The 121,896-nt window shown below is 46.4% G+C and overlaps 1 protein-coding gene and 1 long non-coding RNA gene across 6 annotated transcripts; one reads left to right on the top strand and one right to left on the bottom strand.

The window, feature by feature from the left end:
- Window positions 1-2,796: 2,796 nt before the first annotated feature.
- KTN1 (kinectin 1) lies at window positions 2,797-79,219 on the top strand. Of its 5 annotated transcripts, XM_082216606.1 has the most exons (43): window positions 2,797-3,375; window positions 5,573-5,710; window positions 10,043-10,219; window positions 12,398-12,528; window positions 13,558-13,674; window positions 14,197-14,337; window positions 15,493-15,599; window positions 17,239-17,371; window positions 19,900-19,987; window positions 21,496-21,662; window positions 23,478-23,546; window positions 25,484-25,521; window positions 27,043-27,133; window positions 29,123-29,191; window positions 31,075-31,112; window positions 31,246-31,336; window positions 32,551-32,619; window positions 38,165-38,199; window positions 39,420-39,510; window positions 41,063-41,131; window positions 42,858-42,895; window positions 44,290-44,380; window positions 44,541-44,609; window positions 48,475-48,512; window positions 51,849-51,939; window positions 52,043-52,111; window positions 52,475-52,512; window positions 53,423-53,513; window positions 53,605-53,673; window positions 54,224-54,261; window positions 54,776-54,866; window positions 58,898-58,984; window positions 63,622-63,711; window positions 64,695-64,775; window positions 65,809-65,898; window positions 65,984-66,076; window positions 68,428-68,499; window positions 69,139-69,222; window positions 69,422-69,505; window positions 71,590-71,673; window positions 73,735-73,827; window positions 76,321-76,438; window positions 78,666-79,219. In XM_082216606.1, exons 1-43 carry the CDS (start codon window positions 2,853-2,855, stop codon window positions 78,668-78,670), a joined length of 4,086 nt encoding a protein of 1,361 aa, XP_082072732.1. In that variant the 5' UTR covers window positions 2,797-2,852; the 3' UTR covers window positions 78,671-79,219. The 5 variants fall into 5 exon arrangements, with proteins under 5 accessions (XP_082072732.1, XP_082072733.1, XP_082072735.1 ...); XM_082216607.1 differs by lacking the exon at window positions 44,541-44,609; XM_082216609.1 differs by lacking the exon at window positions 58,898-58,984.
- On the bottom strand, window positions 66,824-116,066 carry LOC309531295. The gene is made up of 2 exons (XR_014219201.1): window positions 115,768-116,066; window positions 66,824-67,299 (listed from the first exon to the last, which is right to left on the bottom strand). It is a non-coding gene; the product is annotated as an uncharacterized lncRNA (long non-coding RNA).
- Between the last annotated feature and the right edge of the window lie 5,830 nt (window positions 116,067-121,896).

Below are 121,896 nucleotides of genomic sequence, written 5' to 3'. Positions count from 1 at the left end.
CCAGTAAAGCGAGATGAGCGCCACAACCCCAGAGTCGGTCACGACTGGACCTAATGGTCAGGGGTCCCTTTAACCTTCACCTTTAAGTGAGGCTAGCAAAATAAGATTCCTGATAACATTTATTACAAAAAAATGTATTTTAAGAAGAACCCTAGTGAGTGGCTAACCAAATAACTGAAATTGTGCCTAGGCCTCCCTCTCCCCTCTGCTTTCTGGTGAAAAACCAGAATTTCAACAGAAGGGTTTCCTAAGAGATCTGGGGCGATATATGTTGGCATGCAAAAATTCTGGGGCCACACCCTAAATTGCAAGTAGCTAGGAGTGGCTGGGAGAGAGTAGCTCTTCCGTGACTTGCCACCATACTGGAGACAAAACTGCTGCTGGGCCCAATGGACTGGTGGTTGGACTGCTAATAACCATGTCTGTTCCAGCAGCTTTAAAACCTAAGAGGAGTTTTGTTGGATCTTCAGAGCAGATATTCAGCCAGTCCAGCACCCTTTCTTTCCCAGCAGCGACCAGCTGGCTCATCCTGCAGACCTCACAAGCTGAGCATGAAGGCAATCGTTTTTGTCCCCAACTCTAAATATATATATTTTTTTGGGGGGTGTACTTCCTTTCAACACCGAGGTTCCATTTAGCGATTCTGGCTGATAGATTCATCAACTGTTGTTTCCAGTGAATCTGTCTGATCCTTTTTTGAAAAGTTAGCGAAGACACTAGTTGCCACAGCAGCCACACCTTGAAGTGAATTCCATTACACTTCATTAGAAGTGCTTCATTACCCATCAGTTCTGCCCTGAACATCAACTCATTACTGAGTTTTATTATTATGGGAGAGAGGAGTGTTTACTCTTCCCCAATGTTATATAATTATATAAACTTCTACTGTGTACTTTCTCAGTTGTATACCCCCCTTAAAAAAATTTAAAGTGACTGCTCTAATTACAATTTGCTGCCTTGACCCTAAAGCCAAACGTTGATTGCAGGAAGTACAGACAACAAGGAAACATCCTCTTTTTAAATTGTACCTTTGGATTCAAAGCAGCAAGCAAATAAATAGTTGTCGTGGCTTATTTATACATTATTTTACTGGAGAAAGGATCCACAAAGAGAGTGCACAGCATTCAAATCCTCCAGTTTGAAGTCTTAAAACAGAGCATTAAAACTGAGAACAAATAGCAGGGAGGAATTTAAAGCTGCCCCTCAAAGCATGCCAGAACATTAAAAGTTTTAACAACTCGCCTAAAGGAACCTGCATAAATGAGAGAGCCAAGCTCTGGGGTGTTGCAACCGAGAGGGCCCTGCCCCTCAGTCCAGCAAAAGGCACATCTGCCAGTGCAAAGCCAGGCCTCAGATGAACACAGTAAATGGGATGCATTCACGTGGAAGAAAGCAGCCCTTCGAATATTCTGGGCTGTGTGATATGTAGAAGAAGAAGAAGAAGAGTTTGGATTTGATATCCCGCTTTATCACTACCCGAAGGAGTCTCAAAGCGGCTAACATTCTCCTTTCCCTTCCTCCCCCACAACAAACACTCTGCGAGACTTCAGAGAAGTGTGACTGGCCCAAGGTCACCCAGCAGCTGCATGTGGAGGAGCGGAGACGCGAACCCAGTTCCCCAGATTACGAGACTACCGCTCCTAACCACTACACCACACTGGCTCTCAATGTAGGGGTGTGAATGTGTTGGTTGTAAATACATAGAAGGACCTTGGACTATCTTTAGGGTTGGGCAGATGCCTATGAGTGGAGGTGTTGTGGTTTGTAGAAAAATAAAAAGAAGGGAATGACTGTAAAAAGTTCCGTTTTGCTAAACACTTTGAAGCAGAATCAAACTCTCTGATGATTACTGACATGCAAATTCTGCAGACCACCCACATTTCTTGAAAGCATGAGATGACTGCACTTCCGGAAGCCTTTTCCGGTTATAGATTCCCAGAGACGTGTTTGCTGTGTGTGTGTTCAGGGACACACCTGATCTTTAAACAATGGAGAGAGTGGTGGAGCTGCCGTGAAAGCTTATGGATTTAAAGCTGCCCCCATAACTTTGCTGTGGATTCCGATACTTTTCCGTATTTTGCATTTCCGACTTGTTGAGTAGTGTTGCTCTTCAATCTCTCTGGAGCTGTGCCCTGGGGGGTAGCTGGTCTTGGCACCAGATGGCCCTGAACTGTGTGAACTTGAATGGGGGACGAGGAAGCCTGTGCATTCTGAGCTTGGGTGTGTGTCAGATGTGAGCAGCGTCACAGCCTGCGGGGCCTCTACTTTTGGCCCACAGGAGGAAAAAGGAGGGCAGCGCCCATTCCAAACCAACTTTGCAAACAATGGGCTGTAAATTTCACGATAAGACTCTCATTGCCAGTTTGTTTGAAAATAGCATTCAGGTGTGTGAGAGAGAGATTTCCCTAGGTTAAAGAAACGTAATTACAAACAAATTGGTCCAGGGGTTTTTGTGCCAAGTTCTTGGGTGTAGGGGAAGAACCAAAAGGGATTTGCTTCCCTCCCTTGCATTTTGTGGGCATCAATTTTTGGAGGGGATTTAAAAGAATGAAAATGGCGTACAACATCATAGAAGTGCTCCTAGGAAATAACCTGCAAAAATTCAGAAGGATGCCCAGCATTTTTCCAACCAAGCACCACTAGCAAGGAGCAGCTTCTGGTCAGAAAACCTTGTCCGCTACTGATAGTTTTCATGTCATGACTCCCTTTAATGTTTTAAGGAATCCCTCTTCTTCCTGTATTGCTTCTTTAAAAATGGACTTTAAAAAATATTTTCTTAAGGTTTGCTTATTAACATCTTTCTCTATTTCTTTGCAGATTTATTCTTATAGGCAGTAGTGAAGAAAAGCACAATGGAATTCTACGAGTCAACCTATTTCATTGTCCTCGTCCCCTCTGTCGTGATTGCCGTCATCTTCCTCTTCTTTTGGCTTTTTATGAAGGAAACTCTGTACGACGAAGCCCTCGCGAAACAAAAGAGGGACCAAAAGTTTCCGCCTGCTAAGGCTGATAAAAAGAAGGCAGAGAAGAAGAAGAGCAAGAAGAAAGAGGCTCAGAATGGGAACCTCCACGAGTCTGACTCGGAGAGCGCCCCTCGAGATTTCAAGCTATCTGATGCTTTGGGGGCGGAAGAGGAGCCTATCCCTACTGCCCCTTTGGGTGTGACAGAGGCCTCCAGTGGCCTCCGAGAGAGGAAGAAGAAGGAGAAGAAACGTAAAGGGAGCCCAGAGGAGCAGGCACCCAAAGACCCGGACAGCACCAAGTCTGGAGGGAAGAAAGTGGAGCCAGTACCTGTTACGAAACAGCCCACCCCACCGTCTGATGGAGCTGGGTCAAAGAAGAAGGCGGGACAAAAGAAGCAGAAGAATGGAATAGGTATCTTCATGCTAGAATTTGAGGGCAGGGGCTTGGTTTAGCCAACTCGGGTTCCTAAGCTGTTGGGATGGATTAAAATACAAAATGGCACAATACAACTTTACTGCTTTCTCTCACCTCCCCAAGCGTTGCCCTAAGTAAAGCTTTGCTCCTGGTTTAAAATACAAAGGGTGCTTCCAGACTGTCAGTGTTTTACACTTACATGGCCTTGATTGATGATAAATTCAGGCTGTGCTATCAGAGTGGGTTTGGCGCTCTTGCACAGCAAACCCACATCCCCCAAATTAGACACTTTTGCCATAAGGAAAACTAATCTGGAAATGCTGTGGAAAGTGTGTGATAACACTAATTCCGTGATGTGGTGTCATATAGTCTTCCTGCAGACTTTGGGCTCAATAAGCAGGTTGTCTGAAAGCAGCTTAAGTGCCCTGTTGCAGAATGCTTCCAAAAGAGGTTTGGGGTTATTTTCAGCCCCGGTGGAACTGCTAGCTAACTCCTGCTGCCTCCATAGAATTGGACTCATTTATTTCTGCTCCCCACCCAATAAATCCCACACTTTTTGGTGCTGTATTGTAGTAAGCCACCGTCTTATCTAAGGATAGCAAAGATGGAAATATAAAAGGAGTGGAGAATATTTTCAGCATGAGGCACTTTCTTCACCCTGCATTTGATCGCTACTGTTAAGATCTAGTAAAAGACTTTCCAGTATGCTTGAAGGCTAGCTGGTGTCACAGGTTCAGCATAAAAGTTCTCGCCAAAGCATGCAGTCTTTCCTCATTTCCAGATTACTTCTGCACCAGCATCCTCTGTTGCAATTACTTGATGTTCTTGCATTATACCAGATTGTTATCTCTCTACCAGTCCCCTTCCACCCTGATCTCTCTTCTCTTTATTTTTACAATAAAAACGTGCTGCTTCTTTATGTGCACATTTGATGATTGCTACAGAGGTGCTGCTGCTGCAAGATGCTCTATATGCTGCAGTTTTTAGGCTTTCTTTTTTTAAAAAATAAATACTGCAGTGATTCAATATTCTGAAGTGTAGTTAACTTCTCTCATGGCTAATCTCTCTAGACCTGAGTCTTAGCAGCTCTGTGGTCTGAGCACAATACAAGTGAGGCAATGTTTTGCAAAACTTAGTTTCAAAATCAGATGTGGAATAAGGATATGGACCTTGCTGCTTAACAACCCCATGACTTCCATGAAGAAGTGGCTCTTTAGTATTTCAGGAAATGCTTTGCTATGTAAAGTTTCATATTGGCATGCAAAAGTTTGCCTGCTACCTCTTGTATCGGGAGGCTGAACCCCTGATAGTTTTGCACCTCCTGGTGTTCTTAGAGCAGAGTTTTGCCTCGTATCTGTGGAATGCAGCTTCAAAAACAGGCATATTCTGTTGGTCCAAGCAAGCTTTTGGGCTATTCAGAACTTGTCCCCAGACCCAGATGTTCAGAGTAACAAAAGCAAAAAACAGTTGTGGTATTACTAATCCACTATTCATTCTTGGTTGCAGTTCTGTGTTAACTCTTCTGCTGGCCTATATTTAAAGCCTTCCGCACAGGTGCTTCTGATAAATAACAGTTATAACTATTTCTGTTTCTTTAATTATTAGCAAAATGTTTGTCATTATGATAGGAGAGGGTATGTACGGAGACAGAGCTTGTATATTGTAAGGATCATGGTATTATTATTGATGTTTGTGTGTAAGCGTGTCTCACTTTGGCACAGTGACACAGCATCCTTGGTGTGGGTGTATATATGTATATATAATCTATGGCACCTAACACAGGACAGTCTCTAGAGTATTTACAATTGAATTTTAAAACATACAAAATTGTTGAGTGGAGTCACCCATTTTTGGGTGCTGGGCAAATTTGCCTCTGCATTGTTCCCAAGTGCAGTGTGTACCTTCTGGCTTCCCTACAGGGGTGAATTCAATTTCATAATTAAGTAAAGGTGAAGACTTGGAAACCGATGGAGCTCAGCATTTATACCATTCCCCTGTATCTTGAGATCCCAACCATTAACAATTGAGGCTGTTCCTCCTTGCATAGCCTCAGTCTGTGTTCCATTTCTTGGTCATGTTAAGAGTGTGGCAGAATGTTGAGGTCTATCTTGACAGTGTCTAAATACATACATATATGCATGCACACATACCATGTTAGATCACTCTAAAGCCTGATGTGTCTTGTCTTTTATAGATGACCAGGATGCCAAGACTGATTCATTTTTGTCCCCGACTAAAAAGCAGGACCCTCTCCTGTTGCATCATGAGATAAAACAAGAAAGTGTATCAGGCAAGAAGAAAGTTTCTGCAAAGAAACAAAAGACAGATAATGGTAATATACAGATTTCTCTTTCTCACTCTTCTTTTAAGATCCTTTCATCGTCAGTGGGGATGGAGTAACTGCCATGAGTTTAATTTTCAGGATTTGTTCTCTGCATTCCGAGACACTATTCAAAAATGTTTGGAAAAATAGAGAACTCACCAGGCCAATTCAGAAGGGGGAAGGAGTAGCGAGCCTGTTGTAACCCCTCGCTGTGTGTGTGAACAGTACAGTCTCCCAGTGCATTTTGCTTTTGACCTCAAGGTTGCTCTACTCAAGCAAAACGTCTTTAGGGGCAGATTAAGCTTGAGGCTGCAGAACAGGAGTTCATTGACATATTTGATGTGATTTTGTCAGGGCTGATTCAGAATATAATTTTCCAAGTTTCTATTGGATCTATCTAAATCTAATGACGTTTTGACCTATACATATGGGATCTTGTTAACTTTGATTGATAGACTTGCGTATGCTATTGCTGTTCTCATTTCATTTTCTCTCTCCTTTCCCTGTGTGTGCTCATTTTTGATGTCACGTTACAAAACAGCTCCTCCCTGCATTGATTGTGTGTGCATGTACATGCATGTAAGCACGTTTACAGAATGACACTTTTTAAAATGTATGTGTGTAGTGTGATTGTTTTATTTATTTAAGTTTCTATTCTTCCTTTCCTCCAAGGACCTCAAGGCAGCTTGTATAATTCTCTCTCTTCTCTATCCGCTGCTTCCAATTTTATACTCCTATTACCCCTGTAGTGTAAGTTAGACTGATAGAAGGTGACAGGTCCCAGTGAGCTTCACAACTAGTGTTAGAAACTCAGATATATAAGCTAGATGCCAAACGGAATGTCTAGTTAGCATTTGGGAGCCAGAAGGCTCAAAAGTCGTATTTTTCGAGAAAAAACTTTTGGTTCCTGAAATTCATTCTGGTTGTGCAGATAAAATATTACAGATAGAATTCTACAGGGTGTGTTGTGAGTGTGTGAAAACAGGCAAGATCCGAGGATCCCCAGGCATGTGGCTCCAGAGGTTGGAGACATCAGGCGCCACCCTGGGGCTGGGAAACTTCACTGGGTTGCAAGTGGCCAGGAGCCAGATGCAAAATGTGCCTGCCGAATTTCGACCACTGCTCACAACTGAGTGGGGTTTAGAACCCTAGACTCTCTACTCAACCACAATGCCAGACTGACCCAGTCGATCATTTCATGCAACCTGATGAAGCAGGCGCTGCCTCCTTATGAAGCTTTATTCACAATAAACTTCTTAGCAAGCAGAACACTTCATCTGCTCTATATCTGCTCTTAGTGCTTTAAAGCTCAGGACAGGCTGTGTTTTCTTCTTTTGCTGTTACTGTTTTCCCTTTCAGGAATGTGCCTAGGTCACTTTTGTAACAAAAATGAACATCAGATTCCGGTCCATCAGTATTTATCTGTCTCTGAAATCTTTATTCTGTCTTCCTGTAAACCGCTCAAGGCAGTAGGGTTTGACACATGGGTCAAGCAATGGTATGTCAAGAATCCAGGCAGTAACTCTATGTCTGATTTAATAGCAAGCACTGCACAATCTTTGCTTCTTGTTGTCCTCTTGGTCAAGGTGAGCGACATGGAGGTGCTCAAGTGATTCTCTTGAAGGGGCTGAAACAAGTTATGTGGAACAGCTACTCTGTGAGGTTACTTGTTCTCATGGGTGCAGAGCAGCCTAGTTCAGATGTTATTGGCCAGACCATGGTTTGTGACTGCCTCGTGGTTCCCACCTTCTCTCACATAGAGTTCCTTCTCCCTTTCCTCCCCTGCCCTGACTGACGATGGTTTGCTGTGACATCCAAATTGGGCAAACCATAGCTGCCTGCCACTAATAAGGAACTTAAAACCATGGGCTCTTAAGTCCATTTCATGGTTTCAAATTCAGTGGTGCCCCGCAAGACGAACGCCTCGCGAGACAAAAAACTTGCAAGACGAAAGGTTTTTTCGTTTTCGAGTTGCTTCGCAAGATGAATTTCCCTATGGGCTTGCTTTGCAAAACGAAGCTTGCCCCCACACCCCGGACCTCTTTTGAAGCAAGGGGCAGCGGGGAGAAGATCGCTTCTCCCCGTTGCCAGCCCCGCAATCTCCGGGGACAGAGGGGAAGGCGCGCGTGCGCCTTCCCCTCTCTCCCCGGGCCCCTTTTGAACCAAGGGGCGGCAACGGAGAGAAGCGATTCTCCCCGCTGCCCCTTCCCTTGCTTTAAAACAGGTCTGGGGACAGAGGGGAAGGCGCGCGGCGCTTCCCCTCTGTCCCCGGACGGTCTCCATAGGAACGCATTGATTGATTTTCAATGCATTCCTATGGGAAACCGTGCTTCGCAAGACGAAAAACTCGCGAGAAGAAAAAACTTGCGGAACGAATTAATTTCGTCTTGCGAGGCACCACTGTTGTTGATTCTGTGAAAGCATTTCTGATCTGCTTTCCGGGTTGTTGTTGTTTTAAAAAATGCCCAATGTGTCCAACATTTATAATTTGAAACAGTAAGAAGTGTTGAAACAAAACAAGCAAGAACAACAACTAAGTGCAATCAAACTCTGATCAGGTTGAAAGTCTGTAAGAATGAAAAAACGTTTTCCAGTGGCATCAGAATTAACCTCACTGCAGGGCAGCTAAGTCTCCTGGGCAGGGAGTTTCACAGCCTGGGTGCTGCACATGTTCCACCCAACAGCATCCTGGGAGATGGCAGGATATGCACAAGGGTTTCCCCAGTTAATCTTGGTGGAGTGACAGATTCATACGGGGAGAGATGGTTTTTGTGAATGTGCTGGTTCCAAATCAATTAGGCTTTAACGGCAATGGCCAGCACTTTGCACTGAGAGTAGTCAGCAGTCCATGAGCCTGCAAATTGCGAATGACTTGCAACCTCATGGCTTGCCTACATCCAAAAACAGGCCAGGGAGAATGCAGGCAGCATCTGTGACCTGCACTGAGCAAGAGTTTGAACCCTGCATTAGAGACACCCTCCCCCCCGAAAAACTCTAGCTCTCAGGATAAGGAACTGGTATGGTTCAATTAATGCTTTCAAATCATTTTAAAAAATAAATAAAAGTAGTATCATTTGGCGTATCTTCCACTTCCCTAAAGCTTGTACCCTATACCCTTGAAACTATACTACATCATGTGATTAGAAAAAAACTCAGAAAGTTTCATCAAATGGTTGAGGGGTGGGTGAGAAAGAGACGTCTGTGCTGAATGGCAAGCCTAGGCATGGAAGGGTTATGCAATGGGGAAGGGAAATCTGATGACTAGTTCTCTTGGTGCCTAGGTGTGGATGTGGATGGCAGTTCCTGTATCAAGGCCTGTTGGTGCAGTCAGAAGAACTGTGCTGTGTCGCTGTAGGTTGTCCAAGTCCCAAGGAATGGGGTTGGTGGAAGGAGTGTTCAGGCATGCTCTGTTCCCACCCCTGCAGCCCGAAGGGGTCAAAGAGAAAGTACAGCTAATGTTGGCCACATAAGCAATAATTGTTGCTTGGATTATTAGACTTGCTTATGTGGGTGAGAGATGCAAGGTGAATATTTAAGGCGGTTGCAGCACCATCTGCTGGAACTGTGGTTTTAGGCAAGGATTCAGCAACCGATGGCCTAAGCTTTTTGTGTTTGTGTGCATGTCAGGTATGCAACAATGCATTCACTGGTACATGCGCAGCTTCTCATGCCTTGGTGTGCTGAACCAGGGTATAGAGAGTTGTGGGACTTGCAATGCAAGGAGGCAAGCTTGCAGCTCCACAGTCTCCATTGATGGTGCCACATCTGACAACCATGTGGTTGCCCAGCCATACTCTACAATTACAGCTTTTCAATTGTTCTCTTCCATGCATATTTGTGTGTGTGTGTGTGTGTGTGTGTGTGCGTGTGCGTGTGTGTGTGTTTGGTTACACTCAGGTCTATGCCACCTATGAACTCCAGCAGTGTTGCATAATAAATTGTGAGTTGTGATCTTTAGTAGTGTTGCATAATGACTTCTGATGTCAAAGTGAGAGCCAAAGTTCTTACTCCATTCTTAATTAAAGTTAAAATAACCTGGAATCCTTTAGGGTTTTCTTACCCTGATACAATGTGTGCTGGGGCTGGTCGAGATCTGGTTTTCAACATCGCAATATATGATGAAGTCTGAAATAAGGATGGAATAAGCATTGGCTGGCTTCATGGCTTTCCCCACATTGTGGTTTTTGCACAGAGCTTGTGTGCGTAAGAGCGCATGCATGCGCACACACACACACACCATGATTCGCGATACGTTGCCAGGTCAAAAATTATGAAACTGATAAATTTCTGAATAATTAAAGCACCTTTTGCCTGTGTTCCCTTTGTTCCCTAAAACTCCAGTCATGACATTGGTAGACGAGCCTTTGATTCATGCAACGACTTATATCCCTTTGATGGATAATGCTGACCAGAACTTGGCAGGGGAAAAGAGAGAAGCGGCTGACTTGGTGAAACAAGATGGGATTGAAGCGCTGCAGAAAAGCAACTCCAAGAAGCTGAAGAATGAAACCGACAAAGGTACTGCGGTCGAGGACATGGCAGGGCCAAGGGAGGCCTGTGGGGTTGTGCTGCAGAGCGTGGAAACGCGGTCAGTGCGGCGAGAGCTGAGGTTTCCTTTCCATCATGTTTCTCTCCTTCACGGTTGAGGAGAGATGTGGGCAGATGTGCAATTTCCTGTAAATGGGCAGGAAGCAGAGGGAATCTTTCGGAGTTTTAGTCTTGCAATATAATCAGCTCCGCTCAGTCGCCCTATTCCCCTTCCCCACCAGATGTGCCTGACTAAATGACATTTGAATCTCGTTAGCTGTAGAGTTGCAAACCTGAGGCTTGGAAGGCAGTATGGCCCTCCAAGCCTATCTGTCTGTCCCCAGGAGTTCTCACCAGGCTGCACTCACTGCTGGTCCTGCTTTGCCCTCTCCTTGTGTGTGTTTGCCTTGCTGGAATATGCCCTTGAACTTGCTTGCCTGGATGGGAGGGTAGAGGGGGTGGGTGTACCTAGGAACTAGCCTACGACAGAAAGGTGAAATTTGCATCCATTGCCCCACCCACTTTTGTCTCTGGCCACGCCCACCTTCGCATGCCCCCACCCTGGAAGGTCGCCCAGAAGAGAATGTGACTCTCGGCACGAAAATGGTTCTCCCCGCTTCTGAGTTAGCTGAATGCTGTAGCTATGAGAGCCAAAGCAGGTTTTGCTGAAGGTTTTTACTACTGGTTAAATCAGGTTTCCCCAAACTTGGGTCTCCAGCTTGTTTTGGACTACAACTCCCATCATCCCTAGCTAGCAAGACCAGTGGTCAGGGATGGTGGTCCTGGAGACCCCAGTTTGGGAAACACTGGCTTAAATGGTACCAGAAGCACCCGTGAGCATTGGTGCGGGTGGCAGATAATATGGACTGAGCGCAGTCCTGCGTGTTACAATTGCAGCAGGACATACTGGCCAGCCTTTTTGGCACAGGATCATTTTAGCAGGCAATGCGAATGAAGCAAAGCTTGTGTACACACGCACATCTCTTGCAAAAGATCCTTGTGTGAACAGTAACAAATCGATGTGTCCTGCAGCAGTCATAATATGTGGCTGGCTCTGAAGCCTAGACCTGGCAAACGTGCACATTGGTAATCGCGCCACAGTTTTTCCGGTTGTTGCCTCTGCTCTCCCTTCCCCTGCCCCACTCCCCGTTCCTCTAGTCCGGCTTCCTTGTGCTGTTGATACCATAATTTGCAACCTTACTATTATTATTGACGTTTAATTTCAAGTATGCAAGGAAAACGGAGCATAGTGGCTGCACAGAAAAGAAAGAGAAATAGCGACCGATGGTTGTAGTTTTAGACATTCCCCATAATCTGTAGCCTTATCCAAATGTAGCTCATTCTTTTCCTGTGAGGCCTGGGATTTGCAGACCCAAATTAGAAACACTCCCATCTGCAGATCAGTAAGCTGCTTCTTGGGGGACATCAGAAAAGGTTTTTCCTGTCTTTACTGGGAGCTCTGAGGACACTTGCTTTGAGCCAAGCTTTCCCCTTGTCAGGGCCTAGTGATGTTTACATTGGACTAGCCTCTTTGCTTAAGGTTGGATACTGCCTTGCTTTAGGGCAGAGGCCTGTGGTTGTTCCAGAGAGGGCATTATTGCGTTGCTCCAGCAGTAATCTGGGACAGACACAATCCTGCATGGATTTTTTAAAATTAGCTTTTATTAAATATTTTCCTGTGTTACAGTTAAACAAGGAAAAGTATGAATAGCATCTCCACTGGCAATTCGTAGTCTTTTCACAGTTCGCTTACAATTCAGTATGAGACACTATTGTAATAGACATTGTGCAGTAGAGGGAAAAGAGAGGGGAGGGAGATTTGGGGAGTTAAATATTTCGTTCTATTGCATGGTGTTTGTGCAGGGTTTTTTGGCTGGTTGCAGTGTGATTTGTTTGTATGTGAAGAGGAGAGTTTTTGGGTCACATTCTGTACCATAAAAGAACGCAGTCCCCTGGTCCTGAATGGCTTGTTGGGTATGGAGATCATGTTCTCTGATAGTGATATCAGAGAACATGATCTCCATACCCAACAAATCAGACTCTCTCAACCTGGTGTCCCCCAGAAGCTGTGGACTACAACTCCCATCATCCTGGCCAGCACAACGTTGAATTCCTCCTGTAACAAACATGCCCCTGTATGTTAAATGTTGCTGGTGGGTTTTATTGCAGAAAATGCCGAGGTAAAATTTAAGGACTTTCTCTTGGCTATGAAGAATATGATCTTCACAGAAGAGGAGGCCTTGAGTGTGGTGGAGCTGCTGAAGGAGAAATCGAATGTGATTCAGGATGTTCTGCAAAAAGTAAGTGCTACTTTGGGTCACAGCACTTGACTGGAAAGGAGGGTGTTGGGTTTTCTAGAGCACTTGAGGCTAACACTTCTGGGCAAGGACTGCTTCTGCGACCTATCAGTCTTTCTGGTTTTAATCATTATTTTATACTGATGCTTTTGCTGTCTTCTCTTATGCCATCCTGATGGATTTACTGAAAGGTGGCCTAGGAGCCTTGCATACAAAATAAATACTAGAACAGAGACAGTCGTTCTCACACTATGTGCTTCATGCCTTTTCTGACACTGGTGTCATAAGTATTGATCCTCAGAAGTTATTTGTTGAAGGTTCCCTACTGTGGCACAGCTGCAAGGGAAGCTTTCTCTTCTATCTTTGACTAATGGCAGCTTGTCAAAAAGCTGACAAACATAATAAAGATTAACCATAGTTTGTTGAAACAGCCGAGCTTCAAACCATGGGTTATGAAGCTGGTTTGTTTATAATAATAATAATAATTTATTATTTCTACCCCGCCCATCTGGCTGGGTTTCCCCAGCCACTCGGGGCGGCTTTCAACAGAACATTAAAAACAGACATTAAAAACTTCCCTAAACAGGGCCAGACCATCGTTATGATTCGTCACTTTTCGGGTTTGGATGTAATGCTAAGCTGTAGTTGATTAAAAAAAACAAAACCTATCTGTGGCTGTGCTAGAAGGGGAGAGGGGACATACGTGAGCCTGAGGCTCGAGGCTCATTTCTGTCATGATAAGCTATACAGTCATACCTCTTGTTATGTTCGGTTCAGGTTACGTCTTTTCAGGTTGCGTCCCGCGGCTACCCGGAAGTACCAGAAAGGGTTACTTCCGGGTTTTGCCGCATGCGCAGATGCTCAAAATGACGTCATGCGCAGAAGCGGCGACCTGCACACATGCAGATGCGGTTGCGTTCTGCTCATGTGGCGAACGGGGCTCCGGAACGGATCCCGTTCGCAACCAGAGGTACCACTGTAGTCCAGCCTGGCTCTCCCTGCCTTTCATTGTTTTGCTCTTGCTTGTTGCAGGCCAGTAAGGGTGACTCGGCAGCAGCCCTGCGTCAGCTTCAAGAAAAGGACAAACTGCTTGCTGCTGTAAAAGAAGAAGCTGCCACTGCAAAGGAGCAGTGCAAACAGCTCTCACAGGTACGGTGGCTCACAGGGCACGTAGATGCGCCAGTTTGGTTCTGTGATGTTTGGCTTCCTTTGCCATCTTTTCAACAGGGGAGAAGGGAATGTAAGTAAAATGCTATAATGGGGTAAGGACAAGGGATCAGGGAAACCTGCATAACCGTCTCGACACTCTCCTAACCCCAATCCCTTTCTGCTTATAATCAACAAACTAAGTTTCAAGACTGTCATCTTTCTGCTCTCAGCTTCCATATTTGGCTCTATCATGATTTTTCCTCCTCCAGCCATTCCTACTCAGCCATTGCCCAACCATTTAGTGCTCTTTAAAATGACCCCATTGCTTCCCGCGTACCCCCCCTTCCTCCAAATCTCATTCCCAAAACTTGAAGGCTTTGGCTTAAAAACCTTACTCCTGTTCCTAATATTAAGAGAAAATGATGTACAGATACCTGCTCTTGCTGTCATTCTGTCTTTGTCCATCCGTTGCATTTGTTGAAGTTTGCTTGTAGAAGTGAGGCATCATTTTTTCCCTCCTAGGAGCTAGTTTCAGAGAAGGAAAGAAGCAGCTTAGTGGCAGCAAAGCTGAGAGAAAAAATTGGCACCCTGGAAAAGGACCATGGAGTCTTTCAAAACAAGATCCATGTAGGCTACCAAGAAAACCAGCAGATGAAGATGAAGGTAAAAACTTCCCACTTCTGCTTGGCGGAGCAGATACTTTGGGTGGTGACAATTCCTTTCGCAGAGGACATTGTGTTTTGCTTGTCAAAGTGCCAGCGAGTAAAATTCAATGTAGGATTTTTATCGCTTCTGTGGAGCCTCTCAGGGGCATTTTCACTCTTTAGGCTTAAAATGGTTCCTGCTTCTTTGCAATACTGATGCAGAAATGTCGCAGGTGCGCCTTCACAATACAAAAGCCTTTCCTTGACATTAGTACAGAGCAGAAAGCGCACGAGGTGATTTTGAGCTGACTTTCCGTCTCATATGTAAAAGCACCTCTGGAGGTGGGCTAAGAGGCCTCTGCAGGACTTTTGCCAGCCCCTGCACTGCAGAATCTTGTGGTTTGTCTTCTGGGCCAAGATAGTACATAGATTTTATTAGGTATATATTTTAAAGCAGATTTTAATAGATGGGAGTGATTTTGTATAACTGTGCCTCTAAAAGTCGTGGAAGAAGAAGGGCAGTGAGGCGTGTGGGCTGCTGGAATTCCACATCACTGGAAGTTCCCAGGCTCTTTTCTTCTCCCTGCCTCTCAGCTTCTGAGATTGCATCAGACTTTGCCCTCACACTTAAAAGTCCGCCTATGCCAGGGGTGGGGCAAAAGTAGATTAGAGTTTGCTGGTAGATCTCTGGCTGATTTGCAGATGATCATCAAGCACTTTTCTGATTTCCAGTTGTTTAATAGCAGCTGCAGCAGTACACCTTTTCATACCACTTAGGCCGCTGAAAGAAAGCTAACAAGGGGTGGACTTTGTCAAAGGATTAGGAGTTCAGCTCACTACAGTTCTAGGACTGCAAACCAATCACTAGGCTCAGAACCTGCTCAGAGGCACCTTGTTCTTTCATTCTGTCTGTTAGTCTGTTGCACACGGCTCTGGTTCATACATCTTGGGGTTCTAGGTTTTTTTGTGGTTTTTTAAAAGTAGAGCTTACCAGCCTGAAGTCTACTCACAAGTGATCTACACAGCTTTAACAACTAGAATCTGCAATTCTTGGGATGCTAAACGATATATTCCTTTAAAAAACCTGTCTTGCATGAAATGCAGTCCTTCCTCTTTCTGAACTAATAGTCTGGTTTAAGGAAGTTGGCTGTTGCTTTTTCTTCTCCCTGTGTAGTTTCAGCAAGTTCGTGAGCAGATGGAGGCGGAGATTAATCGCCTGAAGCAAGAGAATGGTATCTTGAGAGACGCTGTCAGTACTTCCACCAACCAAATGGAAAGCAAGTACGCTACTGGTGATTCCACTAAAACATAAGTTTTGTAGCTTTTGCCCTAAAATTATGATTATGAAGTGCCTGGCGCAACATGTTCTTGAAAGCTGTGGACTTTAGTTGTGCCTGATCTAATGCTAGCTAAGGATACCTCCATTAGACCTATTGCAATGTATCGAGGAACTCAGGTTATTGAGGAAAAGGTACCAGCCACGTCATTTTGTGTATGTGGTGGCTCATAGGATGATGATATAGTTTTTACTTCACTGCCCCTGTAGATCTGGCCTCTTCTTCTTTGCTTTTCCAAAATGTACAGAGGATCAGTCTGGTGTGAAGTCTGCTGGTACTCATCATTCATTAAAGGCTCAGTGTTAATTTTCTATTGCTTTAAGTCTTCTTCAGCTGTTATATCGGCACAGGGTCAGCGTTAGTTTGTTTTGTAATTTAGTGCCAAACAGGAAAGGTTTGGCATGAGAACTTGCTCTCCTATGCTCACGTAGTGCTGATGACTATGGCAGTGGAAAGCTGGGGTGCCAGAATGGGGCTGGGGAGTGGGTGGGTGTGGAGTTGGACCAACTTTAGCCAACTCTTTCACCCACCCACCCCTGTTAGCTTTCAAGAAACAGCAGCTTGGAGGACAGGGTCTTCACAAATGTTAGGAGTATGCATCCCCCTTAAGTCAAGCAGTGGCACTGTTAATGCTATCAGGAGAGCAAATGAAAACCTGGAACAGAGTGCCAGTCTTTTGTCTCTTGGTCATCTGTTGCTCATACAGTGGTACCTCGGTTTTCGAACACCTTCGTAGTTGAACGTTTTGGAACTTGAACGCCAAAAACCCGGAAGTTAAATGCCTCGGGTTTCAAACACGCCCCTGTAGTTGAACAGGAAATGCGGCTTCCATTTTGAGGCTTCCATTTTGAGTTTCGGTTTTCGAACGTTTCAGAACTCAAACGGACTTCTGGAACGGATTACATCCGAAAACCGAGGTACCACTGTAGTGATCTAACATAATGGCTGCCCAGGACTAGAGTTATATCTTCAGGAGTTTGTATGTTTCCTTCTGCTGAGTTAATGTACACTTTTTACCATGGGCCATGCCCTGTAGTTGGGCATGTGTGATCCCTTCTGTTCTCTCAAAGTCACCTTGCCGGGGGGGGGGGTTCTTCAGGAGCAGTGGAGGAAGGTGTCTTCCTTGAAAACTTGGCATGTGTGCTCCATACATCCTGTTTCTTACCCTTTTGGTGAAATCTGTAGTTGCAACACATATAGTAGAAATTCATGCTCATGGGGTAACTGTGTGTGCAAGAGAGAGAGAATGGTACAAATTTTTCTCAGCTGTTTTTAATACTTTGAAGCATGAACACATAGAGCAGCAAAACTCACTTCAACAAAAGATTGCTTCACTAGATTCTGTAGTTTATAACTGGGACCTCAGTCTTATCAGTGAATGTGGAATTTTCACAGCAGAAGAATTGACCAGTTCCAATAATTTTATGATAGCATATTTCAGAGTAGGTTTTTTTTTTAAGCACTCAAAATACTACCTTATGCTCAACTGCCAATGGCAACCGTCTGGCTTTCTGCAGATGCACATTCCCACTGCCAAATACTGCCTTGTAATGTGAAAAACAACCTTCTTTCTTTGTATCTAGACAGTCGTCAGAGCTCAACAAATTGCGCCAAGATTGTGCTAGGCTTGTGAATGAGTTGACAGAAAAGAACAACAAATTGCAGCAGGAGGAACTCCTTAAGAAGAATACAGAACAAGCTGTCAATCAACTAAAGGTGAGCTCCATCTTGCCTTCTGTGGTTGAGGTAACACCATCTGTCCCCAAACATGCCTGTCAGACATGATCAGAGCTGCAAACAGAACTGTGGTTTTGCAAACCCTCTAGTTGGATAGTTAGCAACAGGGTGCTACATTCTTATTGTACAGCCCTCATTTATTGGCAGAGGCAAAATGTGGACATATGCAAATATGTCCTAAATGCTGAGAAATCTGTGTGGACATTAGGAAAATTGAAGTTCTGTGACCCCTTCCTTCCTTGGCCAATCACTTGGCTACGTTCCAGACAGCATGAGGCTGTTGCCTTTGCTTGTGCAAGGTGACCCTGAAAGGTCCACCCTAAAGCTTGGGGGATCCCCTGGAAGGGCTTTTCAGAGTCTGTGAGAGGCTGCAGCTGTTCCATAGAGGATATGTTACCTTAACTGTATCTTCTATCTTACTTCTCTATTCCGGGGCTGGCAAACCTCCAGCCCATGGGCCAGGTTAGGCCTGATACACTTTCTCCTGTGAAGCTGTTTCCCCCAAAACTGTGCCGACCTACCCTAGCCCAGACATCATTTGTGATGTCGGCTGTGCGGTGCCGCCGGATCATCAATCTGTGGGCATCTCCCACCAAGCAGCTGATCCTCGCAGAAAGCAGCTTTTCCAGCCCTATGCTTGCCACTTGAGAAGTGAGAGGTCTTGCCCTGTGCATTGTCCCATGGAGGTGGGGACAGATAAAAAGATCTGGCTTACTGGGCCAGAAAGGTTTCTCATCCTTTCCTATGGAATCTCCATGTTAAGAGGTCAACAAAGGGCAGTTTGACCCCCAAAGGGACTCATGGGCAAGTAATGTGCTGTTTGTTCAGACAGACAGAATATACAAGTACTATATACTTTGCTTTTAATAAGTTACCAGCTACAGAAGCTTTGTGACCTGTGCAATTGATGAGTTCCAGCAATAGATTTTAAAAAAGCATTTTGTAGCCAAGTAGTAGACCCAGCCACCCACTACAGTGTCTTAACTGGATGTGGAGTCAGCACACCAAGAACACTTCTAAATCTAATAATAAGATCAAACTATAAATTATGTAAGTGTCCCAAATCTATTTTTCTGATTGGTTGTATGCAGGTAAGGGACTAATTGGTAGGTATAATTTTTCACCTGTGCTTTCAGTATGTAAGTGTTCCCCAGCCAGTTCACAATAAAAGAATAATATACTCTAGTTTCTCTTGAGGTGGCATAGATATAAAAATACGAACAATGGAGTGGGCAGAAGAACCCTCATAAATCTGCAGGACCACAGGATGAAACAGCAGATGCAGTAGATTATAAGACAATAGAAAATACTTTTACACAGGAACTTAAAAGCTTTTTTAAAATGGAAAAAAATGGAATAAAAAGGTCTTGACTTTGTGTAGGAATCAAAAGCTGGTGCCAGGTAAGCTTTCCTAGGAAGAACATCCCAATGTCTTAGGGAAAGCACCCGAAAAATACTACAGTCATACCTCGGGTTACATACTTAATTCGTTCTTAACCTGAAGCACCACTTTAGCCAACGGGGCTTCCTGCCACACGATTTTTGTTCTCATCCTGAAGCAAAGTTCTTAACCCGAGGTAATATTTCTGGGTTAGCGGAGTCTGTAACCTGAAGCGTCTGTAACCTGAAGCGTATGTAACCTGAACGTATGTAACCCGAGGTATCCTCTGTATTGTAATGTTGCTGGGATTAGCCAATCCCTCTACAGTTAACAATTTCACAGTTAACAACAATAATAAACTGCCTAACTCATTATAAAATTATGTAAATGTTATGCTCAATGTCAGGGAGCAGGTGTCAAAGGGTGATTGGAAGAAACGATGAGAATCCATTAGTAATATTTAGAAGGGGTCCTTGGCTGACAATGTAAACTCGGGGTTACATTAAATGTAGAATCTGGATGCACTTGCTAAAGTAGTCTAGCAGTATGGACTATTGGGGGGGGGATTAATTATTGTTTTCCTTCACATACCCTTGTGCTGAGTGCAATAGCCACAGAGGGATGCTGGTAGACGTGCTGTGAAGTGCAAGGTTCACAGCAAGGTAGAGCTAGGTTCAGCAGTGGGGGGTTGCTGGTGAATCCAAGCCAGTAGTTTACTGCTATGGAAGGTGAATGCCACTGCTATCTGCTCTTGGTTTCTGAATTCTTTGGCACTCCAAATGATGTGATCTGGGTACCTAGGGCAGATGAAGCCAGTTCATGCAAAAAGGCATTCTCGGTCTCTCTCCCCCTTCTTACACATCCATCTTGGGCTATCTGTTCCACTTTCATTACCCTGAATCACGTATTCAAAGGATGAAATAAAAATGTTAGGGTTGAGCGCTCTTCCCTTAGCAAATGTTGGACTTGAGAGCTGCTCAGAAATGACTAAAGCAACAAGAGACATGTGAGGCTCTCTCTATCGTGTGTGTGTGTGTGTGTGTGTGTGTGTGTGTGTGTGTCTTTGAGAGGTGATGCAATAACATGATCAAAGATGTATATTGTTCTCTGTTCTCTTAACATCCAGGCGCAACTACAGGAAGCTGAGCGAAGATGGGAGGAAATGCAGAGCTATCTCAGGAAACGAACGGCAGAACATGAGGCAGCCCAGCAAGGTGCATTATCCAGTCCCCCCTTTTATCCTTTTCCCATCAGTGGGAAGAAATCCCTCTACGGGATCCCGTAGCAGCCTCTTTAAAGATGTTGGGTTGCATCCGGTGGTGGCTTTGTGCTAGTGTCAGGGACTGGCTGGACTCGGAGGAGTGGTGGCTGGATACTGAGGAGGGGGGACCGGGAGAAGCGGAGTTTGGAGGCTGACTTGGAAGAAGTAGTCAGTGATCTGGGAGAGCCTGCAATGTCCAGAAGACAAGAGGCAGAGGCAGGAGAAGCTCCAGGATTGAAGAACGGGAGGAGGGAGGGAGAGGTCAGGCTGGTGTGGAGTCAGAGGCTTCCACACCTCCTCCTCCTGCCTCATCTCTCCTGTTCTCTTGTCTCCCAGGACCAGGAGAGGACTGAAGAGGGAGGAGCAGGTTATACTCCTTGGGCATAGTCTGCCTGATTGGGTGGGGGAGATACATAATCTGGGGTCAGGGTCGGGGCCTCTACATTGCGGCAGCTACCTTATTGGATGCACACCTAGGAGTACCTGAGAGATGTAGGACTTGGAGGCATGCCTTTTCCTAACTTAGAAACCTTTCTCCTTACATTTCCAGCACCTTTTTGATTTATACATTTTGGCTAACTTGCATTTCAAGAATTCCCAAAACACGAAGTCTTACTTAATATATAACATGTGCAACTCAATATCTCAAAGCCAAACACTCCAAATATTTCTGAAATAAGTCCATGAGAACAACTGTCTCTATGTGCTGGTGCGATCCCAACAGAACTCTCAACAATGAGATACCCGGATTTCAATTTCTGTTTCTTTTGGTCGGCCTGAAAAGGAATATTACAATGGCAATTCAGTTCTCCACTAAATAAGTCTGCTCCAACTTTAGAATGGCACTCTGCTCTTTTTTGAAAAGGCCTTTGTTGTTGTTCTCATGGACATATTTCAGAAGTACTTGGGACTGTTTGGCTTTGAGGTGTTGAGTTGCGCGTGTTTTTATTATTAAGACTTCATGTAATAGAAATTGTTGAAGTGTCGTCCATTATTGTTAATGAATTTTTGTAAACTATAAGTGTATATACCTTATACTTGGTCCACCAAACTCACTCTTATCTGTACTGTTTAAAACAAGGGTGGGCAACCTCATTTCTGAAGAGGGCCACACTTCTTTGGAGTAAAGGGCTGTGGCTGCAGCCCGGTGGTGGGTGAACTTGCTTTAAAATGGCAAAAGTGGTGAAGGGCAGGGCAAGAGGAAGGGCCCTTGCCCCATTGATCCCCTACTTAGGGGCTTCCCAGAGGGATCTGTCTAACTACTGCGGGAAGTAGAATACTGGAAGAGTCCAATCCTGCAAGGCCAACATTTTATCTTACTTTAGTGGAGTGAGCACTCAGTAGCCAGCCTGGGTTTGTCGCCATCAGATGCCCTTCAGTCCAGAGGGAGAAAAAAGTAAACGTAACTTTTGCTAAGTCTTCAGTTGCCTATCAATCCCCATATTGTTCTTCTCGTGGCAGATGTGCAGAACAAGATTGTGGCTAAGGACAATGAGATCCAGAGTCTGCACAGCAAGCTCACCGATACGATGGTATCAAAGCAACAGCTGGAGCAAAGGATGATGCAGCTAATGGACGCAGAACAAAAGAGGGCGACGGCAGAGGATTCAATACAGAGGCAGCTTCAGGTATGGCTCTACCTCACCCACTCAATGCGCCTTCTAGTTTCTTGGGTTTTTCTTTACTACATCAGAGTTGTGGAACTCCTTTCCGCTTTACAGGCAGATAGCTTGTGTTTCCACGGTTAACCCATGTTGCTGTTCAGTCGTTTAGTCGTGTCCGACTCTTCGTGACCCCATGGACCAGAGCACGCCAGGCACTCCTGTCTTCCACTGCCTCCCGCAGTTTGGTCAAACTCATGCTGGTAGCTTCGAGAACTTTGTCCCACCACCTCGTCCTCTGTCGTCCCCTTCTCCTTGTGCCCTCCATCTTTCCCAGCATCAGGGTCTTTTCCAGCGAGTCTTCTCTTCTCATGAGGTGGCCAAAGTACTAGAGCCTCAGCTTCAGGATCTGTCCTTCCAGTGAGCACTCAGGGCTGATTTCCTTCAGAATGGATAGGCTTTACCTTCTCGCAGTCCGTGGGACTCTCAAGAGTCTCCTCCAGCACCAGAATTCAAAAGCATCAATTCTTCGGCGATCAGCCTTCTTTATGGCCCAGCTCTCACTTCCATACATCACTACTGGGAAAACCATAGCGTTTACTATGGTTAGCCCATAGCAGTGCAGAAATCCAAGTGTGCCTCCTGGCTTTGGGGATATTCATGGCCGCTTCCTTCCAAGCTCAGCAAGATGCTTCCTGCAGGATTGGAACGCCAGAGGTTCTGAGCTTGTGACAGATTCTGCGCTTTAGCATGCGTTCTGTTTCCACCTTCTAGAGACCATTCTAGTGACCGTTTCACTGCTCAAGCTATGTGCCACCCCCTCCAACAAAAGTGGCTTGCAGCAAACCTTAGCTAGGTGCTCTTTCACGCCCACCCCTGTTTTATCATGAAGTGCAAGATGACACAACACCATCTACTTCTAACATTCCTGTATCTTGCTAATCTAGTGTAATCTAGAGCCAGTGTGGTGTAGTGGTTGAGAGCGGTGGACTCGTAATCTGGGGAACCGGGTTCGCTTCCCCGCTCCTCCACCTGCAGCTGCTGGGTGACCTTGGGCCAGTCACACTTCTCTGAAGTCTCTCAGCCCCACTCACCTCACAGAGTGTTTGTTGTGGGGGAGGAAAGGAAAGGAGATTGTTAGCCGCTTTGAGACTCCTTTGGGTAGTGATAATGCGGGATATCAAATCCAAACTCTTCTTCTTCTTCTTCTTGAAGACATCATTGCAATGGCTTACAGACAACAAGAGAAATGAATTCAACATAGGTGAACTTAAATGGCAGTGGCAGCACAGCGTAATGTTCCAGCCACCCAGCTGCTGGCTTGAAATACATATTTTCTAAATAAATGTTCTCTGCCTGAGTGAGGCCAGTTAAGGGGCAGGAGTAGGCTGGCCTTCCTGGGCAGCAAGGTGTTCTCAAAAATACCAGGTGCCACCTGGTTGCTGCCATTGCCCTCTATGGACTCTGTATGACCTGAAGGTGTGTAGGTGACAGGTTTTGAAAAGGGCTTGGGTGGGAACTACTCCTAAGGCAAGATTAAACAATGCAATATCGGGTGCAATGCCAATTATTCAGAATCCAGTAAGCATCCTTCAAACGGCTTATGGTAGTTTCAGCAGATTGGATTTTGAATCCAATCTCTCCCTTTCTTTTTCTGTAACCACGATGCAGACTGGGGCAACTTCCTGATACATCCAGGTTTAAAGATTTAAGCAGAATAATCCTAGTGGGGCTGGGGGGAACAGTGCTGTGTTACCCTTTTTTCTGATACAAAGCCTTTTCAGAACAAAATGTTCCTAAAGGTGCTACCTGCTTGACCTTTTGCATCTCTTTTTCCAAAAGGAGCTGATGGAACAGAACGAGGCTTTAAAAGCTCAGCTTCAGAAGTTCCATTCCCAGATGGCAGCCCAGGTATGGAAGCATCGGAATGGCTCGTAGCTGTCATTGCCGCCTCTTCCTTCTCCTTTGCGTTCAGAGCTAATGCTAAGTATCTTGGAACTGAACTGGTATGGCAAGTTACAGATAGGTAGCCGTGTTGGTCTGCCATACTCAAAATAAAAAAATTCCTTCCAGTAGCACCTTAAAGAACAACTAAGTTAGTTCTTGGTATGAGCTTTCGTGTGCATGCACACTTCTTCAGATACACTGAAACAGAAGTTGCCAGATCCTTCTATATAGTGAGAAGGTGGGGAGGGGTATTACTCAGAAGGATGGTGGGAATGGGAGATTGGCAGAACCTTACGCCAAAGAATAAACGGACATAAATCTGACATCAAGAATCACAAAACAGAGAAACCAGTAGGAGAACACTTCAATCTCCCAGGACATTCTATACAAGATCTCAAAGTAGCTGTTTTACTACAAAGGAATTTCAGAAATAGACTGGAAAGAGAAGCTGCTGAATTGCAACTCATTACCAAACTCAAAACCATGGAGAGACCTGGTCAGAACAAAGACATTGGATTCTTATCTCATTATACATGACTAAGCCATTTTTCACCTTCTCACCCCTTGCCTTTTCCTGTAAGACCTATTGCAGTCGTTAAGAGTCGTCAACAGGCTCATCTCAGCTATCTGCCAATCTCCCATTCCCACCACCCTTCTGAGTAATACCCCTCCCCACCTTCTCACTATATAGAAGGATCTGGCAACTTCTGTTTCAGTGTATCTGAAGAAGTGTGCATGCACACGAAAGCTCATACCAAGAACTAACTTAGTTGGTCTTTAAGGTGCTACTGGAAGGAATTTTTTTATTTTGGTATGGCAAGGAATGCCAAGAGCAGCTCAGTGCCGTAGTCTGCACTACGATGACACACGGCACGTTCGTGCATTCATGTGGGGTGGAATTCAGCATCACGGTATGACAAGTGCTCCATCTGCACAAGCATTTCCACTTGACAGAACACCCCCCCCTCTCTACCTCTCGCAGCCTCCTGGCACCCTCTCCCGCAGCCAGGTGTCCTTGCAGAACTTGCTAGGTAAAGGCTGTACATGGTGCCTGGCAGAGTTTCATAGGTAAAAATCGATGGTGCCCCAAGGCTACAGTTGGGAATTTTGGGTAAGGTGATGAGACAAAGGCCATGGGAAAAGGTGGGGTTTAAAGGCAGGGAGATATGAAGAGCCCCTCTGTTCTTGGAGACCTGAAACAACTGTATCACGCCCCTTTTTCTAAGGTCGACCCAAGTTCCCTTTCACAAGGTTCCCAATTATTAAAATAATTACAAGACAACCTATCAAATAAAACATATAATTATACCCCTTTGGATTCCAAAGCTTTCCCCCCCCCTCCCCCAGTTTCGATCCCCAGAAATTGTCGAGTATTAAAATGAGGTTTAGAAGTTTAAAATTGGCTAATTAAGACGAATTAAGTAAAATATTAATAAGGGATAATTTGGTATAAAGAACTTGCTGAGCTAAATTTTGGAATTGGGATGCAAGAAGGGGAGGTGGGGGAAGTCCGGGAAAGTGGTTAAGAAAATAAGGTTTTAAAATTATATGTGTTATTTGTGTGTAGTGTTGATGTGTATGTCTATGTTTTTGTGTTTGTCTAAAAAAAATTGAGAAAATCCTAATAAAATTTTTATTAAAAAAGAAAAAGAAACAGCTGTATCACAATTGCACAGTCAAGTCCCGGTTGAGCTTGCTTGGAGTAAGACTGGTGTCGAGCAGGGTGGCTCCATTTTTACCTAAAGAGATCCATTTACAATGGATCGAAGCCTCCTTTTCGATCTGATTTCTAGCTTTGAAATACGAAGCTTGCAAAGACCCTAAAAGCCCTCAAACGTGGTGATGCCTGATCAAGTGTTCAGTTCAGAATACCAATTTCATCCGCATCTTCTGTCTTTCAGAGTTCAGCATCAGCCCTTGCAGAAGAATTGCACAAGGTGTAAGTATTATTTCATTCCTGGGTTTGTTATTTGCTTTGGTGTGTAGGCACTTCAGTTATATAGAAGAGATTTTTTCTTGGAGGAAATGTTGTCATTTCCAAAAATCATACCCGCCATTGTTACAGATTCCCCTAAGAAGCCATAACCATCTTCCTAAGGATTTCCCCTCCGTGCTTAACATTTGTAGTACATTGTATTGTGTGTTGTTTTAGCAGGAGAAATTAACTCAGCCCCCTCATTTAAAAAAACAATAAAACAAAATACCCTCTTGTTGTAAGATTCAGTTGAGTGACCATGAGATTTCTGAGTGTGGCGGTGGGTGAGGCAGGCTGTGGGTGTGGTTAGAATAGTTCTTGTGTATGGAAGCTTTTTGTAGCCTGTTGCACAAAACCCTAAACCATGCATGAAACTGCCTTATATGAGATTCAGATTTTGGGTCCATCTCTGCTGGCTGCAGTGCTCTGATTAGCATCAGCTCTCCTAGTATTCTGGCAGGGGGAGGTCTTTTATGGGAATTTAGATTTTTAATTGGGTATCTCTCTGAAGCGCTTGAAGAGATTGTGGAGCAGGGCTGATGAGTCCAGTAAGAAGAGACTCGTGAGGACTAAATAGAGAGTCCTGGATGCTGATACCTAGTTATCGATATGCTGATTTCTTTTTTACAAAAATACTCCAGCTCTGGTTCTCCCCACCCCCGTTTGCATTGATCTTCTTTCTTTCCTCACATCTGTATGATTAACTTCCCTGTTGCAATATGTTAGTGTAAACCTGACACCACTTCAGTTATGCAACATGGTGGGTGAGGTTCGGCCCTGGGCAGAGGCCAGTGGTTCAGAGGGGAAGCTCAAGCTTTTCTGGGGCAGGTTAGTCAGACCTGTCTTGCTTTTGCCCTCTGAGAAGGAAGGTCAGAAGCAGAGACTAAGAGAAATGGGGTCACAATGACCCCACAGGGTTCACCAAAGTCACCATGGGAGTGGCGGTGGAAGGACACTGTCCCATGAGCTGCCCTGCTTCCGCAGCGGCCTTGAGCTTCTGCTCTTGACAGTGGAAATAGGGCCTGTGCTGATAGGAAACCGTAGCCATGGATTGACTCTCTGCTCTCTGGCCCCATCAAGGGTCTGGTTTTGGTGAGCTGTTTGTTCTCCTGGGAACTGTCTTGACCTCTCACTAAAGTATTCTGCATTGCGGATTGCTAATATCTCCTCCCGCTCCAACATACATCAGTATTAGGTTCTGTAGCAGTCCTTAAAGGACTGGATCTTGCGGTATTATCACCCTGGTCATCAGAAGCTGAAGTGCAGAATTTTGGACAAGTCATGCTGGGTGTGCAGCTGCAAGCTGTGTGCATTTTCTTTTCATTTACGAAGGACCTGCTGCTTGCATTTCTAAAGCCAATAACTTACTGATCGTCAACTGCAGTTGAGCAGATTCTCATTACCTCTTTGTCGGCTCTGCTTGTTGTGATGATACATTGCGAATGGAGAGATGCCCTTTCATTTTGTTGTTGTTTGTTATTGCAGGATTGCAGAAAAGGATAAACAGATAAACCAGGCTGAGGACTCGTTAGCCAACGAACGCATCAAGCTAACCAGCAAGGAGGAGGATCTCATGGTATAGCAAAAGCTCAAGTGTTGCGTGCAAAAAGTGGAGGCTTTGATGATGGCGATGATTTCATTTCTATACTGCCCTTCATCCAAAGATCACAGGATGGTTTGCAGTATAAAAACACAAAACCACATACCACAATAACACACACACACATGAAGAAATAGTTGTTATTAAACCTGATGTAGCATGTATATTTTAATCCTGGCATGTAGTGGTTAAGAGCAGTGGACTCGTAATCTGGTGAACCGGGTTCGATTCCCTGCTCCTCCACATGCAGCTGCTGGGTGACCTTGGGCTAGTCACACTTCTCTGAAGTCTCTCAGCCCTACTCCCCTCACAGAGTGTTTCTTGTGGGCGAGGAAGGAAAAGGAGAATGTTAGCTGCTTTGAGACTCCTTAGGGTAGTGATAAAGCGGGATATCAAATCCAAAGATGTTATATATTTATCTGAATAAGCTGTTTGCCTTCCATGCAAAAAGGAGACCACCTTGCTCCTTCCTCTCCCTCTGCCAAACACCGCAGACATTGTGACTGAGTCGTGGTGGGGTATGGCTTTTCTCCTTTCCCTCCTGTGCTTGCACATCTCAGTCTTGCGGTTTTCCACAAGGCAAGAAGTAGCCAGAGGCAATTGCCTGCACCTGCTGCTGGTTCTGCTTTGGTTCCGAGACTCCCAACATTCCCTACTCCCTTGCTTCCAAGGGCAGAGATTTGCCCCAGCAAGTGCAACTGAAGTGATGAAGAGGAACGAATTGCAGCAGATCTAAGATGGCTGGAGTAAACCTCTCCTAAACTGTCCCAGTTTGATCTGTTTCCTCTGAGGCTGCAGTACCTCCTAGTCCTCAGCCTCAAAAGTCAGATCATACCTGTGGGTGTGAAGTGGGGCAGGGTGGGGAATTGCTTAATTTCCAGGGCCTGGGCAACCCTTTTACAGTGTCATTTTAAAGGACATGGTACTGAATAATCTCTTCGTTTGCAAGTGCACAGGTGGAATGGGTATTGCAAGGGCACCAAAGGAAACGCATGCAGGGAGAACTAAGATTGGTGGCGGCGGCAACCCTGCAAGCTCAAACTGCAAAGATCTCTTGGGAACTCAGCAAGCCCTTCCAAACTCCAGAAATCCCTCTTTGCCCTCCCCTGCAAAAGGGAGTAGCAGAATGAGGTGCTTGAAGCCTGGGGAGATGATCTGTGCCCCTGCAGAGGGATATGTTGTTTTCGAATGCTTCCTCGTGGTGTTAAGTTATTGTATTTTTAATATTTTGTTGGACGCCGCCCAGGGGAAATATCATCATCATCATTAACTCCCTGCATGTGTAAATGAACAAACAATCTTGCACATTGGAGCAAGCCAATCTTGTTCCCTTCTGGGCTAGTTTTCCGGAGGGTGTCCTATTTGTTTTTTGACATGCAAGGGAGCATTCAGATATATTTGGGCTATGATCTGAAGCAGTACAGAGCATTCTACTGTCTCATTTTCTCACTTGTTAGCTTGCTTGGGCAACCTTTGCATGTTAAGACAGCAAGTGATCTTCAAGCTAGCATGGAAAAATTGAGAACTAGGTATACAAGCAGGATTGCCCTCCATTTTTTCTAGATTTTGAAATCTAAGAAGAACTGGGAATATATTTTGTGGTTAGGATTTATTGGTCATCTATCTACAGAAGAAATCAATAACTAAAGTGGTCTTTCTTAAAAATATATACGTATTTGAAGGATGCACTAAACGTTGCATCGAGTTCAGTGTTTTTAAACTGTGTGAAATAAACAAGTAGCAGCACAACCGCTGCCCAATGTTGGGAAGGTAGGGGAGAAGATGGGATTTTAACCTGCCTGTGGAAGGAGACGAGATGAGGCTGTTTCTTAGCAGGTACATGGAATGTATGTTTTGATTGCTGCAGATGAGGAGCTCAAACTGAGATTGGTGCAGTTGAAAATGTCATGGCTGGGACTTTCTGGCCGCACCCTGTAATGTGAAACCTGTTTCTCCCCTCTCCAGGTTGTACAGAACATGAACATGTCCCTCAAAGCAGAAGTGCAGAAGTTGCAGGCGCTCACCAACGAGCAGGTTAACAAACCCATATTCATATCTTGACAAGTACTGTGTTCTGCCATTCCACTGACAACACTTGAGTATTATTTGTGCTGAGTAATATTTGTGCTTTAGCACAAGTTAAGGAAAACCGGCTCCAAATGTAAAAGGTGGGATCATTCAGTGCCACTTGGGAATGATCTAAACTCAAAAGTACTTAAGGTGTGCTCAGTTAGAAGCTCACCTCAAGGGTGTGTGTTTCATCTCTTATCTGCTGTTCTTTGCACAAAATCTTGAAAAGAAAAGCTTTTGCTCACACTTGACCTCACACATGGAAGCCCCTTTTCCCCTGCAGTCAGAAACTTAGAGGCTGGTTAGAGTTGATCGTTAGTGATAGGGGCGTTTTGCACATGCTCTAGTGCCGTAGCTCAGATTTTGTGCTGCACATTCAGCCCAAATGTGTACCTAAGCATAGTATATAAATGCAACAATTCTTTATCCAGCCTAGACCTACATTCTGTTTACCTAATCTAGTGATTTTTGTTGCTTAGGATGATCCACCGTTGCCCTGGACCCTCCTCTCTTCCTCAGTTCCAAACATCTGCACAATTTTTTGTTTTGTAATTAATCCACTGCTACTGCTAACAAGTTGTGATAAGAAATCGTGCTTGCCCTGTCTAAACAGATGAGACAATTTGAGATCTAGGACTTTCGAGGGAAACGTGAAGGAAACAGTTGACTGTTTAGTCAAGTAAACAAAAAGCAGGAGTGGAGAAAATCTAGCCCTCCATATGTTGTTAGACTTCAGTTCCCATCAGTCTCAGCCAGAATGGCCAGTAGTCAGGAATGATGGGAGTTGTAGTTCGGCGACATTTGGAGGGCATCTCCTTCCCCACCCCTGAAATAAAGGGTTGCACAATGGGAGACTCTTGATTCCCTGTCCTTGTGGGCTTGAACAGAGTGGAGGACGGTTCATGCTAAGGCCACATGTAGCAGACTAAGGAGACCCAGGTCTAGATCATCTCTCTGCCCTGGAGCACGCTGAGCGATGGCGCACCTCTCACTGTTTCTCAGCCAAAAATAACTTGCAAGGGTTACACATACTTTCCATCACAGTTGTGCTTGCTGCGTCTGGCGCACAGAGTATAAAAGACAAATGTGCTCCTCATTCACCTATGGGTATGTGCTGGCGAGCTGCAGCCCAATCGGGTTCCAAGCACATGTCTTACTGATGCTAAAGGGCATGTGTCTTATCATTCATGCTTTCACATCTTTGCAGACAGAATCTGCATTAACTGCAGCAAATGCAAGTGCCGTACAAAGCGTTGAGCCGCCATGGGGAATTAAGCACCTGTTTGTGGATTGTTTCATTGCAGGCGGAAGTTTTACTGTGTTCGTGGCTTCAGCCTGCTTTGAAGCTCCTCCAGCTTAAGGGGGAAATCCTCCTTTTTCTAGATTGCGGCTTGAAGGCATTTTCAGAATACCAGAGTAATGGAGTTGGTGCCCCCACAGTGGAATGGCTCTCTGCCCGTTCGTGGGCAGATATCTTCTCCCCCCCCCCAGCTCTGTGGCATTTCCTTTAATGCAGGCATATACATCATTATCCACAGCAACAGTGCCCTGAGCATTTTCACTTCCTAGCCTGTTACCTAATATAAAGTGCTTTCTTTCCTAGATTTGAAAGCATCGCTGCAGAGCACAGTCTGATGAGCAGATTACTGAGCCTTTTTCGGAGATGTGCAAAACATGTGTCTCCCCACCCCTTTTTTCTTTTTTGCTTGTGGCAGAAAATGAGAGGCACAGCAAGAAGCTAAATTTCATGGGCTCAATCTTGGCTTTTTAATGATGGATGTAGCTGTGTTTGCTGACTCTTGCTCAGATGCAACACACTAAATAGTGTTAATCCTCTTTCTATCTAGGCCGCTGCTGCGCATGAGCTGGAAAGGATGCAGAAAAGGTAAATAAACAAAGAGTGCCATCTGATAAGCCATTGTTCTTTGATTGTTATGTGCTTGCTTTGGAGTGGGCTGGGCCTTGTAAGCAGGGGGGCGGAGCTTTCTTCCTTTTTAACCTTTTGCCCTGTTTTTCAGTACTCAGGCCAGAGATGAAAAAATCAGAGCACTGGAGGAGCAGCTTCAGGGACACCATGCCAAAGCTTCAAGTGCAAAAGAGGAACTTCAGGTAGAGTGTGTGTGTGTGTGTGTGCGCGCGCGCATTGCCTAGAGCAGCCTTACTCACAACAGGACAGCTGACAACTTGGCAGCAGGACTAGGAAAGGCACATGAAAAGGTGCTGGATAGTAGTGTAGCAGCACAGCGCCCCAAAAACAAATGGAGATGTGGCTTGAAAAAAATTGCTGTCAGTGATGCAGGAAAGAAAAGTGAGGTGTCTCATCACAAAATTGTGGCTCAGCATGAAGCGAGCAGAGGGGCACTGCAGTGTCTATGCAGACCCCAGCGCTAAGGATCTGCTTAAACTAAACTCTTTTATTTGGGGGGAAAGTAGCTGCAGGACATGTGATCTAGAATATGCTCTGATCCAGATCAGGCTTGCAGGGTTCCCTGCTGGAGAATGATCATAGCCAGAGGTGCTGTTCACAGCAGTGCTGCTAACAGAGGCAAGGTTTTCTCCCAAATGATAGATTTGCTTCCAGTTGCTAGACCTTTAGGGTGTCTTTTTTGGGGGGGTGTCCTAGTCTACCCCCTTCCCTGGTTCCCCAGTTTATTCTAGTTCTTCCTTTGAGCATCTCTCCCTTCCAGCTCAATGCTGTTGAAATGTGATTTCCTGCATTCAGGAAGAAGGGCCAGAGCTCTGTGGTGGATCATCTGTTTGGCATGCAGAGGGTCCTTGCTTCAATTCCTGGCATCTCCAGGTCCAGGACCTGTTCCTTCCCCTTTGGAAGCAGCTCTCCAGGAGTTCAGAAGTGCGAGCAATACTGAGCTAGACAGACCCAGTGGTCTGATTTGTCATAAGGCAGCTTCATGTGTTCAGTGTCTCTTCCCATCCCACCCCCCAAGATCAAATTTGTACTTCCTCCCCTTATTCCTTCTGTTCCATCAAAGCACTTTCCTCTGTGTTCAAAGCACTTCACATAGGCTATTCCAGTAAATCTGTGCCCCTTGGGATCGCCTGGAGCAAGCTGGTATCGCCATAAGTGGGTTAAAGCGAAGACCCTTCCCAGAAGTGCTATCATTATAATCATGGTGGCGATCCACCCTTTTCAATTCAACGGATAGATAGCCAACCCAAACAGGGATCAGGACTCTCTTAACATTTCTGCCAATTGCTGTTCATCAGAACACCGTTTCTCTCCCAATAACACAAAGAAAATTGCAGGAGCAATGTCTGGGTACAGAATTCCGAACTGACAGCGCCGTCTGGTGATTTCATTTCAGGTTCTAAAGGATCAAAACAAAGCGCTGCAGCTGGAAGTTCAGAAGCTGCAGGCTCTCTTGTCTGAGCAGGTATGGCAGGCAAATTGCTGCTAATAATACTATCTTTGTTCAGAAATGGCTGTTGATGTAGATGCAGCTGATTTGAGGGTTGGATGTGGGAGCCAGCAGAGGGTTAAAGGATGTTTATATCCTGTGTCTTCTAGTTGCTTATAGAGCTGGTTTTGGAATGACTTCTAGGTAGGATGCGCTGCTCGCACCCCCCCCCCATGAACAACATCACACCTGAGAAGGGAGGTTATATGCTCAGAAATCTAGTATCTAATTCGAATTCCGGAGCTGTCTTTGGTGGTGGACAATACTTGCTTGGTTAAGTGAGCTCCACACCCCAATTAACTTCTTGAGTATTTCAGGAGGACGGGGTGCAGATCCGCACCCAACTCACATTTAAAACGCATGACTTCCTCCAAAGAATCCTGGGAAACAGTAGTTTGCCAAGGGTGCTGGGAATTGTAGCTCTGGGTAAAGCTGCAGTTCTCAGGATTCCTTGGGGGAAGTCATGTACTTTAAATACATGGTGCAGTTCTGCCAGATAATTAAGCTTCAAAAATCATTTAATTTTTTTTTTAAAAAGTGGGGCATAAATGTTTGTGTCTGCTCTTGTCCTTTGCTTTTGTATCTAGATTGGTATTATTTGCTGCATGTTTATGCATGGTGTTTGGAATAGACTGGTAACAGGTGCAAGATCTTGCCGATTTCACCATTTATTAACGCTATTTTATGCGGGTGGCACTGTGGGTTAAACCACAAAGCCTAGGACTTGCCAATCAGAAGGTCGGCGGTTTGAATCCCCGTGACGGGATGAGCTCCCATTGTTCGGTCCCTGCTCCTGCCAACCTAGCAGTTCGAAAGCACAAAGTGCAAGTAGATAAATAGGTACTGCTCCAGCGGGAAGGTAAACGGCGTTTCCGTGTGTTGCTCTGGTTCACCAGAAGCAGCTTAGTCATGCCAGCCACATGACCCTGAAGCTGTACGCTGGCTCCCTCGGCCAATAAAGCAAGATGAGCGCCCCAACCCCAGAGTCGGTCACAACTGGACCTATGGTCAGGGGTCCCTTTACCTTTACCTTTATGCTCCTTAATATGCACGATTCATAAGCCTTTTATTTAATGCTGTATATGAATGTTAATTATATGAGATATTAATTGGAAAATAAGATTCTGGTCCTCCATGGGCATGGTTATAATGCTTGCAGCAAAAAGCATCCCCTTATAATATCCAGTCTCTTTCTCTTAAAAATACAACTTCAGGGTAGGAAGCAGCCAAATGGATCCCCCACTTCATTTGGCCACTATTTCTTCAATTGGCCACTAATTCCTGCATTGGAAGGGATTGGACTAGATGACTCTTGGGGTGTCTTCCAACTCTGCGATTCTATGATTCTTAGCCTCTCACAATACCGTTATGTCTTGCTGGGGGGCGGGGCGCGGAGTTGGAGTAGACAATCTGAAATACACAAAAACGATGCTTGCACGTTGAGAACATGCAGGCCCAACAACTCTTTGGAACACACTTAATAGGCTTTTCCTGCTTCGTGAATGCCAGCAGTGCTCTAGGTGACGTTTTCAGTAAGGGATGCCTTTAATTGCTTATGCCTCTGGCAGTACAGTATTACAATATTCAGAGGGGTGGGCAATGCTGTGATATTCAGGGTTGCTGTACCCTTGGCCAGGCTGGAGAGCACCAGCTGCTTGTGTTATCTACTAGATCTTGCTGAGTAGACCAGACATCAGTGGTAGGCCTTCGGTACAAACCTTAGCTTTGCTCTTTGCTTGGATAACGAGAGGGTTTGGTTTGCGTTTGAGACTCAGGGGCTGGGAATGGAGATGTTGGGGTCACCGTTTGCCTTCCCCGCTCCAGATGGCAGAGCATAAGCCCCTCTGATCTCAGGCTACATGACCTAGAAATGGTTGTTTTGGTGCAGCTCCTGGAAAAAGGGAATCCACAAAGGACTAGAAGTGGTGCTGCCACCATCGGCTAGCTTGAAAAGGGAGCATTTTGGGAGCAACAGTTTGCTTAGCTCCTTTGGCTTCTTTGACGTCTTTGCCTTCTTGCCACTAAGGAGCAGCCACATTTGGGCGCACAGGTCCTGCAAATGCAGCCGACCAAGTTGGCTCTTGCCAACGTCTATGGAACACTATCTCATTGTAAGTAACTGGGAGATGTCTCCAACGTAGTCTTACTCAGAGCAGACCCATTCAAATTACTGGACCTAAGTTCCCCATGTCCGTCAGTTCCAATGGGTCTTCCTTGATCTGCCACAGAGCTCATCGTTTTATTTGCTACAATAGTTTAACTCGGGAGTCGGCAAAGTTTTTGTGGCTTGGGCTGGTTCACGGTCCCGCAGACTCCACGGTGGGCTGGAGTGTGTGCGCACACGCATGCGCAAATGCTATTTCCAGCATGGAGGATGCGTGTGCAGCTTCCCATTTGCTGCAGGAGCTTCCTGCAGCCAATGGGAAGCCAGCCATCCAGCGTCACGGATGGTGATCTCCGCTCTGCTCTGCGGCGCACGGGAGCTGACTGAGTGGGCGGCGGGGGTCCATGGGCTGCTTAAATGATCCCCATGGGCCGCTTGTGGGTTGCCGACCCCTGGTTTAACTAATAGAACTTGTACTGAGGAAGTTATGCCAGGAGCAGGGGGGAATGTAATTTTGGGGTTATAAGGAGCTGCTGTGCAGCAAGTCAGTTGCAGGCAGAGGTCATTCGCAGCCACCCTCTCTGAGGTGTTTTGACCCAGGGGAAGCCAGCAAGGTGCCTTCAGATGTTTTCGTCTACATCTCATATCCCTATTCAGGAATTATGGGAGCTGCAGTCCAACATCCGTAGGGGAACACATTGCCTACCCTTGGTTTAACTGGGCATTTGTTGTTGTTCAGTCGTGTCCGACTCTTCGTGACCCCCTGGACCAGGGCACGCCAGGCCCTCCTGTCTTCTACTGCCTCCCACAGTTTGGTCAAACTCAGGCTGGTAGCTTCGAGAACACTGTCCCACCATCTCATCCCCTTCTCCTTGTGCCCTCCATCTTTCCCAACATCAGGGTCTTTTCCAGTGAGTCTTCTCTTCTCATGAGGTGGCCAAAGTCTTGGAGCCTCAGCTTCACGATCTGTCCTTCCAGTGAGCACTCAGGGCTGATTTCCTTCAGAATGGAGAGGTTTGATCTTCTTGCAGTCCATGGGACTCTCAAGAGTCTCCTCCAGCACCATAATTCAAAAGCATCAATTCTTCAGCGATCAGCCTTCTTTATGGTCCAGCTCTCACTTCCATACATCACTCCTGGGAAAACCATAGCTTGAACTGGACATGGCGAGGATCAAATCTGGAACCTCCTGTGTCAACAGAAAAGTGGGAGGGGGAAGAGTCTCTTACAGATCACCAAACATGGCAGACAGACACCTAGCATTCTTTTGGCAAGATTGCTTAAAGCTCCAGAGGCTACAGAGCTGATGAAGGAATACTTCAGTAGTTCTGCAAGAAAATTGAAGAATAATGTGGAAAAATGGAATCTGACCAAAAAACCTGGCACTAGGGACAAATTTCTAGGAAGCTGGGACTGCAAGAGGCTGAGATAATTCCTCTAATTGAATCTCCTGTGGATGGGAAGAGTAGCAGAACATCAGTTGCATAACGATAATACAGTGGTGCCTCGCAAGACGAAAATAATTCGTTCCGCGAGTCTTTTCGTCTTGCGATGTTTTCCGTCTTGCGAAGCACGGTCCGTCGCAACTGCGTCTCTTCAAGCGGCTTTAAGAAAAAAGCGCAAGACGTTTTCGTCTTGCGAAGCAAGCCCATAGGGAAATTCGTCTAGCGAAGCAACGCAAAAACGGAAAACCCTTTCGTCTAGCGAGTTTTTCGTCTTGCGAGGCATTCATCTTGTGGGGCACCACTGTACCTCAGCTTGGAAGAAGTAACAGAAGGGAGGGTTTATATGTGTTTCCTAGGATTGTGCAGAAATTGCTGAAACAGAAACCGGTACTGCTTGAGAATGTGAAATCTTGAGAACTGAAAAGGGGGTTTGCTGAACAGGATCTCCAGCACTTAAGAAATAGCCCAGGAGGGAGCTTCACTGCATTGTGTAACTCCTTAGCCCTTCATATGTCCAGCAGAAGCAGAATAAATCATGCAAAGCTCTGCTAATTGGTTAGATTTCAACTGATTTTCTAGTTTCTCTTAGTCCAGAGCATACAGAGTTCTGGTTGATGGAAGGGCAGGATTCTGGGAATGGGGGAAAGAGCAGAAAGGTTGCAACATCTTTCGTTCAGGCTATATTGGTTTAGCCAGGAGTGCAATGGACCAAATCAGAATTGCTTAAACACGAAATAAATTTATTTAAGTAATAGAGGCTGTTTTAAAAATTCATTTTTCTTTGGCTAGTGGCTCTTATGTGGAGGCAATAACCTTACATTTATTACAGAAAAGGGGGGCTTTTACGTCTAACAAAGGGAAGTAGGTGATGTTGCTTACAAGTAATCTTTTTTTAAACTGGAGACTAGCTCATTGAATGAATCAAAGCTTATTCTGTCAGAATGACAAAATAGTGTAATAATTACAAGGTGAGGAGTAAAGTCGTTCAGAGGATTTTGGTGGCTAGTATCTAAGGCAGGGGACGCGGGTGGCGCTGTGGGTAAAACCTCAGCGCCTAGGACTTGCCGATCGAAAGGTCAGCGGTTCGAATCCCCGCGGCGGGGTGCGCTCCCGTCGTTTGGTCCCAGCGCCTGCCAACCTAGCAGTTTGAAAGTACTCCCAGGTGCAAGTAGATAAATAGGGACCGCTTACCAGTGGGAAGGTAAACGGCGTTCTGTGTGCTGCGCTGGCTCGCCAGATGCAGCTTGTCACGCTGGCCACGTGACCCTAGAGTGAGATGAGCGCACAACCCTAGAGTCTGGCAAGACTGGCCCGTACGGGCAGGGGTACCTTTACCTTTATCTAGGGCAGGCATAGGCAAACTCGGCCCTCCAGATGCTTTGGTACTACAACTCCCATCATCCCTGACCACTGGTCCCGTTAGCTAGGGATGATGGGAGTTGTAGTCCCAAAACTTCTGGAGGGCCGAGTTTGCCTATGCCTGATCTAAGGGTACAGAGACTGGGGTGAGTTATGTTAGGGAGTAGGAAAGCATCTCCTTGGCTCCAGGAAGCCCTTTTCTGTCCTCTCGTTCTCAAGCTATCTTTAGCATAATGGGCCACTTTGCTTTGAAATATTAACTGTAACGGTGAGAGCTGGGAACATGTTCTATTTGGCTTGGATAAAAGTGGCAGTTTCAGAATTCCTGCTTAATAGGAGTCAGGATATCTGGGCCATTTGCACTGCTAGGCAACGCATGGCAGTTTTGGAGCATCGTTGAAAGAAATCTAATCACCTTTTAACATGATTATTATCATGGCTGGGGAGGGGGATTTTCAGCTTCAGACTTTCTAACGTTTGATGGCTTTTCTGCATCGGCGCTTCAGATAATCAGCAGAAATGCAAACAGCTGGATTCTGAGCAGCTGTCTTGCTCACTAGAGCTGCAAACCAGCATTAAGCATGACTTTTCTCTCTTTCTCTCCTGCTTTCAGACGAATAAGGATTTGTTGGAGCAAATGGAAAGAAGGTAAGAGATGGGGCAGTAGGTAGCCTCTCGTTTATTTCACAAGCAAACTCCCCCCCCCAAGCAAAAAGAACAGCTAATCTTATTAAGAATAATAAATCTGTAGGTGTTTTGTGCTAAGTACCTGCAGCCTAGCAGGGGGTGTCAGGAGCTCAGCCTACACTCGAGTAGGACCCTGGCAGAGACACATGCCCGACTGGGATGTTCCCTTCCTCCTGGTCTTTCGTTCGGGAGCTTCAAAAGCTTTCTTCTGCCCGAACATCACAGCGACCGATGCCAACAGACACCGGCACACTTAGAGATCTGCAGAGTCTGCGCAGTTCACGTAACAGACCTCAGCAACTCAACATTTTGGCTAATCTACTTTATTTACATATAAACACACACGGAACACTGCAACATGGCTCCCTTTCTCTCTAGCATCAAACAGCACAGAGAAAAAGAACAAAGGACAATAGTCCCACTTCACAGAACACAGTAACACAAACATCCTGTCTCCGTCACTTCCCACTCTGTGGAGTCGAAACATATACAGTGGTACCTTGCAAGATGAATGCCTCGCAAGACGAAAAACGCGCAAGACGAAAGAGTTTTCCGTTTTTTGAGTTGTTCCGCAAGACGAATTTCCCTATGGGCTTGCTTCGCAAGACGAAACGTCTTGCGAGTTCTTGCGAGTTTGTTTCCTTTTTCTTAAAGCCGCTAAGCCGTTAATAGCCGCTAAGCCGCTAATAGCCGTGCTTCGCAAGACGAAAAAACCGCAAGACGAAGAGACTCACGGAACGGATTAATTTCTTCTTGCGAGGCACCACTGTACCGTCATGTGATAGACAACAATCCCATGACTGCAACCACGGAGCAGGAATTCTAACAGGGGGAGGACCCCATACCTCTGTGCTAATGTGCATGCTTGACATGGAGAGGGTTCCAGGTTCCATCCCTAACATTTCCAGTTACAAGATTTTCAGTACCTAGACTGGGAACAACTGCTCTGCTGAAGACACCCTGAGAACCGTTGTCTGCTAATGAGACAGTCCTGGCCTAAACGAACTAGCGGTCTGGCTCTCATTTTAAGGCTGCTTCGGTATGTTCTTGCTTGCTCGCCACCAATGCCCACTGGCTTCAGCAGGAAAGACACCCAAACAAATGAACATAGGATTGTCGTCCTGGTAGCGCCAGTTGATTTTGAGTTGAAGTTCATCACATCCTTTTCAACTCCTCCTCAGCATGACAGACAAGGATGACAAAATAAAGACGGTTGAGGAACTCCTGGAAGCTGGACTCATAGAGATGGCAAATAAAGAAGACGAGCTGAAGGTAAACTCTCTTCTTAAGAGTCAGGCATGCCCAGTGCATGAACAGTGTGGCATTGGGTGCTAATATAGTGTGTCTCGCTCCACCACAGGGTAGTTACATGCCCGGATTGTAGCAACAGCAGCTGCTGCTTCACTTTTGTCCCAAGCTCCCCTTTTCTGTCTCTCCATCGCTGTCCTGCCTCAGTTGCTCTGTTCTCCTCCCCACTCTCCCTGGAAAAATAATGGGCTAATCCAGCAACTCAGCTTAGGTCGAGGGACAGTGAAAGACTGGCAAAGGAAGAGGACTTCCTCAGCCCCATCCTGAGTCCAGTCGCAGAACTAGTTAAATACAGTGGTACCTCGAGTTACATAGGCTTCAGGTTACATACGCTTCAGATTACAGACTCCGCTAACCCAGAAATAGTACCTCGAGTTAAGAACTTTGCTTCAGGATGAGAACAGAAATCGTGCTCTGGGGGTGCGGTGGCAGCAGGAGGCCCCATTAGCTAAAGTGGTGCTTCAGGTTAAGAACGGACTTCCAGAACAAATTAAGTACTTAACCCGAGGTACCACTGTATCTTATACAGCAGTTAGTGGGAGGAGATGAAGTCAGCAACTGAAGATCTTACTGAATGCGACAATGGCACACCCATGTTTTGTAGTCTATAAAGGGAGGGAACCATGATTGAGTACCCCAGCTGCACCAAATTCCAGATACAGTCATACCTTGGAAGTTGAATGGAATCCGTTCCGGAAGTCCGTTCGACTTCCAAAACCTTCGGAAACCAAAGCGCAGCTCCTGATTGGCTGCAGGAAGCTCCTGCAGCCAATCAGAAGGCCTGTTGGACGTTCAGGTTCCAAAGAGCGTTCACAAACTGGAACAGTCACTTCCGGGTTTGCAGCATTCGGGAGCCAAAACGTCCAAGTACCAAGGCGTTTGGGATCCAAAGTACGACTGTATTCCCTGTCTGAAAAGCAGCACAAGCTTTTTCCAGTTGCAATCCCTTTAAGAAAGTAGTTATGGACCTTGAATCTTACAGGGCAAGCTTTTTTCCTTTGGCTTTCTTCTTTCTACACTTGAGAAAAGTGAACGCCTTCAGCGTAAGGTAACAGCCATCCATTCAGACTCTCCCGCCTGCCCCATTGGTACTTGTCTACCGGCCAAGCTTTGTAAGCTTGAAGGAGCGTGTGACGCTTAGATCTTGGGTGTGAAGCTCTTCCTTTGACCTGCTTATTCTGTTTGGGCTGGGTAAATGTTGCTGAGCTCCTTGCAGGCTAAAACCCAAGGGCACGTATCAGTGGATAGGAAGACCAGGACAGACTTTTTCTGAGATGTTTCACAGGGTGAGAACCACCACTTTAAAGGTTTTATTCTTGAGGAGAGATGCTAGGGTACAAAACAAAGATTATGTCAGGAAAGGGACCCAGCCATGTAAACCGTGACTTCCACACGTTAAAAATGTTGTCAGATAAGTCAGCAGCGATAATAGAATGTTGTTCTTGGCAAATGTATCATCTTTCCTTTTGTGGTTGCAATTAACAGTACTGTGTTGAAAACGTTTTCCTCTTAAAAGGCACTGAGAACAGAGAACGCATCCTTGAAAAGTGAAGTTGAAAATCTGCAGAGGGTACAAACAGAGCAGGTACGTTGCCTTGGTTTGGTTTTGTTAAGAAAGGTTTTCAAATTGGTTGCTGTTAAGTCAATCCCTGTCGGAGGATTTCGCCTGAAATTGCTGCTTCCATTTTGCAATGGGCCTCACTGCTTTTGCCTTGTGCTTTTCGTTCAGTTGGATTTCAAAGAATTGGGTCCTTGAAGAGTTAACTGCTGACATTCCTGCAGTCTACTAACCCCTGTGTATAAATGCCTGCACAAATGTCTTACTCCACATGAGCAGAGGAATAGTGTAAAGAGACGCTCTCAGAAGATCTCCGTGGCCTACTTCCATGATTAGAAAGATTGCATGTGAGCTGTTGTTTATGCATAAACAGCAGTTGCACTTATGTCTGCATTAGCCCTCGTGTGACACGTGATGCAAATATTGCTGCTGCTTAATCCAATCTAAAAATATAATTGACCAACATTCTGATTTGTGGGAACCCTTTCCATCAGCAAAGCTAGCGAGAGGTGATGCCATCTGTTCTGAGTTCAGCCCTCGATCCTTTGAAGCCCATTCAAAGCAAGGTGAAGGTTTTTCTAAACTTGAAAGTAGTTGCTGTGACTTTCTGCAAGTCCTACCCCAGCTTCTGGCCCTGAGGCAGCCATCGACTCTTGATGGTTTCACTGCAGTTCTACTTGCAGGGTTTGCCCGTTTTGACAAAGGGAGATGGGGTTTAATGTTGAAAACTTGTCAGCATCTTTGGAGAAGTCAAGCAAGTGAGCCAAGTCACATGCGGGAAAATAGGCAGCAGCCCTCCAAAGTTATTTACCCAGTTGGGCTTGTAGAAAGATTGCATTCAGCCTTGAGCTGGGTTGTTGGCTGTCTTCAGAGTGTAAGCAGAATTTGTCGGTCAAGCCATGCAAAGGTAAAACCTTTGGCCATGCATGCATTCGACATGCAGAGGGGCTGAAAGGCCAGTTGGCAAGCCCAGCTCGGACGTCTCCTTCCATCGGCCCGTGCTCCGACGTAAATCAGCGACCCGGACTTTAGAAGCCAGGGCACACAATTAGCAGAGTGTACTGCGCACACAGAAGTAGGCGTGAGGCGTATGAAGTCATGCTACAGCTACAGATTTATTAAACATAAATCAGAACAAAGAAACATGTCGTCTCTTTCGCATGTCGTCTCAGAGAGAACAGCAAAAGCTATACAGAAACGGAAGTTCCCAGCATACTGTGCTGGAATGTAAACAGACGAGTGACATGCAACAATCTCACGCCTATTCCTTAAGGTGGAATGGAAATGTCAACAGCATTCAACCTTGAGCTGGGTTGTTAACTATCTTTAGAGTGTAAGCAGAACTTGTCGGTCAAGCCATGCAAAGGTAAAGCCTTTGGCTGTGCAGCAAAGTTCCACACTTTCCAAGTGCCCTCCCAAGGTACAGTAGTTTCTAGCATTGCAGAAGAAGGGAAATGGTGGGTCTCAGTGAGATTCCATTAGAACAGGAGCTTGCAAAGTATCATTCATATAGCTGCCCTACCTCTGTTTGGTGAGGAAACCTGTATTCCTCAAGCTGACTCTTAAATTTTGCAAAGAACTAATTACAGGTGCTGCAAAATGCTACAGTTTAGTCCGATTAAAAAAAATAGGACCGATTAGCTTTCCAAAATGAATTCCATCAGCAAAGTTGGTGAGAGCTGGTACCATCTGCTAGCTTCAGTATTCTGACTTTCTCTCTAAACATCCGTCCTCCTTGCTTTTGTTCCCCAAGGTTTCCTTTGCAACGTTGGTGGAAGAATTACAAAGAGTGTAAGTAGAAGCACATTTCCTTTTCATCAGTTTGAAAGCCCTCTTTACCCTTACGTTTCTGTTATCCACGAAGCCTGTGTGGGCAGGCTTTGACTACAGAAGCGCCCAGACTTTAGAATGTAATCTGTGCAGTGGGATGTTCGAAGTTGCTGCATTTGACTCTTCAGAAGAAACCATGATTGTGAAATGAAAGGCTTCAGGGTGCAGCCTAAATTGAGGCTGCTGCCCAGCAGAGCTTAACAGAGCAATGGGGCCATCACTGCATCTATAGTCCTGCCAAGCTTGACACCGGGGGTGGAAGGGAGGAGGACAGGTAGATGACTTCACCATTCTAGAGCTAGTACAGTAGTCAGACCCAGAGCAGACCCAGTGCTGTCATGTGACCATAATGGATCCAACTTGGGATCCAGCTGATTCTGGGCCAGCTCAACCCCCCTCCCCAACCTAAATAAAACAAAAATATCATCTACTTGTGTGTTGAAACAAAATTTCCCCCCTGTATGCTTGCTCGGGTCACACCAGTGCATACAGAATAAAGTTGGATTGCTTGCAGGAGATTTATAACTTTTGGGGTTTCCTTTTTAAAGTCCCAGGGAGCTTTCAAGTCGGGTGCCGATAGCTGCACTGGCATTGGGTGAAAACCCAACCTTGTTTTAAAAGCAGAAACAATGTCCTGCAGTAATAGTAAAAAGGTAAAGGTACCCCTGCCCGTACAGGCCTGTCTTGACAGACTCTAGGGTTGTGCGCCCATCTCACTTAAGAGGCCGGGGGCCAGCGCTGTCCGGAGACACTTCCGGGTCACGTGGCCAGCGTGACAAAGCTGCATCTGGCGAGCCAGCGCAGCACACGGAAACACCGTTTACCTTCCCGCCAGTAAGCGGTCCCTATTTATCTACTTGCACCCGGGGGTGCTTTCGAACTGCTAGGTTGGCAGGCGCTGGGACCGAACGACGGGAGCGCACCCCGCCGCGGGGATTCGAACCGCCGACCTTTCGATCGGCAAGCCCTAGGCGCTGAGGCTTTTACCCACAGCGCCACCCACGTCCTGCAGTAATAGTAGCAGTGCTGTATTCTTTGAAGAAGATTAATTGAAGAAATTGCTTTTCTTTAAGCAGAAGCTTCTCTATCAGCTGATGCCACCCTACTCTTTCAGTTGTGAATCAGTTTACTTCATACCTAAAAATACCAACTTCTTGATGCTTGCTCTGATTCATTTGGGCAGTATTGCATTATATTCTTCAGCAACTTCCTGAAGCGTCTCCACCCCCATCGTTCTACCTGGACACTGAGGTCCAGCACCGAGGGCCCATCTTGCGCAAATGCCTCCCCTTCCAATGCTGTGCCACTGAGTTTCTTAACCTCTCTACTCTTTTTTCTCTCTCTCTTTGCTAAAGAATTAGTGAGAAGGATGGGAAAATCAAGTCTGTGGAAGAACTGCTCCAGGCTGAGGTCCTTAAAGTTGCCACCAAGGAAAAAACTGTCCAGGTAGGTGCTGGATCTGTCGTGCGCTGCCTTTCTTGTGTGTTTGTGTGTTTGTCATTGCATTGCCCTGTTTGTGGCCGAATTTTTCGCACCCTTCTTTTTCTCATTTTTCTGGGATGTGTTGTCTCCATTGTACAACCTTGTCTGTTTTGTCATTGAAAAGGGTTTGGCACAGGAAATAGAGGCTCTGAAAGAAGAAATAGGAAAGGCCCAGCTTGGAAAGGACACACAGGTAAAGTGGTATTGAGCCGGCAGCTGGAGGGAGTCCTTTGCTTTGCAGTCTTCCTCTTCCTGCAGTGTGTCTCCTCCTTTCCTATCTGTCGGGGGTGGGGGGGCTCTTGCTGGGAGAGGCTTGGCGCTTTCATGCATTGCCATTGAACCCACAGGAGGCTGGACCACTAGGTGAAGGGGGTGCTGTTTCACCAACATCAGCCAGCCCCTCCCTCCCTCCCTGCCTGCCTGCCTTCTGACTTACATCCAGTCCAGGAGGTGGCACTGGCTGTCATCTTAGCCTCAGTGTTGCCCTTGTAGAACTGAGCATCAGGAAGGATGGGGACAAGACCAGAATTTGCTTACTCTGCTGTTAGCTGCCCTTACTTTTTGCGCCCCCTGCCTTGTGCCCCGTTACTCTCTGGTGGGCGCCAGCTGCCGCTGATTGAACCGTGAGATATATGTCTAATCAATTAAACATTCATATGAACGATTAAAAGCCTATCGCTTGGCGAAAGAGGCATTCTCAACCAATCCGTCAGGCGATTTGTTAAAAGGAAATCAAAATTTACGAGCACATCATAAAACTGTGAGTGATTTGTTTCACAGTGCGGTTTGAAAGCTTCTGCACCCACGTTTAAGCAGCCTCCTCCGCCTGGTTGCATGCCAGAGGAGGAAGGGGGGAATGCACAAGCCTGAGGGTCTTCCTGCAGTGGGAAACTGATTTCACATTGCGTCCGAAACAGTCCCAGGAGTTTGCTGTGCTTAGAGTAAGGACTGCAGTCTTACACACACCCTTGGGGAGTCAGCTCTGTTTAAGTTCCTGGGAGTGACTTCAGAGCATACAAGTCATCTACCTCAGTATTGTCCACTCACTTTCTGGGATCTCCACCTGTTACCTAATTATTTATCTGGAGAGACCAGAGTTCAAACCTGTCCCCTCCCGCAACCTGTGAAGCATATGGCCTACGGCTGAATTGCCACAGCACCCCCTTCCCTTCATGCACAGCCCTGCAATCCATAGCCAAGCAGTTGCTGTATTCTTACCTTACACTGAGCACTTGCAAAGTCGTCTTGGCACCTGTCAGGAGCTGAGCAAAGCACCCTGCGACATTGCCTAGAATTCCCTGCCATGTGCAGAGAGCCCCGTGGCAGGGATACACATCTATGTGGAAAGGGTTTCAGGAGGAAGAAGCTTTCAAAAATTTATTTTTATTATGTACAGTCGTACCTTGGATCCCGAACGCCTTGCGACTCGAACGTTTTGGCTCCCGGACACCGCAAACCCAGAAGTGAGTGTTCCGGTTTGCAAACGTTCTTTGGAACCCAAACGTCCGACGCAGCTTCTGTGGCTTCCTATTGGCTGCAGGAACTTCCTGCAGCCAATCGGAAGCTACGCCTTGGTTGTCGGAACATTTTTGGAAGTCAAACGGACTTCCGGAACGGATTCCGTTTGACAACCAAGGTACGACTGTTTTAAATCTGTACGCTGCCCTGTACCTGTAGACCTCAGGGTGGTTCGAAACCACTGGAGTTACGTGTCCAAGAGTATAGCACCCTCTTAGAATCATAGCATTGGAAGGGACCCTAGGGGTCATCTAGTCCAACCCCCTGTAATGCAGGAATCGCTTGTCTACCTAAATAATCTAAGTGCCTGGCACAGGAGGTTACCAGACAGCTGTGTGCTGCTATACATTTTGTCTGGAGCTCAACTTTATTATAGTGGTACCTCGGGTTACATACGCTTCAGGTTACAGACTCCGCTAACCCAGAAATAGTGCTTCAGGTTAAGAACTTTGCTTCAGGATGAGAACAGAAATCGTGCTCCGGCGGCGCGGCAGCAGCAGGAGGCCCCATTAGCTAAAGTGGTGCTTCAGGTTAAGAACAGTTTCAGGTTAAGAACGGACCTCCGGAACGAATTAAGTACTTAACCTGAGGTATCTGTTTGGAGGGGGAATGTATTGGGCTACATGGAGCATATTTTGTCTCACCATTAAATGTTGCTCTTTTAATTTGTTATGGAAGAGGGCACCCGTGAGGTGAGCTTGGCTTCTCTGGAAGCGGGGCCGGGGGGGGAGGAGCTTAGCTTCCAGATTATGCCCCATTTTCCTTGGGGGAGGCACCCATGAAACTTGATCTTTTCTGCCTCACTGTGTGCTGTAAGGTCTACTCCTGGAAAATGTTCACAGGTACGCAGGTTTAGGACCATAGGAGGCATGCCACATGAGGCATTATATACATTTAGGGGTAAACAAATGTAATAATTTTAAAAAATAAAATAAATGACAGGCAGCACATTAGATTGGGTAGTGGCACATGAGCGCATAAAGCATGGGAGAGTTCAATGGGGCAAGTGCATGAGCAAGGGGCCTCTGACATCTAGCTGAGCCCGTAGCATTAAAACGCCCTTGCTCCTCCTCCTGAACTGCCTGGATTCCTTGTCATCCCAGGAGGTGTCTTCGCTATTACAGTGGTACCTCTGGATGTGAACAGGATCCATTCTGGAGCCCCGTTCGCATCCTGAGCAGAACGCAACTCACGTCTGCGGGTCGCGATTTGCCACTTCTGTGCATGTGCATGACGCCATTTTGAGCGCGTGCACAAGCGGCGAAACCCGGAAGTAACACGCTCCGTTACTTCTGGGTCGCTGTGGAGCGTAATCTGAAAACGCTCAACCTGAACCACATTTAACCCGAGGTATGACTGTACTTCCTCTTCCGTCTTAGGCAGTGTGAACTCTTGTTCTCTCTGCAGCGTTTGAACAGATGCAGCTAAGGGCCTAGAAGCCGCATGGTGGCATTTATTGGGCGGCCAACACAAGTGTTGCACTTGCGGTCTTAAGATTGCTCTGTGGGAAATCCTGACATACTGCATCTTCTCCCTTGGCCATTCTAGCTCTTCATCTTGGGATTAAAATCCAGAGAAGGGGGAGAAATAGATACTCTAGTCCTGGGTTTCCCAAACTTGGGTCCCCAGCTGTGTTTGGACTACAGTTCCCATCATCCCACTGGTCCTGCTAGCTAGGGTTGATGGGAATTGTAGCCCAACAACAACCAGAGACCCAGGTTTGGGACTTTGCCCCAGTCCCTTTCTTCCATCAACCCCAAGCTGGACTTTGTTCTGTTACTATAAAAGCCCTTTTGAGCCAAACCTGGGTCTGGCATAGTCATCTCACTAAAAGTTTTTAATAGCGACATAAAACTTAACCTTGATTTCAGAGGTGGCAATGGATGTCGGTGGTTAAAGCAGCCTTTCTCAACCTTGGGTCCCCAGTGTTATTGAGCTACAACTCACTTCATCTCCGACCACTGGTCGTACTAGCTGTGGATGATGGGGGTTGTAGTCCTACGGCTTCTGGAATATCCAAGACTGGGAAGGGATGGGTTAGAGTGTGATGCTTTCAACTTTCAAACCTTAATTCCTTCAAGCTGGTCTTAGCCTCTGGATGGCCTTAAAACAAGCCATTATCTCTCTGGCCTGCCGATCCTCCAGACTCTGAGACTGGAAGGACAGTGGCTAATCTCCTGGCATTTGGGAATAGGAATAGCAAGTTAAAGATGTGTTGATTTAATGCGTTTAAACTATTTGTGCATTCAAAATAGCTTACAGAAACAAGAGCTTTTCCTAATAGGAAATGATTTGAAATGTGAAAGAAAAGATATAGGCAGATTATTGGACCATAGAAGTTAACGCCTTTCAGCTACTTCTAGAAATTCTCATTTCTTCTTCTTCAGGGGCTGCTTCTTTTTTTGCATCTTTCTTGGTAAATGGGCCATTGGTTTGTTATCCTCAAATTTGATACTTTTGAGGGGTGTAGGGGCATTACTGTTTACATATACTTAGTGCTTCTTTTCGGAATAACTCTGTGTTGTGTACTCTTTCTGTAGATATCAGCCGCCCAAGAAGTCAGAGATCTTCAGAATCTGTAAGTGGTTTTTGCTGGTTTATAAAACTGCAGGTGTCCTTATTAACATGATAATGGTTGTTTTTTTTCTACTGGTGCCTTTTTGTGACTGATCTTGATTTATGAGCAAACAGCTCTAGAATCTGAGAACTCCTTAACCTGCCTTAAATCTCTGAATTGGATTGTGCACTTCGATGTTAATCTAAGGCTAAGACTTTAAAAGCAAGGGGAAAGCACTTAGATAATTTTGACATAAGATAAATTGCCATTTTCTGTAACAAAGAGCGCCAGTACATGGAGATGTTGCATCCAACTTTGGGAGTCGGATCAAGAGGTTCAGAATACCGTTAACTATTTCAGTTGGTTTCTGATAATGTGGATTGCGGTCGGTGCTGCATAAGCAGAGAGTCATCCTGTTGAGTCCTTGGCGATTCCCGTTAAAAGGATCTTGGGTTGCTGAGCTGGCGAAAGATCCTGCAGCTTTGTGCATTAGTATGAGCTTCAAGGGGTAGCGAGTAAAGGTAAAGGGACCCCTGACCGTTAGGTCCATTTGTGACCGACTCTGGGGTTGCGGCGCTCATCTCACTTTGATGGCCGAGGGAGCTGGCGTACAGCTTCTGAGTCATGTGGCCAGCATGACTAAGCTGCTTCTGGCGAACCAGAGCAGCGCACGGAAACGCCATTCACCTTCCCGCCACAGCAGTACCTATTTATCTACTTGCACTTTGACATGCTTTTGAACTGCTTGGTTGGCAGGAGCAGGGACCGAGCAATGGGAGCTCACCCCGTCGTGGGGATTCGAACTACCGACCTTCTGATCAGCAAGTCCTAGGATCTGTGGTTTAACCCACAGCGCCACCCGCGTCCCCGGGCTCTAGCAAAGGATCTTTGAAACTGAGATGACAGAGACTAAACCTTGAACTGTTCACATCCAAAGCATGTTCTCTGCATCTAAGGCAGCTGTGGGGAACCTTTGGGCTGCCAGATGTTGCTGAACTTCAATTCCCTCACCCCTGGCAAGCCTGGCCCATGGCCAGGGAAAATGGGAGTTGCAGTTCAGCAACAACGGGAGCTCACCCCGTCGCGGGGATTCGAACCGCCGACCTTCTGATCAGCAAGTCCTAGGCTCTGTGGTTTAACCCACAACGCCACCCGCGTCCCTGGTAGTAGCATCACAATAAACCGCAAACAACATATGGCTATACATTTTCTTTGCACTTATTGTTCCAAAGCATGAACAGCAACAAACAGCACCCATGTGCCTCATAGATTTATTGAGTTGGTCTGCCGGCATTTTCTTATAATAAGTTAATTTGATAATTGTCATGATATACCATTTCCACACCCCCCCAATCCATTCAAAAAGGGCTGTTTAAAATAAAAATAAATTGATAGCTGCTGCTGCAAAAGAAGCAGTGGCAAAAAACTGGGGGGTGGGAGGTGGAGAACACAACCCCCTTCCACTTTTTAAAAAAACCAAGCCAAATTCTAGCTAACAATCCACAGAGTCATAAAAATTCCAAAGCATAACCTCCTAAATTCAATTCAGCATAAACCAATAAAATCAAAATGCCCAGCAGCACAAATAAAATAAGCCGTATCACTGCATAAGGTCATAAGAAGGGCCTGCCAGATCAGGGCAATGGCTCATTTAATCCGGCATCCTGTTCTCACAGTGGCTGAGCAGAGGCCCCAAAGCAGGATTCGAGCACCGGCGCCTCTCCTCCTCCTCCTGCCGTTTCTGGTAACTGGCACTCAGGGGCATTTCTGCCTCCAGCTGTCGAGGCAGAGCATAGCCGCCATGACTGGTAGCTGTCGATAGCCCCCTCCTCCATAAATTTCTCTCATCTTCTTTAAAGTCATCTAAGGTGGTGGTCCGGGACGTGGGTGGCGCTGTGGGTTAAACCACAGAGCCTAGGACTTGCAGATCAGAAGGTTGGTGGTTCGAATCCCCGCGATGGGGTGAGCTCCCGTTGCTCAGTCCCTGCTCCTGCCCACCTAGCAGTTCAAAAGCACATCAAAGTGCAAGTAGATAAATGGGTACCGCTCTGGCGGGAAGGTAAACGGCGTTTCCGTGTGCTGCTCTGGTTTGCCAGAAGCGGCTTAGTCCTGCTGGCCACATGACCCGGAAGCTGTATGCCAGCTCCCTCGGCCAATAAAGCAAGATGAGCGCCGCAACCCCAGAGTCGTCCACAACTGGACCTAATGGTCAGGGGTCCCTTTACCTTTAAGGTGGTGGTCCTCACTGCCTCCTGTGGGAGCGAGTTCCATGGTTCCAACTTAGTGCTGTGTGAAGAAGTGCTTCATTTTATCTGTCCGTAATTGTCCAACGTTCAATTTTGCCGGATGTCTGCAAGTTCGAGTGTTAGAACTTAGGAAATGCTTACCTCTCAGAATGCTTTCCAGGGACAGGAATATTTTGGCCCTTTCCTAAAGAAGAAAGCAGAGAGTGGCAGCCAGTCAACAAGGCCTTTAAAACCAGAAGAGTTCTGTTTTGGCACATAATTTTGTTGTTGTCGTACTTCTGCTTCTACCCATTGAACCCCTGCATGCTGTGGGCCTGATTTATGTCTGTGCTGTGCCTCCACAGTCAGAGGCAGTAATGCATGTGGGTACCAGTTGCTACAAACGGCAGACGGAGGGAATGTTCTTGCAGGTTTCCCAAAAGCATCTCAGTGGCCAGTCTGAGAACAGGGGGCTGGTCTAGCTGGGCCACTGGCCTGATCCTGCAAGCTCTTCTTGTGTTCTTATGGGCACACAGAACAAAAGACGTTGACCCAGGTTATAAATGCTGGCCTGTTTCAAGGCAACAGCGCAGTGACACCGTGGAGACACACCAAAAGCTTCTAATCAGCCTCGGTCCAGTATACCTGAAGGAGTGTCTCCACCCCCATCGTTCTACCCGGACACTGAGGTCCAGCGCCGAGGGCCTTCTGGCGGTTCCCTCATTGCGAGAAGTGAGGTTACAGGGAACCAGGCAGAGGGCCTTCTCGGTAGTGGCACCCGCCCTGTGGAACACCCTCCCAGCAGATGTCAAAGAGAAAAACAACTACCAAACTTTTAGAAGTCATCTGAAGGCAGCCCTGTTTAGGGAAGCTTTGAATGTTTAACAGGCCACTGTATTTTAATACTTTGTTGGAAGCCGCCCAGAGTGGCTGGGGAGACCCAGCCAGATGGGCGGGGTATAAATAATTATTATTATTATTATTATTATTATTATTATTATTATTATTATTATCATCATCATCATTATCATCATCATCATCATCATCACATCTTTTGACTATTGTTTGTCAGTGTTAAATCTGATTTTTTTAAAAAAATGAGACTTGACTTCTCTTGTGCTTCCTTTTGCAGACTGAAGAGGAAAGAGGAGCAGGTGACGAGTATGGAGGTGTCGTTGAGAGAAAAGGAGAGTGAGATTGCCAAGAAAGGAGAGTGGCTTCAGGTAAAGTCTTGTGAAGTGCTCAACGCTCTCTTGGAGCCTACAGGAGTGCAGAGCTTGCATATCTGATCTGGTGTTCTTTCTCCCTTTAAAAAAATGCCCATAGGGACAACAGGATACACTGCAGCACTTGAACAACAAAGTCAAGGAACTCGAGCAGCTGAACTCTCAGCAGGTGGGGGCTACTTGCTGTGCTTCTTGTCCCTCCTTTCAGAGTTTGTTTAATGCATCCTAAAGCTTTTGCTAGGAAAGGCAACACCTTAGTGACAGAGTACCTGTGCTGCGTTCAAAAGGTCCCAATATCTTTACTCCCCAATATCTTCAGGTGGGAACAAGAGACACTACCTGGAACCCCGGAGAGCCACTTGCAGTCAGTGTTCACGATACTGAGCTGCATGAATCAAGGGTCTGACCTCAGTATAAGGCAGCTTCTTGCATTCCTATCCCTTGCCCTATCTAAGCAGTCATAACCAGGCAGGGGTCATGACATTGTTAGCCGAACTGCCACAATGAAAGCAAATCCTTTCTTCCCTGTTAGGTTTCTGCTTCTTCGTCGATCAAGGACCTTGAGGCTCTGTAAGTAAACCGAGTGGAGCATCTACCACAGTTACTATGCTCTTTCATCCAGCTGTGTGTGATGCCTATACTCTTGGGGAGGGTGAGAGAGAGAAAGAGAGAGCGCACTCATGACCACATTTCAGTTAATACAGTGGTACCTCTGGTTGCGAACGGAGGCCTGTTCGCAACATGAGCAGAATGCAACCCGCAGTGGCGCGTCTGCACACGCGCAGGTTGTGATTCGCCACGTCTGTGCAAGTGCATGACGTCATTTTGCACGCATGCGCGAGCGGCGAAACCCAGAAGTAACCCTTTCCAGTACTTCCAGGTTGCTGTGGGACGCAACCTGAAAATATGTATCAGGAAGCAAACGTAACATGAGGTACGACTGTATTTGGCATTGCCTTGAGTAGCATTCTGCACCTTCCCAAAGAGCTGCTTCTCTCTGATCTGCTTCAAATGTGCAGTGAAAGTTGGGCACATCATTTGTTGCCAGGCAGATGAGCAAGAGCAGCAGTCATTAGTTACTTGGGGCGGGGGGGGGGGAGGAAATGTCCATGCAAAACTGTTTCCATACAACTCAGCCCAAACTTTGCTCCCTGGTCATGTAGAGTAAAACTATTCTATCTTGGGCAGTGTGTCAAATAATTCAGTATCTGCTTGCCAGTTCACATGTCTGCCACAACACAGACTGGCAGGAATTATCATCTGAGCACTTATGCAGAGAAATCTGGGATGTTCTGTAAATACTGTGATCCTTCCTTAACTTACATAAAACCAGCATGTTACCTGCTCTGTGAACCACTTTTGGATTATTTCGGTAAAGAGAATTAGGATGCACGTAACAAAAGCAACCTCAATAAATGGAGTAAATAAACTGCAGATCTGCGAGAAAGCAATGTGAATAACTTTTAAATTGTGTCCGCAGACTGAAAACGAAGCAAGAAGAAATGCAAAAGATGGAGATCTTACTAGATGAGAGGGGGAAAGAAGTCTCTCACCAAAGAAAAGAATTGCAGGTGACAGCATAGGGGCCTTAGGAGGAGGAGAAGAAGAGGGACAAGAGAGATGAATGGGCAGCCATGTCTAACACATCGTCCTCTCTTGCAGGTTGTACAGGAGGAGAATCGGTTACTAAGAGCACAGATTCAGGAAATAAAGCAGGAAAATGGAGAACAGGTATTTCTCCTGATTGCTGATTTGCAGTGCGCAGAGAGAGAGATGGGATGCTATGTTGTATTTGTACACGCCAGAATTTTAAATAATTTTGGTTGAAAATGTTCAGGAGGCAAAATCTACGGGGAAGTAAGATCTAAATCGCCCGCAGTAACTGCTTCCTGTGTTCTGTTGAGGGAGGGAGGGCACATTTCCCTGCATGAATTCTTGGTGGATTCTCGGGGAGGGAGAGGCTTTGGCTGCCTCTCCCTTTGCATTGATCCTTCTGCAGGCCCCACCTGTGACCTGCCACTGCAGCCTCTGCGCTTGAGAAGCTGCTTGGAAGAGAGACGTACTGACAAAGGGGCTCAAGCGCCTGATCTGCAGCTTGTGCATATCCCTTGCCTATTGACTATGAACTGATTGTGCAAACCAGGTGGCAATGTGGCGAACCAGCCTTTGGATGCTGCAGCCGAAAGCAACATATTGCTGCATAATTAATCTTGATAAAAGCCAGTCATCTGCCAGGCACCTACCTGCTTCTGTTTAAATAAGGTGTCCTGATCTCTTTCAGGAATCTCTGGCCATCAGGAATGAACAGCTTCTACAGCTGTAAGTATTGGTAGTCAATTAGAAGCCATTTTAGCAAGTAAGCAGCAATGTAATTCAATCTGTAATAATACTGTTACCCCAATTAAACTGTAATATTCCCTTTTCACGGGTGAAGGCAAATATGTTTCCTTTGGATGGAATGGATTATCCTGCGTTCCTGGTTCTCTTCCCCAGCTGGTCTTCCCGGCTTAAATTGCCTCCCCGCTCCTGTTTTCTCTCCCATCAGAAAGTGCCTTTTTCTCTTCCTAAATATGCTAGCCAGGCTGCCATTAAACACCGTCAAGTGTAATGTGCAGTTGAGTCCTAGGCTCTCACGTTTCTAAACTCTGCAAGATTCTAGCCTTCATGGCCCAAGGGAGAACCTTGACATTTTTCTGGGCATATTTTCCATGGAAGGGGACAAATGGGGTGCGAAGTCCAGCAGAGTCACGGAGCCATGTTCTACGTGGAGGGGGGATTCTCAGGGTTCAATGAAATGCGTGTTTCTGACGCTTTCTGTTTCGTATGGATTCAGCATCACAGGGAAAGAGGGGGAGATCGCCAGCCTCCAGAAGGAGCTGGGCTCCTTGAAACATGCGGTGGAGCAACAGAGGCAAAAGAACAACGTAAGTAGCCTGGAATTCACTGGGGGAGCTTGACTCTGCTTTAAGGTGCTTCTTGCCCGTCATGTGGGTACTGAGCAGGAAGCGCTCCGTCTCCTTCCTGTAACAGCCAGAGCAGCCTGGCTTTCCCAGTAGCCAGAGACGGATCCTGCTCTGCGTGGTAAGAGACTGCTGCACGCAGACTACTGGGGCAAGTTGAGCTCTGGTTTGCAGGCGAAACCTCAGAAGGCCGGAACTGAGCTTTGCATGCCTAGGTGTGTGAGTCTATGGAATACGACGAAGGGGAAGGATTTTGGGAGGCCATATCCAAACGTGGGCAGACCTGAGCTACAGAAGCTTGGGAAGTACTTGCTCAGTCCAAGAAAGCAAGCTCTTGTCACCTTGTTGTGTGCCTTCATTTCACCTTTTCCAGAGATCCTTTGGCTTGGCTTGGTTTCCTTCTTAAATTTGGGCAGGGGAGCCTGTGCCTCTCCACATGGTGTTGGTCTGCCACTTCCATCATCCATGATCGCTAGTGGCTGGGGCTGATGGGAGCTAAAGTCCATCATCATTTGGCGTGGCTACAGGCTCTCCACCACTGCTTTAAATCCTTGTGTTTTCATTTAACCAAGGCTGAAATGTTCCGGGCAATCAAATACTCTTTTCTAAGGTGGGCATTGTGTGGTGCCTGTCTGTGTCCTTTTGAACTTCCCTTTCAGCCAGCTTTCCCCCCCTTGTACAAATAACTAAATGAAATAGAAACAGACTTTCTGGGTCTCCTCCCCAAAATTGATGGGGTCCAGCAACACACTGGAACAGAAGGGTGTCTTTGATTAGTGTTTGCAGACACTTTGCACCCTTGTTGGGAATGAGTGGGAGCAGAACTGATGCATGGAACCAAACTCCTCAGGGAGCTGTGTTATCCTTTCAAGCCTTCAGTACCTGTGCAAAAAATATCCCCCACTCTAAATTCAGAATGGACATTATACCTGGGCTCTTTTTTTTCAGTAGCTAGAACTTCTTGGGAAGTTTTCTAGCGGACGCCAGCTTAGCTAGAAAACGAGAAGCAGAACACAGCCCTCAAAACAAACGGATGAATATTCTCTGGGCGACTAAAGGCCAATCCAGCCCTATAGTCCACTCATTATTTGCTTAGAGCAGTGTTGGCTTGTGCTGCTTATTCTGCATGTGTCTCCAGAAGTCTGCTCCATCTGTTGCTTCCTCTATCCCAGGAGCATTTGGAAACCCTGAAATGAATCGAACAGTTACGTTTGCAGACGGCACTTTTCCTCCCACAACCATGATCTCAAATTTTCTGTGTTATTTCATATCAGTGAGAGTTGAGATTTCCCCGAAGAGCTGAGCTTGTGAGCCTGGGTGTCTTCAGGGTCCCCTAGCCTGTGTGTTGAAGCCCTTTGAACGTGCCACAGTGCTACATGTCTGCATTGCAGGTGACCCTTCCAACTCAACAATGGGCATTTATAGAATTGCAAACTAGTGAAGTAGCACAGTTGCAAAAAAAGAGAATAAATAAGCTGACGTATCACACCCCTGAAATGCTTTTCCTGTCCCTAAGCTTCCTTTAAGCCCAACCATCCCACAATAGAAATAATATAAAAAATAACGTTAAAAAATATTAGATGTGTCCCTCTTCAAAAAGCCAATGCAATTCTGGGCCTCATCAATAGGAGTATAGCATCAAGATCAAGGGAAGTAATAGTGCCACTGTATTCTGCTCTGGTCAGACCTCACCTGGAGTACTGTGTCCAGTTCTGGGCACCACAGTTCAAGAAGGACACTGACAAACTGGAACGTGTCCAGAGGAGGGCAAGCAAAATGGTCAAAGGCCTGGAAACGATGCCTTATGAGGAACGGCTAAGGGAGCTGGGCATGTTTAGCCTGGAGAAGAGGAGGTTAAGGGGTGATATGATAGCCATGTTCAAATATATAAAAGGATGTCACATAGAGGAGGGAGAAGGGTTGTTTTCTGCTGCTCCAGAGAAGCGGACACGGAGCAATGGATCCAAACTACAAGAAAGAAGATTCCACCTAAACATTAGGAAGAACTTCCTGACAGTAAGAGCTGTTCGACAGTGGAATTTGCTGCCAAGGAGTGTGGTGGAGTCTCCTACTTTGGAGGTCTTTAAGCAGAGGCTTGACAACCATATGTCAGGAGTGCTCTGATGGTGTTTCCTGCTTGGCAGGGGGTTGGACTCGATGGCCCTTGTGGTCTCTTCCAACTCTATGATTCTATGATTCAAGCTAATTTAAACACACATAGCACACATTCCTAGTCATGAGTAGTGTAGTTGGGTTGAGGCATGGCTAAACCAGGCCCTCATTGAAGCCTGCCTTGTGCCAATAGGAACCCCCCCCCAAAAAAAAAATCATGCAGTCATAGGCAGGCAGCAAAAAACCCCTGAAGGAGCGTCTCCACCCCCATCGTTCAGCCCGGACACTGAGGTCCAGCGCCAAGGGCCTTCTGGTGGTTCCCTCATTGCGAGAAGTGAGGTTACAGGGAACCAGACAGAGGGCCTTCTCAGTAGTGGCGCCCGCCCTGTGGAACACCCTCCCACCAGATGTCAAGGAAATAAGCAGCTATCTTCTCTTTAAAAGACATCTGAAGGCAGCCCTGTTCAGCTTGGTGGAGCAGAAGTTGCCTAGCCTGGTGTACTAGATCCCTCATTCCACCACAGTTGCTAGAGGAGATCTGCCTCCACTCTCAGAGGCAATATCCTGGGGTTCACATGGGGAGAACCTTGTTGGACCCAGGTCCTGGCTGGCCACTCTGGGAGCAGGATTCTGGACCCGATATACCTGTGGCCTGGTCGAGCAGAACTCCTCTCAGGTTCTTATAAGAAGCCGGTGTAGAGTAGCAGGAAATGCCCTTGCCCTGGGTTCAGGAGCAGGTGGGTGAAATGCAACAGATGCCAGAGAAAAAGGGATCCTCTCCGCCCAACAGTTGCTAATTTCGGGAGTCAATATGGCAGGGGGAGTAAAGCCTTCTAGCAGAATGGCTGAGGAAAGCATAGAAATGATTCAATTTGACTTACTTCATTAAGATGCTCCTTTGTTTGCTCTCTTTAAAATGCAACATTTTTGACGCCGACAAAAAAAGTTAGTCCTCTAGTCTGCCTCGTGGTCCAGCCAACGCAGCGCGAATTGGAGCAGGACTTTCACCTTCTCTTGGAAGCCACCTGCAGTTTGGTAGGAGGGTGAACGTCGGACGCTACCTTCACATTGAGTCAGATCATTGGTCTTCCTAGCCCAGCGCTGTTTACCTTAACTGGCTGAGCTCTCCAGATTCTCAGTCAAGTGGGTCCTTTTGTAATCGAAGCTACTAGGGATTCAACCTGAGACCATGGCTGGATCTACACAGATATAAAAAAACGCTATAAAAACCTTATTGGAAAAATTAGCTCCCAATGCAATTTACCATTGGCTTCAGATTGCAGCTCCACATCGCCCTCTGGTGTCACATTTGTGTAACGCATTTATAACGTAATAATTGACCTGTGTAGCGGAGTCCCTTCTGTATGCAAAGGATCCCTTCTGTTTCTGAGCTATGCACCCTCCCTAGGCTGATGGCCTTGACTGCTGCAGGTGACGCTGAATTGCTGTTGATTTCTGGGTTATGCAGGTGAATTAAAGCTTGGTTGGTCCCAGGATGCGTGTGTGTGTATTGCTCACTTTTGAATACTCCTCCTCCTCCTCCTCCTTCCTCACAAATGCAGTCAAAGGGGGGGGGGGAGGGTTCCTAGTAGTAATGCTGTAGGCAGAACCAGGAAATAGAATGGCAGGACATTGGGGAAGAACTAGCTTTTTTCCCTCTTTTTGCTTTTGAACCCCCCCCCCCGACAAATTCTCTTTCCCTTTTTAACATCACACTTGGTGTGGTTTTTTTTTTGCTAGCGTGCCTCATCTTAATTGACCACCCAAATCATTTTGCAGTAACCTGCGCTTAAATGCAAGCGCTCTCTCGCTCTCTGAAGTGAAAGCAAGACACCGTTTGATTATTGGCTGAACTGAAACCATATCTTTCTAAAAACGATTAGGACCTTCGAGAGAAAAACTGGAAAGCCATGGAAGCATTGGCCTCAACTGAAAAATTGCTGCAGGACAAAGTGAACAAGACTGCTAAGGTTGTAATACTAACTGCTAGAAACAACTGCATTGAAACTAGAAGTGATTCGGCAGCCGCCTTTTAGAATCAAATGGAAGCATTTAGCTTTTACTGCAATTTTAAATACACTCTGTTCTGAATGCTCTCTCTTTCTCTCTCTCTCTCATACTGCACTTTCCACCTCTGCTTCTGCATGTCATCTTAAACCTTCTCTTTATGTTATGTCCCCCTCCCCTTTTGATTTGTGAGCATGCTGTCTGCTCTGGTTTTGCTTGGAACAGTTGCTAGAGCTATAGGGCTGTGTTCTCCCTCTCTCCGCCCCCCTGGAGTTGGGAATCAAACCTGCCAGTATCTTGTTGGCCACCCAAACATCCTCTCACTTTTGTGCCCAATGAAACCTGTCCATCATGTAAGGACTGTCACACTTGGTGCCCTTAAAAGAATGTTGAAATTAAACACGCAGGCCATGATTCAAGCTGATTTAAAAAAACCAAAACTAAAAACTTTCCCTATTTATTTTGACAGAAGAATGAAGCACAAGCTGCAAACCCTCTCACTTCATTGGTCTTAGCTGTGCATTTTGGAGCGTTTCCTTACAGGCCTGCAAGGGCTGCTTTTGCTTTTCATGCACACAGTCCTTGAAATGGCTAAGATTTGGAAGCGTTCAAGCCGGGCTGGGATTGCAATGAAATTGGGATACCTGCTGCTGCCACGGCATCTCCTAGTGAAGTGTCATTGGCCCACTATAATTTTTGCAGACGAAAGGAAACAGCATAAACGAAGCGTATGGATAGGTTAAACAAAATTCTAAATGGCAAAATAGCCTCAAATGTGGACTATGGTGTGAAGTTTTGACTATGGTGTGAATTTAGATGCGGCAACCCGGATCTGGCAAGTTAAGGGAAAATTCTAAATTTAAAAAAGTTAAGTGTTTAATATAAATGAACAAATTACACAAACTGGGGGAAATGCTTATCAGTGGTCTACAAGGAGTAAATATTGACACACAGACAGCTAATGGTGTGCCAGTTTTGAGTTGTATCCAGTGAGGTTCTACTGCCACGACAGCACTTCTGTTTTCTCTCTTTTCCCTGTATACCCCCCAAAATCCACTCTAGAGGGTCCTTAACCTTCCAGAGCTAATTTTGAGGGTGCACAGTGGTCTGGGGTAAACTAAAAAGAGAGAGGAAGAACTAGAGTGATGGGATACAACCCATTATATGGTGTTATATGAACAGATTATAAGGTCTGCTGGTATTATTATTCTGTTTCAGCTTACGTATTTTCTTCATTTTAAGTGCTGTTTTGTGATCTAGGACTCCTAGCTTAAATCTCGTCAGATTCAGGTTGCTGCATCTTAATTCTCACTATGGTTAAAACTTCACTCAGTCCCAATTTAAGGTGCATGTTGACTTGGGGGGGGGTTTAAAACCTAAAATCTACCCTCCACAGGGTTCAGTAACTTACAAATACCTGATTTTTTAAAATAATAAATCTGAGAAATGTGAAATCTTTTAAAATGCTTAAGAGAAGCAGGTATGTAGTTTAAACTACACAAATAAAAATAGCCACTTTCTCCTGCCCCTGTCTTCCAGCCCCTTACATTTGCAGCCCTTTATGCACATGAAATCTTTCCCCCCAGCCAAACTGACAATTCACTTCCCTGACAGAAGCGCTACTATTTAAGCTTATAGTAAAAATCATATCTTATATTTTTTTAAAAAACTAACTGAAAAAACGTAATATAATTGTATCATCCACTTACTGAAATTACACAGAATTTGGATAGGATATGAAAGCAATTTAGCTGAAGAATAAGCTGCTTTGGGGCATGGGGCTGTAGAATCTCCCTCCTGGAAGTGTTTCAAGAAAGGGTTTTCCACTGGTGTTTGCTGCAATGCTCTACAGGGCCAGGAGTTTGAACTACGACAGCGGACTTGAACGATCTGCCTGCTCCATTGGAGTTCCTTCAGGCTTTGACTCAGCAACTTTTGTGAAGAGCCCCAACTTCCCCTCCCCCAACAAACAAATTTAAATAAAAGAAAATTGCAGTGGAGATGGTTTCAACCTCTGGCAAATCTTGGGGGAAATGAAGTTCATTGCTTTATAGAACCTATATATTTAGACTCCTCTACCCTGGCCTCAAAGACTGAGGATTTTTTGCCGGGGGTCTCCCCCCCCCCCCCCAGTTTATCCACAGACCTATACCTCCACAACAGGTTAAATTCTTACTACTGAAACTAGAAGGGCAATAAAGCAAAGGGGGTTTCTGCCCTGTCTCGGAGGGCAGTCTGCAGTCATGGGGAAGGGGTGCATACAAGATTCCCTTGTCGCCTTGATCATTGGAGGCCGTGAGCATTCACGCTTGCTGGATCGATGATGGTGAGAGGAAAACGCTGCCCAGCTCTATCAATTGGTTTCCGTTTTGCTCTGTATTCTGGGGAGAGAAAAGGCATGGTGTGGGTGGAGATTGCCTCTTGAGGAATGTTCCGTAGCGTTTTTGAAAGGGGCAAACCTTTCCAAAGTCCTTAAATCAGGGCTCGGAAACCTGTGGTCCTCCCAGACATTGCCAGGCTCTGAGCTCCCCTGCCCAGCTGGCATGGCAAAAGGTCAAGGGTTAAGAGGAGCTAGAGTCCAGCAACTTCTGAAGCGCCACAGGTTCCCAACACCTGTCTTAAAACTCCTGTATTTAAGAGGCTGTGCCTTTCCTAAAGTCCCATCGTTGGGAGAGACATCTCTGGTTTGCCAAAATTTCTTCCTGGTCTGATTCTTGGGGGGGGGGGAGTTTGATTGTGAGCAGCTAGATCAGCAAAGGGGAACTGAGATCATCTCCAGGCGATGATGCACTACACTTGTGATTGGGTTTTGCACTGTATTGTGCTCCCAGACATGCAGAAAGCACCCCAGCAGCCAGATGGGTGTCCTGGGATCTGCTGTAGGCTTTGAGAACCCTGGACTAAATAAGTCTCAAGAACATGTCCTGAGATGGGCTTCATATACGGCAAATGGTGAAGGGTCCGTTGCAACAAGAGATGCTTGAGTGAACTAGCTACCTGCCCCAACGCCCCTAGGCGAATGCTTAGTGCACTGTAAAAATACTTAGTTATAGAGATGTAGAATGGCTGCCTTGCATTCTCTCCCAGGATGCAAGAGCCAAAGGGAATACAGTGGTGCCCCGCAAGATGAATGCCTCGCAAGACGGAAAACTCGCTAGACGAAAGAGTTTTCCGTTTTGGAGGTGCTTCGCAAAACGAATTTCCTATGGGCTTGCTTTGCAAGATGACAATGTCTTGCGAGTTCCTGCTGGTTTTTTTCCTCCCCCCCCCTTTTCCTAAGCCGCTTATCAGCTGATCCATTCAGCAGATAAGCCGCTAAAAGCCGCTAATAGCGCTAATCCGCTAATCCTTCAATGGGCTTGCTTTGCAAGACGAAAAAACCGCTAGAAAAAGAGAATCACAGAATGGATTCTTTTCGTCTTGCGAGGCACCACTGTAATGGGCAGTACATACATGCATATCCATCATTTGATGACTTGGGACACCCGAAGGTACCATCTCCCAACAGAGATCAGTACTTTTTCATAGTTCTTACCTGGGGTCACCGCAAAGGAAGGAACTCTTTTAGTGGAGATGATTCACACGCTCAGCTGAGATTCAAGTGATAGGAAATCAAGGGGAGTGCATGCATGTGTGAACTAGCCCTAACTCCTTCCGTTTGACATGTAACTCTCCGCTTACAAAGTGAGCTTTCCAGATGGCAGTTTTAGTTGCTGCACAGTGTTGAAACGAGTTTCCATCCCCTGTTGACAGAAAGGGGATAAAATGGGGATATGGGAAAAGCACACCCACAAGAAATCTCACTTTGATGCCCACTTCAGTACAGAACACTGTTTTCTTGTGATGGCTTAATGGCCAGGAAAATAATTACTTGGGCCTTTCAGAATTTGCAGTCCATATTACTTCCATGGCCTAATTCAAATGGAAATCAAGGATCAAGGCCAGAACTTCAGACTGTATTATTTTGAGTGTGTATTCACTGGAGATGGGGGAAGCACCATGTATTTGAAAGTCAAGGCCAACAAAAGGATGAGCAATATAAGCGGGAGGGGGAAGGTGGTGACCCTCAGAAAATTTCTAGGAAAAAACCCGTTATAGTGTGTGGAGGGGGGGCATATACCACAGAATAACTTGACAGTCATCGCCCCTTGATAAAGATTTCATCAAAATGTGTTGGGCTTTGTAATGATATTTCTTCCTGGCGCCTCTTTGAGGAATGCTTCAAAAGTGAAGAGCAGGAACCTGTGATCTGGGCCTCTAAGAGTGTGGGTTGACATAGCTGCCAACCCCCCCGTGCCCCTCACCCCGCCGTGCCCGCATTCTGCCTCCCCAAACCCCTTAAGGGAGGGAAAGAAATGAACAGACTCTGCGGAGGCTTCTTTTGAGAACTTGTTGAAAGTACAAAACGACACGAAGGCCGAGCCCTGAAGCGGTTTCTGCGGTGTTAATGCAAGGGTCGATGGGTGAAACTGTTTCTGGCCCCTCGGAAACAGTAGCGCTCAATTAGGCAAGGAACATTTAGGCCAAGGAAGGAAATTTTTATCTTGCCATCTGGTGGAAATTTTGCATTGACTTGGCCCTTCCTCCTTTGTCAATCCAGGAGAGGCAGCAGTATGTGGAGGCTGTTGAAGCAGAGACGAGAAGCACACTGCAGAAGCTGTTCCCCATAGTGTCTCTTCCTTCCACCTTGGTAAGATGTGCCACACTTCTGTGCTTCTCCAGCTGCCAGCTGGCGACAGTGGAAGCAAAGCTGTTCTCTTTGTAGATGCTGCTGAAGAGTGGAGTGACTGGGCTTCCTGGCTCAGAGCTTCTGGTGTGCACCTCCAGGGGCTCCTGCTAATCAATCTGTTTTGCGCTACTTGCTTTTATGATCTCACGGCATTGCGCATTTAAAGGCTGCTTAGTTTTGTATCCCTGTTTTATGCGCAAGACTCCAAGCAAATGGGTGGCGTTTCCTTATCTCTTCCATGCAAGCGTAAGAGCTGAATCGGACATTGGTGGATGGTCTAACTTGGGCTGTAGTTCAGTGGTAGAGCAACTGAAGGTCTGGGTTCAATCCTTGGCATCTCAAGATGGATCTGGTCTTGAAGAGCCACTGCCAATCAGTGTGGACAATACTGAGCTAGATGGACCTAGTGGTCTGACTCAGTATAAGGAAGCTTTCTGTGTTCTGCTCTCCCGGAAAGTCAGGCAGAGACTGAACACCTGAACAGTCTTCTTTGGCGATCACTTGTAGCCAAGTAAGATTGTCTTCCATGAACACAGTCTTCACAGTGAGTCTGTAAGTGACCGTGGAGGCCAGTTCTGGATCTACAGCTCCTTCCACAGTGGGAACATAGGCTTCTAGGCAGAAGTTGATCGTGGTGAGGGCTTGCCAAGCGTGCCTTCCTCTTAGCACGTTTATCCCTTGCATCCTGAGTTCGAGTGTCTTCAAAGCCCATGACACCTTTGGTAAAGGCTGTTCTCCAACTGGAGCTCTCGCAGGCCAGTGTTTCCCAGTTATCAATGTTATCTGCCTCTTCCAGATACTGTGTCTGGATGGAGGGTAGGGAGTGTGAGTAGAAACCAGCCTAGCTTACAGAGGTAAATTTTACACCCAGATGGAAGGGCAGCTCTAGCTAGCTGGTTTTCGTTATTCTCGGGATACCAAAAAGATTATCCTCTCTTGCACAGAGCCACAGCGACTGGATGCGTGGGTTTGAAAAGGCAGTAAGAGAACATACAAAAGATACATCTCGACCAGAGGAAATTAAGGTTGGTATAAGTGGTGTGTGTTTTAAAAAGCCTTAAAGGAAGCTCTGCTTAGGTGAGCCAAAATTAATCTTAAATTTGCCATATACAGTCATACCTTGGATCCCGAACACCTTGCGAGTTGAACGTTTTGGCTCCCAAACGCCAAAAACCTGGAAGTGAGTATTCCGGTTTGCAAACGTTCTTTGGAACCCAAACGTCCGACATGGCTCCCGCAGGTTCCAATTGGCTGCAGGAGCTTCCTGCAGCCAGTTGGAAGCCGTGCCTTGGATTCCGAATGTTTTGGAAGTGGAACGGACTTCAGAACGGATTCCGTTCAACTTCCAAAGTACAACTGTAATGGGAAACTCCCTGGCTGATTTAACAGTAGCTTCAGCTCTGTTTATGCTTCAGGAATTCTGGACGATGCATCTCTACAAAAGTGACCATTTAGTAACAAATAGGGAAACTGGTTCCCTCCTGAAGGTCTCCTCAAAATTAAAACCTACTTTGGAGTGTGATACTGTTGCTGTTTAAAAGTAGCTCAGTTGGTTAGAGCACGGTGCTGATAACGCCAAGGTTGCAGGTTCAATTCCCCATATGGGACAGCTGCATATTGAGGTTGGATTAGATGATCCCCAGGGTCACTTCCAAACTCTGATTGTATGATGAGGGTTTTGCACAACCAGCAGCTGCTGAATCTGGAGACCTCCTCAGACTCCTGCACCTTCAATCCTGGCTGCTGACCTGAAGGGATCACGAGAAGCAAGAGAAGCTCTTTTAGATAGCAGAAAGGATATGGCTAATACAGGAACAAGCGCACAGACCTGTTCTTGCCTTTGCTGGAATAAGCCTGGAAATTGGAGGGAGGTTGTAGGTGGCTGAAGAGGGGAGGTGGGGAGGGCAAATGTTCCATGCATGAATTTTGTTGGGTTTAACTTAGCTTAGGATCCAAGCCATCGATCCTCCCTCACCCCAGGCCAATAAGAGCAAACTGGTTGCTCTTTCTTGCCAACCTGCAAGATAGCTATATGAGATTTATTTTTTCCCTTCACAGGCCATGGAGCAGAAGTTGAAGGAGGCAGAGGAGATGCATGTCATGTTGCAGCAGGAGTGCGAGAAGTATAAAGCGGTCCTTGCAGAGACGGTAGGAGTGTGTCCTGTGAAATTTACACACACACACCCCACAATTTTCCTATGGGTGTTTGGTAACTGAAATTCTGTGTTGCTAGGAGGGAATCTTGCAAAGACTACAGAGGAGCGTGGAAGAGGAGGAGAGCAAATGGAAAATAAAAATCGAAGAATTGCAGAAGGAACTTCAACAGGTACTGTGGGGGAGCTTCTGCTCCCAGAGCTTCGCTCTTGAGTTTCTCCTCTCTGCCCCTCTAACCTCTGGGGGTGCTCCATTTCCAGCACCAAGGGGCAGATTTTGGGGGAACACTGTCTAAAACTCTGCTCAGGATTAGAAGATTGCTCCACTGGCTGCTCCACTTCATGTAATTTTATCTGTGTATAAAATGTGAAGCTTTTCAGTATAACGGAACAAAAGTAGAAATGCAGTTTGAAACATCAGTGCAACCCCCAATATGAAGAGGATGAGATAGGTAGTGATGGCTCATTTGTCATCGACACGAAATAAGAGACTGTTGTGTCATCCGCCCAGTCCTGTGGAGTGCTCTGCTAATAGAGATTGAGCAGGGACCTTCTGTTTCAGCTTTTAAAAGCTTTCCGAAAATGTTTCTATGCCAAAAGGCACATGCCAGCAATTAGGAATACCTGTTTCCATAATGGTTATGGATAGCTGAGGGTCTCTAGTTTTCCTTTTTTATGTGTGTTTTTATTATATATATATAGATACCCTAATGGATCAGCAGCTTGAGGCAAGTTCACTGACGATGCTCATAGCATGTCATTATACTGGAATCAAAACAATGGCTTGTGGTTCTTTCCACCAGTGGAGGCAGGGAAGGCGTTCCTTAGATCAGGTGTGGGGAAACTTTGGCCCTCCAGATGTTGCTGAACTGCAACTTCCATTTTCCCTGGCCATGGGCCAGGCTTGCCAGGGGTGAGGGAATTGAAGTTCAGCAACATCTGGCAGCCCAAAGGTTCCCCACGGCTGCCTTAGATGCAGAGAACATGCTTTGGATGTGAACAGTTCAAGGTTTAGTCTCTGTCATCTCAGTTTCAAAGATCCTATGCTAGAGCCCGGGGACGCGGGTGGCGCTGTGGGTTAAACCACAGAGCCTAGGACTTGCTGATCAGGAGGTCGGTAGTTCGAATCCCCGCGACGGGGTGAGCTCCCATTGCTCGGTCCCTGCTCCTGCCAACCTAGCAGTTCAAAAGCACGTCAAAGTGCAAGTAGATAAATAGGTACCTCTCTGACAGGAAGGTAAACGGCGTTTCCGTGCGCTGCTCTGGTTCGCCAGAAGCGGTTTAGTCATGCTGGCCACGTGACCTGGAAGCTGTACGCCGGCTCCCTCGGCCAATAAAGCGAGATGAGCGCTGCAACCCCAGAGTCGGTCACGACTGGACCTAATGGTCAGGGGTCCTATGCTAGAGCCCATGTCTATCAGGACTGTGTGGTGGGGCTTCTGTTCCCAGCTAGAGGAGACAGTTCCAGGCTGGTGGGGCTGAATGTTCTGATTTGAGGAGCCTCATATATGGCCCGAGTTAGTTAGTTGCAAGCAAGGGTCAGTCATGTCTCCTGAAAATAGCATACTGAAGTAATCAGCCTCTTGTACATTAGCTGGAAAATCTGTGATCGTGTATAAAAATAGCAGCACATTCTCGAAGTAATATCAGGGGGCTTAATCCTGTTTTTGAAAAGCAAAAAGGGAAAACGCACCACCAGTGTTGTACTTCTGTGGCTTTCATCAAAATAAATTAATCTCTCTAAGATGATTCGGATTATGCATCCAGCAAGTGCTTACTGAAGCAGACTTGATGCAAATGGGGAGAATGTCTGCGCAGCCCCACCCGCTGGCAGCAGGCGACCAGCAGTATTTCATTGTTAACTGGGAAAGACCATCTGCCACTGCATCTCTACCTTCCGCGGAGTTAAATGATCTGGATTTAGTAATCTCTGGTTCACGGATGGGAGCTGTCTTTGCCACCTAGATGAAGGAGGTTTGTTAGCCCTCTCTGGTGTTCAGAGTGCTATGCATAACATTGGTAGCGACCTTTGTGGGTCACAAAGGCCAAAGAAATGAAAAACAACGGGTAGTAGCCAATGGACGCTTCCTGTCAGTGCAAGGATTTCCACTTGGGGCTTCCCTCCTCCTCCTTTCCCCGTATGCTGCAAAGGGTTGGGGGAGTCCCTGGAACCTATTTAGGAAAGCGAGGAGAGTGCTACTGCACAAGTGAAAATCTCTGCACGGACAAAAGATTGGGAGGCCATCTAATTATTCACAATTTGCAGAGTGTAGATGGGAGAAACGTCTTCCTCTCCTGTAGCGTAGGAACTCTGTGTCGCTTGGCAGAATTGATTGGAAGGAGATTCAGAACAGGCAAAAGGAAGCTTTTCTCATAACAGTAATTGTGAACAGCCACAGCAACCTGAAGCCAGTTGGAGTCTTGCAAAATCAGCAGCCCCTGATCATCCATTTCACAGTCTTGAAGAGTAAGATGTTTGTCATTTAAATAATAATAATAGTGTTTATATTTTGTCTGATTGCAGATGCGCTCATCGGTCGCTCCTTTGGAGCAGGCGGTAGAAAGATTAAAGGAAGAAGTCAAAGAAGTTGATTCTGTATGTTTCGTTTAATCTGTACATGAAGGGTTACTTCATCCCAAACCTTCTTGGGGTGTTTGTGTAAAACTGGCCCAGTTCAGACATAATGATCCCAGTTTGAGAAACTGGACTTGGAATGAGCAGTGTGCCCACATGGTGCTCCTTGCCCTGACCCCTCCCTCACCTCATGCACCTGTCTTGGGCATCTGGACTTGGGGCCCATAGGAGTGGTCAACGTATTTTTATTTAAAAGCTAATTTTTAAAATGACAAATTTTGGGGGCAGGAAGCCAAATCTTTCCATACTGGCCATGGGTTAGTCACCCCCAGCCACAGATTAAATTGCAGCCGTTTTGTCTAGAACTTTTGAACGTAGCCGTTATGATTTAAACGCTAGTTGCTAAACACCTAGTTTTAAGTTGCCGTGGCTGGGTTTTTCAATTCATGCCCATTGAACCACCAAGGACATTACTGAAAGATAGGTCAGATCAGGGTATGAAATCTGACTAGCATTTCAGGAATTGGTGAAGCTGGTGATTAATGCAGTTTATGGTTAGCGCTGGAAGAATGACTTTCAGCTTGGTGGTAACAGATGAAAATGTCTGGAAGCAGAGCGGACACCTTAATAGGTTTCATGACTTCTTTCCTTTTTTTGCAGCTTAAGAAGGAACGAGAACATCTGGAACATGAACTGGAGAAGGCAGAAATAGAGCGATCAACGTATGTTTCAGAAGTCCGGGAGGTAAGCTGCCTGTCCAAATGCAGCTGTTATTTTTGCTCTCTGTTGCACTCAGCGCATGGCTCTGGTTGGCCCAAAGACGAAATGCTTGCTCTCCCCCGGGGCGTTTGCTGTGTGTGACTTCTAACCACGGAGCCAGAACAGGGGGGAAGGGGGTGGCTGAAGGAGATGCGTCTTAAAGCCTCTGAAAACTTCATTTCAGCTCAAAGATCTGTTGACTGAATTGCAGAAAAAACTTGATGACTCATATTCTGAAGCAGTAAGGCAGAATGAAGAGTTAAATTTGGTAAGAGGCCTGTCCTCCTCCCTCCGCTGAATACAACTTACTCCAAAGCAGAGGGAACCTTTCTGAATCCTGTCTTGTCTGCTAACCCCTCCAGCTCAGACTTTGTCTGCTTCAACCACTTTTACAGCCTTTTCTCTGCCTCTTAATAACAACATTAAGTGTGTTTGCCGCTCCCTCTGGCCCTTTTCGCTTAAAGCCTTAACGTTTGGGATGGTTTGTGAATTCAGAAGCCTGCTTTCTCGGAACGCAGGGGGTCTTGGCTATAGGTGTGGAAAGTGCTGCTTTGCCTCAATTCGGTGCTAGGTGGAGTTGTGAGACCAGAACGGGAGTGTCTGCTTTTAGGCTGCAACTTTTCCCTTGAAGGAAGTCCCAGTTTCTGGAAGGCGAAACTGGACAGTTTTTGTATTTGCATACAAAGAGATTAAATGAGGAACGGCTAAGGGAGCTGGGCATGTTTAGCCTGGAGAAGAGGAGGTTAAGGGGTGATATGATAGCCATGTTCAAATATATAAAAGGATGTCACATAGAGGAGGGAGAAAGGTTGTTTTCTGCTGCTCCAGAGAAGTGGACACGGAGCAATGGATCCAAACTACAAGAAAGAAGATTCCACCTAAACATTAGGAAGAACTTCCTGACAGTAAGAGCTGTTTGACAGTGGAATTTGCTGCCAAGGAGTGTGGTGGAGTCTCCTACTTTGGAGGTCTTTAAGCAGAGGCTTGACAACCATATGTCAGGAGTGCTCTGATGGTGTTTCCTGCTTGGCAGGGGGTTGGACTCGATGGCCCTTGTGGTCTCTTCCAACTCTATGATTCTATGATTCTATGATTCTAAAGCAGGCAAGGGGCACAGAATGTGGCATAATGCAGCCTGCTGGCTTGATGAAGGCGTAGTCTTTCTGCCCTTCGAGTGCAATGTACGTTCTTAAAGGCAGGAGAGGGAAGCACTAGGTGCCCCAGACAAAGACTGATTCAGTCCCTTACTGGTCATATGAGCCACTGCCTGTTGGGCATCGAAAAGAAACCAGACCAGCCTTGCTTTGCTGAAGCTTCTGGCATTATGGAATTGATTCATATAACTAACTCTCAAGCTGAACTGCCTCCAGCTGGGTCGCTGTGAGTTTTCCAGAACCCAGAACGAAAGTTTGAGCATCACAGAGGGTCACGTAGAATACGAAAATGTCATTACAAACGGTGACTTCCCCCCATCCTGTCATTTTTGGGTGAAGGTGGCTTCACCTTTATGTCTCTCCAGATGCAAAAACCTGTATTAGGTCTCATATTTGAAAAACTCTGAAAATTACCAGGTACTTAATTATTACAAACTTTTGGGGGTACTGCTTTTTTGGTGAGAACAAGTTATTTTGGATGCACGTGAGTAAAATTATGAAGATATCAGATGTTCTGGCTAGCTCAGAGGGGTAGCCTGTGAGTTCCCTGGAAGAAAATGGGAGAGAGGCTGTGTATCAATGTCTTTAGTTAACTTGCTGTTCCTCAGTTCTTTGGTGGCTTCCAGATGTTTTGGTTTAAGTTTGCCTTAAACAAAACACTGGTGATGATTGGAACTGATCTGTGGAGCAGATACTCACTTGTGAAAAGCTTCGTGCAAATGCTCTGATAAGGCTGGTGAGGCTTGGATAACATATCCTGACAGCAAGAGCTGTTCGACAGTGAAATTTGCTGCCAAGGAGTGTGGTGGAGTCTCCTTCTTTGGAAGTCTTTAAGCAGAGGCTTGACAACCATATGTCAGGAGTGCTCTGATGGTGTTTCCTGCTTGGCAGGGGGTTGGACTCGATGGCCCTTGTGGTCTCTTCCAACTCTATGATTCTATGATTCTATGATACCCATTTAGAATTTTCTCACTGATTCTAACCTCTATAGTTACCTGTAGCTTTCTGTAGTTGTTCTTTTTCATCTGTCTTGCAGATGGACTCACTTTGCTGCCCATCTCTCCTTGTAGTACATGTTTGATGACTAATTTTCACTCTTCCTTCTCATGTGTGTGTGTTTATACTTGTAGCCACCTCTTATTCCCTTGCTCTCACCCAAGAGGGATGTGCTCAACTGGCTTTGTCTTATCTGTTGCAGCTGAAAACCCAGTTGAACGAGACTTTATCCAAACTCAAAATTGATCAGAGCGAGAGGCAGAAACTAGCAGTTGACTTGCCTAAGGTAAGGAATGGGTCTGAGTGGTCTAGGGGGAATCAAAGATACAGTGCTTTGTAGCTTGAGACCCAACTGCAGCCTGTGTCACACAGTGTTTTCCTCTAGCTTAAGTTACTGTGCCAGTTATGGCTCCCTCGCTGACAGAGAAGTCCCGGTCACAGTTATCTATCCTTTGCCAACCTCTAGGCTGCGCTGTTGCTGTGTGTTTCCTATGGGGCTTCCTTTTTAAGGCTATTCAGAAAAGCCTTTCCAAAATGCTGCTTCAAGGTTGTGAACAAGGAACGGGCTGTTGGGAACACAGCTCACCTGTTCTCCAACAGCTTCCCGAGCCCCAGGTCTGTTTCTCCAAGAAAATTAGCTCGGTTGGTTAGAGCAGTATTTTTCAACCTTTTTTGGGCAAAGGCACACTTGTTTCATGAAAAAAATCATGAGGCATGATCATGTCCGCTCTCATCCGATCCCATCTGATCTGATCCCCACCCAGGATGGATGGAAAATAGGGTGGACACAGTCCGGTGCCCGCCTAGTGGGCGAAAATTTGACTTTTTTTAAAAAAAAATCTTTCGGATTTTTCAATTTTTCCCACGGCACACCAGGCAACATCTCGTGGCACACTAGTGTGCCGCGGAACAGTGGTTGAAAAACACTGGGTTAGAGCATGGTGCTGATAATGCCAAGGTTGCAGGTTCGATCCTCGTATGGACAGCTGCATATTCCTGCATTTCAGGGGGTTGGACGAGATGATCCTAGGGGCCCCTTTATCATTCCATCCCATTGCAATTAAAAGCCATTGTGCTTATTTTTAAAGCCCTGTTTTGTCCCCTTCTGCCATGTCAAACTTTCTGTGCATTAGGATGGTGTCTTGAAATGCTTATCTGGTGTGCGTCTCCCTTTCAGAAATTAGGCAGGATGTGACTGTAAGACTGTGTTGTGGAGCCACCGCCTCCATCTTTCCAGCACCAGGCAAAGACTTTTTAATCTCTGGCTATTTATGGGTTTATCTGACTGCTGTGATCTTAGGCTGCTTGTGATGCCATTTTGCTTACTTCTTTGGCTGCCTCGAGAGCATTTGTGAAGAAGGGTGAAAGCATCGCCTAGAGCACATCACTTTCAGATGCCCAGATGGACACTTGCATCGCCCTGTATTCGTGCAGCTCGTGAGATTGTGTCTCACAGAAAGTGCTTGCCCAGGGATGCTCAAGAGGGAGCCAAAGCCACTCCTGGATTCCTGATTGAAGTTAGCCCACGTGATGCCTGTGTCTGGAAGCACAGCTGTTGCATCCATGCTTCGTATTTTCAAATACTGCATTACAAGGCCCCACCTCACAAAAACAGTCCTCAGCATTCTGGGATTTTTATCCTGACCTGGACATTCTCTGTTTCCCAACTTTAGTAGCTCACAGTGATATCTGGTGTTTTGCTATTTCAACTGGGACGCCGGTGGTGCTGCGGTCTAAACCACAGAGCCTAGGACTTGCCGATCAGAAGGTCGGCAGTTCGAATCCCCGCGACGGGGTGAGCTCCCATTGCTCGGTCCCTGCTCCTGCAGTTCGAAAGCACGTCAAAGTGCAAGTAGATAAATAGGTACCACTCCGGCGGGAAGGTAAATGGTGTTTCCGTGTGCTGCTCTGGTTCACCAAAAGCAGCTTAGTCATGCTGGCCACATGACCTGGAAGCTGTACGCTGGCTCCCTTGGCCAGTAAAGCGAAATGAGCGCCGCAACCCCAGAGTCGTCCACGACTGGATCTAACGGTCAGGGGTCCCTTTACCTTTTACTATTTCAACAAGCCTTCCACACAGAGGTCTTTATTGCAGTTGGTGTCCTTGTTGAATTGAGTTGATTTTATTAATGTGCTGTTCTTGTCTACACACACACACACACAAAAAAAAAAAACAACAACAGTGTTTATACATACAATTGTTTTACCTGCTTTTATATGTGTATCTGTTTTTTAGATGCTTTCATTATATGGTTAATCACTCTGGGGCACCTAACAACAGGAAGCAATTCCTAAATGAAACACACAATAATACTCAAAGTATTTCCTCTGCTGCTTCTCCCTTAAGGCCCAGGAATCGCTCGTTACTCTAGAAAGGGAAATAGGAAAAGCCGCAGGGGACACCAATGTGATTGAGAACAGTGACGTCTCCTCACAGACGGTGAGTGTTACCTTGGGCATATAAAAGCCATATGATGTGCAGGCATTACCAGAATCCTTCAGCAGCAGCTTCACTGGTGTGTGTGTCTATGTATGTGTGTGTGGCCAAATGGCTGTATTTGGCTACCAGCCGGAATGAATTGTTGCTTAATCCGGCTCTGCACAGTCCTGCCTGCATGGCACTTTTGCAGAGATCCTGGAAGACGTAATATTCATTAAGCAGATAAGCAAAAGGGCAGAGCCAATTAGCCATGGGTTCAGATCGCCTCTTAGAACTCCTCTCTGCCTAGACATTGCCCACGTTTTCCTCAATCGAGACCTAGACTACTTTCTGCTTTTGAACGGCTGCTAATGGGGAATCCTAGTCCCAGCCTGTTCCGCGTCACTTTTACAACTGGGTGGCCCAGCACAGTAGAAGAGTTAGGATTTGATATCCCGCTTTATCACTCCCCTAAGGAGTCTCAAAGCGGCTAACAATCTCCTTTCCCTTCCTCCCCCACAACAAATACTCTGTGAAGTGAGTGGGGCTGAGAGACTTCAGAGAAGTGTGACTAGCCCAAGGTCACCCAGCAGCTGCATGTGGAGGAGCAGGGAAGCAAACCCGGTTCACCAGATTACGAGTCTACCGCTCTGAACCACTACACCACTGCGGCTCCCAGTGTGTTTGTGTCAGGCTGTTGAGGCCCGTGGTGGTTGGAGGGCCACTTTTAGAGATCTGAAGATGTCACGCAGCACTGTTGTTTTCCCTCACCCCCCTTGTATTTGTGTGTGTGTGTGGTTTGCAACTCTGGATGAATGGAACGAAGGCCCAGCAGGTGGCAGGGCGGCTGCGTATTGGCAGCCCCAACTCATTTCCAACCAAAGGTAGAAATGACATTCTTATTAAAAATCTGACGTACCTGCACCTTTCTTTTACCATCTGTGACTGGATTAAAGACTTTTTCAGGGATCGGACACAAACAGTGAGGATTGGGACTGTTATATCTACTTCCCTGAAGCTTAGGACTGGCACCCCACAGGGATGTGTGCTAAGCTCCTACCTGTACTCATTGCACACATATGACTGCAAATCATCTAATCCATCCACAGTAATTATTAAGTTTGCTGATGATACTACCATAATGGGCCTAATTGCAGGCAGAGATGAAACAGCGTACAGGGGGGAGGTTTGAAAAGTATCTACATGGTGCTTAGAGAATAACTTGCACCTAAATGTTAGTAAGACAAAGGAGATGGTGTTGAACTTCCAGAGGAAGAGAGGGGAACCTGCCCCGTTGTATATTATCAGGGAGGCCTGTGTGGAGAGAGTCTCCCCCTTTAAGTTCCTGGGAGTTTACCTTAGTGAGGACCTCACTTGGAAAATCATCATAACTCAGGTGGTCAGAAAGGCCCAACAGAGAATCCATTTCCTCAGGGTCTTGCGAAAGAATAATGTTAAACAACAACTGATGAACTCCTTTTACCGGTCCACAATAGAAAGTGTCCTTTCATATTGTATCACAGTGTGGTGTGCTGGCCTGACAGCCACGGACAGAAAGTCTCAACAGAGGGTAGTGAATACAGCACATGATATCATGGGCTGTCCCTTGAGTCCGCTAGATGAAATCGCAAGGGATCGTTGCCTTAGGAGAGCGAGAAAAATTCTCAGGGATCACTCACACCCTGGCCATCACCTCTTTAATCTTCTACCCTTGGGCAGGAGATAAAGAACTATAATCAGCCGTACCAACAGGCTAAAAAATAGCTTCTATCCGTGGGCTGTTAGGCTGTTGAACGAAAAATAACATAGCAAAATTGACTTGCAAGGTGGTGTGTTGTTTGATAAGAGATTGAGTGTTTGGGAGGGAGGCTTGTTTAATTTCATTGTACACAGGTTGTACAGGTTATTATTATTTTCCCCTCCCGGTTGCAAATTATACCAAGCCGGAACCTAACATGAAGGCCCCTGGGGGCCTTTTACCCTGGGGCTTCTGCATCAAAGCCTACTTCTTGCTGCGCCTGGGCTGTTCCACTTCGGATTGCAGGGGTGGTGGTGGTGGTTACAGGAGCGAATGACCCTCCATTAAAAATAATCCAATCCACACACATAGAATAGTAGCACGCCAGGGGAGAGCAGTTTTTATCCCATCCTTCTCCCCTGGCGTGCTAGTTCTTGGTGCAGAGGGATTTTTTATTTTCATTTTATTTTTTTGTGCAGTGGACCTGAGAGCGTCCTTGCCCTGCTGTGTCCTGGGGATCCCTTGGGGAACAGAAGGGAGACTAGCAGCCTGCCTTGCTCTTCGTTCTGTTCCAAAGGAGGGGCTTCACCCTTTCATTTGAGATGTCTTGCGTGGTGCAGCCTTGGGCATGGCAAGCCCCTTCGGCCTCTGGCTGATTGCCTACCCTGCACTCTAAAATTCAGTGTTAAATCTCCCCACCTGCCCACTCTCAAGCTGTTCCTTCCGCCGCAACTCCTGTTTGCTAACTGCTTTCTCTCCCCTCCTTTCCCCTCTAGGCAGGGCCCGATAAAAGCCTCAACGTAGCCATGAGCCAGGATGTTGCCCATCTCAAGAAACTGCTTGCGTCAGTCAGCCAACTGCTTGCGAAAGGAAAAGAACACTACCAGCTACTAGGTAGGAGAGTTCCAGGGAGGGTCACCAGCTCCATTTCCTGGGGGTGGGCAAAAAGCAGGGCCGGCCCACCCATGAGGTGGAGCGAAGCAGCTGCCTCGGGCAGTGGAATACAACAGGGTGGTACTGCCGCAGGTACCCCGCCTGCCACTGTTGCTGCTGAGGTTTTGTGGCAGTGGTAGCTTCCAGCGAGATTTTGTGAGATTTCATGGAACTCTTGCGAGATATGCCGTCTTTTTCGCTCCATAAGATGCACCCGACCATAAGACACACCTCGTTTTTAGAGGGGGAATGCAAGAAAAAAATATTTTTAAAGGGAGCGCGGAGCAGAGCCTGGGATGCATACAGGCGATGCTCCGCACTCCCTTTCACAAGCCATGTGGAGCGTGTGTGCGCCGCTTGCAGGCTTTTCCCCAGGAGGTGACTGATGGGCTGCCCTTCTCCCTCCTTGGGGGAAAAGCCCCCAAGAGCTGCGCACACGCTCCATGCAGCTCGTGAAAGGGAGTGCGGCTCTCGGGGGCTTTTCTGGGAGGTGGGGGAAGGGACTGAGGGGCTGCCTGCTGGCCCTGGTAAAAAGAAGAGCTTTGGGAGACCAGGCAGCAGAATGAAGTGGTATGGAGTGGAATGTACCATCTCAGGGCTGCAGTTGAGGGAAACCATTGTTAAAGGCTCCTTAATATAAAATAGCACATCAGAAAAAGGATTTTTGAGACCAGACCATTCTCATCTGTTAAACCGAAAAGCTTCTCTGGAAGAATGCTGTGTATGTGTTTTACATATAATAATATTTTCCTCACAGCCTGAAGTGGTACAATCCTCTTGACCCCCTCACAATTCAACAGTGTTGTTGTTTCTGCATGTGTAGGCTAGACCTAAGTGCCTCCATATCCTGAGTCTGGTCTGATCATGTTATATAGAGTTGAAAAGAATTCCTTCCTCTAGTTAAACTGCCAAGGGGTCCTGGGAGATGGGTTGCTTCCCATTGTGCAGCTTGACTCGCTTGCAGGAGCCACTTGGACGGTTAAAACTGTGGCTTGTGACTCTCGCCCTTCTGGCCAGAACATCCAACAGGGCTTTCCCAGCTCTGACTTTTGTGGGCTGCTCCCATAGACTCCAAATCAATTCCGAGGAAGGATCACGCCTGTTGTGATCTTGGGATCACACAACTTCTCCTTTTAAGTTCCATTTGCAAACACACAACTTTGATAATTCAGATCACGGCAGTCTGAGGTTGTGAATTTTTAGCATTCTGAATATTCTGTTTAAGCTCCTCCCCCTCCTAATAAAATAATAATAATAATATGCAGCCCATGTGACTGGGTTGCCCCAGCCACTCTGGGCGGCTCCTAGCAAAATATTAAAAACACAGTAAAGTGTGTTTAGAAAAGTTTTAATTTTGAAACGCCACTTTTGACTTTCAGTATGTGTCAGCTCTGAATATTCAGCGGGTTTTGAATTTGAGCTTATTGTGTCTTTCCCCTCCCCTATTTAAAAAATCCTGATTCCTATTTTTTAAAACTTCAAAGGCTTCTGGATATTTCTTTATTTATTTATAAATAAGAGTTTTTTGCCCTTCACCATAAGATTCCAGGCCGGGTTACCATGATAATAGGCAGATACAATCATTAACAATTTATAAAACAAGTAAAACCGTTCCCAAATGGAACAGAACAGTATAAATTCAACCAAAGCGGTAGGGCCCACAAAATTAAATAGCTCTGCTGCAATAAGGAGTCGTTCCTTTAGAATATGGTGTTGCCTCTGTTGGCTTTTCAGTGCCCACTAAAGACTCTTCCCAGAAGCCTTTTTAAGTAGAGACCTTTTCAAGGTCCCCATCTGCATTGCAGATTTTTTCCGTTTTTTAGGTGCTTTATGGTTTGTGTGTTTGCTGCCCTGGGTTCCTTTGGGCGAAAGGGTGGGAATATAAATTTAATAAATAAATGAAATAATATGGCGAAAGCTGTACAATGAAGATGTTTGGGTGTCCCTCTTTGGGGAAGGAGTTTATGAACTGGCACAGTGAAAGCCTGGGCTGCCATTTCCCGCTTTATTTTTCTTCTATCTGGAGGAATTACATGTAACCCTACGTTACCCTAAAGTTGTAGGACTCCTTTTTCAGTGTATAAAAACAATTTTTTAAAAAAAGTATTTTGCAATAGCTACTTTTTCATGCTTACCTTACCTTACCTTACCTTAAATTTCTTTTCTTTTGTTTCTTCTTCTTTTGCAGAATGAAATCATGGGGAGACCGTTAATTTGGGGGTAGCAGAAGGCACTGTATTTTATATTTTGCCAAATTAAAGCCTTATTTATGTGTTCACAACCCTTTCTACTTCGTCAAACACTGAACAGAGTTTTGTCTTTTCTACTCCTTGTTAGACTACTGATTTAAACAAGATGATGAAGAAGAAGACTCTGCAGACACCTCCAGAGTTTAGTTTTATAATAAATAAATAAATAAAACAAAACAGTTTGGATAAATTAGAGCTTTACATTCCTGGAGCCTACAGTGAACGTATAACCTCTTGTCTTTACTATGCTCAGTAAAACTTGTTCAGACACACCCACCTGATGTGGTAACAGCAGCAGTAAACAGTAACGTTTTAATACTGACAGTCTACACTGTTTTACTTAGATACATTTTGGGGAGTAGCGGCCTCTGACTTCCACCTTCAATTAAACACTCCTCCCCTCCCCTTCTCTCCCCTGCCCCCTTTTTTTGGTTGCTAATGTAATCAGTTTTTGTAATGGTGTCGGCGAATAAAGGGATGCTTATTACTCAGACTGTAGCGTTGCGTGTTTGATTTGTGACTCGAGTGAGCCAGCAATAAATCACACTGCCCAAGTTGGAGTTAACCCTGTATTGGCAAAAACACGATCTGTACAGGAGTGTCAGGCCTAATGAGCACAACAACTCATTTCCGGCGGGTCTTGCCCCCATGAAGCAGTTGCTGAGACTGAAGGTCCCCACAGCAGCCTAAGTCCCCTCCTCTCCAGGGTTTCCCCAAGCAATCTGAGACTGTGCCTATGTGAAGCTAACTTCACCTCTGCTCTGTTCACTCCTCTGCTGGTTCTGGGAAACCAGGGGGAGGGGAGCTTGTCGCAGCAGGAGGGGGAGCATAGCTGTCAACTTACAGATTTGAAAATAAGGGACCAGCAGCCTCGAAAATAAGGGATCAGCAGCCAAAATAAGGGATTTTAGTCAACCAGCAGCCAAACGAAGCCACAAGTGGTGGTTCCCATAGCGCAGCAACCCGGCAAAGGGGATGCAGCAAGGAAAACCACCGTCACCTCTCCGCTGGGAAGCGCTGAGCAAAGGCGAGTCCCCAGGCAACGCGGCCAATTTGATCGGCACAAGGCATGCAAGCTCCACCCTCCAGTCATTCTTAGACTCCTTATTGGGTGAGCAACGCAGCCAAGCAACACAGTTGGAGCCTCCCTCCCCCCTGGCCGGGAGGGAGATGAGCTGCTTCCTTTGAAACCTGGGGAATTTAAGGGACATCATCAATAAGGGACAACAGCGGGACATGGCGCAGGGATAAGGGACTGTCCCGCCAAATAAGGGACGCTTGACAGCTATGAGGGGGAGACACGTGGGCCTCTTCCCCAGCTGGACTCATCTCTGCCACTTTGTCAGCTTCGCCTTTGAGCCGGCGGCACCAATGACTGGGCTCAACCTCTTCTGCCCCGACTGGGCCAGGCGAGCTGGGAGAGCACTTCCAGAGACCTTCCACGCAGGAAGCAGGTCTAAGTGCAATGGACTCACAACTTTGAGCTGTGAGCACCAAACTCAGTGCCAAAGTCAGCAGAGCACAGGAGAGTATGAACTACACGAACGACGCCTCTGAAGCATAACTTCTTTATTCTTTTACAACTACTGCAAAACTAAAATACAAACTAGAAACTAAAGACTGTCGGCGGCTACTGGACTGCATGAGTGTTACAGTTGCTTAAGCAGTCATCTTATCACTACACCAGGGGTCTGCAACCCGCGGCTCCGGAGCCGCATGTGGCTCTTTTACACCTTTGCTGCGGCTCCGGGGCAGATACTAGCGAGGGGAAGGGGGCGCATTGTGCGCCCCGACACTCCGCACTGTGGCGGGCGCTGTACTGGCTGTGACATCACATGGAGGAGTTGCGTGCATTAGTCACGCACCGTCCCGACGTCACCTTCCCGCCCACCCGCTACATTGTAAGGGGCATGTACGTGGTCACTGTTTTGAAGGGGAGTGAAGAAACACACACACACACAGGTAACTTGTTAATTTAACGTTTATTTCTATGAGGAGGAGTAATTCTGAGGGGTCAAACAAAGAAATAATTTTTAAAAAGTGACAAAAAAAGTTATTTTTATAATGACGAGTTTTGCGGCTCCCAGTTTTTTTTCCTTTGGAAACGGGTCCAAGTGGCTCTTTTTGTCTTAAAGGTTGCAGACCCCTGCTCTACACAGATAACACTCAGACTCCCACAGAGTCAGGCTGGAGCTGAAGAAGCAGATTCCGCCCCCTCCTTTCTGAAAACATTGTCAGGAGATTCTTGCAATGGGAGGGGTGAAACATCCACACACTTGACCTCCTCTCCAGCTTCTGCCCCTGAATCTGGACTTCTCTTTTTAACCACAGACTTCCCATGCTCACGCAGCCCTGCTACCTCCTGGAACTTTCCCAAGCCATCTGAGACTATGCCAGTGTGCCTGCCTTTGCTCCTATCGCTTCATACCTCTCCTGGTCTTGGGAGACTAGGGGGAGGGGAGCTTAGAAGGCAAGACACCTCTGCTTCTTCACCAGCCTGACTCATCTCTGCCTCTTGGCCTCCCTCCACTCCTGCTTTAGCTTCTGCGTCCAATTCTGGAGTCTCTGCCAGACTCTCCCTGCCTATTAAACCTCTTCGGCTTCTGACACCTCCTCTTCCCAAATCTTCTCCCTCTGACCACTCATCACTGTCCCACCACCAATCCCCTGGCTCTGAGCCTTCTTCCCTTGGTGGTTCCCCACCTGATTCCTCCCACCTTTCCTCTGCGTCCAACCAGTCTGGGATTTCCTGGAGGAAGTTGGCATCCGCCAAGTTGCAGTGAGCATAAGAACATCAGAAGACAGCCCTTCTGGACTAGGTCAGTGGTCCATCTAGAAGAGCAAACCACGTGCCTATGGGAATCCATCAAGCAGAACCTGAGCACAAGACAACTCCCTCCTCTTGTGGCTCCCGGCAGCTGGAATTCAGAATCATTGCAACCATGGGTGAGTGCAGAGAGCACCGCGGGTTCATGGGGAACCCATTTGTAGACGACCTGATTCTGGGTCAAGGTTTCGTACGTAGCAGAGCAGCTCTACGGAAAGTCAGCCCTCAACGCAAGTGGTTGTTTATTCAACACACAAATAAACTTGCAGTGAACCTTGGTTAAGCCGATGCCATGACAACGTCGGGAGCAGCTCTGCTGGATCAGCCAAAGGGCCTGTTTAGTTCAGCATCTTCTTTTCCCCAGTGGCCAGCCAGATGCCGAAATCTGGAATGACCAAACAGGAGATGAATGCAAGAGCCCTGTGTTTCTTCAGCTGCTGCTGTTCTGAGTCGTGCTGGCTGTTCGCAGCCTTCATGACTAGAAGCCAGATGTATGTAGTTTCATCCTCCATGTGTTTAATCCTCTTCTAAAGCCATCTAACTCAGGGTTGCCCAAACCTGGGTCTCCAGCTGTTTTTGGACTACAACTCCCATCATCTCCAGCTTGCAGTGGTCAAGGCTGATGGGAACTGTATTCTCCTTCACGAGAGGTCCAGAGGGTGGCAACACGAGAACGGGGCCTTCTCTGCAGTGGCTCCCCATTCGTGGAATGCTCGTCCCAGGGAGGTTCACCTGGCGCCTTCATGATACACCATTAGGTGCCAGGCAGAAACGTTCCTCTTTAACCAGGCCTTGGGCTGACTGACATTCAGTGCCCTTTTAGAATGTGTGTGTGTGTTTTATTAGGTTGTTCTTGTTTTTATTTTGATTATGTATTTTGTGTTTTTATATTGGGATTTTATCCTGCGAACTGCCCTGAGACCTGCGGGTATAGGGTGGTAAATGAATTTAATTAATAATACTAATAATAGTCTAAAAACAGCTGGAAACCCAAGTTTAGAAAGCCCTGATCTAACCCAACAGCAAGCACCATGACTTGCGATTGCAAATTCCGTAGTTCAGCTGCGTGAAAAAGACTTGCTTCTGCCTCTCCTGTGGGTCTAAGGTTTTTTGAGGGAGGGAAAAGAAAAACTTATCACCACTTTCTCTTTTCTCTACACAACGCAGACCACATTTCCCCCCACAAACTAACCCCACTTAAACATATGGGTAACCTTTCCTCACAGGGCAGTTTCTCCATCCTGCTGATCACTTCACTTGGACCTTTTCCAGCTCTACGGTAGCCCTTTTGAGGTGAGGCAGCCAGAACAGAACACAGTACAGTCATACCTTGTGTTGCGTTTGCTTCAGGTTGAGTGTTTTCAGGTTGACTCCTGTGGCGACCCGGAAGTAGCGCAAAGGGTTACCTCTGGGTTTCGCCGCATGTGCAGATGCTCAAAATGATATCATGCGCAGAAGCAGCGAATCGCGACCCGCGCAGACGCAGGTTACGTTCTGCTCAGGTTGCGAACGGGGCTCCGGAACGGATCGCATTCGTAACCAGAGGTACCACTGTACAGTGGAACCTTGGGTTGCGAACCTGATCCATGCGGGAGGCACGTTCGCAACCCGCAGCGCCGCGTCTGTGCACGCGTGGGTCACGATTCGGCGCTTCTGCGCATGCGCAAAGTGTGATTTAGGGCTTCTGCGCGGGCGCCGAAACCCAGAAGTAACCCGTTCTGGTATTTCTGGGTTCAGTGCGGTGCGCAACCCGAAAACGCATAACCTGAAGCGTCTGTAACCCGAGGTACCACTGTATTACAAGTTGTTACATTTGTGCAGATCAGTTCTTCCCAAACACCCACCCACCCCACCCTACCTAGATCACTTGAAAATGGCTGAGGGTCTTAGCGACTTAATGAGTTTTCTCCCTGTTGTAGCAGCTGCAATAAATAGGCTGCGCTAGATACTGTATGATTTCTAATTGCATTTTTATTGCTTCTTTTATTTCCGATAGACGTTCTTATATAATGCATTCCAAATTCTTATAGGGTAGCATAACAACATAAGAAATAAAAGAAGCAATTAAAATACAATTGAAAACCGCCATGGATATTAAATGCGATGGGTGCGTTGTCTTCTGTCTTCAACCCCAAATCCATAAGCATGCCACAGAGACATGATATCGGCAGCTTCGTTTTTAAAATCCGTTTCCTAATAATTTCTAGGGTGCAATTTGACAATATGACGTTGCAGCACCCTCTTCTCTCATCCCAGTGTGGTGTAGTGGTTACCTCACAGAGTGTTTGTTGTGGGGGAGGAAGGGAAAGGAGATTGTTAGCTGCTTTGAGACTCCTTTGGGTAGTGATAAAGCAGGATATCAAATCCAAACTCCTCCTCCTCCTCCTCCTCCTCCTCTATATAGTTGAGAGTTCCAATGTCCAAAAGTCCAGGACGGCAGTTATAGCAAACGGCACCCCACTTCCTTTGCCCATATTTCTGCAATAAAGTTGTGACATCAGGAATTGGTAAGAGGACTAACAGTGTGATTGAAAAAGGAAACATGCTAAATCTCCTCACCTTTCTCTCCCCCCCCATCAAATCAAGCCCATATACTCTCACACCACATCATGCTTGCACACCTGTAGGAATCTTAACTTACTCCTCGTGTTTTGGGAACGGTTTAGGTACCTTGTACCTGTGCTCAGTGTAAGGGGCGAAAAAGCCTACAGTTTTTAATAGGAATGGGAAAGTACTGATTCCCTAGAAAGGAAGGGGGAATCTAACGCCCAGTGCGGCCAAGAAGAAAACTTGCCTCCCCTACTGCCCCCCCCCACCGACTGAGATCTCTCTGTAATAAATAAATAAAACTACTTACTTATACTTTTCAGGTTTATACATTTCACCAACTTCACAATCATTTTAACATTTCAAAACTTGACTTTCTTCCTCCTCCATCTTTCTGCGGTTCCTTGATTTTATTTTTAATATCTTCTGCATATCCAAATTAACTTAATTTGTTCATTTATTCGTCTGCTTTAAATATATACCCTTATAAAACTGCAGGTTATTACAATAATCCTGCCAATGTTCTTAACCTGTTTACAATTTGTCTGCAAATGTTCAACAAACCATTTCCATTCGTTTGTTGTCTTGATTTCTTACTCTTCCGGTAAGTTTTGGCACCCGTTCTTCCTTTGCTCGGACTACTGCTTCTTTCCATTTTGGGGCGAGTAACATTCTTGCCGCTGTAGTAGCATACGTGAATAAGTTTCTATACGGTTTAGGTCGTTCTGTCCCTATAATTCCCCTATAATTTATGTCCCCTATAGTATTTGGGGGAATTTGAGATCTCTCTCTCTCTGAGCTGTCTTTGAGCCATACCATTAGTTACTTGCAGCCATGCAACCTGGCCAGCAAAATATGTCCTTAACAAGTAGGTTCTGGGGCTGAATTGGGGTCCATCTCCCTTGCCTGCCCTGTAGTTTAAACTTGCCCCCAATCTTTCTACTTTTGGGGGGGTAAGCTTTAAAGCCCTATGCATCCTTTGCGCCCGTTGATTTCTTGTCCTCCATAGCGAGAGGTCAGCAGGGACCTTTCTCCTCCTCCTCCAAGCCCACCAAGAGTTTCTCGTATTTTTTGTAAAGTATGTGTATGCTTTGGATTAAACTGCTCGGCTGAGCCAAAGAGGCGGCTTTTGTGTGGGGCCCGGAGCATACAGAGGGGTGTTATCCCCGTTGCCACAGCAACGCGCATTTGAATTCAGAACAGTTGACTTGGCACCGTTTCCAGGCACAAGGCCTGGTTCGAAAGCCCTCGTAACCTGCCTCAATAGGCCTGGCTGTTAATGCGCCCGACACCGACGTAATCATTAACTGCGTGGTTGTGGCAGCTTGCATTTCTGTCCTCCTCCTGAACTGTGAAATTCCCGGGGTGCAGAGCAGCACCGTGTGGGAGATGCTGCCCTTCGCCTCCTCCGGGAGACATAAAGCGTATCTCGCCCATCCTGCCCTTTTCGGAAGAAGCCAAAGTTTGCATTTCAGGCACACAGGTCGCTGCACAAAACCATCTGTATCCGCAGGGTGGCGGCGCTGCCGAGAGAGATGTGGTTTCGTTCCTCGTCGTCTCATTTGAAGTGCACAGATGGTTTTGCTCAGGAGGAGGTTGCCCCCTTCTCTGCGAGGGCCTGTAAACGTGGGGTTTATTTTGCACTTTCTGCGACCTGTCTCAATAATAGTGGTTTGGTAGGGCTGGAAGAATCGTTTTGCTAAGTGTAGGGTTCTGGGCAAATGGGGAACCAACCGCTTAAGTAATGCCCTTACCTTTGGGACAGTCCTAATGGGCAGGTTTGCAAACTCAGGCTCAGAAGCATCTGGTGTGTCCTGGCTTTTGAGAAGGAAAAACCTATTTACAGTCAGAGTCTGTGTGCCACATCTAATGTGCTGACTGGAGTACCAGTGGGGCACAAATGGGTCTGTGTGGTCCATTTTGCCCCATGGATTCCACACTGTGTGTCTGAACCCCTGACCACTCATTTCTTAGTGGTGTTGCTAATAAAGTTATATACAGTGGACGCTCGGATTGTGAACGTGATCCGTGCGGGTCAAATTGAGGTTGCAATTTGGCACATCTGCGCATGCACAAAGAACGATTTAGCGCTTCTGCGCATGCGCGACCGCTGAAACCCGGAAGTAACCCGTTCTGGTACTTCTGGGTTTCAGTGGTCCGCAACCCCAAAAAAACGCAACCTGAAGCATCTGTAACCTGAGGTATGACTGTAGTAGCATTATTTAGTAGCTGAGATTCCTGCGTTTCAGAGGGTTGGACTAGATGACCCCTGGACCCCTTCCAACTCTATAGTTCTATGAGTATTTACAGCTCCCCGGCAGACACTGCCAGATTTACGTATAAGCTAAACAAGCTATAGTTTAGGGTTCCAGTCTCTTGGGGGCCCCAAAAAAAATTAAAGGAAAAAAACTGGATGTACATTTCCAAAATATAAGATAAAAAACAAATAAAATAAATCCTACATACTGCAACAGTGTTTGGTGTTGTGTAGGCTCCTATGATGTAAGTAATGGGCCTGCTAGCCTGCTCCCTAAAATATCACAGGTTTGCTCATTTCTAACAGTGACAATTTGTTGTTGACAAAGGACAGCTGGACATATAAAGGGCCCCATTACCTTCAGTAGCTCAGGGCCTCATCAAACCTAAATCCAGCCCTGCCGGCAGGGAACTAAATATGAGCCTGCAGAAAATGATTGTGTTTAGTCCAAGGTTGTCAAGGTTCACCTGGACTACAACTAGCATGCCAGAGAATTTCACTAGAAGTGGAAGTGAGTGGAAATTGCCAGTGATTGCTTAATTGTCAGATATCCGCAGTGCAAACCGGTCCTGCGAATATGAGTGGCGCTGGCCGCTGTTGTACCTTTCAGCCCATAAAACGTTAGGTACCGGTAATTGATTACATTTCCTACACCCATCCAAACGCATTGCATTTCCTTGAAAGAAATGAGGTGGAATAATGACATAATGACCGTGTCATCATGTAAGTTATGTAATTTTGCCACATAGGACAGTGAGGCAAATAATGTAGTGGGGAGACCAGGGGCCACATTCAATTCTGGGCAATCTTCCGAGGGCCACCTGGCAGTAGTGGGCGAGGCCAGAAGCAAAATGGATGCAGCAACGTGTAAATTCTAGCTTTGTATGGTGGGCTGCTTTCTGTACTCACCTTTCATCTGTCGTGAATGCTTTAGCTGAGATTCCTGCATCACCCCGTGCAATGTTGACTAGTTGGACTACAAAACCCTTGGGTCCCTGCCAGCTCTAAGATTCAATGATTCTGTATCCTCCATGCAGGCAAGGCAAGGGTATTATCAGAGGTCAAGGACACAATCCAGCCAGACAAGGCCCAGTGAGAGGTGTGGTCTGGGCAGACTTCCAAGGGCCAGATGGAGAGGCTTGGAGGGCCACATTTAGCCCCAGCGTCTGAGGTTCCTCACCCCTTCATATGTCCAGAGTGGGTGCCAGGAGCAGGCCACACGGTTACCGTGAAGTTAACTTTATTTGAAGAAACGCACAGCTCAGGAGGCCAGGCCATGTGAGAACAGCAACTCTTCCAAGAAGGTCTTGCCCCAATGAGGCAGCTGCAAGGCCTGAAGGTCCCTGCCTCCCCACAGCTCCCTAAGCCGCCTCCTCCCCCAATTCCTTCCCAAGTGATCTGAGGCTCAACTGTCTTGCCTGTCTTTGCTCCACCCTCTTCATGCCTTTTCTGGTTCTGGGAGACCAAGGGGAAGAGGCAGTTGTGAGGGCAGAAGGTCCCCGCCTTCCCATCGCTCTTTTAAGGCTCCTCCTCCCCCAGCAGCCTAAGGCTCCTTCGTCTTGTTTCTCTATGCTTTGCCCTCTTCATTTGTCTCCATGTTATGGGAGATCAGGGTGGAGGGGAGCTGGTTGTAACAGGAGGGGGAGACTCCCTGGCTTCTTCAGCAGCAACAGCAACAGAATTTTATTATTATTATTATTATTATTATTATTATTATTTATACCCCGCCCATCTGGCTGGGTTTCCCCAGCCACTCTGGGCAGCTTCCAACAAAATATTAAAAAATACAATGAAACACCAGACATTAAAAACTTCCCTAAACAGGGCTGCCTTCAGATGTCTTCTAAAAGTCGGATAGTTGTTTATTTCCTTGACATCTGATGGGAGGGCGTTCCACAGGGCGGGCGCCACTACCGAGAAGGCCCTCTGACTGGTTCCCTGTAACCTTCCTCCTCTTAGTGAGGGAACCGCCACAAGGCCCTAAGAGCTGGACCTCAGTGTCCGGGCTGAACGATGGGGGTGGAGATGCTCCTTCAGGTATACCACATGCCTCATCCCTGTCTCCTGGCCCCTCTCTTCTTCTGCTTCTGAGTCTGGACTGCTCTCTACCACAGGCTCTTCCTGCTCACTAAGCCCTGTCACCTCCTCGGCTTCCAACACCACCTCCTTCTGGTCTGGTCCCTCTTCTCCCTTTGACCCCATTCTATCTCTGAGCACTTTGTGTTCAAGCTCCTTGATGTCCGTTGACTCATCACAAATATTAAAACAACCCTGTAAGATGGGTCAATATTATCCCTATACTGCGCAGGGGGTGGGGCCTCAGATTGTGAGATTCCTAAATTTCCAGCACCTCCCATTTCCAAAACCCGGAGCACGAAATTTGGCTGCCTCTGAAGCACGCCGTAAGCATTGCACAAAGGAACACACTGCCCTATCCCGCCCAGCCAAGTCCTTTCCAGCCTTCTCCTAAAAATAGGCCGTCTGCCTCGTAAGGGGCTGTGTGTCCAATTTTCCCTCAGACAAATTACGATGCAGTTCGACAGGATGGTGGCAGCTGGCTCCATTTGAGCTGCCCCATTGTTCTGCGTTAATTTGATTTCCATTGTGTGCGTGCCGGTATCGATAAACTCAGTTACAATTCCTGTGGCCACCACATGCCCTCCTTTCAGAAGGGCTGAATTGCAGCCGCACACTCATTATTATGCCAAGCGGGATCCGGGCCAGCCAATCGGGTAAATGCGTGTGCATGGGGGGGGGGGAGAGGGGGGTATTCAGTGCCAAAATAAATAACCCTTTTGTCCAATTGGAAAGCAGCTTGTTTATAGAAGCTCAGAGCTGTTCGAAAACACGATTGTCCGTAGACGAGACGATAATACACACATCCGTGGTATGCACAGGGCCTCTAGGTGAATATTGCAACGTAAAACGCAGAGCACCTACATCTCTCACAAGGAACGGTTAAATTTGCATCAGTCCTCAGATGTAACAGGGACAAGGGTTGCCTTGCAGTCACTCCTGCTATGATGTGTCCACATTCAATGGATGTCCATTAGCACTGTTAATAGAATGAGGGTCCGTGATTTATTCCTTTTTCAAAAATGCTGGGGTCTCAGCAGCAGAGGAAGCCATTTATAGGGCAAATGGTGGCTTGCTCCTGAGCTCTTACTCCTTAACTGAACGTAAATTAACATTTTCCACAGGGAGGGGGAATTCCTCGCATGCAAAGCAAAATCCATGTGTGAAATTTGGAATGGTGATGTATGAAATAATTGTTTTGGTACTGGACCGCAGATCTGTTTAGGGCCGCCACTTTTTATAGGAAGGAGGAGGAGGAGGAGGAGGAGGAGGAGGAGGAAAGAAGAAGGAGAGTTTGGATTTGATATCCCGCTTTATCACTACCCTAAGGAGTCTCAAAGCTGCTAACACTCTCCTTTCCCTTCCTCCCCCACAACAAACACTCTGTGAGGTGAGTGAGGCTGAGAGACTTCAGAGAAGTGTGACCAGCCCAAGGTCACCCAGCAGCTGCAGGTGGAGGAGCGGGGAAGTGAACCCAGTTCACCAGATTACGAGTCCACCACTCTTAGCCACTACACCACGGTGGTTCCCAACTAGGCAGTAATGGCCACCGATTTAGAGGGCTTTAAAAGAAAGTTAATGCAAATTCATGGAGGAGAGGGCTATCGATGGATGCCAGCCATCTTCACACAGCGCATAGTTAAACTGTGGAACTCCCTTGTGCAAGAGGCAGTGATGGCCAAGTCAAATGGATTAGACAACTACACGGAGGAGAGGGCTATCTCTGCCTCCACGGTCCAGCTTGCAGGCTTTCCACTAGGGCATCCGGTTAGCCCTTGTGAGCATGGAGTGCTGCCCTAGATGGGCCACCCGCCAAATCCATAGAATCAAAGAACTGTAGAGGTGAAAGGGACCCGGGGTCATCTAGTCCAACCCCCTGCAATGCAGGACTCATCTTATTTTCCCATGTACCATAATAATAATAATAATTTATACCCCGCCCTCCCCAGCCAAGACTCAGGGCAGCTAACACCAGGTATAAAACAATTGATTAAAATACAACTTAAAAACAAGATTAAAATACAACAGCCTCATTTCAGTAGAAACTCAATCCAAAACTTTTTGGGGGATAAAAACGTCAAGTCTTCACCAAGGCTAACTATCCAGACTGGCCCTAAGTGGGCCAGAAAAAAGCCAGGGAAGTCCCCAAATAGGAATCCCATCACAGAAAGAGAAAGGAGAAAGGAAAGAGGGGGAGGGAATCAAATTGATTCCAAGCCAAAGGCCAGGCGGAACAACTCTGTCTTACAGGCCCTGCGGAAAGAAATCAGATCCCGCAGGGCCCTGGTCTCATGAGACAGAGTGTTCCTCCAGGCCGGGGCCAGTGTTGAAAAGGCCCTGGCTCTGGTTGAGGCTAATCTGACTTCCTTAGGGCCTGGGACCTCTAGAGTGTTGCTATTTATTGACCTTAAGGTCCTCCGTGGGGCATACTGGCAGAGGCGGTCCCATAGGTACGAGGGTCCTTAGCAGAGACACTGGGGTCTGGTGGGGGAGTCCCTAGGGGGCCACATCCAGCCCATGGGCTGGTGATTCATGCTTGGCTCACCTCACGAGGCAGTTGCAAAGATAAGAAGGCTGGTGGCTGGCAGAACACTCTCTTTTCTCTGAGCTCCCTGGAGGAAGTACAAGATGGGACTGCCATAAATTCTTACCTTCTGCCTTTCGGAACTGTGAACTAGCATGCAGCCCCTTTAATGCAATCCAGTAAATCAGCAATTTTCCTCTCGGAAGGTGGCGGTGTCATTGCCACCTCTTTGGCTCTGCGTGAAGCAAACTGCTGAGAGCTGTAACTTATCCCTTGCTTTTCCTGTTCATACAAGCATGAATGGAAATCAAGCCCATTGCGGTGGATGAAGCGCTATAGATTTCTCTTCCTCCAAGGGAGGGAAGACAAAGAGATGGAAAGCACCCTAAAAGCTATCTAATGTGAATAATAAAGTATTTAGGCAAGCCAGAGCCTCCCCCCCCAAAAAAATGTACCCAGAATATAGCATTACTGTTTGTGTTTCCAGATGGAGAGTAATGTGAGTAATAAAGGAACATTTCCAAGGGGAAATGGGAAGCGGTCAGGATCCAGGTGTAGACAGCAGGTTGCGGGAGAGAGTTTCCCACTTAGGCTAGGCACTTAAAGGTAAAGGTAAAGGGACCCCTGACCATTAGGTCCAGTCGTAGCTGACTCGGGTTGCGGCGCTCATCTCGCTTTATTGGCCAAGGGAGCCAGCGTACAGTCATGTGGCCAGTATGACTAAGCCGCTTCTGGCGAACCAGAGCAGTGCACAGAAACGCCGTCTACCTTCTCGCCGGAGCAGTACCTATTTATCTACTTGCACTTTGATGTGTTTTCGAACTGCTAGGTTGGCAGGAGCTGGGACCGAGAACGGGAGCTCAACCCGTTGCGGGGATTCAAACCGCCGACCTTCTGATCGGCAAGTCCTAGGCTCAGCGGTTTAACCCACAGCGCCACCCACGTCCCTCACTTTCCCTTACGAGCTCACCCTGTCTCAAGGATTCAAACCGCCGGTCTTCTGATCGGCAAGTCCTAGGCTCTGTGGTTTAACCCACAGCACCACCCACGTCCCGAGGCGAGCCACTTACGCATTGCCAAAAAAGAGGGCCCAAATTTGCATATACTAATATACTGCACTGGTGCAAAGTTAGGGACAGGGACTGTAATTTAAAAGGGAAAAGGCATCTCTCTGTAGTGAGGAAGTCTGTGACCATGTGTGTGTGCACCTGCTCAATCCGCTGTCAAGGTGCTCACCATTGATGGGCCTCTGAAGGTCTCTGTTTTTGGGTGTCAGGAGCCAGAGTCGTGGCAGGTCAGCAGTAAAAAGGATCTAAAGCCAATGTTTCCTCCAGAAACCTACCAAGCTGTTCAGCCCAAATAGGACTAATTTAGCCAGCTAGCCCTGGTGATCATCTAATGTTTATTGGATGGATTTCCCCCCTAAATTGGTTTTTGAATTCTGAATTTATTGTTATTCACGTTTTATACTGTATTTTATGCTGTTTTTTGTTGCATCAATTAAGTGTTTTAAATTTGTTGTTAGCCACCCTGAGCCCGGTTTTCTGAACCAGGAAGGGCGGGGTATAAATAAATTATTATTATTATTATTATTATTAAAAAATGCCCCAGTGTCTTTATTCAAAGGAACCACAGCAGCTCTGTCCTAGTGATCACAGCAACTCTCCCCAGTAGGCTTTGTCCCATGAGGCAGTTGGGAGGAAGGAAGGTCCCTGCCTCTCCATCACTCTCTAAGGCTTCTCCTTCCCCAGCAGCCTAAGGCTCCTTCGTCTCATCTCTCTTTGCTCCAACTTCTTCATTTCTCTACCTGTTCTGGGAGATCAGGGCGGAGGGGAGCTGGTTGCAGCAGGAGGGGGAGACTCCCTGGGTTCTTCAGCAGCTGCCTCTTGACCCCACTCCTCACCAGCCTCTGATTCTGCCTCTGATTCTGGACTGCTCTCTGCCACAGACTCTCCCAGCTCACTAAGCCCTGTTGCCTCTTCAGCCTCCTACGCCTCCTCCTCCCAGTCTTCTCCCTCTTTTCTCTCTGACCACACATCGTCGTCCCACCACCAATCCCCAGGCTCTGAGCCTTCTTCCCTTGGGTGTTCCCCAACTGATGTCTCCCACAAGTCCTCTGCATCCAGCTAGTCTATGACATTGAGTTGCATAGAATTATAGAACTGTCACGTTAGGAGGGACCCTGAGGGTCATCTAGTCCAACCCCCTTGCAATGCAGGAATCTCAACTAAAGCACCCAGGACAGGTGGCCACCCAACCTCTGCTTAAAACAGGCTTCCCCAACCTCCGCCCTCCATGATCCCTAGCTAGCAGGACCAGTGGTCAGGGATGATGGGAATTGTAGTCTCCAAACATCTGGAGGGCCAAGGTTGAGGAAGCTTCCGAGGAAGGAGAGTCCATCACTTTCTAAGGAAGACCGCTCCACTGTTTTACCTCCAGAAAGTTCTTCCTTTAACCTGGACTTGGATCAGGCCGCCCAGCAAACAGAGGACACCTTCAAACAGTGAGCAGGTATCTGACAGCCTTTCAAACAGGTGTGGCAAGCCAATGCAATTCTGGGCTGCATCAATAGGAGTATAGCATCTAGATCAAGGGAAGTAATAGTGCCACTGTATTCTGCTCTGGTCAGACCTCACCTGGAGTACTGTGTCCAGTTCTGGGCACCACAGTTCAAGAAGGACACTGACAAACTGGAATGTGTCCAGAGGAGGGCAACCAAAATGGTCAAAGGCCTGGAAACGATGCCTTATGAGGAACGGCTAAGGGAGCTGGGCATGTTTAGCCTGGAGAAGAGGAGGTTAAGGGGTGATATGATAGCCATGTTCAAATATATAAAAGGATGTCACATAGAGGAGGGAGAAAGGTTGTTTTCTGCTGCTCCAGAGAAGCGGACACGGAGCAATGGATCCAAACTACAAGAAAGAAGATTCCACCTAAACATGAGGAAGAACTTCCTGACAGTAAGAGCTGTTTGACAGTGGAATTTGCTGCCAAGGAGTGTGGTGGAGTCTCCTCCTTTGGAGGTCTTTAAGCAGAGGCTTGACAACCATATGTCAGGAGTGCTCTGATGGTGTTTCCTGCTTGGCAGGGGGTTGGACTCGATGGCCCTTGTGGTCTCTTCCAACTCTATGATTCTATGAATTTCTGTTATGCTTTTCGTGACCTCTCTGAACAATTCCGGCTGTTAGGGCTGGAGTAACCATTCAGCGCCATGGTAGGATTCTAAGCTAATTGTGAGCAGCTTAGACAGCGCAGCCTCCTTATCTTTAAAGCACATTTGGACCGGGCAGGCCTTCAAACACAGGATGCTTTCAGATCTTCTCTGCAAAGTAGGACACATGGACACCCTACTTCTCGTTTCACAGCTCACCTTTTCTCCAAAGAGAGCAGTAATTTGGTTTTTGTGCTGCAGCTGGATTTATGGAGGGAGACAAAATTTCAGGCTCTTTATGCTATTTATATCGTTTTCCGCATTTCATGTTGAGCATGCCTTCATTTGATGATGGAGATGAGGGGTGGAGGAGAGAATTCAGCCCAGGTTTCAATACTTTCCACAACAAGAAGCAAACACAGCTATCCTTTTGCGTGCCTCTGAATTTTGTGGCACTGTTCTCCACCCCAACCATGTTTCCAAGAATGTTTTATGTTAGGGGTAAGCATGCAACCGATGCATATATCATTGAAAGTAACGTTTAAAATGCATTGCACGGAGGAAAATTGCTTGCAAAAGTATATAGGCCAGGAAAACTGCGTACAAAAATGTATTTTTAAGAGAAATCCATCATTCAAATGGTGATGAATTTTCTTGAGGACTCTTCCTCTCTCTCCCTCCCTCTCCGTCTCCGTCTCTCCCCCCCCCCCGTCTCTCTCTCACACATACACACCACAAACTGATGCAAAACTGAACTTGAGACCAGAGAGATGAGAAACTGGGAGAAACCAAAATTGGCAGATCCCTCCATTCCTGCTTGACGATGAACCCAGGCACTTAAAGCAATTATTCAAGAGCAGCAATTGCTTCAGGGTTTACTGAAACATTATTTATTTATTTTATATGCAATATTTATAGACTGCTTTTCACCCTAGACGGTTACAAAGCGGCTTACACAACAATCAGCCCAAACCAGTGGATTTGAGTAAAGAGAAGGGAGATTCCGACTAAACACCAGGAAGAACTTTCTTACAGTAAGAGCTGTTTGACAGTGAAATAGTCTCCCTCCTTCCTTGGAGGTTTTCAAGCAGAGGTTGGAGGCCCATCTGTCCTGGATGCTTTAGCTGAGATTCCTGCATTGCAGGGGGTTGGTCTAGATGACCCTTGGGGTCCCTTCCACCTCTACCATTCCACGATTCTTACCCTTGCATATTATCCCACCTCTTTTAGCATAAATCTGTGTGCACCCCATCCATTTAAAGCACATTTTATTCCTGGGAACCGTAGTTTATTAAGGGTGCTGGGAATTGTAGCTCTTGGAGAGCTAAACTACAGTTCCAGAGATTATTTTTGGGTGTCTGTGGATGTGCTTCAAATGTATGGCATGTATAAAGTCTATAGTGTGTGGATTTGGGTGTGCATGTGTCATTTTTGTCAAGGGCAAGCTAACACTCCCTTCAGTGCAGCTCCCAGTTCGGTGGCAGTACTGCTATTTAATATATATAGAGAGATTTTTTTAAAAAGAAATGAATAATTTGTATTTTGTTCAATGCGTTTTATTGGTTGTTCCTTACTGTTGAAGCAATGATTCTTCAGCATCAACTTTGTTGGACTGGTCCTGTTGTGCAGATGCCTGATGATCGTCTTCCAAAGCAACTACTCTATTCCGAACTTAAAAATGGAAAGTGTAATGCTGGTGGTCAACAAGAGAGGTTGAAAGACTCTCTCAAGGCAAATCTTTTTTAAAATGTAGTATAAACACCAACAACTGGGAAACACTGGCCTGCGAGAGCTCCAGTTGGAGAACAGCCTTGACCAAAGGTGTCATGGGCTTTGAAGACACTCGAACTCAGGACGCAAGGGAGAAATGTGCTAAGAGGAAGGCACGCTTGGCAAATCCACACCGTGATTAGCTCCCACCCGGAAACCGATGTCCCCGCTGTGGAAGGAGGTGTGGATCCAGAACTGGCTTCCACAGTCACTTACAGACTCACTGTTAAAACCGTGTTTCTGGAAGACAATCTTACTCGGCTACGAGTGATCGCCAAAGAAGATTGGTTGTTCCACCAATATTGGAAACAGTTCCGGTGAGTTCCAAAAAGATTCTTAACACATACAGCATAGCAAACATATTTCACTCTCTCCAAAGTCTCTCCAAAGTTCCCCATGTGATTTTTTCGTTTGGTCGTCCCTACGAGATAAAAGCTTGCCAGGTTTTGTAGGACCTGCGATGGCCTCCCGTTCCCCTTTTGGCAGCATGTGGCCATGCTGCTAAACGAGTGGCAGAATACTAGCCTCTGGCTGTTGGTGGCGCTGGGCCTCCGGCCAGCGAAACCGTAACAGGAATGCTCTTTCCCAGGCAAGAGGATTAATGAGACGCGACTTTCCGGAGCTAATGTGCTCTCTGTGGCTGAACTGTTCTTTTTGCCAGATGAGCCTGACTTTGCACCCAGCTGTGAAGGCTTCCTCCGGGGACGCTTCTCCCGGTGTTTGAGAGAGCGCCACACTTGCCTTGCGCATTACTTACAGCTGGCTGGAGGCGCGAGGAAGATTCCCCTTCTCTCCGCCATGTGCAATTGCCATGGAAATGAAAAGAGGGGCTTGCATGGGGGGGGGGGAGGCAGGACTTTTGGTGTTACCAGCTGACACTGTTTATTTATTTTAAACCTTTCCCAATGCCTTCCCCCCGGTATTGCCCCATTGGAAGAATTTAGAGCAGCAAAATGGGCAGATTTCTCCATTTGGTTATTTGCTATTTTATATTCTTTTGATTACTTGCAGTGCCAGATTTACGTATAAACTAAACAAGCTATAGCTTAGGGCCCCACTCTCTTGGGGGGGCCCAAAAAGGGGGGGAAACCACCACTGGATGTACATTTCCGAAATATAAGATAAAAAACAAATAAAATAAAAGGTACATACAGCAACAGTGTTTAGTGTTGTGTAGGCTTCTATGATGTAAGTCATGGGCCCCTCCTGCTAGCCTGCTCCCTAAAATATCACTGGTTTGCTCATTTCTATATATATAGGGTGCCTACATTCTGCATGGACTGGTTGTAACAATTACTTTGTTTTTTTTTTTTATAATAATTTTTATTACATTTTTTCCAAATTACAAAGAAAACAAAAGGAAAGACAGAACAGAAGAAAAAAAGAAAAAAGAACAGAAAATCATAACCATTTCGACAACTCACTTCAAATTTCCATTGGACTTCCCCACATCTCCCACATAATGCATTCTTGATAATAAAGTTATCAGCAAATTATACCCTTATTTCGTATGTTTCTTTATATTTTCAGTTGCAATTTAAGTTTAAATCTCTTATTCTCCAATTACTCTAAAGATATAACATAATATCCTTTTTACCCGTTTAAACTTTGATTCTTTCATGAGTGTTATCAATTTCATAAATAATTAAATTTCATTGCTGGGGCTAACGTTTCAAATCATACGGCGTCTTATGTTTCATACAACTTATAATACTTTTGCAAATAGTCTGGAAGGCTTCAACAATTCGTTAGGTTGGCATGCGTATTTGTGGTATGACAAGGGGAAAACACATGGAATGTTCAAAAACCATATTGTCAGGAAAGCAATATATATGGTTTGGAAAAAATACAAAGACTTATTGGAAAGTAAAACTCCGAGGTGGATTTCACCAATAGAGGCCAAAGCTCGGAAAACATCCAATATGGAGGCATATTGGCCGAAATATTGGGAAATAATAGAAAATATTGGAGGTAATTGGAGGTTGCAGAGCTTTGAAAAATTAAAGGATAAGGTGCAAAATTGGCTACATTATGCCCAAATTAATGAGGTTTTTAAGCTAGATAAAAAAATAGGATTCCAGGTGGAAAAATCGAAACTTGAGACAGAGTTGTTAGAACCAAAGACCAAGGTATTATCGAGAATGTACAACTTGCTGCTTAAATGGAACACTCAGGATGAGACAGTTAAGTCAGCCATGATAAAATGGGCTCAAGACATTGGTTACAACATTATGTCTGAGGACTGGGAAAGGTTATGGACCACCGGTGTGAAATTTACGGCATGTAATGCCTTGAAAGAAACATTATGAAAATGGTATACAGGTGGTACATGACCCCAGTCAAGCTTGCTAAGATATACCATTTGTCTGACAATAAATGTTGGAAATGCAAGGAGGCTGAAGGGACATTCTTTCACCTCTGGTGGACTTGTCCAAGATTGAAGGCCTTTTGGGAAATGATCTATAACGAGTTAAAAAAGGTGTTTAAGTACACCTTCCCCAAGAAACCAGAGGCCTTCCTTCTGGGCATTGTCGGCCAGAAGGTGTTAAAAAAGGATAGAACCTTCTTTATGTATGCTACAACAGCAGCAAGAATCCTTATCGCTAAGCATTGGAAGACCCAAGATTTGCCCACACTGGAGGATTGGCAGACGCAATTGATGAACTATATGGAATTGGCCGAGATGACTGCAAGGATCCGAGACTTGGGAGAAGAGGCAATGGAGGAGGACTGGAAAAAATTTAAAGACTATTAACAATTACTTTGATAACATATATATTTTGTTATGTGCAAATGGCTTTAGATACCTCTTAGGTCCATCAATTACCACATAGCATATATTCAACACAAAAAAACAGCGACAATTTGTTGTTGACAAAGGACAGCTGGACATAGAAAGGGCCCCAATACCTTCAGTAGCTTAGGGCCTCATCAAACCTAAATCCATAGCGAAATGCTAGGTTGGCAGGAGCAGGGACTGAGCAACGGGAGCTCACCCCATTGCGGGGATTCGAACCACTGACCTTCTGATTGGCAAGCCCAAGAGTCTCTGTGTTTTAACCCACAGCGCCACCCGTGTCCCAGACCAAGAATCATAGAAACTTATAATTGTAGAGTTGGCAGGGACCCCAAGGGTCTCACCTAGTCTAACTAGGGTCATTTAGTCCTCTAGTCCTAGAATATAATGAGGGTGAAGAACACCCTTCCATCCACTTGCCCTATACCACACAACATAATCTAACACATTCGTGATGTGTCCCTCCCCCTCCACATCCCAATATTTACTGCCAAAGCAAAGGGTTAATGAGAGTAGCCCAAGCAGTCAGGAATGTGTTTTGTTTTCCATCCATTTATACAGATTTTTAAAAAAGTGGTGGTGGAAGGAAGTGGGTGTTTTTGCCGTTTTGTCCCATGGGAAAATAGCAAACAGGGGGGAAGGGAGGAACACAATGTGGTTCATCTTTCCTGAAGCCCTGGCAAGGCATTGTTTTTACAGCAAACGTGATTTCCACCCCTCCCAGCGGCAATAACACTACACAGTTATCTCTCCTGGAAATCCCATAATAGTTCCAGGCGGTGGCTGGATCCAGCTGTGGTTTGCGATGTGCTGGAGCCAAGGGCCTGATTAAGTTGCTGAGGAACTGCAGGTGCTCAGCAGTTATGGAAAATTGGGGGCAGCGGGGCTGGGGGGCTGCCCTAGTCGCAGCTGTGAGCATCTTTCTGCCTGGGCCTTGGCTGTGCAGAGGACAGTTGGCTCCCAGGGCCTCTCTCGTCCTCCCAGATCTCTCCCCCCACTGCCAAATCAGGGCCTAATGATGCATGAATAGCAATGGTGTTCTGGGTCTTTAAAAATTAAAAACCCACGGAGGAATTGTAATTGGCGTTCAGGGAGGGGAGGTTAAAGCTATATCTCCCTAGCCGAGATTTCACAAGCACTGTCGTCCTGAGCCTGCCCTGTGAATCCCGTGTAGCAATTGTTGTTGTTGTTGTTTAGTCATTTAGCCGTGTCCAACTCTTCGTGACCCCCTGGACCAGAGCACGCCAGGCACTCCTGTCTTCCACTGCCTCCTGCAGTTTAGTCAAATTCATGCTGGTAGCTTTGAGAACACTATCCAACCATCTTGTCCTCTGTCGTCCCCTTCTCCTTGTGCCCTCCATCTTCCCGAACATCAGGGTCTTTTCCAGGGAGTCTTCTCTTCTCATGAGGTGGCCAAAGTACTGGAGCCTCAGATAAATTCTGTTCAGTTTGCATTCAAAGGTGAATCCCCCGCAGTCTGTGCTTCCCAAAACAATATGTGAACTGAGACACAGCTATCCTTTGAAATCCAAACTCCAAGTAATGTGTCCAAAAAAAGTGCATATACTAGTATATCGAAAAAACGCTTATAAAATGTATTATATTAGGCAAAATTTGAAAATGCATCTGTTGGTGAAAATAACCTACAAATATGCAGTACATTCAGAAAAATGACTAGCAAAGATGTTTATATCCAGAGAAATTCACATTAAAATGATAATGAATTTACATTAGGAAAATCTTAAAGGGTGTCCCATGGAGGAGGGAGCATGCTTGTTTTCTACTGCTCTGGAGGGTAGGACTCGAACCCATGGCTTCAAGTTGCAAGAAAGGAGATTCCGACTAAACATTTGGAAATCTTTCCGACAGTAATAGGTGTTCAGTAGTGGAACAGACTCCCACAAGAGGTGGTGGACTCTCCTTCCTTGGAGGTTTTTAAACAGGTTGGGTGGCCACCTGTCATGGATGCTTTAGCTGAGATTCCTGCATTGCAAGGGGGTTGGACTAGATGACCCTCGGGTCCCTTCCAACTCTAAGATTCTATGATAGATTTGACTATCCTTTTTTGGGCTGGGAATAGCCTCCTTGGTGGTGGCACTCCAGTTGTGGAACTCCCTCAATGGTTGGCACCTGATCTTTAAAGTTTTAGGCACCGGCTAAAGACAGTGTCTCTTGCCCAACCTTAGAGTGGAAGCTGATGCCAGTATGGATGTTGTCGGTTTCGCTGTTGGTGACTTGGCTGCCTTGCTTCCAGTAACTTTGCTGTGGGTTTGTTGTTGTTTAGTCACTTAGTCGTGTCCGACTCTTTGTGACCCCCTGGACCAGAGCACGCCAGGCACCTCTGTCCCCCACCGCCTCCCGCAGTTTGGTCAAACTCATGCTGGTAGCTTCGAGAACACCGTCCAGCCATCTCGTCCTCTGTCATCCCCTTCTCCTTGTGCCCTCCATCTTTCCCAACATCTGGGTCTTTTCTAGGGAGTCTTCTCTTTTCATGAGGTGGCCAAAGTCTTGGAGCCTCAGCTTCACGATCTGTCCTTCCAGTGAGCACTCAGGGCTGATTTCCTTCAGAAGGGATAGGTTTGATCTTCTTGCAGTCCATGGGACTCTCCAGAGTCTCCTCCAGCACCATAATTCAAAAGCATCCATTCTTCGACAATCAACCTTCTTTATGGTCCAGCTCTCACTTCCATACATCACTACTGGGAAAACCATAGCTTTTACTATACGGACCTTTGCTGGCAAGGTGATGTCTCTACTTTTTAAGATGCTGCCTGTGGGTTTACAGCTCTTTTAATTACAACCCGCTCTGAAATTGCTGCGCTGTGAAGAGAAGTGAAGAAATATTTTAAATAAAATATGCCCCTAAGTGCCGGTAATGGGACTATGATTTTTACCTGCTACTCTAGCTCTAAGAGGGGTGTGCAATGCCTCCTTCCACCAGGGCTCAAGGGAGAAAGGAAAGGAGAGCAAGAAATCAGTTGCATCATTGCAAAATTCCTGCCTGAATCAACATCCACAGAACAAACGGCAATGATGACGAGGAGCAAATTTCTTTCTTTCTAAAAGGAAAAATCTGTATTTACACAGAAAGCTTAGCACGATTCACAGGTGAGATCGCTAGCAGCTGAGCGGTCTTATCTCAGCATGCCCTGAATTAATGATGGCTCTGCCATCTGGGAGAACTTAACCCTGTCTAGCAAGAGTTCGGCTGGTTTAATTGGACATGTTCGGCAAAGGCAGCCCCGGAGAAACACCTCTCTCTGCACACACACACAGAGAGACTGTTTGCATTTGAAAGTGGGAAGAGTCTGATCAGAGGCAATGTAGAGATCAAAACTGACTTTATCCTGAATTTTCCTTCCCAAGGAAAAGACTCCGTAAGCTATAAGAACAGAACAGAAGATCTTCCGTGGAGATACGAGAAGCTAGCTGTGATCTGGGAAGGGGACCTCTGCCTTTCTCGAGAACAGCACCTCATCTTTCTACGGCTGCAAAAAGTAAAAAAAGGATTGCAAGAAAGACCTGACAGTGGTGCTTGAATTGTGGTGATGATGATGATATTTTTGGGTTGCCCCAGCCACTCTGGACAGCTTCCAACAATTTAGAAAACCGCAGTAAAACTTCAATGACTTTGACACATGAGCACGGTGGAATCCACAACACACAGGTGGATGTAGAGAGGCTTTCCAAAGTGATCCAGCTTAGATCTCTTATATACCATTAGCCAGGGTTGGCTCAAGACATTCGCTCCCTAAAGTCAGATCCGCAGATGTTCCCATCCCTCACAGCCTCTCCACAGTCAGGGTGCATATAACACCCAAGTCTGGTTGAGTTTATTTTGTCACCTGTGGCAGAGAATCCCTCATAGGCCTTTCTGTCTCCCTGGCAGTAAAAACACAATAAAAAATAAATTGAATAGCTAACAATTTGCTGCCCTGTCGTGACACGTCAAAACATTTTCCTGAGGCAACAGCCTCGCTCTGTGTAATGCTACGGCCAACCCTGCCACTCAAGACAATTGCACTCGGTCTGAGGTAAAACGGTCTGGTTTAAGGAGTCAGAATAACCTCTATTTTCCCTCAGAGGTTTCTCAAGACCCGCCAACCCCATGATTGCTCATGGGCCGAATGCACCCAGCATCTGGGGGGGGGGGAGGGGTGGAGAGGCAAATAACTGACCAAGAGCATCATTAAAACTTTTTTTTAAAATAAAAAAAAGCTTGCACAGAGTCACATTAAATGAAACTTTAGTTTCCCCCCAAGGCCCGGTACTTCGGTCAGAGTAGTAAGTTGTCAGAATGAATATTCCCCCAGGAACCATTCGAACCGTATGCAGGGGCCTATTTAGGTTCTGGCCTCATCTGTTCCCCTATTTATCACATTGGTTTGCTGCTAAGAAAACGTCTCGAGAAAGAATAGGCTTTGCCTAAAATAGGCAGCAGCCAAGAATGAAGGCAAAAAATAGAGGTTGGAACAGGTCTCCAATCCAGCCAAATTTAGAGCACGGCTCTTCGACTATTGCTGGACTCGAACTCCCATCAGCCCCAGGTAACAGGGCCAATGTTCAAGGATGATGGGAGTTGTAGTTCAGGTTCCTCAGCCCTATAGATTGCAGGGGGAATACCCTTCCCATATTGCAACCAGGGATTTCCCTTTTATCTTTAAATCTACTACTTACTTGTATGGACACCCCCCCCAAAAAAAAATCCTGTTTGCTACAGACAGTGGAGGGAGCAGGTTAAAAGTTTTTTTGGGGTGGTGGTGCAGAAAACTGCTAACACATTTGCAAAGCTAAGCAGGGTCCGGTCCGGTTTCAAATTGGATGGGAGACCGTGTGTTGAGATGGCGGCATTGCAGGGGGTTGGACTAGATCAGGGGTCTGCAACCTTTAAGACAAAAGGAGCCACTTGGACCCGTTTCCGAAGGAAAAAAAAGAGCCGCAAAACTCGTCATTATAAAAATAACTTTTTTGTCACTTTTTAAATTATTTCTTTGTTTGACCCCTCAGAATTACTCCTCCTCATAGAAATAAACGTTAAATTAACAAGTTACCTTTTTTTTTTGTGTGTGTGTGTTCTTCACTCCCCTTCAAAACAGTGGCCAGTGTACCTGCCCCCTTTCAATGCAGTGACCAGCGTACATGCCCCTTACAATGTAGCGGGCGGGCGGGAAGGTGACGTCGGGACAGTGCGTGACTAACGCATGCACCGCCCCCATGCGATGTCACAGCCAGTACAGCATCCGCCACAGTGGGGAGTGTCGGGGCGCACAATGCGCCTCCTCCCCTCGCTAGTATCCGCCCCGGAGCCGCGGCAAAGGTGTAAAAGAGCCACATGTGGCTCCGGAGCCGCGGGCTGCAGACCCCTGGACTGGATGAACCTCGGGGTCCCTTCCGGTCCTATGATTCTAAGACATGGGAAATCTTGAGTCCTGATTTAAAGGCGCAAGCCAAATATCTGGGTTGAAACCTGGGCACTCTCAAGAATTCTAAAATGAAGCGATGACTCATTATATCTAGGCACCTTTACTTACTGTCTTAAAAAAAAATCTTACTTTTAAGTGTCTGTCACAGTCGCACACCCCATTGCTCAGAGAGCCGTCTAGCCACCTGCTCTGATGTGAGCAAATAATTGTTTAATTATACTTTTATATCCCCTGGGCCTCAGGTGTCAGGTTTTCTTAATGTGGCCTGTTGCCAAACATACATCAGCCTTCCGTGACAGGCGCACGTGATCGGCGGGCGGAGAGGAAATTAAATGGAAACAACCTGATCTGGGGTTGAGAGGCCGGCCTTTTCTATATTGATTCTGTCCAATCCCAGGCCTGCTTCAGAGGCTGGAGGTGTTTTTAATTACCAGCGAGCCAAGTCTAGGTCTGCCTTCGAGCAACGCTTTAACCTAAAGAAGAAAGGAAGCGGCGTAGGCTGCAGAAATTTCTAAAGAGTTCTGATCTGAAAGTCACGTTGAGGTTGCTCCCTTTCGCTCAGCCAAGGCTCCTAGCACAGATCTCTGATCCTGGCAGTGTAAGAGCTTGTCCCATGCCTAGAAAGCATTAGCAAAATTCCAGGGGTTCCTGAGGCTTATCCAAGGTCTGCCTTTGCTTTTCTGAATGAGGCATAGCAGAGACTGTGATGTCTTTAAGACACAAACGCTGGCTCTCCAGACGTTTGGGACTACAATTCCCATCATCCCTAGCTAACAGGACCAGTGGTCAGGGATGATGGGAATTATAGTCACAAACATCTGGAGGGCTGGAGTTTGTCTATGCCTGCTTTAAGATATAGGGTTACTCATACTGGGACAGAGCAACGGGAGCTCACCCCGTCGCGGGGATTCGAACCGGCGACCTTCTGATCGGCAAGTCCTAGGCTCTGTGGTTTAACCCACAGCGCCACCCGTATCCCTCTGCATATAGGTATAGAATCATAGAATCATAGAGTTGGAACAGACCACAAGGGCCATCGAGTCCAACCCCCTGCCAAGCAGGAAACACAATCAGAGCACTCCTGACATATGGTTGTCAAGCTTCTGCTTAAAGACCTCCAAAGGAGGAGACTCCACCACACTCCTTGGCAGCAAATTCCACTGTCAAACAGCTCTTACTGTCAGGAAGTTCTTCCTGAGCAGATTTGGGGAGAGCATGTGGGAAGAGCAGGGCAAGTCTGAGTCCTTCCACTAATGGAATGAGCACATTGAATGCTATGTATTGTTTAGGTTCTCCTGAATTGTACCGCACGGCGGGAAAAGGCTTTTCTAGCAATCCCTAATCCCACCAGCAGAACTAAGGTTACTGTGTTCAAATATGGGCCTTGAATACTCAGTCGCTGATTTAACAACACTCCTGGGGATGTTTGCATGTACAACTACCACACCAATTATTAGAATTGGGCTGGCAATTACTGAACAGCATGAATGCATGTTTCCCCCCAAATGTTTGCAGTCCTGGTGTGCCGGTGGGCGGGCCAGTGCGCTGCCACCTGGGCATAATGCGCTGCCTTTGTGCCCCATTATGAGGCTTCCTCAGGAGGGACAGTTTCATCTTAACTGTAACCAGAGAGGCAGCAAATGGGCTCTTTCAGGAATCATGTAATTAAGCTCCAAGGAAACAATTAGGGTGAATGTGCCGATTAGCAGCTAATTGCGCCCGTAGACCATTAGCAGGTGCCAGATCTGCCTTGAGGGGGACCCAAATCTCCCTCTGGAGAAGCAGGATGGAGATTACAGCTCAGGGTAAATGCTTCATGGTGTGTGTATGTGTGTGTAGGGAGATCTGCCTTTTTGACAGTAATGTGTCAACCTTGCGTTAAACTAAATCAATGTAAGGTTGACACATTACTGTGTCAATATGCAAAAAGCCAAAGAAAAACACATGTCAACATTTTGCATGCCCAGATAGGCTTCTCTGAACAAAAATGCTTTTAGCCGAAAAGAGTACAGTGAAGGCGTCTGCCTGCTGTCAATAGGCAGGGAGTTCCACAGTGCGGGTGCTGTTGCTGCGCTAGAAATATGGAACGAGTTCTATTCTTTATGCTATTATTTACTAAATTTCTATACGGCGCTTCAGCTGAAGAGCACTGGGTGGTTTACAATAGAAAATAGCAAAAATACAAACCCTGGTAACAGGTAATAACAATACTGCCCCCCCCCCCGTTTAAAAGGTCATCAATTGTTTAATTAGCCAAAATCCAGGGAGAAGAGGAATGTTTTTGCCTGGCGCCTGAAGATGTGCAACTTGCAACAGTGCCGTTTCTGTTTATCTTTGGCAATTGAGTTTTCTGGGAAGGCAACAGCCCAGGCAGCAATATTAAGGGATTAAGAAGAAACCCTAACCCCAGAGGCTTTATTTAACCAAGAAAAACGAAACCCTATTTTAGCAAACGCTTGGAGTTTTACGGTGTGTTTAGGATCTAGTCCAGATACCCAGATCTTTGCCATGCACTGGGTGATTGGGCCTTTAAAAAAACCATAGTATTATCTGCTCTGTCAGCCATCCTTTCGCCTCTTCACTTGCTTTTCTGCAAATCGAAAACTTTCTTAAACGACCGTCGATGTGAGTTAAACGGTGCTTCAAGAACATATCGACCACCTGCGTCTTCATAAAGATTAAATTGATGTGGTCCACGGGCTGGGCATATCGAGAACGGCCGTGGAGTGTTTGCGTGCCGTGCATGGAAATGTGAGATGCCAGGAACTCAGAGTCTGGAAACGTAAGAGAAATAAGAGGATGGCCGGCACTCTTTACAAAGCTTGTGCCCTCTAAGGGGTTGGAACTACAACTCCCAACAGCCCCAGCTAGCAAGGCCCAAGTCCATAACAACTGATTGGCACCAGGTTGGTGAAGATGGTGCTGTAGGGGTGGGCATTAATAAGACGTTCTCCAATTGGGGCTGCACATCTCTTCCTTCTTGTCCCCCGGACTTACAGATCAGATTGACTGACAGGTTGTTGTTGTTGTTTAGTCGTTTAGTCGTGTCCGACTCTTCATGACCCCATGGGCCAGAGCACACCAGGCACTCCTGTCTTCCACTGCCTCCCGCAGTTTGGTCAAACTCATGCTGGTAGCTTCAAGAACACTGTCCAGCCATCTCATCCTCTGTCGTCCCCTTCTCCTTGTGCCCTCCATCTTTCCCAACATCAGGGTTTTTTTACAGGGAGTCTTCTCTTCTCACGAGGTGCCCAAAGTATTGGAGCCTCAGCTTCAGGATCTGTCCTTCCAGTGAGCACTCAGGGCTGATTTCCTTCAGAATGGAGAGGTTTGATCTTCTTGCAGTCCATGGGACTCTCAAGAGTCTCAAATCAATTTGCTGCCCTTTCTTAATTTTCCAAGTTTTAATTTCAGATCTCCACATTTCCAAGTCTGCTTTAAAAAAAAAAAAGTGCCCATGAACGTTCATCAGTGATTTGGTATGAATTTAGCTTAATTATTATGCATTTTGTGTTTTTTATATTGTAATTTTATTTTGTGAACCTCCCTGAAATCTACAGATAAAGAGTTGTAGACAAATGTTGTTGTTGTTATTGTTAATATAATGCCATTTTGTATGTTATCTTCACTAACATATGCATTTCCCCCCATATATGCATAATATTGTTTTGCCTAATATAATGCATTTTTGCATGCCAATTTTGACAAATATATGCATTTGTATGCACACTTTACCCTAGTATATATGGACTTTTGCACATGTTGCCTAGCTGGAGAACTGTGCTGCAAAAAATCAGAGAAGTACAGATGCTGAAGGAAGGCTGTTTCAGTTTGTGTATCATTTCAGAAATCACGAAATAGGTGGGTTCACCTTTAAATGCAAACTGAATTGGATTCCGCTCCCCCCCCAAAAAAAAATCCCAAAATGTAGCTGGGCAACTGGTAATATTCTCTGTTCAGGTCCACCACTCCACCCCCTGGCTCTCCTGTAAAAATATATTATTATTTTTATTTGTAACACCCAGCATGCACTTTGCTAGTACCGCAGCAGAAGGCTTAATCTTGCACTGTTCCAGGTGTTCCTGCATTTTTCTGTTTTAATCATAGGCTTCACTGGATTATAGTAAAAGCATTGCTTCTAGGCACACGCTGCGGAGTATTTGGGTTTAAGCCAAATGGTAGAGTTGTTGTCTTTTTAAGGTAGCAGCTCTCAAATAATTAGTATGCTGACTCTCTCGGATTCCCCCCATATGGTGTCCAAATGTTATGTAGAAGGAAGCGCTGGCAAAATTATCTTTACGGTAAAATTGTAGAATATGTTAGGCTGGAAGGTGCTCAGATGTGGGAGCATGAAAAGCTGCCCAAGATGAGTTGGATCCTTGCTCCATCTAGCTCCGTATTGTCTACACTGACTGGCAGGCCGTGGTTCTCTGGGGTTTCAGCAAAGGTCTTTCACTGGAGATGCCCAGAACTGAACTTGGAATCTTGTGCACACAGACAGATCCTGTCCTGCTGAGCTGGGGGAGAGTGGAGGGCGGTTGCATATTTCTTTTGCAGAGGACGTTAAATGAGCATGTCGGGGAAATACTGGGCTCTGCTCATTCAAGAGAAGCACAGAATCATATCTCCAGGTGGATAACTCAGTTGGTTAGAGCATGGTGCTGATGACAGCAAGGTTGCAGGTTCGATCCCTGCATGGGGCATCTGCACGTTCCTTCATTGCGGGGGGTTGGACTGGATGATGCTCAGGGTCCCCACAATTCTATGATATCGTTTGAGCCCATCTAGTGCAAAACTCACTCCGTAGGTGGGGGACCCTTTTCAGCATTTTTATATATATATATTTTTACAATAATGTTTATTAAGTTTTATACAAATATAACACATATTATAAAATAAATGAAACATACAAACAAAAAAACGATTAAATAAAAAATAAAAAAGAATATAACAACATAAACAATACAAATTAATTAATTAATTCAACTTCCAACCTCATAAACATATTACTTCCTCTAGTCCCTCCCATCTGAATTTCCTTGTAACTGAATGTAGCAGTTTTCCAATATCATTATTCCAAAAACAATATTCCAATTATAGTCAAATTTCTTATCTTCCTTTTCAGCATCTTCAGGTAGAGATAGGAGAGATTGTGTGCTTGAAACCCCCTAAGAGCTGCTGCCAGTCAGCGCAGGCAGCACTGAACTAGATAGACCTATGGTCTTAGCTGGCATAAGGCAGCTTCCTAGGTTTCCAGTCCATAGAATTGTAGAATTACAGAGTTGGAAGGGATTCTGCGGATCATCGAGTCCAACCCCCTGAAATGCAGGAATATGCAGCAGTCCCATAGGGGGATCGAACCTGCAACCTTGGCATTATCAGCACCAGGAAAGGATTGTTATCTCGGTTGCAGTGCACCTGCTTTGCATGCAGAAGATCCCAGGATCAATCTCCCAGGCGGAACTGGGAGAGACTCTCTGCCTGAAATCTTGGAGAGCTGTTGCCAGTCAGTGTCGACCACACTGGGCTGGATGGACCAATGATCTGACTCAGAATAAGCCAGCGTGCTCAGCCTGTGCAGAATGATAGTTCCCGGAGGAGGAAAGAATGGCTAGCTCAAACCTGATTAAGTTTGGAGTGTGGAAATGCCCTCCCTTTGTGCTTTGCAGAGCTTATGCAAATGTACACATACATAAAAATCTAATTACTCTGAAGAGCAGAGAGGGCAGAACAGAGACGCAAAAAGGATCTCTCTCCCCCATGGCCAAACTGCTTTTGGCAGGTAAGGAAACTCTGGAAGTGGTGAGGGTCAAAAGGCAGGTGTGGAATTTACAGGTCACTGACAGGTGTCAAAGGGGAGAGCAGGTATCACCCACATCAAAGATTAGAATCCAGCTGTTTTGCATCAGGAGAAGATGAAGTCACAACTGCGGACACTGAAGGGCAGAAACTGACAGGAGGAAGGGTGTGTGTGTGTGTGTGTGTGTGAGAGAGAGAGAGAGAGAGAGAGAGAGAGAGAGAGAGAGAGAGAGAACCAGGTTGAAGCAAGATCACAAGCTCCTTCCTTAAGTGGCACTTGGAAGGCCACCAAATTTCTTGGGAGAAAAGCAATGACAAACCTAGACAGCATCTTAAAAAGCAGAGACAGGTCCGTATTGTTAAAGCCATGGTTTTCCCGGTAGTGATGTATGGAAGTGAGAGCTGGACCATAAAGAAAGCTGGTCGCCGAAGAAGAAAACCTGCAGCAAAGTAAAGTTTGGAAATATAGGCTGTTAGACTTTTAAAATTTGCCCTTCCAATGAGATCCAAAATTTCCCCAGTGCAGGAAAAGACCACATGTCTGGTAAGTTAAAAACTGGTTTACTTACAAATTCTTCAAAAGTCGAGTTCATGTGCTTTCCAATAAATCAGTCAGAAAAGTTGTAATGCTTAGCTTAGGTTGTAATGCTTAGCTTAGTTACGAAGCAGTAAAAGAACCACCTCCCAAGGGAGACCGTTCCACTGCCAAACAGCTCTTACTGTCAGAAAGTTCTTCCTGATCTTTAGTTGGAATCTCCTTCCTTGTAACTTGAAGCCATTGGTTTGAGTCCTACCCTCTGGAGCAGCAGAAAACAAAATTCAATATGGCTATCATATCTCCTCTCACAGTCTTCTCTTCTCCAGGCTAAACATACCTAGCTCCTTCAACTGTTCCTCATATGACTTGGTTTCCAGACCCTTGATCATCTTGGTCACCCTCCATGTTGCAGCTTGTCAATATCCTTCTTAAATTGTGGTGCCTAAAACTAAACACAGTATTCCAGGTGTGGTCTGACCAAGGTAGAATAGAGTCCCTTTGGCCTTGCCAGAGCCGAATTTAGTGAAGCAGGACTGGTTCGCCTGCACTGGGCTCCAAGCTGAGAAGATGCACCCCCACAAGGACTTAGAATGGAAGGCGAGAGGCGGAGGGCATCAAATTTTGGGGCTGCCCAGAGCACTGCTTAAATTTGAAAGCCCAAAGTCTGCCACTGCTTACCCTAACAGATATTTGGTCAGATCAGCTCCTGCCAACCTAGCAGTTCGAAAGCACGTCAAAGTGCAAGTAGATAAATAGGTACCACTCCGCGGGAAGGTAAATGGCATTTCCGTGCACTGCTTTGGTTTTGCCATAAGCGGCTTAGTCCTGCTGGCCACATGACCCGGAAAAACTGTCTGCGGACAAACGCCGGCTCCCTCGGCCTGTAAAGCGAGATGAGCGCCACAACCCCAGAGTCGTTCGCGACTGGACTTAACGGTCAGGGGTCCTTTACCTTTACTTTACCTTTAAGATACAAATGGACCCCTCACAGGCTCTCTCCAGAGAGTCCTCCTGGATATCAGAGAGGCAGATAACGTGTGTGCCATAGCACAATAACACGAACCCCAAGATCTGTGAGCAAGCTCCCAGCACGAGTGTTCAGAAAAGGCCACAAAGGAGCAGAAGTACTTCCTGCCAAATAAAATTATTGCCTGGCTAAGCTGGGAATAAAGTCACTTTGTCACAGTGTGCGGGCTGGGTCTGTTTGGCAGGCGATCAGAAGGGATGATTGTTTTCCATCTCAGGGGAAGGTTATATTGAAACATCCTTCACAGCGCATTGAAGCAGTTGCCTGACCCCAGATGCACAGAGGCAGCCGGGACTGAGAGGGAGAGGGGAAAGTTGTGTCACGTTATTAAAACTTCAGCTGGATCACGATGCTGCCGGAGGAGCCGCAGGACTGGAAAGAGCCTGGAATGTCAAAAATTCCTCCCCGCTCTCAAATCCTGGCTCAGCACATCCTGCTGACGTGAGGTGAGAGAGTCTTGGGTGTGTTTGTGGTTAGAAGGGACTGTCCTACTTCAGATCAGAGGTGTAGAATCAGCACAAACAAACACACCTTCAGGGATTTCATCTAGTCCAACCCCCTGGAATCTTTAGTCCAATGTGGGACTCGAACCCATAACCCTGAAATGAAGAGTCTCATGCTCTACTGACTGAGCTATCCCAGTAGCTCCGGTGTTAGTGGTTAGAGTGTTGGACCAGGACCAGGGTGACCAGGGTTCGAATCTCCACTCGGCCATGGAGCTCAATGCAGTGGCGTAGCGTGGGGGGTGCAGGGGGGGCCGGCCGCACCGGGCGCAACATCTGGGGGTTAGGGTTAGGGGGCGCAAATCCACGGGTTAGGGGGCGCAAATTACTTACCTTGCCCCGGGTGCTGACAACCCACGCTACGCCACTGGCTCAATGGGTGATCCAGGGCCAGTCCCTCCCTCTCAGCCTAGCCTCCCTCCCAGGGCTGTTATAGGGATTAACTGAGGAGGTGGGGAGCCATGTACATGACCTTCAGCTCCTTGGGAAAATTGTGGAATATGAATGAAATAAATAATATATGGCAAATTTGACACACGCTGCTTTTTTTGGCCCAAAACAAAGGATTAATACAGAAATAATCAAACAAGGCTGGCAAGTTCAGCCCCGCTCTGTGGGGATTCCTTGCACATGACCGCAGTGCCTGGAGACTGACCATCAGGTCATGCATCCATAGCAGTGACCACAGGAGGAATGACCCCTGGGAGAAGAGCAGAGGTCTGCAGCAGCACAACCGGACACCTTCATCTGCCTCAGCTGCAACAAAACATTTCCCTCCTGTATCGGCTTCTACAGCCACAGCTGGCGCTGTAACTCTTCAACAGTTTGACTTCACCCCCAAAAGGCACACTCCCGAGACAGACGGATGCCAACCAACCAACCAACCAACCAACTAATGAAAAGGATATAAAATAGCAAATAACCAAATATGCAGCAATAGGGATGCAGAAATTGGACTCTAATTCTTCCAATGGGGCGATAAAGGTGGGTGCTGCAACAGGTGCGCTCTTATAGTGGAAGCCACAGGTTTTGCTTCCTGTAGAGGGAAGCACAACTGCTTCGCTCACACTTTGTGTTGAGCCGGCACAGCAGGGGGTGCTGCAACAATGATGATCAGTGGAAGGCGAGAGGTGGGGAGGCGCACCGATTTGGGGCATTGCTGGAAATTTCAAGCCACTGCATTCTGCGTGCAGCCACACCGCACCCGCCTCTCGCGACTCTCCCCCACAGGCAAGCAAGAGTCTTGATCGCAGCTCCAAGACCCACCCCAGGAACTAAAGCACTGGAGTCAGGCCATTGAGGGGAGTAGGCGGTGGGGGGCATGGCCTAGGAAGGAGTGTGGCTTGGGAGGAGCCCAAAAGACCAGATGGAGAGACCTGGACAGCCACACCTGGCCCTGGGCCTAGGGTTCTCTTCCTGCAGCAGAGCATAGGTGCCAATTTTTTACTGTGGGTGTGACCCAATGCACCGCATGCTGTGCTGGGGTGCTCCATTGGGCCCTCCCGCTGTGGCGGCAACGTGTGATGGTATACATGTGCATCAGGCCCCCACGATGTTGGGTGGAACTCTGCACACTTGTAGCACAGCCTCTAGTAGTAGCATCCAAAGACTCGGCTGTGTTAGCCAATCAGCCAAGGTGTTGCTGGCTTGCCCAGAATTCCTGCATTTCATTTATTGTTCTAAGTTATGCAGAGAGAGAGAGAGAGAGAGAGAGAGAGAGAGAGAGAGAGAGAGAGAAGACTCAGCGCTCAGATAAATTTGTTAATTCCTGCTGGGGCTTGCCAGAGCCTCCAAGATGGATCCGTCTCATTAAAAGCGCCAACAACTGGAATTTCTGGAATAACATCTGCCATCCTCGTAAAAGAGGCATTCCCAGAGCTTTTGGGATGCCATCCCTTTGATTTCATCCTGACCCTTTTGGGAAGGGCTGGGGAAGCACAGAGGGACTCCTTCTGCGAGAAAGATGGCAGGGTGACTTATAAATGAGCTTTTAATCAACAGATTTAATATTAATTAATAATGCATAAACAGCTCGGAGGAGAACGCGGCATAATTACGGCGCGTCTTCGGAGCCCAAAGTGTCCATTGCAGGCTGCATAAAATGTTAATTAGCATAAAATGCAATAAGGAGAAGCCTCTTTTAATTATGTAATGGAGCTCATTACAATGCATAATCAACAAAGCCGCCAAATGAGACCCGGCAGCGGCGTTTATCTACCCCTCTCCCCGTGTGGGTGGATCTATGTATGTGTGTATATATAGCAAATAAAGTTTTGTTTGATGAAGGGAATCTGTTTGAATGGACAGGTTTTTAATTGCCTTTCGCCCATTACTCTGTCTCCGTCTCCAGGAACGGAGCAAAAACGGCGAGGGCTTCTTTTGTTTCAGACCAAAAACTTTTGAAGCTGTGGAAATAATTGGCAAGTGGGGGAGGGGGAAATTAATAAATATTGGCTTTGTTTAGGTATCTCAGTTTCTCATGGTTATTGGCGAGCAACCCAGCCCTCCCTCTCTCTCTTGGCAAACTCTCTAGCATGAACAGGGCCAGAAGAACAGAAGAAGCAGCTCTGTTGAATCAGGCCAGTGGTTCATCTATTCCTGCATCCTGTTTCTACAGCAGCTACCCAGATGCCTATGGGAAACCCGCAAGCAGGATTTGAGCCCAAGAGCCCTCTCCCCTCGTGGGGATTCCAGCGACTGGCATTCAGAGGCATCGCTGCCTCCGGCTGTGTTGGCAAAGCAAAACCATCATGGCTAATAGCCACCATTGCTTTGCTGTTTTGTTTGCCTGGGCTCCTTTGGGGGAAAGAGGCAGGAAAGAAACTTAAAAACAAATCATAGAATTGTCGAGTTGGAAGTGTTATGGAAAAATCTAGGTGCCAGGCTGCTCAGTCACCCAGCTCGTCGGGCAGAACCCGCGGGTGCCTGCGGAATAAAGGAAGGAGTCCAGCCCCAACCAGAGCAAATAGCTGTAGACCAAAGTTTATTGCACAACAGGTTCAAAGAGGAATTTTGATCCCCGAGGATGGGGTGACAAGGACTTTTAAAAGTTTCTATCTTATCCCAGCATACAGTTCATTAAGCATCATCACTACATCATTGCTACATCAGAAAAGGGGAGGGTTATACATGATTGGGACGTGGGTGGCACTGTGGGTTAAACCACAGAGCCTAGGACTTGCTGATCAGAAGGTTGGCAGTTCGAATCCCCGCGACGGGATGAGCTCCCGTTGCTCAGTCCCAGCTCCTGCCAACCCAGCAGTTCAAAAGCATGTCAAATTGCTTGGGAAATATTACAAAATTAGTGAATGTTAGAATGATGTTGGTTAGAATTTAAGTGGTTATCAGCTGTAATGATTAAGATAATTGGGGGGAAAAAGAAAGAAAGGTGGAGAATTAATTGAAAATTAATGGTGATCATTTGCTGAATGAATAATTTGAATTGGAATACAAAAAGGGGAGGTATGAGGAAGTCTGAGAAGTAAGTTAAAAGAAAATAAGTGAATGGAATTATATGTGTTTTTATTTTTGTATTTTTGTTTTTTGTATAACCTTTGAAAAGTTAATAAATATATTTTTTAAAAAACACAACAAAAGCATGTCAAATTGCAAGTAGATAAATAGGTATCGCTCCAGGTAAACGGCGTTTCCGTGCGCTGCTCTGGTTCGCCAGAAGCGGCTTAGTCATGCTAGCCACATGACCCGGAAGCTGTATGCCAGCTCCCTCGGCCAATAAAGCGAGATGAGCGCCGCAACCCCAGAGTCGGCCACGACTGGACCTAATGGTCAGGGGTCCCTTTACCTTTACCTTTATACATGATTAGCATAGGAGGAATGTGTTGGGGCAACAGGCGGATACAGGATACGTATTGGGAAGTACACCTACTACAAAGGGACAATAGAACTTTGGTTTGCATAGTTTGCCACCTGGGCAAGTCCGAAGGAGTGCCTTTGCCCAGCAATTGACACCTATGAGTACCTTTCTGTGAGTACGTGACCTCCCACTTGAGGGATTATGGCAGCGACCAAGTGGTTTCCAAGTCCTTGGCCAATGAAGCAAATTGGCAGTGGAATGAAGGAAACTGGCAAAGGAGCTGATTTTATATGTTTTTTTAAAGCTAGGTAACTTCCCTGAGCTGTCAGGTTGAAAGGATATACATTTATGCATAATATTTGTAATATTTAACAACTTTAAAGATGTGCCCCCCCCGGTAATTTCTGTAACAGTTGGGACCCCAGGGGCCATCTAGTCCAATCCTCTGCAATGCAGGAATCTCAAGTAAAGCATCCATGACAGATGGCCGTCCAACCTCTGAGAAATAAACAACCGAACCCTGCTGGTCCAGCAGGAAGTGGGGCAACCACCCCCCCCCCGGTGAGCCTGCTGCCTGAAGAAATGTTCTCTATATGCCTTGTGATTGGGCTGGCCGTGCTCTGGAGGCTGGGGTCGGGGCTTTGTCCAGGGCCCAAGAATGCTGACTCCGTTCCCGGGGCGCACTTCCTGCAGGCTGCCATTTCCTGTTTTGCAGAATCAATCTCAGATGGATGCAATGATGTACAGGGGCATTCTTGGAGAACCTCTGAGCTGAAAAAAAGCGGAACAGGTCTGCTTGCACCACGGAAAAGTTGACCTCAAAGGAAGATGGGTGTATTGCAGTTGGGTTGGACTAGATGAACCTTGGGTACCTTCCAACTCCACGATTCTTTGAAGGGGAGCAATTCCCACCCCTCCCTCCATTTTTGAGCTGATCTCAGCTGAGTCCTTTAAGCTCATCCCCTGCTTTGCAGCAGACTCCTGTCTATGCTTCCAATCAGGTCAACAGCCTCTTAAGCTTCAGAAATTGTTTCCAAACTGCTCCCCGGGTCCAGAATGAAGGTCTTGTGATTGCTGGGCATAGGTCCTCCCCACCCCCCTTTCTCCCTTCATGACTTGTGGCTCCTCATAACTCCACATTAAAACCCGGCCCCACCACACATTTCCAAAAAGAAATAAATCTTGGCTCTTCTCTTCAGCGAGTTTTGCCAGCTCCCATTCGACGTCTCAGACTGGATTATTAATTTAGATTAGAAGCAGCAGAACTCCAATTATCCCCATCCTCTGGGGTCCACCTTTAAATACTCCTTTTAGCATCCTTGACAGAAGTCCTCTCAGGGGAATCTCAGCCTTCTAGCTTAACTCTATCCTTGCTGGTACTGGCTTACCTACACGGCTGATCTTGCTAGCTTCCACGGAGACGTTTGCTTGCATTGTAGTGATTTTTTTTAAAAAAAATACTGTTGGCAGCCGTCTGTCTTGAGTGACCATGGACTGTGCTTCCAGGGGTGAAGTCACACCAATAGAGGTTCACAGTGCCTGCTGTGGCTGCAGAGACTGGTAACTTATAACGGCTGCTTCCCGCATTGCTTTTTTTGCATTAACGGCATCAAAGTGCATTCTGCACAGATTTCATTTTGCAAGGTGGGTGGGCATGCACATATCTTCTGCTCCTATTGGAGCTCACAGGCAAAGATCCTTCTGGAAAGGGGCAGGGCATGACTCAAGCATTGTCACCAGCAGGAGTGCCAACTTGGCCCCTTCGACTGTGGGTGCCCATGGCTATGGGTGCCATGAAGCATGCATGGCCCTGGCACCAAAATTTGTGCCTTCATGGGGACTTTTGTGGGTGCTCAGGCACCCAAGGTGTCGGCACCTATCGTCACCAGTCTCCGCCAATGGCATTCATTCCAAAAAAACCAACCCAGGGTATGTGCAAGAACTGGGATGTGCATAAAGATATTGTAAGGCGAATGAGCAGCACTCCTCTCCTGACTATTGCTTAAATAGACCAGAAGTGTGGGAATGTTCAGGGAGGCAGGAGAGGATATATTGTTTATTCCTAACTTGCGCTAGAGGGAAGCGGGTGGGCGCTGTGGGTTAAACCACAGAGCCTAGGGCTTGCCAATCAGAAGGTCTTTGGTTCGAATCCCTGCGACAGGGTGAGCTCCCGTTGCTCGGTCCCTGCTCCTGCCAACCTAGCAGTTCGAAAGCACGTCAAAGTGCAAGTAGATAAATAGGTACTGCTCCAGTGTGAAGGTAAACGGCGTTTCCGTGCACTGCTCTGGTTCGCCAGAAGTGGCTTAGTCATGCTGGCCACATGACCTGGAAGCTGTACGCCGGCTCCCTCGGCCAATAAAGCGAGACGAGTGCCCCAACCCCAGAGTCGGCTACGACTGGACCTAATGGCCAGGGGTCCCTTTACCTTTAACTTGCACTAGCAAGTTCTATAACGTATTAGAGTTTTAAACATTCCCCTTTAAACGCACAGTGGGTAGCTGGTTGCAAGCTTGTTTAAGCTTCTCAATATAGTTTCCTGGTAAGATCCCTTATTTTCCCTCTTAAAAGAATAAACACGCCACAATCTTATTTAACATATATAAAAGTAGTTTACTCACACCATCATCAGTTCACAGTTGAATCCCTGAAGGCAGACTTAGTTACAGATATATACATGTGAGTCTATCCCACATGGAGATAGTTTCTTTGTCCTCTGAAAGCCAACAGGGCATCTCTGGCTAAAAAGCTGCTCCAGCTACAAGAGGAAGTCAGAGAAGGGGGAGATGGCTGCGTGCCTAGTGCTTTTGGGTTAGCTGCACAGGTAAGGTCATGCCCACCTCTAGTCCACATGCAAGAGGAAGGATGCTCCAGGCCAGGAGGAAACAGGAAGTTTTCATGTGGCTGGTACAAACATCCCCTTCGCATGTCCACTCTAGGCAAACAAGGAATGTTGTACTTGACTGCTACTTGTGTGTCACATCCCACAAGAAGGAGGAAGAGGAGGAGCTGATGGAAGATGTAGCAGTGAAGCTGAAGCTAAGCAGGTCTGGGTCTGGTCAGTGTCTGGAAGGGAGACCACCTTAGAAACTTGAGTGCCATGCTGGAAGAAAGATGATTGGAATACTCTGCAGGTGGTAACATATGCCAACTTCCCCCAACTTGATACCCTCTATATGTTGTTGGACTCCAACCCCCATCAGCTCCAGTTAATGGCCAGGATGGTGGGAATTGTAGTCCAGTGACATCTGGAAGACACCGGCTGAGAAAAGCTGTGTGCTTCTCTGAAATGATGCAAACTCTGGGCTTGTAAAATGCAGAGATTCTGATGGAATCTTCAATGGCAAAGTATCATTTTTCTTGAACGGGAGCCGGATCTTACAAGTTGCTGAAGGGGAGCAAAGTTCTGGGGAGTGAGTTGGGTGACAGCTGCATGCAATTTATGACTTCTAGATTTTTTTTTAAAAAAAATACCTGGTTTCTGGGTTGTAAAATATATACTTTGATGTTAATATTTCAAACCCAATTCCAAGCTTATTTATCTCTGCTGGGAGATAAACAGAATGAGAGGTAGGTTTCGAGCAGAAGGCTAACCCATTTGCAACAAGAGAACTTCTGTATAAATTCTGTGTGCAAATTCACCACTTTGGCATGGAAATATGCAGCAGAGCAGACCCCAAAAACCACAAGTTGCAATTTTACCTCTGCTTACAGATAGGAATCTGAATGTGTTAATCAACTTTTGCTGTTTTGCTTCAGGCGACAAGTTCTTTATAGGCATCAGAACTTGCAGGATTTAATTTATACCTGGGCTCAGACCCAGAATCTCCCCCCGCCCCCAGTTCCACAGCATCTGAGCATAAACAAAGTTGACTTCCTCTCATGACGGAGTGAACACAGTTATCCCCCCCACACACACATCCGGTCTCACCTATCAGGAGTCGTAAGGTGAGACCTCTAAAGGGGTCCTTGAGGCTTGAAACATCCTGTTTTGCAAACAAGTTTAACTGAAAATCTGAGAATTTAAACACCAAACTTTGGTTTTTTTTATATGATGTTTATCAAATTTTCAAAGGAAAAAAATATATTACATAAGTAAAAAGAATAGAAAAAAATACGAAGTACAGAAAAAAGATAAAAAAAACATTTAAAAAGAAAACACATCAATCTTTCCATGTCATATATTCATATCCTTGCTTTCCCAACCTCCTCACACCTCCCCTTTTTGTATTCCAATTTAGTTAGTTGATTCAGCAATTTCTTTCCCTCTTTGTTTTTATCTTAATCCTTTAACATTAATATAATATAACTTTGAGTTCTCACCTGTTAATAATCCATTTTTCATACACCTTTAAAACATTACTGCTTAAACCACTTAACTTCATTCTGACATCATTCTAACATTCATTAATTTTACAATATTTCTGTAAATAGTCTTTAAATTTCTTCCAATCTTCTTCCACCTAAACACCAAACTTTGAAACCCAAATTTTGAATTTCTGGATTGAAATGCACATATATTCCGTGGCAACAGCCTTGCAAATAAGTCCCAAAGAGTTACTTAGATGAGAGGCCTCAGCAAACTTTGAAAAGGATCTGGGTGGGCAGGTCCCAGGACCTGAGAGGAGCAACATTATTAGTCAGAGTGGGCAGTCTAAGAAGAGTCTACTGAATCAGGCCAAAGGCCCAGATGCCTGGGGGGAACCTGCAAGCGGCACCTGCCCCCCACAGCACTCTCTCCACCTCTGATTTCCAGGCAACTGGGATTCAGAAGCGTTCCTTCCTCCAGCTGTGGAAGCAGAGCGTAAGCCACCGTGGCTAGGAGCCACTAGCACACCCGCCAACATTTCTCAGATGAAAATAGGGGCAGCCTATTGTACACCAGGAAGCTGTTCCCGCGTTTGAGCTCACCGCACACACAGACGCCATATACAGATATAAGGTAAAGGTAAAGGGACCCCTGACCATTAGGTCCAGTTGTGGCCGACTCTGGGGTTGCGGCGCTCATCTCGCTTTATTGGCCGAGGGAGCTGGCGTACAGCTTCTGGGACATGTGGCCAGCATGACTAAGCCACTTCTGGCGAACCAGAGCAGCGCACGGAAACGCCGTTTACCTTCCTGCCGGAGTCGTACCTATTTATCTACTTGCACTTTAGCATGCTTTTGAACTGCTAGGTTGGCAAGATCAGGGATCGAGCAACGGGAGCTCACAGATTTGAACCGCCAATCGGAAGGTTGGCAAGCCCAAGGCTCAGTGGTTTAGACCACAGTGCCACCCGCGTCCCATCAGGAACATACCAGACAAGTAAATCCCATTGAACTCAGTGGGAGTTTCTGAGAAAAAAATGATTCGGATTGCAGTGTAAGGCTGCACAGTCTTTACCCAGTTACCTGGGAGTAAGCTCCATTGAATACGGTGGGACTTGCTTCTGAGTAGACACGTAAAGCCTTGCCGTGTAAGGCTCAATTTACAATAAAGTGATAAACACTCCACATATTTCCTAAAAAATGGCTGTTTGCTGAAGCATTGCGATTAAAGAATTTAAAGCAGGTTGGTGACTTTTTCCTTCAAAATTATAGGAAGGGCTTCGTACGCCAGCTTCACCGTTTCCTTCACTTGGTGCCGGTATTTTATTTTCAGCATAAAGAGGACTCTGTTTTTGGCAACTACACCCCCCACCCACCCCCACATTTAATTCTTCTCCAAGACGTGGAGGGGAGGAAAAAAGGGAAACCGTGACTTTCTGGGATCAAATCATAAACTGTAATTCTGTAATTCTAGGGCTGTCCCTGGAAAATATGGACACTTGGAAGGTAGGCATCGATAACCTTACCTTCCTCCATGAATCTGCTGAATCTGCTTTTAAAGCCATGCAACTTGGTGACCATCATGTGGGAGTGAGTTCCGTAGTCCAACAATGCATCGTGTGAAGAAATAATTTCTTTCGTCTGTCCCAGACCACTCAACATTCCGCTCCAGTGCATGTGAGCAAGTTCTAGTGCTATGTTTCCAAGCCCGAAATCTCTCTCTCGTCCCATATTTCCCCAGTAGCATTTGCTATGGGCCAGGGAAGGGTCACCAGTGTCACACCAGCTGTTACTGGACTCCAACAGCCATCA

Source organism: Podarcis vaucheri (assembly GCF_965113315.1).
Source record: "Podarcis vaucheri genome assembly, chromosome: 1".
Lineage (NCBI taxonomy): Eukaryota > Metazoa > Chordata > Lepidosauria > Squamata > Lacertidae > Podarcis > Podarcis vaucheri.
The sequence above is the reverse complement of the archived record's forward strand: the minus strand, read 5'-3'. Positions and strand labels throughout refer to the sequence as shown.

What these genes read in the sequence shown, in the direction of transcription:
- KTN1 (XM_082216606.1), top strand. Translation starts at nt 2,853, where the DNA reads ATGGAATTCTACGAGTCAACCTATTTCATTGTCCTCGTCCCCTCTGTC. An exon ending in AGCTTGGAAAGGACACACAG is followed by an intron (nt 44,610 to 48,474) that starts GTAAAGTGGTAT and finishes CTCTTTCTGTAG; the next exon opens with ATATCAGCCGCCCAAGAAGT. An exon ending in AACAGAGGCAAAAGAACAAC is followed by an intron (nt 54,867 to 58,897) that starts GTAAGTAGCCTG and finishes AAAAACGATTAG; the next exon opens with GACCTTCGAGAGAAAAACTG.